Source organism: Cornus florida, unplaced genomic scaffold, assembly GCF_030987335.1.
Source record: "Cornus florida cultivar Cherokee Brave unplaced genomic scaffold, ASM3098733v1 CherokeeBrave_3.0.0_Hap2_Chr07, whole genome shotgun sequence".
Classification (NCBI taxonomy): Eukaryota; Viridiplantae; Streptophyta; class Magnoliopsida; order Cornales; family Cornaceae; genus Cornus; species Cornus florida.
Genome location: NW_026775577.1, coordinates 74,872,275 through 75,016,453, shown reverse-complemented (window position 1 = coordinate 75,016,453; position 144,179 = coordinate 74,872,275). Strand labels below are relative to the sequence as shown.

At 36.2% G+C, this 144,179-nt stretch overlaps 1 pseudogene; it reads left to right on the top strand.

Moving 5' to 3' along the window:
- Window positions 1–24,397: 24,397 nt before the first annotated feature.
- Window positions 24,398–24,496, top strand: LOC132267907 (small nucleolar RNA R71; annotated as a pseudogene).
- The last annotated feature ends 119,683 nt before the right edge of the window (window positions 24,497–144,179 follow it).

Here is a 144,179-nt window from a genome sequence, read left to right as displayed (position 1 = left end):
TTAATTAAGATTTTAACTTGATATTTGTATTGGCCATGACTTGTTTACTAGTATATATTAATTGTGGACCATTTGAAGTTGCTTTAGAACCTTGGTAATTAAATTAGCATGATTTAATTAAAGTTTTACTTTGTTGTTCTAACAACTTAATTGAGTTTTAGAATGGATATATGTAATGACCTTGCCATGCCCTTTAACATGTATTAAATTGAGGTTAATTGAGATTGAATCGGAAATCTAGACAATTTAATTGTGTTTATCTATTTAAATTCTATCAATTTGCTCCATGATCTACTTGTGTTTTAGAAGTGGTTTCTATATTCAAATCATGGACTTAGACTTGTTGTATATTTATTTGGTTATGTTTTGAACATTGGTTAACTGTAATGACCCGGATTTTTCGGATAAATTTTTTCCGTTGTCTTTTCCCTTCTGAGTTTGGTTTCTTTTCGCTTAGTGTCATTTCGAGTGCTCGAAAATGGTTTCCAAAACTCAATTCTGTGGATTGATAACTTCCTTTGAGGACCGAGTCAATTCTGCATTTTCACTTTTCGGACACTATGTGCCTTTCGTCCTTTTCCTTGTTTCATCTTTTTCCCTATTCTGTCTTTTCCCCGTTTGTCGCTTGTTTGGCAAAACTTCACTTTTCATGCTCGAAGTTAGTTTTTGACTTCACGTGTCTTCATCTTGAGTGGTTTCCTCGAAATACATATCTTTACTTTTGCAAAAAAGTACTCTGGTTGCTCCCGGTGCCCATAGGGGCATAAGTGCAAAGTTCTTTGGAAACATTTTCCTTTCTTGGGATGTTTTTCATAAATATCTTTTGAAGATATTTTATTTCAGGGGTATCTAAGAAAATATCTTTTGGAAGATATTTTCATTCTGGGGTAGTTTCACAGTTTTCACTTTTTAGAGGGGCCATTGTGCAATTAATGAAAGTTATTGCTCAATGCCTTGTTTTGAGCCTGGATCCTCGTATGGGATTCATTTTCATATTTCGTTGAGTCGTGGACTCTTAGATTTTCCTCCTGGTCGATGTTTTTCAGTTTCAGGGTTTTTAGCCCCGGTTTGTGCCAAACTTGTTTGTGGCATAACTCTCTACTCGGGACTCAGTTTTTGACGCCGTTTCTTCCGTTGTTCATTTTTTCTCATTTTCAATCTTTTTCGTTCTTAGAGTTTTGCCGTTTGAGCGCGTCTACTCAAATTTCACTTTTCCGGACCCGGCGGGGCCCGTTCGGGGCACTTTTTGAGATTTTCTATAAATAAGGGGCCTTAGAAAGAAAAATCAGATTTTTCTCTCTCTCCTCTCTCATGGCCGGTCCAAGCTCCATCCATGGCTACCATCTTCTCTCTCCTATTTTGGACTTCTTCCCTTCATTAAAAAGTGGTGATGCCTTTGTGTTTATTGTTCCCCTCGGCGAGGCCTTCGATTCCAACAGATTGGAATCTTGTTTTGGCCGTTTCTTGAGTTCGGGTTTGAAGTCAAGTTGTGTTTTTGATGGGGCTTCCTTGGGATTCATGTTCGTGATGTTGTCCCCAACAAAACCTAGGAGTTTCGTCGCATTCGGAGCCGATTTATTTTGGTAGGGATTTGAGATTTCATCTCAAATGGAGGTAGGGGATGTTTTAGGATTTTGTATGTGTTGAATGGGGTGTTTTCCATGATTATACAACTTGATTGCATGACTTGTATCAAATCTAGAAAATTAGTAATATTTAATTCTTTGTACAAGATTAAATTTACAAGGATGTACCTTGCATGAAATTGACTAATAGATTGCTTTTAAATTAAGTCTAGGCATGTTGTTTAACATACTTAAATTTGAGAGCATTTGGATAAGTATGAAAATCTAGAGACTTTAATTAAAATGATTAATTAAAATCTATTTAATCGTTCCTTTAGCTTAATTAAGTTTTGACTTGATATTTGAGATGACTAGGACTTGTATACTAGTATATGTTAATATGGGACCATTTTATGTTGTTTTAGAATTTAGGGATTTGATTATCATGATTTAATTAAATTTCATTTTGTTATTGAATTGGCCTAATCAAGTTTTGGAATTGGTATATGCAATGACCATGCTATGTTGTTTAACATGTGTAATTTGAGGCCATTTGGTTGAGAATTGCAACTTAGAGGAATTAATTAGCTTACTCGATTAAATTCCGTTTCTATTGCATTATGGATTTAAATCATGTGTTTGACGTTGATTGTATATCTAAAGCATGATTTTAGACTTGTAATGAAATTATGAGATTACGTTTCGATATTGGATTATATTGTTATAGCGTGTAACGAATCGCACACTAAATATTCAACATGTGATGTTATTATAGCGCGTAACGAATCGCGCTCTGAAGATTCGACATTTGTCATCTTATAGTAGTTGTGGATTTAGAGCATATATTATGTGGTTACAAACTACTTGTGCATGGGATGTAGTTTCATATATATATAAGTTGTTAACTTATTTATTTTGGAGTCACTAGGGACATGGTTACTATGATATGGCTAAAGTTCAGCTTTAGTGCGGGAGGTATGAGTTCTCCCCAATTGAGATAGTGCGCACTTAGGGTGGTTTGCCCTGCGGGTTAGTGCCCGGAACAACCATTGACCTCGGCAGAATTTTGAGTCTAGATGTCCAAGTCTTCCATTATTTATTTTCACATTCAATTCCAAGTTAGTAATCATGTTTATATTGTGACTTGTGGTTTTGGTTATCCGCAATTTTGATGTTCTTAAGTACATCCATGCTTTATGATCTTTGTAGATTTTGATGTTGCCAAGTACATCCATGTTTTATGATTTTAATAAATCATTTTAATGTTGTTAAGTACATTCATGTTCATGATTTTTAATAAATCATTGTGAGCTTTTAATGTTGTTAAGTACATTCTTGTTTTATGATTTTAATGAATCATTATAAGCTTTTGATGTTGTCAAGTATATTTATGTTGTGTTGTTCAAATGTAAATTAGGAATAATGCTATAGATTCATTTGGAACATAGACGTTAGGTGGCATGATCACTTATGTCGTTTTCGTTCTTTAGATTTCAAATTGATGACTTTGAGAATCTATGTTTGTTGCTTTGTGTAAGCATGCTCCTATGTTGTTGCTTTGTGTAAGCATGACCCTATATTGCTAAAATTGCATGAATAAGGTGATTGATTCTAGAAATGATCTTAGGTAGCTAGGATGCTCCTTGAGTCTCACCTTTGACATAGACGTTAGGTGGAATGAACCACAATGATTAAATCATGCAAACTTGTAAAACGTAGGTCGATGCATGCTCATTTCCTACGAGTAGCTTTATGTTACTCACCCCTATGACACTGGGGCATATTTCAGGTACAGGATTCAAGGTTAGAGATTCTCAACATGCTTGGATGATTTGGAAACTTGAAGGGTTCAATTCTTGTGAAGGTTGGCTTGAAAAGCCATTTGTAACCTTATATGTCAAATGTGTATATTTGCTTCTAGACTTCTAACGTGTGCCTTAGCACACTTTTTGATTCTTATTTTATGTATATGACATGAGGCAAATGGCCAAACTCCTTTTGAAATTACATTTATGTCAAGGATGTTCATTTTTGCCTTCGACGAGAACATATGGAAAACCATGCGTTTTAGTATGGTATTTTGCACCGGAGCGTGCATTGTGTATGAACTTCTTCCATTAGCATTCATTTAACATGCATGAAGTGTGGCCAAGGGCCAAACGGCATTTCAAAATCATTTCATGATTTTAGGTTTCAAGTTTTCATTCCAAACTTCATTTTGTCATTTTGGCCGTTGGGGGGTCATATTTTGTATCGGCCATATTTTTGGGCCACGGACCATTGTAGCACATCTTATTAGGTAAGTTACATTTGCGTGCATGGTCGTTTCTGGGCAAAGCTTCTTCTTTGGTGAAATGAGCCTCCTATGGACTCATTTTACACTTTTGTTGCATATTCTGACCTAAGGGTATTTTGGGAAGTTCCTTTGGGAAATAAATTCTGTTCTTCACATGGTCACTTAGAAAATGCGATTTTCGGGGGGGGGGGGGGGGGGTTTCTTTTTCATGTTTTTCCAGAAAATTCTATCTTGGCATCGGAAATCGCATCCAAAGTTCAACTCTCAGTTTTTAAATTTAGCAGCTTTTTGGACCCTCTGGACCAGTTTTCATGGAGGGCATTTTGGGCATTCCACATTGCGAATTTTTCAATTTTCCTTCCTTGTTATGTAGAAAACTCGATTTTGAGTGGGGTTTCTTCTTTGAGTTTTTCCAGAAAATGTCATCTAGGTCCTTAAATTTCCTTTTTTTCCTAAAAAACCCCTGCTGCCAGAATTTCTTGTTGCCCATTCTGCCTCCTTCACATGTAAACGGTTACGAGAAGTTTGGTAACCGGTTACATGTGCTTGGGCAGTGTTTTGGTCAAATTTTTTTGTCTCCTAACTGGTTAGGAAGGCTTGGTAACCGGTTAGATGATCTAGGGTTTGCACTTTTTGACCGTTTTGCCCCTTCTTCTTCCGTAAGCCATATCTTCTTCATCCGGACTCCGAATCAAGTGATTCTTGAGTCTAAATTCATTAATTTTTTGTTGTCTTTCCAATGGTGTGCTCGGTGGCACCCACTTTTAAGCTGGAAATGATGATTTTGCCCCTAGGTTCAATCTTGTTCGTTTTTGAAACGGTGCTTCCCCATTTAATTCCTTTGGGTTCCGTGATCTCGTTAAGGGTCATAATGGTGTCTTAGAGCCATGATGTATCTCTAGAGACCGTTGTTTTGTCTTTTACTTCCACATTTCGGATCCATTATCGGGTCATCTTTTGGTTCATCACTGACGCACCGGGTTGAAAAACTTGGGCCGTCACATTAACATAGTTGCTATGTTTGTATTCATGAGAATATATTTTCCTTATTGAATATATTGTTGCCTTGTGTAATGATTTGTACACTTCGTGTTTAACATCTTTCATGCATAGCGTGTAACAAATTGCACACTGAAGATTCGACATTCATCATATCATATTAGTTGTGGATATAGGGCATGTATTGTATAGGTTTCCAAATTTGGTTGTGTGACGACCCTGGTTTTTGGGCCAGCATGTCTTGTGATGAACCGAAGATTGACCCGATAACGGATCCGATAAGCAAAAGCAAACACAGAAAACAAGACTCTAAGAAGTCAAAGTGAGCTTCCATGAGGTCGTGGAACTCAACAAAATAGTTATTTTTAAAAAATGTGGATTCGGGTGCCCTCGAGCACACCACTGGAAAGACAGCAAAAAATTAACAAATCTAGACTTAAGAATCACTTGATTCAGAGTCCGGATGAAGAAGATATGAAACTCCAAAGTTTCATAAAAACCAACTTTCGGGTTTCAAAACAGTGCGGCAAGGGTAATTGACAAGGGGTAAAATGGTCTTTTTAGACAAAATTAGATGCAACTGAGCATACCAATAGATAGACTAGGAAAAATTAATGAATCTAGACTCAAGAATCACTTAATTCAGAGTCCAGATGAAGAAGATATGAAATGTCAAAGTTTCAAAAAAACCAACCTTTGAGTTTAAAATCAGTGCGGCAAGGGTACTTTACAAAGGGTAAAATAGTCTTTTCAGATAGAATTAGATGCAACCGTGAATACCGTTGGATAGACAAGCAAAAACTCATAAACTTAGACTCAAAAATCACTTGATTTATAGTCGGGACGAAGAAGATATGAAGCCTCAAAGTTTCAAAAAAATTAGACTTATTTTCTGGGTAAGAAATCTGGGCAGGAATAGTGTTTTAACAGCAAGCACCAATTAATTTTTTTTCCAGAATCGAGGCTAAAAACGGACCCTTAAACGAGTTTTTCTGGAAAAACACGAAGAAGAAACCCCCCTTAAAATCACGCTTTCTACCCGACTATGCAGAAGAAGCGAAAAAAAATACGATGTAAAGTCCCTAAAATGCCCCTTGAACAGCCTAGGTCAAGATGGACCCAAAAAGCTGCTACAAGCATTTTTTTTCCAGAAACAACCAGAATAGATAGTAAAAACGGGCTAGTAGATGAATTTTTCTGGAAAAACACAAAGAAGAAACCCCCTCAAAATTGAGTTTTCTACGTGACTTTAACTGGAATTAAATAAAAAACGCAATGTAGAATGCCCGAAATGCCCCTCCATGAAATCTGGTCATGGAGGTCCAAAAAGCTGCTAAAAAAAACCAGAAAGCTGAACTTTGTGATCAATTTTTGGCACCAAGACGACATTTTCTAAAAAAATACAAAAAAGAAACCCCCCCCCCCTAAAATCACGTTTTCTATTCAACCATGTTAAAAGGAGGAAGTAAAACTGAATTAAAAAGTCTAGAATGCCCCTAGATCAGAATATGCAACAAAAACGTAAAATGAATTCGTAGGAGGCTCAAAACACAAATGATGAGGTTTTGCCCGGAAACGACTATGCACACAAACGTAACTTACCTATTTAGATGCGCGACAATGGTCCATGGCTTAAAAATATAACCGATACAAAATCTGACCCCCCAACGGGCAAAAAGACAAAAATGGACTTGGAATGGAAAACATGGAATCCAAAAATGTAAAATCGAGTCAAATGACCATTTGGCCCTTGGCCACACTTTATACAAGATTAATAAGACCCTATGAAAGAATGAAAATGGAATTCCCACACCCGATGCAACCATGGTGAATCAATGACTTGCGATTTTTCAAGGTTTTCATAATATTTCATGAAGTTAAAAAGTTGTATAGAATACAATACACACGTCATTGGCCTCTGGCCTCATCTCATACATGTCAAATACTTTGAAAAGAGTGCACATATGTACACATTACATACATGGAATCAAAGAATACAAATTTTACATATAAGTCTATAAAATGACATCTCATGCTGACATTTGCATGAAATGGAAACTTGAGAGCTACACGACATCTAAGGAATGCTAGGCATCACGAACCCAGTCTTCATACCTGAAATATGCCCCAGTATCGTAGGGGTGAGTAATATAAAGCTACTCGTAGGAGATGAGCATGCATCGACCTAGCATTTTACAAATTTATCACCTTAAGGTGAAACATGTTAAAGGGGCTCATGCCACCAAACGTCTATGTCCAAGTGAGACTCGGGGAGCATCCTAAGCACCTTAGAGTTTAAGCAACAAGAATCATGATATACATACGTGTATGAAATGAATCATGGTTGGGATAATCCAAAGAATACGACAAGAAGAGTGCTTGAGCATAAATTAACATGAATTACATTTTCAATACAATTGAACTAGGTCTAGAGTAATCCATACAACATGACAAAAACATATTTGAACACAAGTTAACAAGAATCACATTATCCATGCAATTCAACAACAAAAGAGCATGTTATACAATGCAACGAGGTTTAAGTTCTCAAAGCCATCAACTTAGAATCTAAAGCACAAAATAACAGTAGTGGTTCATGCCACCTAATGTCTATGTTATAAATGAATCAATAGAATCAATCCTAAGCTTTATTAGAACGTCAAAACACGATTTTCAATATCGATGCAATTTAACCAACATTGGAACTTCCAATATAACGCATAAAGCACAATTTCGCAAAGTTAACATCCTGTAACTTAAAATGGAACGACAAATAAGAAACAACAAGTTACAACATTATCTAGTTATCAACTTGAAAATGAAATGCGAAATCAAACAAAGTGGATACTCGGACGTCACGCCGGATCAAACCGACATCATAGTTATTTTAGGGTTACTAGCCCATAGGTAACCTCCCTATGTGCGCACTAGACTATATAGAAGGACTATCCCCCGTACTAGAACCCCGTCCTAGCCATAGTCAAACAACGACATCCCCAAGTTTCCAAAATCAACAAGTTGTGCAACAATGCATATATCAACAGGAATATGCAAGATAATCAACTATCTACCTAGCACAACCAAATTTGGAAACCTATATAATACATGCTCTAAATCCACAACTAATATGCTAGGATGAATGTCGAATCTTCAGTGTACGATTCATTACACGCTATACATGAATGATGTTAAATCATTACGCATGATAACAATATATTCAATATTGAAAACATAAGCCCATGAGTTTAAATACAACAACAAGGTAGAACTTTAATTAAATCATGCTAATTTAAATCCCAAGGTTCTAAAACAACTTCAAATAGTCCCAAATTAATACATGCAAGTAAACAAGTCATGATCAATACAAATATCAAGTTAAAACCTTAATTAAGCTAATGCGACCACAAAATAGATTTTAATTAATTCTTTTAATTAAAATCTCTAGATTTTCAAATTTAACCAAATGCTCTCAATTTAACATATCATAGAGAACATGCCAAGGACTAATGTAATATCATTTTACAAGTTTATTTCATTCAATCTACGACTATGTGAATTAAATTTTCACTAAAGCTAAATATAAAACAAAAGTTGCAATTCTCATGCAATAAATCCCAATTTAATACATGTGAACAACCATACCAAAACTTAATTTTCTAGCATGCCACAATACAATTCCAAGTTGTATATCACCATGAGGATTAAATCTTAAACATGGAATTTAATTAAATAAAAGGCTTCAAAACCTAACCGAATATTTTAAATCAAATATATGTGAAGCTATATGGCATGTAAATCAAGAATATCAAGTCGGAATTCAAATAGAGTGAATAGTGCACTCGGGGCAAATTAATTAATTAAATTAATTAATAATTATTAATTTTCAAAACACCTCCAATTACTTTCAAATTCAACTATGTTGGAGAGCATGCTAAGGCCTAATTTAAAATGCTAACACATATTGATTTCAAGCTAGTTAAGGTCATGTGAATTAATCTTTCACCTAAGATAAATATTAAATAAAATCTTTAATACTTATTCAAATGTTCCAATTTTAATACACGACAATGAGCATATAAATGGGCAATATAAAATCATGCTACATGTTTAAACCAAGTCATGAGCAACTGGGAAAATTATATCCCATACAAGAAAAATAAATAATAAAATCTCTCAATTTTATATTTAATTATGCAAACAAGTAGTATAAGCATCACAAGCATGCTATATAACAAGAATTTAAACCTAGAACATCCCCTACCTCAATTTGAGATGAAGACCTCAAATCCCCACTGAAAAAAAAGTGCTCCGAATCCGCCGAAATCGAAGGGTTATACCGGGGACAACACGTTCTACATGAATCCGAAGAAAGCCCCATGAAAATCCAAACTTGACTTCAAAGCCAAACTCAAGAAATTGTCAAAAATGAATTCTAATAAGGAATAATGGTAGAGCACGACGAGGGGAACAACAAATGCTAAGGCCGAAGGATTTCTACCAAGGAAATCAAGTGGAGGAGAAGAAAGAGTGAAGGAAGCCCCTTGGGCTCCCATGGCTGCCAGCCAAGAGAAGGAAGAAGGTCTGAAAATCTGATTTTAAAAATTGGGGCAACCTATTTATAGAAATCTCAAAAAGTGCCCTGAAAGGGCCCCGCCGGGTCCAGAAAAGTGGATTTTGAGCAAACGCGCTCAAATAGAAAAACTCCGTGAACAAAAATGATTTAAAATAAGAAAATATGAACAACGAAAGAAACGGAATCAAAAATTGAGTCCCGAACAGAAAGTTATGCCCCGAACAAGTTCGGCAGCAACCGGGTCCAGAAATTCTGAAATTGGAGAAAAACGACCAAAACGGAATTCTATGAATTTACAAGTCAACAAAAAGTGAAAATGAATCCCGTACGAGGATCCAGGCTCCAGACGAGACATTTTGCAATAACTTTCGTTAATTGCACAATGGCCCCTACAAAAAGGGTTAACTGCGAAACTGTCCCAGAATGAAAATATCTTCCAAAAGATATTTTCTTAGATTCCCCTGAAATAAAATATCTTCAAAAGATATTTATGAAAAACGCCCCAAGAAATGAAATTAATTGCAAAGATTTATGCGTCCATGCCCCTATGGGTACCGGCAGCAACCAGAGTACTTTCTTACAAAAGTAAAGATACGTATTTCGTGGAAACCACTCACGATAAGGATACGTGAAGTCAAAAACCAACTTCGAGCTTGAAAAGTGAGGTTGTGCCAAAAACTGACAAACGAAGATAAGACGAAATAGGGAAAATGACAAAATAGGGAAAAGACGAAATAGCGCATAGTGTCCGAAAAACGAAAAATGCGAAAATGACTCGGTCCTCAAAGGACGTTGTTAATCCACATGAAAGAGTCTCAGAAACCAATTTTGAGCACTCGAGATGGCACTAAGCGGCACGAAACAGAGCTCAGAAAAGAAAATTAAACGAAAAAAATTCGTTCGTAAAATTTCAAGAAAAAGGAAAGGAAGGAAAATGACTGGGTCGTTACAGGTTGTGCTTAGTAGATAATTGATTATCTTGCATATTCCTATTGATATATGCGTTGTTGCACAACTTGTTGATTTTGGAAACTTGGGGATGTCGTTGTTTGACTATGGCTAGGACGTGGTTCTAGTACGGGGGATAGTCCCTCTATATATAGTCTAGTGCGCACATAGGGAGGTTACCCATAGGCTAGTAACCCTAAAGTAACTATGTTGTCGGTCTGATCCGGCGTGACGTCCGAGTATCCATTTTGTTTGATTTCGCATTTCATTTTCAAGTTGATAACTAGATGATGTTTTAACTTGTTATCTCTTAATTGTCATTCCATTTTAAGTTACAGGATGTTAACTTTGCGAAATTGTGCTTTATGCATTGTATTGGAAGTTCCAATGTTAGTTAAATTGCATCGATATTGAAAATTGTTTTTTGACGTTCTAACAAAGCTTAGGATTGATCCTATTGATTCATTTAGAACTTAGACGTTAGGTGGCATAAACCACCATTGTTATTTTGTGCTTTAGATTCTAAGTTGATGGCTTTGAGAACTTATACCTTGTTGTATTGTATAACATGCTCTTTTGTTGTTGAATTACATGGATAATGTGATTCTTGTTACCTTGTATTCAAATATGCTTTTATCATGTTATATGGATTACTCCAGAGCTAGTTCAATTGTATTGAAAATGTAATTCATGTTAATCTATGCTCAAGCATTCTTCTTGTCGTGTTCTTTGGATTATCCCAACCATGATTCGTTTCATACACGTATGTATGTTATAATTCTTGTTGCTTAGACTCTAAGGTAGCTTAGGATGCTCCCCGAGTCTCATTTGGACATAGACGTTAGGTGGCATGAGCCCCTTTAACATGTTTCACCTTAAGGTGATAAATTTGTAAAATGCTAGGTCGATGCATGCTCATATCCTACGAGTAGCTTTATGTTACTCACCCCTACGATACTGGGGTATATTTTAGGTATGAAGACTTGGTTCGTGACACCTAGCATTCCTTGGATGTCGTGTAGCTTTCAAGTTTCCATTTCATGCAAATGTTAGCATGAAATGTCATTTTGTAGACTTATATGTCAAAATATGTATATTTGATTCCATGTATGTAATGTGTACTTAAGTACACTCCTTTCAATGTATTTGATATGTATGAGATGAGGCCGGAGGCCAATGACTATTATATTGTATTATATGTACTTTTTAACTTCATGAAATATTGTGAAAATCTTGAAAAATCGCAAGTCATTGCTTCACCATGGTTACATCGGGTGTGGGAATTCCATTCTCATTCTTTCATAGGGTCTTATTAATCTTGTATGAAGTGTGGCCAAGGGCTAAACGGTCATTTGACCCCGTTTTGTATTTTTGGATTCTGAGTTTTCATTCCAAGTTCCATTTTGGCCTTTTTGCCCGTTGGGGGGTCAGATTTTGTATCGGTGATATATTTAAGTCGTGAACCATTGTAGCATGTCCAAATAGGTAAGTTACGTTTGTGTGCATGGTCGTTTCCTGGCAAAACCTTATCGTTTGTGTTTTGAGCCTCTTGTGAATTCATTTCGCATTTTTTTTGCACATTCTGATCTAGGGGCATTATAGACTTTTCACAGTGGTTTTATTTTCTTCTTTCAACATGGTTGAATAGAAAACATGATTTTAGGGGGGGTTTCTTTTCCGTGTTTTTTCAGAAAATGTCGTCTTGATATCGGAAATCGCTTACGATGTTCAGCTCTCAGTTTTCCAACTTAGTAGCTTTTTGGACCTCCATGACCAGATTTCATGGAGGGGCATTTCGGGCATTCTACATTGCATTTCTTTTAATTCTCTTGCAAATCACGTTGAAAATTCAATTTTGAGGGGGGTTTCTTCTTTGTGTTTTTCCAGAAAAATTCATCTTCTAGCCCGTTTTTGCTCTCAGTTGCAGACAGTCACTGTAGCAACTTTTAACCCTCTTGTTTAGTTATGATCTAGGGGCATTTTGGGGATTTCACAGTGAGTTTTTTTCGATTCCGTTCACATGGACAGGTAGAAAACTCAATTTTAAGGGGGGTTTTTTCTTCGTATTTTTCTAGAAAAACTCGTCTTGACCTCCGTTTCAAGCCTCAGTTCTGGGCAGATCAAAAAAAAAATGTAGCAGCAGCCAAGGGCTACCACCAGCCATGTCTTTGGGAGCCGGCATGTGTGCCGTGGGCTCGCGCGTGGGCGCCGTGTGTGCTATGGCCCTCATCGGGCCGCCGCGACGTCAACTCTTCTTTTAGGCTTTTCTCCTTCATCCGGACTCCGATTCAAGTGAATTTTTTTTTTAACTTGACTAATTTTTCGCTGTCTTTCCAATGGTGTACTCGGTTGGACCCGGTTCTTCCTGAATAACTACTAGTTTACCCTTTTTGCCTTAAGTGCTCGTTTTTCTTCGTCATGCCGTTTCTCCTTCGTCTGGACTCCGAATTATGCAATTCTTGAGTCCATCTTGATTAGTTTTTCGTTGTCCTTCCGGCGATGTACTCAGTGGCACTTGAATCTACAGTTTTCATAAATGACTATTTTGCCCCTGGAGGCTTATTTGTCATATTTTCAATCTTTTGCTTCCGCATCAGTTCTTGTTGAGTTCCACGACCTCATAGAAGGTCACTTTGACTTCTTAGAGTTTTGTTTTCTGTTTTCGCTTCAGCATTTGGATCCGTTATCGGGTCAACCTTCGGTTCATTACAGGACACGCTGGCCTAAAAACCAGGGTCATCACAGACAGCTACTGGGATGGTCAATAATTGTAATTTGGTATGTATTGCCTAGTTTATTATTGGTCTTGTTTTTGTAGGCGGGTGACGACATCGACTAGCTACCATAACGGTTACAGAGTGTGTGGGCTGGTAACTAGCACTGTCAGCTACCACAACGTTTCACATGTCACGGTATTTCACATCGCCTGGGGTAAGGATTTTTTAATTTTGTTTTGCCACTTTTTGAGGTTTTCAGGTATGCAAAAATGTTTGAATCTAAATTTGGGGACAAAATTCTTTTTAAGTGGTGGAGAATGTGACAACCCGAATTTTTAAAAGTTGAAATTTAATTATTTTGTGACTTTTTAGTTGTCATTGATTATTTAAATTTTATTGGAGATTTACACACTTAATTTTTATTGGGTCGGTTGAAATGGTCTATTTATATGGGCATTTGTTTGGTGAGGAAGAGATAGAAAAATTGAGGAAAAACAATAAAGAAAGAGTTTTGAGGACAGAGATGCCGAGAGGGCCGAGATGGACAAACTGTGAGAATTATTGGTGCTTAGATTATCCATGATTTATTTTACAGAGTAGGGATCATCATACCTTGAATGGCTTGGATGATTTATATCAAATATTTTATGTTTGCTCTTTTAATTAAATTGCATATATGTATTTTTGTTTAAATGTATATGTATATTTTTGTGAAACTAATTTTGCATGAAACTTCTTGAAATCCTTGTTATGGTTTTTCTTACTGTCTCACCCCCCTACAGTTTCAGGTACCAAGGATGACCTTGGATTGCTAGTAGCGGCTTAGGTGAAAGAATTGGTGTTGAGGATTATTTAATTTATTTTAGAGATTTTGTAAGTATTTATTTGAGGAAATTGATCTAGTATAAATTTAATTCATTTGGAGACATTGTATATTTTTAAATTGAGGAATTGATTCAGTATCAATAAAGAAGTATTTATTTTATTTTTGAGATCCTGAGTGTGTATTTAAGTATTTTAATTTAATGAAATCGAGAATTTTATTTAGAAAAATTCGAGGCGTTACAATCTGTGCTCAACTCTCTCTGTATCTCTAAATTTCTTTCCTCTGTGCATCTCTAATTTACTTACATGCTTGCTCATAAAACAGATACTACAATATATAAAGACAATCTCCTACCGACACAAACAACTATCAGCTAAAAACTCAATTCCAGTACAATGATCATTCATTTTCCTTATCACCTATTTCTTATCTCTTTGTACACCTGTTTCCAACAAACCCACGTGCAATTAAAAAAAATCAAAGCCAAAAGAGATTTTTGGTCCAACAATACAACTAGTGGGACCCACGACACCATCATCCAAATCTCAATTTTTCTCCTTCCTCATTTCGCTGGCAGTATGTTTGTTGCCTATATACAATATATCATATGCAACAATTGAAAATCAAACTCATTAAATCATTAGGCGGGACCCGCACAATTACAATTCCCATTTCTTTCTTCCACCTTTATCTTATTACTTTGCTTTCAATATACTCACCTATCAAACAAAACCTATCAGCCACCATAAAACAAGGCCACGTGAGAGTCAAAGCAAAAGAATAATTGCCAACAAAAAATCAATAAATGGCCCCATGTCAATTCATTACAATTTCAATCTTTCTTCTTTTTTCTATTTTTCTTTCTTTACTCTTTCCTTCCTTTCTTTATTAATCTTGGCCCCTGCTCATCAAACAGTCACGGCCCCTGCTTGCATCAAACAGTCATAATGTATATATATATATATATATATATATGTATATATATATTATGTAACAAAATTTAAATAAACTAAAAGTCTCAAATTAAATAATCAATCTCCAATTGGTACATCTCCAATCATAATTAAATAATTAATTATGATACAAAAATATAATGAAAATAATAATAATAATAATTTCAACTCTTAAAAATCCGGGTTGTCACAATATATGTGAAAGTATATGACATACACCTCAATAATATCAAGTCAGAATTCAAATGAAGTGAATAGTATACATGGAATAAATTAATTAATCAATTAATTAAATATTCTCTAGATTTTAAAACACCTCCGATTACTCTCATATTCACCTATGTTGAAGAGCATGTTAGGGCCTAATATAATATGCTAATGCATATTGATTTAAAACTATTTAAGGCCACATGAATTAATCTTTCACTTAAGAAAAATATTAAATAAAATCTTTACTACTTGTTCAAATGCTCTCTGGTGACTTCCTGAGCGTGTGCACAAAATAATGCACAACACTTTAAGTTTGAAAATTAGTGTCAAGTAGGCATCATGGTTTAAAATTTTAAACCGCTTAACACCTATACTATGTAATATGAGTGAAAAGGGATCATCCCAAGGGATTGAGGGTCGTACTAGGTTGAGGAATCAAGATTAGGGTTAGTAGGTCGAGTGATCAAAATAGTGGTTGGTGATTGAACTACACTAGATGCAAATTAAACTAAAGTAACTAATAATACAATAAGAAAAATAAAAGAAAGAGAGATCTTGGGGTTTAGAGATCACCACTAAGCATACTTTTCTACACCTTTAATGAATGATTAATGAGGAGAAAAACATGTATTGCAGCAAAGAGTGCGTGAGTGGTTGTTCTAACAAGCATGGATGACAAATTAAGCATATATTGTCTAAACAACATGGTGGATAGCACAACATATCAAATTAAGCCATTAATCCTTTCTTTAAGCTCATAATCCAAACACATTATAAGGTTAGAGATATATGTTACTTGCTTTCATAAGTATGGAACATCAACAACAAGCATGCAACAACAAGAATGGATTGTCCTCCCATTTAACATCTAAACTACAACTACACTACAATTAAGCTAATGACATGAAATTAAACTAATTAAACTAAGGAGAGGTACAATCCATCAAGAAATGAGTATGAATTATCAAATAAACCACAAGAACATACCATTAAGTACTATGTCTTGACAATCTCTAAATCTATAGCATTAATACACATAGACATGCATCAATAACACAAAAAATAGAGACAAAAACATGAACATCTATTATAGCATACATAGACATATGGATATAATGAAATGATCAATTAGAAGTATTAAACCATATAAATCATTGAATAAACAAGATCTATATATATAAAAGTGTCAAAACATGTATCACAATACAAATCCCCTAAAAAATACATAAATCAAGAAATAGAAAGCATGCTTAGGGCTAACTCTAGCCCCAAGAGGATGTCTAACCACTTATGGATGATGTTTTCCAACCCTCAAGGGCAAGCTCCATGGAAGAAATCTGCTCCTTGGTTAATGAAGAGTCTTCAATGGTGTATCTAGCCTTTTCCTCTCCTTCTCTTCCTCACTAAGTATTATCTTCTCTAAGTATGTGTATATGTGTAAAAGTGGCTCATATTCCTTATATAAGTAAGTCAAAAATCACCCCAAATGAGCTGGGCTCGTACACCAATAATCCTCTAATGATTGGATATGAGATAACTTTTAATGAGCTAGAATTTGGATTTTTCTCGGGATTTGGGAAGTTCGATCGATTGAACTTGAGGTGAGATCAATTGAACATGGCTGAGATCTATCGAATTGAAGATAGATCGATCCTCAATGGCGGCACCTTTTTGGATAAAAACAAATCTGAGATATTTTGAAGATATTTTTGGAAAAAGGACAAAAGTGGTTGGTAGGGTGGTACAGCTGGATAAGATCTGGCATGTGGATAAGGACAAGAAAGTTCAATTGATCAAAGAATGATGTTGGATCGATCGAACTTTTGGGATCTTTGTAGATGACATCATAGTTTGGATTTATCTTAAAGTGCTGAGATCAATGAAAGTTGGATCGATCGAACTTTTCTTGAGATCGATCGAAGTTGCTGAAATTCGACCCTTTACTTCCTTTTGCTCTACTTTGCTCATTTCTTTGATTTATCCCAGAATTGCTTCATTTCTGCTCTTATTTGGTTGAGTTAGCTTATTTTGGGGATAAGTACCTGAAAATTGAAATAACACGAAATCAATCTAAAGCGGGAAAATAAAATAGATGAATGCACTAAAATACCCTCACTTAGGGGGTTTAAATGCGCACTTTTGAGCTCTCATCACACCCCCAAACTTAAATATTGCTAGTCCCTAGCAATGAACTAGAAAATAAAGGAATGAAATGAACAACTATACAATTGCGAACTAGAAAGCAATAAATGGATAACGCCACTTTCGTAGGGAACACGATTACATTTAGCATATGCAATAAGCCTTTTAAACCCCTAGGTTACCCCTAGTAGATGAGCGAAGTCTCGTGAGGGTTTTCAAAAATGATACCCACAAATATTAAGCTCATTCTTTCTAAAGAGGCACCAATATTGCAAACAAGCATTGGGAGAAAACTACCTCAAGTATGTAATTTTTCAACCCTTTCTAAGCAATCTCCCAAAATCTCAACACCAAGCAAGCAAATATGGTCCTCCACACATCAAGAAAATGATCATGCAAATCAAAGCAACTCTAGAATCCTTTTTGAGTGGACGGGCATCAAATATGTTGCTATCTTAGCCAACTAAAGAAATGATCACATCTTTACCCTCAAACTAGCACACAAATCTAATACCGATCATCACGACAAACAATGGACCTTTTATTAAAACTTTATTGTTCTAGGTGTGCTTATTCTTTTCACTCAAAATTTTTTTTTCTTTTTCTTTTATAGGATAAAAGATGGAAGCATAGTGCAATATATTGATCTATAAGCTTTCTAGCGATTCATGAGGTCGAGCGTTAGGTCAATGACTCCCAAACCAGATGGCTTTAGGGCACTAGGTGTTCAAACACCCCTAAGGACTTACAAGCTCAAATTAACTAGGTTACAAATTAAAACAACCTCCATCTAATCATTTCTCACTTCTCACCTTTTAGGAGAAATCCTCACTTTTTTATTTGCTTTTGCAACAACTTTATTTTTTTTATTTTTATTTTTTTGATTAAGTTCAATTATTAACCTAGAGTTTGGGCCCTCTACCTTTTGGCGCGAGAAGTTCATTGATGAGGCTAGAATCCCGGCTACTTAGTGAAAGGGGTTGTTACCCACCTTTATTAAGAATGAAAGCTTTCAATGCATTACTAGCCCAATTGGGATATAACCAATTCAATAGTCAACAAAGCATGTACCCCACAAATGAATGCTAGTGTGCGCCTGTGCTAGTGTAGAATTCTAGAGCGAATCTCAAAATAATCACAAAATCAAGATGATGTGGACCACAAATGCAAGCAAGATATCAATCTTTCGAAAAATTTACTCCTAAATGGTATTCACAAGGCATATAAGGAGTATTGGACTCTCAAGTCAAGCAATTTTTAAATTTTAAGCAATATAGTCCTCAAAAGATCAAAATCATATCTAATTATGGACCAATCACAGAAAATTCACAAATATACAAGTCATGCTCAAAATTTTGAATTTAAAAACAAACACTGCAAAGCACCATTACCCCCAAACTTAAATGACACAATGTCCTCAATGTGCAAAGAGAACAAAAGGAAAGAGTATACCAGTGCAATTAAGGCAAAGAATGGCTGGGACAGAAGTATCCAAAGTGGGTGGCATAGCCCCCCTAAACTTGGAATTAATCGTGGTCCTAAAATTTTGGCATTTGGATAAAACTCATCAGATAACAAAAGGGATAATAACAGTGCACAGTGGACATGCAAGTGTAAATGGGATAGCAATTGAAGAATAGAGAGAGGTATAAGGGTGGTCCTGAAAATTTTGAGCAGTACTCTCTCTCACTGAAGTCATTAGGATGCACCTGATGGAGTCAAATAGATAGCTATAAGAATATGAAAATATGACATCCATACAGAAAACAGATATAAATAAATAAATAAATAAAGTATAGTACATCCAGTATCAAAGCCGACAAACACAGCTGCAAGAATAATATAACAATATCAAAAGTATGCAGATATGACAAATATATGAAAAGATCAAGTGAAGGAGGTAGGACGGGCAGATCATGCTCCGCAGATGTCTCTGGATAGGTCTCTTAATACGGTCATGACATCTGTGCGGAGGAAAGCAATATCAGCTCTAATGGAGACAGTTTCTGTGCGGATAGATACCATGGTGTCCTTCGGAGTCTGAAGTCTCTCTCCAAAGTCGGGTATGTGGGCAGGAGCCTCAGGTGCCGCTGAAGCTGGAGAATGATGATCCTGAGCCTGCTCCGCATCGTGAATGGGTGACCCAACTGGAGAATGCTGCTCTAGGACCTCTGCAGGCTGCTCCAAATCAATGTCCATGTGTACGGCAGCCGGATCGACTGGTATATCATCCGCTATTAGGTCTGCTGCTGCTGCTGCCTGCTACTCTGCCTCTAGATCCTCAACGGCCTCTATAGCATCGTCCCTCAGACTCTTGATAAGAGTATTGTAGCTCTTATCCCAATCCTTCTTCTTGAAGGAACAGGCCCCAGACTCAATCTGCTCCCGTGGTTGGAAGGGATAGCGTTGGTCTCGTAGAATCTGGGTGATGAGGTGGCCAAATGGAAGATATTTAGCCCTTTTGGGCTTGGCCTTGTTGATGTGGTCGACATACAGCATCATCATGATGCTCTAGATGAGCGCTGGGATAGATAGCCAATGCCCTGTATAGAATGCGTATAGAGCTGTCAGATAGTTGCCGTGCCTCTGTGTCTTATGACCGGCCATAAAGATGTTACGGAACAGGATAGAGTCGAAAAACCACAGGTCATCTGGAAGATATGTCCGGGTGGCATAGGTCTCGCCACCGGCATAGTGACCTATAAGTAAAACGGCCATGTCTGCATATGTGGGCTCGTAGAGAGTAGGATATGTGTCTTGTAGCTTTGGAGGGTAGACGTGTGGACACTGGCAAGATCTGGACAATGTGTCCACAGTGATGTGGATCGGGTAGCCATCAATGGTGGTTCGCAGCTCCGCCAGGTTACTCGGGGCAGGCTGAAGGTTCTGGAAGAACATCCTGACCAACCTCGGGTACACTGGGGGGCTAGTATGGCTAAGATGCCCCTCCAGAAAATATCATCATATGCTGACCGGGTAAGCACCGATCGGGAAAATAAGTCTGTGTCAAAGACCGACTCGTACGCCACTGAAAGGCGTGACTATCTATATAATGGCCGGTCTAACTCCTAGGCTGGTTGAGCTGGCGATGGTGGTGGAGATGGTATGTGCTTAGCCTCAGCATCACCGTGCAAAGGAGATACTCCGTCTGAAGACTGTAGGCGGCTGTCAGCCGGAGACTGAGGTGGAGTGGGCTCCTGGGCATGAGATGGACAGGCCTCGTCATCCAAACTCAGCCTGCCCCTGCGGTGATAGTGTCCGCATGCTACAGTCTTGACCCTAGCCATAGTCTGCAAGATAAAAACAAAACTTGCAAAGGAAGTCAGTGCCGATATAAAGAATTAAAGCACAGTTCATAGAATCATGTATGTCAAATAGGATAGACAAAACAGATAGGGAACATGAATCTATGCAAGTGACAAGGAATAAGTGATATGATGTGAAACATGCTAGACAGTATAAGTATGGAATGCATCCAATGTGGAAAACACAGGCATTGGGCATGTATGAGATGGCATGAAACACAAAAGATGGTGTGTGAGATGTGTGAAACAAATCTGTGAAGTTCAGTCGATCACAAAAATGTGAGATCGATTCAAGTTCGATTGATCAAGAATAAGTGAGAATGATCTGTTACAGATTGATCGAATTGTGAAGTGAAACATGAAAAGTCACAGATCTGTGACGTGGATGGCACGGGGCCTTCACAAACATGGTCGTGGGCCCATCAATACAACAAATCAACCTATTGGGTCACTTGGTTCAACCCATATTCCAAAAATCAAATCAAAATCATGAAAAATACAAAAACATATATACATATACATACAAAGAGCTCAAAGCTTCATCAATGGAGTTATTCATCATGAAAGCAACTTAGATCTAACATTTAGAGCATGTATGTATCAAATCTAAGCTTGAATCAAGGAAATGAGGTTCGGATCTCACAGGAATGAAGAGAGAAGTGGAGATGCAAAGGGGGTGAGATTTGAATCAAGATCCGAGAGGAGAGAGAGTGATTCGATGCCTGGGATGCTTGCCGGAGTCTCGCTAGAGATGGAGAAGAGTTGGGATGCAGCGGCGAAGGGGGAACGAGGGTCTGAGATCAATTCTTGTTAAATCGATCGAATGACCCTAAATCAATTTTTAAAAACATTCCCTTGCCAGTTCGATCGATCGAACTGAATCCTCAGATCGATCGAACTGACATCGATCTTTCCTCTTAAGTGACAACAAATCTTTGTGATTTTTAAAAAAGTAAAATAAAAAGTAAAATATTTTTAGGATTTTTTAAGATTTTTGAAAAATATTTATTTATTTAAATTATTTATTATTTATATATATATATATATATATATATAAATATATTTTTGGAAAATAAAAAAATAAAATATATATATATATATATATTTTGAACTTTTGAAATTTAAAACAAAGTCAAAACAAAATCAAAATTGAAGAACAAAGAACAAAGATCGATCTCCCCAAGATCGATCACAAAATACCTTCGATCGATTGAAAATGCATAAAATTGAAGAAATGTTCGATCGATGAGACAGAGAGGCTTTTGGATGCAGGTGGATGCAGGTTCAAAATTTTTCTAAATGTTGGAACTGCAGATTGATCCAAGATGAAATTGGATTGATCGGAGAAGTTTAGATCGATCTAGGAACAAGTTCAAACGATGGGACAGAGAGCTGAAATATGTAGGTTTTGTTCGAACCATTGGACAGAAAGTGATTTGGATGCAGGTTTGATGCAAATGGGAAGTTTGATCGATCGAACTCATTTTGAGATCGATCGAACTTATGCAAAATGCTCAATTTTAACATAAAAGTGCATGCAATCCTAATCATAGTTCCTAGCAGTGCATAAGAACCCAAAGCTAATATCTAGACTTCACAAGAAATGAAATTAAAGATAGAAATGAGGGAGGAATAGGGTTTTGACACCCTACGAAATGTCTTGCTAGTCTTTAACGTCTCTAGCAAGACGTTGGGCTCTTTTAGCCCAGATCAAACATCTTGTAGTGCATCCCCTCCTCAATGAGGTGATAAGTGCTTTGAACTCCATCCAACAAATGGTTCTTTAAGGAACTTGTTGGATTAAGCTCAAAAGACGTTTTCAGTCCTTGGTCAAAACAATCTTTGGGCTTCCACGCCCTTTTAAAACAAGATTTTGAAACAACTTTCTTTGGTTTCAAGTTTGAAGATGGACTTTTTGGAACTTTGGTCTCACACAAAAACTCAATTCCTTCACTTTTAAGGTCATGACATTTCTCTACAACATTAATCTCTTCATGCTTGTCAAATGAGTTGGGGGTTGGATTGAAAATATTCAACTTTACCTTCATGTGGCCAAATGAAATCTTCATTATCCCCGTCCTACAATTAATGTTGGCATTCGCGGTTGCCAAGAAAGGACGACCAAGGATAACGAGAATTTGGCTCTTAAGATTTGGGACCGATTTCGTGTCAATGACAACGAAATCAACGGCAAAGAAGAATTTATCAATTTTAATCAATACACCCTCAATGATACCCCTAGGCTTTTTGATTGATCGGTAGGCAAATTGTAAAACTACCGACGTCAGTTTCAAGTCTCCTAAGCCTAATTTGACATATACCGAGTATGGAAGAAGATTAACACTTGCACACAAGTCAAGAAAAGCCCGATTAATGATATGATCACCAATGATACATGAAGTGGTAGGTGAACCAACGTCCTTAAACTTTGGAACAATGTTATGCTACAATATTGAGCTTACTTGCTCGGTTAAGACCACTTTTCTAGGTGCTTGGCTTTTGTTCTTCCTCTTTTGGGTGCACAAGTCTTTTAGGAACTTGGCATAAGCCAAAATTTGCTTAATTGCATCCAAAAGTGGAAGATTGACTTTCACTTGCCTAAACACTTCCATAATTTCATTTATTTTGGCCTTTTGCTTGTCATTTGAAATGAATCCGTTTAAGGCATCTGGGAATGGAGCTTTTGGCTGAAAAACCTTTTCAGAAATTTTCTTTGAAGTCTCTTCAACACAAGAAGTTTTCAAATCATTTTGCCAATATTTCTTTTCAAAACCACTTTTCAACACATTCTCATTTATATGGTCATGCACATGCAATAAAGGAGGAATATGATATGAAACGGGACGGGTGTCAACTTGTGGTTGCATCGGTTCACTCTCTTCATTGGACATACCTACTTGATTGTCCACAATCTTTCCACTTCTCAAGGTAGTCACTGCATTGACATGCTCTATTGTGTGACCTTCTGATGAGGAATGAGTCTCTACAACACATTGTTGCTTTTGTGGGGCATTCAAAGGCATTTTCCCTTTCTCTCTAGCAATCAAAGTACTAGTTATTTGTCCTACTTGGGTTTCTAGCTTAGCAATGGATTGAGAGTGAGAATGAAGTAATTATGTGTTTGCCTCTAAAGTGCCCAAAACGGTCAAAACTTTCTCTTCAAAAATGGGACTTCTAACATTTCCTTGGGAATATGATGGTTGATTAGGAAAATGAGAATTAGAGAATTGGTTTCCTTATGATTGGTATGATGATCTAAAACCTTAGGAACCTTGGCCTTGCATTGGAGGTGGAATGTATTTCCCTTGAAAACCACCTTGGGAAGGGTTTGAGCCCTCCCATTAGTTTTTCCAAGAGAAATTCGGGTGATTCCTCCAACTAGGATTGTAATGATTGCCATAAAGATTGTTCCCTTGATTCACAAATGTTGCATTTACTTGTTCATGATGCTCACTTTGCACATGTCCATGGGGACAATTGGAAGTAGAATGTAAAACACTTGAACAAGTCATACATGTCTCATTAGATGCATAATGAGAATGGTTAGGGAAGGAAGATACTTGATTCGCCGAGTTTTGGTTAATCAAAAATTTATCAAACCTTTGAGATAATGATTTCATCTTGGCGGCAATTTGATTGGAATGGTCGACTTGATGTAAGCCAACACTCTTCCTATCACTAGAATTTCTACCACTCTTCGAAGATAAAGTACGATGCAAAGAATTTTACTCATGCTCTCATAAAGACGTCACACGTCATCCTCCTACCTATCAATGTAAGAGCCACCCATGGAAGCATCAACCATGCCCTTGTAATTATCCGATAAGCTCTCAAAGAAATATTGAACTAATTGCCATTTGGGCATGTCATGAAGTGGACACTTCCTAAGTAATTCATTAAAGCATTCCCATGCCTCATGAAATGTTTCCCCATCCCCATGTGAAAATTCCCTAATTGAAGTTCTCATGGCATTAGTCTTAGAAACCGGATAGTACTTCTTCAAGAACTTTTGTTGCATTTCTGCCCAAGAAGTTATTGAAAAAGGCCTAAGATTGTTAAACCAATATTTTGCCTTGTCTTTAACGATGAATGGAAAAAGTTTAAGCCTTAAGATCTTTTCTGGCATGTCCATGTATTTCACGGTGGAACATACTTCAAGAAACTCATCCAAATGCTTGTATGGTTTTTCAGTTGGAAGTCAATGATAGTTAGGAAGCATTTGTATGGTTTGTGGTTTGATTTCGCAGTGGTGTGCTCTAAATGGTGGCAATTGAATGCATGTGTGTGATACCCCTCGGATCCGAGACACGGGTTGATTAGGCCCAAGCCCGAACCCGAGGGAAATATCAAACAATTAATATGTAACTGAACACAGAATACAAGATGAAATAAGAAATAAATAATAAACTGAAGGAATGCTAATTGAAAATCCTTAAAATAAAATTATTAAAATCTGATAATCCAAAACTCCATAAGTTTAACAACTCGGGAACTAGTGGACCCCTAATAAAAATACCAACAGTAAATGAAAATACTGAAAATACGATCCACAGCTAATAAGTAAGCAGTCCTACGTAGTCAGTAGAATCGAAGTTTGTATCTGCTCTGCATGATCAAACTCTAACCTTGGAACTGACGTGCACCTGAAAAATAAAAGAGTGGGTCAGGCCCACATACAAGTCCTGATCTACTACAATCCAAACAGGAATCCGATACGCAGATACATCCTAGGTAGACTCAACAATATCTGGAATAGTACTTATATGTATAGATTACACACTATAAGATGATCACTAGTCCAGTAGGTCTGTCTCAGCCTGAGTAGAGATACCATGCAAATCGCATATTACATGGTCATGTGTACCTAGACCTACCAGGGAACAGCAACTACTGTCCAGCTATCCATCCTAGGCGATATACGCACCCTAACCATGGTCCTGAGACTCAAGCTCATACCATAGCACCATATCATAAATATATAAAGTCCGTATATTCCTCATACAAAATATCACCCATCTGTATAGTGGTATGCTACATGTATAACAAATCCCCCCGAAACCACTAGGTCATTCAATTATTTTATTGACATGACTCAATATAAGATGGACTTAACCTTTTTGACTGGTTAATCCATACCTCAATCCAGTTTAGGTAGGACTTAGTATTTAAACTAATCCATCCCTAGTATGCCACCGTCCTATATCGGTGCATAAAATCCTCCAAATAGCATAGTTAATAAAACAACGCTAAATAATTAACAACCAACCTCCACGATATGCATCAATATAACATAACACATATAAATTAACCTTAGGCATTCTTTATAGAGCCTAAACATATAATGTAAACTGCTAAAACAAATATAAGCATTCACATCCTCCAAATTATCCATAAGCCAATGCAGTTGAATAACAAGGTGCATACAAATTTAATCGAACATAAGTATGGTTAAATTCAAGTAATCCATGTTACTTATAATCCTATTTAAACATGATTAATCAAAATTAAATCACATATAAACATTCCACCAAGTTCTAGAGTTTAAATTGATCAACATTCAAAGTACAACGTGTAAGTCCTTTTACTAACTGTACACTGCCTCCTCCTTAATCCCTTTATGAATTATTATTTAAACATGTTCTTATAGGTCTAAACTAATAGCATGCATCATTTAAAACAATTTGACAAAGTATCAAAACTCTGTATAGCCCTAAACACAGCCTAAAAACCAAAAAATGGACACTTTGGGTGAGAGCAGGCTTTCTCAAAATTGAGAGCCTTCTCTTTTAATGTGGGAGCCAGCTCCCTATACTAGGGATCCTGTTCTTTATATCATGGAGCTGGCTCCATGCTCCTTGGAGCCGGCTCCTTGGTGAGGGAGCCTTCTCCCTCTCTCTCCGAGGCTCTCTGCGTTTTCTACTCTGTCCTCTTAGCCTTCGGCGCTAACCAGATCTCTGTAGTTTGTTTAATCATTATTCCAAGGCTCTATTTATGTTCCAGATTCATCTTAAATCATTATTATTCGGCCACGACTTGAATTGAACTCAACGTTTGAAAACAAAGACAACAGCTTCCAGTTGAAAATTCTTAAGCAATAAAACACAGATAATTCAACGAAATTAAATACTGTTTAAGCATGCATAATTGATGTGTTATAACATTCTTTTAATCTATTTCTAACATTCATTCAGTCCCTAGAGTCCACCTAAACATGCACAGAACATAGATTCAAGGAAAATAATAGACCAAAAACTTGTCTTTGAATTTCAGATTTGAAATTCTAATTCACCGTCTCTGTATGATATGTTTGTGTCCTAAACTGCAAGTCTGCTCCTCCGGTGCTTTGGTTCAACCTAGAAACACCTCTCCTTCCTCCTTCTTGGTCTAACCTTAGTCTAGAACAAAACCTAGACCTCCTCTCTTTATCTTCCTCTGTGTCTCTCAATAACTCACTATACCTCAATTCTACAGAAAACCTACGTTTTGTTTTGTGATGTTTTAAACCCTAATCCACCATAATATACATATATATAGGTTTAAACATTAAACCCTAATCCATATATAACTCGGCCCATAGGTAAACCTAGGTGATAAACAATGACGGCTGCCTATGAAAAGCTATATAACAGTCACGTTAAAAACTAAATCCAGTCATTTAAAATAATTAATTTAAAACAATTAAAGTATTAAATCTCACAAAATTAATTCAATTAAAATAATTAAATTAAAACAATTAAGACAACTAATTAAAACAGAACAATTAATTAATTAGTTAACTTAAACAATGAAATACAATTAGAAACAATCACACAAATAATTAAGTAAACTGACACATCATTCAAATAATAACAAGTAATTCAAACAAATTAAGCAATTTAACAATTAACCATTAAAAATTGCAATTAAATAATTAATAAAATTCTAGGACTATCCTTTGTAAAATTAGGGGTATTACATTCTTCCCCCCCTAACAAAAGAAATTCTGTCCTCGGAATTCGCTCTTACCTTCTTCCAAAATATCAGGAAACTGTGAACGAATGACATCCTCCCATTCCCAAGTGGACTTAGCCTCGTTGTGATGACTCTATTGAACACGAACTAATGGAATAACCTTGTTACGAAGGATTTGATCCCGCCGGTCGACAATACTACACGGTGGCTCCAAATAAGTTGCATCCGGCTGCAACTCAATATCCCCAACATCGATATGCTGATACCGATCCTCATCTCACAGAAATTTCCGTAACATGGAAACATGGAATACATTGTGTACGTGATCAAAATTATCTGGAAGTGCCAACCGATAAGTAACAGCTCCAGCACGATCTATAATCACGAATGGACCGACAAACCGTGGTGACAACTTCCCTTTCTCCCCAAAGCACATGATGCCTTTCATAGGAGAAACTTTGAGTAGAACTTAATCTCTAACCTTAAACTCCAAAGCACGAGTACGCCGATGTGACGGCCCAAGTTTTGTAAACCCGGTGCGTTAGTGATGACCAAAAGATGACCCAATAACGGATCCGAAATGTGAAAGCGAAAGGTTAAACAACGATCTTTAGAGATACAATGCGTCTCTAAGACACCAATGTGACCCTCAATGAGGTCACAGAATGTGACAGCGCTAGTTTTTCAAGCCAGTGCGTCTTGTGATGAACCGAAGATTGACCCGATAACGGATCTGAATGCGGAAGCGAAAATAGAAAACAAGACTCTAAGAAGTTAAAGTGACCTTCCATGAGGTCGTGAAACTCAATGAGAATTGATGCGGGAACGAATGATTAGAAAAAGACCGAACAGGCCACCAAGGGCAAAATGGTCATTTCTGAAAATATAAAATCGGGTGCTACCGAGCACACTACTAGAAAGACAGCAAATATTTAATCAAATTAGACCTAAGAATCACTTGATTCAGAGTCCAGATGAAGAAGATATGAAACTCCAAAGTTTCACAAAAATCACATTTTTGGGTTTGAAATCAATGCAGCAAGGGTACTTCGCAAGGGGTAAAATGGTAATTTCGGACAAAACTAGATGCAACTAAGCATACCATTAGATATTCTAGGAAAAATTAATGAATCTAGACTCAAGAATCACTTGATTCGGAGTCCGGACGAAGAAGATATGAAATGTCAAAGTTTCATAAAAACCAACTTTTGGGTTTAAAATTAGTGCGGCAAGGGTACTTTACAAGGGGTAAAATGGTCTTTTTAGATATAATTTATTGCAAATGTGCATACCGTTATATAGACCAGCAAAAACTAATAAACTTAGACTCAAAAATCACTTGATTTCGAGTTCGGATGATAAAGATATGAAGCCTCAAAGTTTCAAAAAAATATCAACTTTCCGGGTTCAAAAATCTGGGCAGGAATAGTGTTTTGACAGCAAGCACCATTTGAATTTTTTTCTCGGAACTGAGGTTAAAAACGGATCCCTAAACAAGTTTTTCTGGAAAAACACAAAGAAGAAACCCCCCTTAAGATCACGTTTTCTACCAGTTATGTGGAAGGAAACCAAAAAAAAAATGTTGTAAAGTCCCTAAAATGCCCCTTGAATAGCGTAGGTCAAGAGGGTCCAAAAAAGCTGCTGAAGCTAAAAGGAAGTTCTGCTGTCCAGAACTGAGAGCAGAAACGGCCATGAAGATGACATTTTCTGGAAAAACACAAAAAAGAAACCCCTCTAGAAATCGAGTTTTCTACCCGGCACGCAAAGAAAATGACAAAAAAAAAAAACACACTGTAAGATGCCCAAAATGCCTCTAGTTGAGTAAAGGGTCAAAAACTCAGAAAATGCAACTTTGCACCAAGTATGCATTTGGCCCTAAATGCATTTCTAGGTTGAAATGAATGTGCATGCAAGTGTAATAAATGATTCTAAGTGCGCAGGAATGGTCCGCGGCTCCTGAGAAGCCCCGACTCAAAATCTAACCCCCCGACGGCCAAAAATGAGAAAAGTGGACTTGAAATGGGAAATTTGAAATCCAAAAATATAAAATGGAGTCAAATTACCATTTGGCCCTTGGCCACACTTCAAACGTGATTAATAAAACCCTATGGAAGAATAAAAATGGAATTCCCACACCCAATGCAAACATGGTGAGCCAATGACGTAGCATTTTTCAATATTTTCATAATATTTCATGAAGTTAAAAGTTACATAAGGTACAAATTAGATGTCATTGGCCTATGGCCTCATCTCATACATGTCAAATACATTGTAAAGAGTGTACTTATGTACACATTACATAAATAGAATCAAATTTACACATTTTGACATGTAAAGCTATAAATGGCATTTCAAGCCAACATTTACAAGAAATGAGAACTTCAAGTTTACAAATCATCCAAGCATGATGTGAATCCCGAATCTTGATCCCGGTACCTGAAAAATGTCCCCACTATGTGGGTGAGTAACATAAAGCTACTCGTAGGAGATGAGCATGCATCGACCTAGCGTTTTACAATTATATCACCTTAAGGTGAAACATGTCAAAGGGCTCATGCCACCTAACGTCTATTTCAAAATGAGACTCAGGGATCATCCTAAGCTACTCATGCAATTTAAAGTGAACAATGGCACACAAGGATACATGCTCAAGTATACTAAGCATTGTTAAAACATGATACAAAACATACAAGCATACATTTCTAAGTATACTAAACCATATTAAGACAAATCATGCAATGTCTAAGCATATGTACAGAAGTATACATTTTATATGGAAATCTCGTAAATCAAGAATACGAACACAAGTATACTAAGCTAAAAGAGATACGCCTAAAACAAGTATACACGGCACAAGCATACTAAATGAAATTTAAACTTACGGAGCAAGTATACTAAATAGGATTCAAATATCCAAAGCAAGCATCAATTCTCAAGCTACAAGTAATCCATGATTAACAACTTGAAATTGAATACGAAATCAAATAGTGGAAAGACTAGGACATGCGGTCGCTAGACCAAGCAAGTGTTTTAGGGCAATTACGACCCACAAGGCACTACCTAGTGCGCACATGCATAAGTTATTCCGGGCAATTATGACCCACAAGGTACTACCTAGTGCACACTTATGACTTAGAAGACTCTTGTCTCCATACTAGAGCCAAACCCTAGCCATCACGTGAAATATGTCCTTACAAGCTTCCCAAAATCAATAAGTTCAAAACTTATACCAAAATCAATAAGTTAGACCAAACTTATATCAAAATAAGGTTGAATCCACACAAACCATGTCCTAGGATTCAAGTATAAATAGCATATGACATGTCAAATCTCCAATATGCAATTATACACAAAGCAAGAATATTTTACAACAATTGAATCACATTACCATCCTAAGCCACAAGTACTAAATAAGCTTCAATTTAGTAACAAGCTTTCAAGGTAAATAATTGTAATATTCTAACAAGCTATATACCTACACAAGATATATTTAAACAAGCTTTACAAGTCAATGATATTCTATATCATGCTAAGTCCAATTACCATTTTAAGAGGCCCCAAGTACCAATTCTACATCCAATTAGTAATATGCTCACAAGGTAATTAATTTCACTACATTAAAAGGGATTTTCAACCTAACATAAAAAGTCTCTAGATTTCATATTAATCCTAAATAAACTCAAATTAATATATGTTAAAGGACATAGCATAGTCTTCACATATATTATGCCCAAAATCAATTTAAGTGACTACAACACTTAAAAATAAAATTAATTAAGCTAATTAATTAATTTTCTCTAGATTTTCAAACATATCTAAATGTCTTCAATTTAATATATGTTAAAGAACTCACAAAGGCCTACTTTAATATCACATTACAAGTTGATTCCATGCTTGATACAACTAGGTGAATTAAACTTTCACAAAAGATAAATATTAAATAAAATTTGTAATTCTTATTCAAATAATCCCAATTTAATATATATCAACCACCATACCAAGGCCTAAATTTATAGCATGCCACAATTTAATTCTAAGTTGCCTAGCATCATGAGAATTAAATCTTAAACAAAGAAAATAATTAAATTAAATTCTATAACTTGAACAAGGCATGCTCACAAGTTGTATATGCTCATATAACAATCAATACAACATTAATATAACCCTAAAACATCCCCTACCTTAATTTGAGATGAAAATCTCAAAAGCCCACCGAAAAAAAGTGCTCCGAATCCGACGATACCGAAGTGTTTTGTCGGGGACAACACGATCTACATGAACCCACAAGAAGCCCGATCAAAATCACAACTTGACTTCAAACCCGAACTCAAAATTTGGCCAAAAAGGGGTTCTAATAAGGGGGAAAGATATGCGTGGTCAAGACAAACACAAAACGCGAAGGCACTTCGACTTTTTAACAAAGGGAAGAAGGTTCAAATGAAAGAAGAAGGGTGGCAGCCCCCTTGGGCTGCCATAGCAGGTTCTAGTCGTGCATGGGGAGGAGAGAAGATGACTTTTAAATTTTAAGTCCCTCTATTTATAGAAATCTCAAAAAGTGCCCTGAACGGGTCCCGCCGGGTCCGGAAAAATGGATTTTGAGCAAACGCGCTCAAATTGCAAAACTCCATGAACGAAAAAGGTTCAAAATGAGAAAATATGAACAACGGAAGAAACAGTGTCAAAAACTGAGTTCCGAGCAGAAAGATATGCCCCGAACAAATTCAGCGGCAACCGGGGCCAAAAACCCTGAAATTAGAGAAAAATGACCAGAAGGAATTTCTAAGAGTACACGACTCGACGAAATATGAAAATGAATCCCGTACGAGAATCCAGACTCCAGACGAGGTATTTTGCAATAACTTTCATTAATTACACAATGGCCCCTCCAAAAAGTGAAAACTACACTAATGACCCAGAATGAAAATATCTTCTGAAAATATTTCTTAAAAACCCCTGAAATAAAATATCTTCAAAAGATATTTACGAAAAACACCCTAAGAAAAGACAAAGAATCTGAAAAACTATGCATCCATGCCCCTATGGACACCGGGAGCAACCAAAGTACTTTTCTGCAAAAGTAAAGATACGTATTTCGTGGAAACCACTTAGAATGAAAATACATGAAGTCAAAAACCAATTCCGAACACAAGGAGTGAGGTTTTACCAACAAAGTGACAAACTGGAAAAAGACAAAATAGGCAAAAGGACAAAACAGGGAAAAGGACGAAAAGTGAATAGTGTCAAAAAAACAAAAAATATGGAAATGACTCGGTCCTCAAAGGAAGTTGTCAATCCAAAGGAAAGAGTCTCAGAAACCATTTCTAAGCACTCGAGACGACACTAAACGATGAGAAACCGAACTTAGAAAAGGAATTTCAACGAAAAAAATTCACCCGTAAAATTCTAAGGAAAAAGGAAACGAAGGAAATGACTGGGTCATTACACAGAAACCAAAGGAAAACAAATGCAGAAGTGTCATTTCAAAAACGGACAAAAAGGAACCTAGGGGCAAAGTGGTCATTTTGCCAAAAAAAAAGGGATTCAAGTGCTATCGAGCACACCACTTGAAAGACAATGAAAAACTAATCAAGATGGACTCAAGAATTGCATGATTCGAAGTCTGGACGAAGGAGAAACGACAAAACAAAGAAAAACGAGCAATAAAGTTAAAAGTGTAATTGAGCACATTGTTGGATAGACAATGAAAAATTAATCGATTTAAAAAAAATTCACTTGATTTGGAGTCCGGATGAGGTAGAAAGGTCAAAAACAAAATCGACGTCGCGGCGGCCCGACGAAGGCCGTGATAGCTACAGTGTCGTCAACCCACTACTGCTGCAACTGAGAGTAAAACCGGGTATCTAAACGGACTTTTTTTGGAAAAAATCAAAGAAGAAACCCCCCCTAAAATCAAGTTTTCTACCCGATTGGTGGACGGAAACAAAAAAAAATGCATTGTAAAATGTCCAAAATAGCCTCAAGAAAATCAGGTCTAGAAGTTGAAATTTGTTCAAGCTACTGCCCAAAGAAAGGAAATGGGGCTTTGGAAGGTTTTTAAATTGCCTAAATTGAAAATACAATCTTAAAATACACTCACAAGACCCCCGGAAGTTTTGGATCAGTCGTCACACTTTTCAAAAAAAAGTCGATGAATAGTACCAAGTACATTTGCACTAAGGTTGGCAAAAACTTGGCAGCAATGATTTTTCAAAAAAAAATAGATTTTTGAGGGCCAAGATGGCATTTTCTGGAAAAACATAAAAAAGAAATCCCCCTCAAAATTGAGTTTTCTACGTGACTCATTTAGAAAAATGAAAAAAATGCATTTGGAAATACCCGAAATGCCCCTGGAACAGAATAGGGTAAAACTCTCTAAAAATGCTAGTTAGAGTCTTTGTTCCATCAAGGATGGTGTTGTTTGCCAAAGTGAGCATGCAAGCATATGTAATGTGATAAAATAGATATGTTGCAATGGCCTATGGCCTCATGGCATGTCATATGCAAAATAGAACCCTTCAATGCATTAATCCACATATCTTTCATAGGCAAAAATGAAGTTCAAAGTTAGCATATATTTCACATAAGTGTCTTTGGCTCTTGGCCTTATTACAACCACATTCTAAGAGTGTCAAAAGGTACACTTAAGTGCACATTACATAACTTAGACAATAAGTACAAGTTTTGTCAAAGTAAGCAAAAGCAGGACAAGATATGCTAACATATGCACATTCTATGTCATAAAAAATACTTCAAGAACTCTAGTAAGTCTAAGAATACTGTACATCCCACACTAAGGCTTCTTTACCTACAAAACACCCATTAACTTAGGGCTGAATAAACAATTTTACTCGTAGGGAATGCATGGGTTTATCTTTGTATCATGTTACAATCCAATATCATTTAATTCATGCTATCAAGTGACAATAGAACTTTCAACATAACACAATGAGATGTAATTTCACAAAGTTAACAACTTGGAATTTAAATGCGAAATCAACTAAAGTGGATACTTGGACGTCACGCCAGATCAAACCGACAATGTGGTTACTTTAGGGTTACTAGCCCGTAGGTAACCTCCCTATATGCGCACTGGACTATATAGAGGGACAATCCCCCGTACTAGAACCAAGTCCTAGTCGTAGCCAAACAACAACATCCCAAAGTTTCCAAAATCAACAAATTGTGCAACAACGTACATATATCAACATGTATATACAAGATATCAACTATTTACCAAGCACAATCCAATTTTGGAAACTTATACAATTCATGCTCAAAGTCTACAACTACTATGGCATGAAAGATGTCAAATACAAAGTGTGCAATTCCTTACACATAGCAACAATATATTCAATAAGGAAAAGCATATTCTTATGAATATAAAAGTAACAACTATGTTATCCAATGCTCAAAAGTAATCAAGTGAACATACACCAAATCCAAATCTATGATTTAAATTTAAAAACAACTTCCAAAATGCAATTAAATCCATGAAGTAATAAAATAGAATTTAATTAAACATAAATAGTTAAATTCTTTAAATTCCAAGTTAATCCCAAATAACCTCAATTTAATATATATTGAAGGACATGTCATGGTCATCACATATATAACATCGAATGACAATTTAAGTGATTAAAACACTTAAAACAAAATTAATCAAGCTAATTAATTAATTTCCTCTAGATTTTTAAACAATTTCAAATGCCTTCAATTTAATCTATGTTAGAGAACATGCCAAGGCCTATCCAAATATTACATTACATCATGATTTCATGCTTGCTTTCACCATGTGAATTAAACTTTCACAAAAGATAAATATTAAATAAATTTTGTAATTCTTATTCAAATGTCCTAAATTTAATATATGTTGTAATACATGTCATGATATTATATAAATCACTTCAAAACTTGATTTAAGTCGTAGGAGCATATAAATAAAAATTAATTAAAATAATTCATTAATCCCTCTAGATTTTAAAACAACTCTAAATGACCTCAAATTAACATAAGTTATGAATCAAGCCATGGTTATGTTTTTTATCAAGTCTAAAATGAATTTCATACAAGTTAGCATTAGTCATTTATTTCTTATTTCAATACAAGACATGCATATAACTTAGATATCACTATATGAACAAATAAAATCACTTGGAAGATGAATAATAACACCCCTTACCTCAGAAGAGGATTGTGCCTCTTGAATCCAAGGGAAACAAGCTTAAAAATGGAAAACCAAACAAGGGTTTTGTAGAAGAAGAGGAGAGGAACAAAAAATATTCGATTGTCAATGATCTAAGGTGAGTGGAAGGGGCTTAAAATTTAAAGTCGAAGCTTAAGGTTTTAAGCTTTCTTCAATGGAGTCTAGGGTTCTTATGTGTAGGATAATGTGAAAATGAAAAAGATGAAATGTGAGTGGAGGATTTAGAGGTCCTCCACTCACTAGGTGAACCTACACCATGGTCAACACACACGCAAAATGCAAGACTAATTGTGAGCCCTGCACTTGTCATCATCTTAAGGTTCCCTTCTATAATTAATCGTAAGCCTACACTTGTCAACCATCAAAGCCAACTAGTGGTCTAATCCTAGGTTAACAAGTGGATGAATCTCCACCATCCATGTGTCATGAGATAAAGCCTCCAAGTGGTTCCACCACAAAATCAACAAGTGGCACCATAGGAATGTGACACTTGTCACATTTTTCGGAAATTGCAAAAAGATCATTTTTGAAAATATCTTCCAAATTAATTTACAAAATGGTCCTTAAGACGAAAAATAATTACTTTACTTAATTTCCCAAAAACCCCTCAAGTTATGGATAATCACAAAAAGTCTTATTTTTGTGGCTTTTACAAAGAAAGTAAGCATTTAATATGCATTTCTACAAAAGTAAAAATGTAGATGTCATGGAATTTAAATATCATGGACGTATGCAAAACCGGAATCAAATCCGAGCACAAAAAATGAGGTTATGCAAGTAAAAGTGAAAAACGAGAAGAGGACGAAATAAGGAAAAGACGAAAAAATGAATAGTGTTAAAAAACAAAAAAATGTGAAAATGACTCGATCCTCAAAGGAAGTTGTCAATCTAAAGGAAAGAGTCTCATAAACCATTTCCGAGCACTCGAGACGACACTAAGAGGCAGGAAATCGAACCCGAAAAGGAAAAGACAATGAAAAATATTTATCCGCAAAATTTAAAGAAAGGGAAATAAATGAAAATGACCGGGTCAGTACAACCTTCCCACCTTAAAGGGATTTTGTCCCCGAAATCGAGCCCCAAGAAACTAAAGGTGAAACCAGGATAACTATGGAGTACATCTCCGAGTACCCCACACAACGTGCTATAAAAGCAATCCCAAAGCTGAAAGATGACGTACAAACCAATGTTATTCGCACCCACGTGCTTACGATAGGACAACCTCGGAAATTGACCATACGGTCACATGGTAAGTCAAAAGTCGCACACAAAGAACCCAAGGTTGGACAAAGGAATGGAAGACAACAACCATAAGCATTCCTCCTGATGAACCATCATACCGATCCAAAAACAACCACCAAAAGAACTCCAAGATAACCACATATAAAATCAAGGTACAGAACAAAGACAATATGGTAGTACGAATAGCGACCATAACCCGCCCACACGTACTCGTCAGTAAGGTAGCATGACGGTACTGGGTACTAATTCAAGACCTGCCTCCCACTAGGTCTACCCATGAAACCTCTCGATACAATTGACATTAATGTCGGGAAAAGATCATCACCAAATGCACTACGGAAACCAGGCATCGTGTGAGAGTTGGGGTAGCTAATCCCAAAACTCAGACAACAATGTCATAGGCACTGTGATGGCCCAAGTTTTATAAACCCGGTACATCAGTGATGACCAAAAGATGACCCGATAACGGATTCGAAATGCGGAAGCGAAAGGTGAAACAACGGTCTCTAGAGATACAATGCATCTCTAAGACACCAATATGACCCTCAATGAGGTCATGGAACCTAAAGGAAAACAAATGCGGAAGTGTCATTTTAAAAACGGAAAAAAATGAACCTACTTGGAAGTAAGTCGACCAAAATCCACCAACCCCTCACCAAGGACTCAAGACAACCACAGTAATCCTCATGGACCAACCAACCCCAAAACTGTGCATGAGGCGACGAAGAGAAGAGACTCACTCCTTGTGAAGTCCCTAATATAAACCAAGAAAAGGAGGAGAAAACCTATTCTCCCATAAGTGTGAACATGACAAACAAGAAAATGGAGCATTCTTCCCACCTTAGGGAAATTGACAGCTCAAGACAAAACAAATGTGATAACTCCTCTACAAGGAATCTCACAATGAAACTAGACACACTATGTGCGACTGAAGGAAACAAAAAGGAAAACCAAACATGGAAATCATGCATATGACAAGGAATACAACTACCAAATAAGTACATCTACTCACATAGATAAAGTCAAGAGTACACGCAGCACGTCTCCACGTAACACAAAAGCATGTCATTAAAACATAGTAACAACATGGCATCTCTAAACCTATATGTAAGGCATGCTAATGTCACACAACAAGAAGATAAATGTGGACAAAACTCCACCTATTCATGTATCAGAATAACATAAATCATACTACTAACATGGTAGTAAACGAAACAGCAGAAGATAAAATGATGCAACAATGAACCCTATGGACATCATGTCCTAGAGTGTCTAGGTAAAAGGAAAACAAGTCCTAGCTATAATCTGACTCCAAAACCCAATATGACAAACCTGTCTACAAACAAACGTGATCCCTCACCACAATGGTAAGACTCTAACAATCCATCTCTAAATCTAAAGGTGACACTATGAGTGACACTAACAATCCAATGCTCTCACTAACCCAAAACATTGATCAATCGACTCGACCACAAAAGCGTCGTCATGTAAGGAGAACTTAAAGTAAATGGCAACTATAGCCATACCATCAAAAACCAAATCAATCTCAAGAATCATCCCTAAAACAACCATCAAACACTGACCAAAAGTTCTACGTCTATTAGAACAAAAACTAGCGCTGATCCCATCCGAACTGCACTCGTAGCTAACTAGTACGGTAGCATGACAGTGCCATTCACCCGCCCTCAAACGTACTCGCCCACGAAAATTGCAATCTTAGAGGAATCTTCCTAAACAATCAAGGATCCTAAGAGGTCCACAACATCATCATGGCCTAAAACCAACAAATCCAACACTACGGCTATGCCTAATGGCTCACCCCATGAGAGCCTAAACAAAAGGTGACCATCCACCTATCCAAAGCCAACGCTAGGTCAACAACGACTTAAACTATCATGAAACCAAACTGACAATTGCTAACAACATCTAAGAAGAGTGCCTAAACAAAACCAAAACACACCAAACATTCTACTAAGTGCAAACTCACCAAACAACCCAACCTCGAGTCAAACATCCGTGACTAATCCCAAGTTCTATCAAATACGCAAAACAATATGCATATACAAATCTAACCTAGCATACATCATATGTCATGCTTCTTATACTAGAATAAAATCATGCTTTAACCAAACGATATACTACATATACCACCTAGGCATATAAACATGTTATCAGACCGAAACATGTTATCATAAAGCATATAAACAAATAAAGCAAGGCAACACAAGCATGATATGCCCCCAAAACCAATAGTCCAAGGTATTCAAACCTAGGAGCTCTGATACCACCTATGATGGCCTAAGTTTTGTAAACCCGGTACGTCAGTGATGACCAAAAGATGACCCGATAACGGATCCGAAATGTGGAAGTGAAAGGTGAAACAACGGTCTCTAGAGATACAATGCATCTCTAAGACACCAATGTGACCCTCAATGAGGTTACAGAACCCAAAGGAAAACAAATGCGGAAGTGTCGTTTCAAAAATGGACAAAAAGGAACCTAGGGGCAAAGTGGTCATTTTATAAAAAAAGGTTTCAAGTGCTATCAAATACACCACTAGGAAGACAATGAAAAAATAATCAAGATGGACTCAAGAATCACTGGATTCGGAGTCCGGACGAAGGAGAAACGACAAAACAAAGAAAAACGAGCAATAAAGCTAAAAGGGTAAACTGGTAATTATCCAGAAATATTCGTGTGTAACTAAGCACACCGTTGGGTAGACAATGAAAAATTAATCAATTTCAAAAAAAAAATTCACTTGATTTGGAGTCCGAATGAGGGAGAAAGGTCAAAAACAAAATCGACGTCGCGGCGGCCCGACGAAGGCCATGACAGCTACAGTGCCGTCAACCCACTACTGCTGCAACTGAGAGTAAAAACGGGCATCTAAACGGACTTTTATGGAAAAACACAAAGAAAAAACCCCCCCTAAAATCAAGTTTCCTATCCTGTGCAAGGACGGCAACAAAAAAACGCATTGTAAAATGTTTAAAATACCCTCAAGAAAATTAGGTTTAGAAGTCAAAAATCGTTCCAAGCTACTGCCTAAAGAAAGGAAATGCAGCTTCGGAAGGTTTTTAAATTGCTTAAATTGAAAATGCAATCTTAAAATACACCTACAAGACCCCCGGAAGCTTTGGATCGGTCGTCATGCTTTTCAAAAAAAAGTTGATGAATAGTACCAAGTACATTTGCACTAAAGTCTACGAAAAAACCTGGCAGCAAGGGTTTTATGGACAAAAAAAAAAAAAAAAAAAGGGTTTTTGATGGCAAAGATGGCATTTTTTGGAAAAACATAAAGAAGAAACCCCCCTGAAAAATGAGTTTTCAACCTGACTAGGTTGGAAAAATAAAAAAAAAAAAAAACTCATTGTGAAATACCCGAAATGTCCCTGGAATAGAATAGGGTAAAACTCCATAAAAATGCTACTTAGAGTTTTTGTTTCATCAAGGATGGTGTTGTTTGCCAAAGTGAGCATGCAAACATATGTAATGTGATAAAATAGATGTGTTGCAATGGCCTATGACCTCATGGCATGTCATATGCAAAATAGAACCTTCAATGCATTAATCCACATATCTTTCATAGGCAAAAATGAAGTTCAAAGTTAGCAAACATTTCACATAAGTGTCTTCGGCCCTTGGCCTCATTACAGCCACATTCTAAGAGTGTCAAAAGGTGCACTTAAGTACACATTACATAACTTAGACAATAAGTACAAGTTTTATCAAAGTAAGCAAAAGTAGGACAAGATATGCTAACATATGCATATTTAATGTCATCAAAATACTTCAAGAACTCTAGTAAGTCTAAGAATGCTGTGCATCCCACACTAAGGCTTCTTTACCTGCAAAACACCAACTAACTTAGGGGTGAGTAAAAAGTTTACTCGTAGCGAATGCATGGGTTTATCTTTGTATCAAGTTACAATCCAAAACCATTTAATTCATGCTATCAAGTGACAATAGAACTTTCAACATAACACAATGAGATATAATTTCACAAAGTTAACAACTTGGAATTTAAATGCGAAATCAAACCAAAGTGGATACTTGGATATCACGCCTGATCAAACCAACAATGTGGTTACTTTAGGGTTACCAGCCCATGGGTAACCTCCCAATGCGCATTAGACTATATAGAGGGACAATCCCCCATACTAGAACCAAGTCCTAGCCATAGCCAACAACGACATCCCCAAGTTTCTAAAATAAACAAATTATACAACAACGTATATATATCAACATGTATATACAAGATATCAACTATTTACCAAGCACAATCCAATTTTGGAAACTTATACAATACATGCTCAAAGTCTACAACTACTACGGCATGAAAGTTGTCAAATACAAAGTGTGCAATTCCTTACACATAGCAACAATATATACAATACGGAAAAACGTACACTTATGAATATAGAAGTAACAACTATGTTATCCAATGCTCAAAAGTAATCAAGTGAACATACACTAAATCCAAATCCATGATTTAAATATAAAAACAACTTCCAAAATGCAATTAAATCCATGGAGTAAAAAAGTAGAATTTAATTAAACATAAATAATTAAATTCTCGAAATTCCAAGTTAATCCCAAATAACCTCAATTTAATATATATTGAAAGACATGTCATGGTCATCACATATATAACATCAAATGACAATTTAAGTGATTAAAACATTTAAAACAAAATTAATCAAGCTAATTAATTAATTTCCTCTACATTTTTTAACAATTCCAAATGCCCTCAATTCAATCTATGTTAGAGAACATGCCAAGGCCTATCCAAATATCACATTACATCATAATTTTATGCTTGCTATCACCATGTGAATTAAACTTTCACAAAAGATAAATATTAAATAAAGTTTGCAATTCATATCCAAATGCCCCAAATTTAATATATGTTGTAGTACATATCATGGTTATTATATAAATCACTTCAAAACTTGATTTAGGTCATAGGAGCATATAAATAAAAATTAATTAAATTAATTCATTAATCCCTCTTGATTTTAAAACAACTCTAAATGACCTCAAATTAACATAAGTTATGAATCAATACATGGTCATGTTATTTATCAAGTCTAAAGTGAATTACATACAAGTTACAATTAATCATTGATTTCTCATTTTAGTACAAGACAAACATATAACTTAGATATCACTATAGGAACAAATAAAATCACTTAGAAGATAAATGATAACACCCCTTACCTCACAAGAGGATTGTTCCTCTTGAATCCAAGGCAACCGAGCTTAAAAATGGAAAACCAAACAAGGGTTTTGTAGAAGAAGAGGAGAGGAACAAAAAGTATTCCAAGGTCAATGATCTAAGGTGAGTGGAAGGGCCTCAAAATTTAAAGTCAAAGCTTAAGGTTTTAAGCTTTCTTCAATGGAGTCTAGGGTTCTTATGTGTAGGATAAAGTGAAAATAAAAAAGATGAAATGTGAGTCGGGGATTTAGAGGTCCTCCACTCACTAGGTGAACCTACACCAAGGTCAACACAGACACAAAATGCAAGACTAATTGTGAGCCCTGCACTTGTCATCATCCTAAGGTTCCCTTCTAGAATTAATCCTAAACCTACACTTGTCAACCATCCAAGCCAACTAGTGGTCTAATCCTAGGTCAACAAGTGGGTGAATCTCCACCCTCCATGTGTCATGAGATTAAGCCTCCAAGTGGTTCCACCACAAAATCAACAAGTGGCACCATAGGAAGTGACACTGGTCACATTTTTCAGAAATTGCAAAAAGGTCCTTTTGAAAATATCTTCCAAAATATTCATGGCTTTTACAAAGAAAGTAAGCATTTGATATGCATTTCTACAAAAGTAAAAATGTAGATGTCATGGAATTTAATTATCATGGATGTATACAAAACCAGAATCAAATCCGAGCACAAAAAATATGGTTATGCAGTAAAATTGAAAAACGAGAGGAGGACGAAATAAGGAAAAGACGAAAAAAATGAATAGTTTAAAAAACAAAAAATGTGGAAATGACTCGATCCTCAAAGGAAGTTGTCAATTCAAAGGAAAGAGTCTCAAAAACAATTTTCGAGCACTCGAGACGACACTAAGAGGCAGGAAATCGAATCTGAAAAGGAAAAGACAATGAAAAAAATTTATCCGCAAAATTTGAAGAAAAGGAAAAAAATAAAAATGACTGGTCATTACAGGCACCGCTACGCCTAAGGTCTTAAATCCTCAATACAACAAAACCAACAACTCCAATGTCTCAAAACACTCCTATTAACAACATCAATAAAAAATCCAAAGCTTGCCAGATAAATTAACGCCATCATGAATCAAAACGAACCTCAATGCAAGACATTTCATCGAAAGTCCCACATATCTCCCTGAAATAGATCAACTACAAAACTACACCGAAATCAAACATCAGATCCACATCCCTATCATGGATAACTAAGTCCTCAAAAAGCAAGTCCACCACGTGGCATACACATCAAAATTCTGACTACCATGGTCATAAAAAATAAAGTCTCTCAAAACCGTGCTTGGTAATACTAGGCTAAATCAAAATTCCTCAATTTCATTCCATACCCAATCACTGGAATTACAATTCCTCAAAATGATGCCTAGCCATAACTAGGACGAGAAAACTTCACAAACAAGTCAAATCCGACTGCGATCCTTCAAAACCTCTCCTAAGGGTCAACCACATCCAGGTCTCCAAAATCGAAACAAGTCTCCAAAAGACATTCTCAAAAGAGTAGCGAGTTCACCTCACGAATTAAAAAAATCCTCAATAATATGGACACAAGTCCTCGTAAAATGATCTCACACAAATCAACTCACCCTGAGCACCATAACTCCGTCAACAAACACAGTAAAAACTTCCCAAGGGAAGACACAAAAGAAAAAAAAACCACTAGTCCTAAGAAGGACAACACCACGACTCCACCTCTGAAACAAAAGACAACAAGGTCAAAGACTTCACCCCCTACTCGGAAGTAAGTCGACCAAAATCTACCAACCCCTCACTAAGGACTAAAGACAACCACGGTGATCCTCACGGACCAACCAACCCCTAAACTGTGCACGAGGCGACGAAAAGAAGAGACTCACTCCTTGTAAAGTCCCTAATACAAACCAAGAAAAGGAGGAGAAAACCTATTCTCCCATAAGTGTCAACACGACAAACATGAAAATGGAGCATTCTTCCCACCTTAGGGAAATTGACAGCTCAAGACAAAACAAATGTGATAACTCCTCTACAAGGAATCTCACAATGAAACTATACACACTATGTGCGACTGAAGGAAACAAAAAGGAAAACCAAACATGGAAGTCATGCATATAACAAGGAATACAACTACCAAATAAGTAAATCTACTCACATAGATAAAGTCAAAAGTACACGCAGCACGTCTCCACGTAACACAAAAACATGTCATTAAAGCATAGTAACAACATGGCATCTCTAAACCTATATGTAAGGCATGCTAATGTCACACAACAAGAAGATAAATGTGGATAGACCTCCACCTACTCATGCATCACAATAACATAAATCATACTACTAACACGGTAGTAAACGAAACTGTACAAGATAAAATGATGCAACAATGAACCCTATGGACATCGTGTCCTAGAGTGTCTAGGTAAAAGGAAAACAAGTCCTAGCTATAATCTGACTCCAAAACCCAATATGACAATACCTTGTCTCCAAACAAACGTGATCCCTCACCACAATGGTAAGACTCTAACAATCCATCTCTAAATCTAAAGGTGACACTATGAGTGACACTAACAATGCAATGCTCTCACTGACCCAAAACATTGATCAATCGACTCGACCACAAAAGCGTCATCATACAAGGAGAACTTAAAGTAAATGTTAACTATAGCCATACCATCAACAACCAAATCAATCTCAAGAATCGTCCCTAAAACAACCATCAAACACTGACCAAAAGGTCTACGTCTATCAGAACAAAAACCAGCGCTGATCCCATCCGAACTGCATTCGTAGCTAGCTAGTACGGTAGCATGACAATGCCAAGCACCCACCCTCAAATGTACTCGCCCATGAAAATTGCAATCTCAGAGGAATCTTCCTAAACAACTAAGGATCCTAGAGGTCCCCAACTTCATCATGGCCCAAAACCAACAAATCCAACACTACGGCTTCGCCTAATGGCTCACCCCACGAGAGCCTAAACAAAAGGTGACCATCCACCTATCCAAAGCCAAAGCTAGGTCAACAACGACCTAAACTACCATGAAACCAAACTGACAATTGCTAACAACATCTAAGAAGAGTGCCTAAACAAAACCCAAACACACTAAACATTGTACTAAGTGCAAACTCACCAAATAACCCAACCTCGAGTCAAACATCCATGACTAATCCCAAGTCCTATCAAATACGCAAAATAATATGCAAATACAAATCTAACCTAGCATATATCATATGTCATGCTTCTTATACTAGAATAAAATCATGCTTTAACTGAACGATTTACTACATATGCCACCTAGGCGCATAAACATATTATCAAACCAAAACATGTTATCATAAAGCATATAAACAAATAGAGCAAGGCAACACAAGCATGATATGAACCCAAAACCCGTAGTCCAAGGTATTCAAACCTAGGAGCTCTGATACCTCTTGTGACGGCCCAAGTTTTCTAAACCTGGTGCATCAGTGATGACCAAAAGATGACCCGATAACGGATCTGAAATGCCGAAGCGAAAGGTGAAACAACGGTCTCTAGAGATACAATGCGTCTCTAAGATACCAATGTGACCCTCAATGAGGTCATGGAACCCAATGGAAAACAAATGCGGAAGTGTCGTTTCAAAGATGGACAAAAAGGAACCTAGAGGCGAAATGGTTATTTTGCAAAAAAGTGGATTCAAGTACTATCGAGCACACCATTGGGAAGACAATGAAAAACTAATCATGATGGACTCAAGAATTTTATGATTCGGATTCCGGACAAAGGAGAAACAACAAAACAAAGAAAAATGAGCAATAAAGCTAAAAGGATAAACTGGTAATTATCCAGAAATATCTGGATGCAACTGAGCACACCGTTGGATAGACAATGAAAAATTAATCATTTTCAAAACAAAAATTCACTTGATTTCGAGTCTGGATGACGAAGAAAGGTCAAAAACAAAATTGACATTGCGGCGGCCCGACGAAGGCCGTGATAGCTACAGTGCCGTCAACCTACCACTGCAGCAACTGAAAATAAAAACGGGCATCTAAACGGACTTTTCTGGAAAAACTCAAAGAAGAAGCCCCTCTTAAAATCAACTTTCCTACCCCGATCACAGATAGAAACAAAAAAAATGCATTGTAAAATGTCCAAAATACCCTCAAGAAAATCAGGTCTAGAGTTCAAAAATCGTTCCAAGCTACTGCCCAGAGAAAGGAAATGGGGCTTCGGAAGATTTTTAAATTGCCTAAATTGAAAATACAATCTTAAAATACACCGATAAGACCCCCGAAAGTTTTGGATCGGTAGTCACGCTTTTCAAAAAAAAGTTGACGAATAGTACCAAGTACATTTGCACTAAAGTCTACGAAAAAACCTGGCAGCAAGGGTTTTCCGGAAAAAAAAAATGGGTGTTTGATGGCCAAGATGACATTTTCTAGAAAAACACAAAGAAGAAACCCCCCACAAAATTGAGTTTTTTACGTGAAATATGGGAAAAAAAAAAAAAAAATGCATTGCAAAATATCCGAAATGCCCTTGGAACATAATAGGGTAAAACTCCCTAAAAATGCTACTTAGAGTTTTTGTTTCGTCAAAGATGGTGTTGTTTGCCAAAGTGAGCATGCATTCATATGTAATGTGATAAAATAGATGTGTTGCAATGGCCTAGGGCCTCATGGCATGTCATATGCAAAATAGAACCCTTCAATGCATTAATCTACATATCTTCCACAGGCAACATTGAAGTTCAAAGTTAGCATACATTTCACATAAGTGCCTTTGGCCCTTGGCCTCATTACAACCACATTCTAAGAGTGTCGAAAGGTGCACTTAAGTGCACATTACATAACTTAGACAATAAGTACAAGTTTTATCAAAGTAAGCAAAAGTAGGACAAGATATGCTAACTTATTCATATTCTATATCATCAAAATACTTCAAGAACTCTAGTAAGTCTAAGAATGCTGTGCATCCCACACTAAGGCTTCTTTAACAGAAAAACACCCATTAACAGAGGGGTGAGTAAACAAGTTTACTAGTAAGGAATGCATGGGTTTATCTTTGTACCATGTTACAATCCAATACCATTTAATTCATGCTATCAAGTGACAATATAACTTTAAACATAACACAATGAGATGTAATTTCACAAAGTTAACAACTTGGAATTTAAATGCGAAATCAAACCAAAGTGGATACTTGGACGTCATGCCGGATCAAATCGACAAGGTGGTTACTTTAGGGTTACCAGCCCATGGGTAACCTCCCTATGCACACTAGACTATATAGAAGGACAATATCTCGTACTAGAACCAAGTCCTAGCCGTAGCCAACAACGACATCCCCAAGTTTCCAAAATAAACAAATTGTGCAACAACGTATATATATCAACATGTATATACAAGTTATCAACTATTTAGTAAGCACAATCCAATTTTGGAAACTTATACAATACATGCTCAAAGTCTACAACTACTATGGCATGAAAGATGTCAAATACAAAGTGTGCAATTCCTTACACATAGCAATAATATATTCAATAAGGAAAAACATATTCTCATGAATATAGAAGTAACAACTATGTTATCCAATGCTCAAAAGTAATCAAGTGAACATACACCAAATCCAAATCCATGATTCAAATATAAAAACAACTTCCAAAATGCAATGAAATCCATGGCGTAATAAAGTAGAATTTAATTAAACATAAATAATTAAATTCTCTAAATTCCAAGTTAATCCCAAATAACCTCAATTTAATATATATTGAAGGACATGTCATGTTCATCACATATATAACATCAAATGACAATTTAAGTGATTAAAACACTTAAAACAAAATTAATCAAGCTAATTAATTAATTTCCTCTAGATTTTTAAACAATTCCGAATGCCCTCAATTTAATCTATGTCAGAGAATATGCCAAGGCCTATCCAAATATCACATTACATCATGATTTCATGCTTGCTATCACCATGTGAATTGAACTTTCACAAAAGATAAATATTAAATAAAGTTTGCAATTCTTATCCAAATGCCCCAAATTTAATATATGTTGTAGTACATGTCATGGTTATTATATAAATCACTTCAAAACTTGATTTAAGTCATAGGAGCATATAAATAAAAATTAATTAAATTAATTCATTAATCCCTCTAGATTTTAAAACAACTCTAAATGACCTCAAATTAACATAAGTTATGAATCAAGCCTTGGTCATGTTATTTATCAAGTCTAAAGTGAATTACATACAAGTTACAATTAATCATTTATTTCTCATTTTAATACAAGACAAACATATAACTTAGATATGACTATATGAACAAATTAAATCACTTCGAAGATAAATGATAACACTCCCTACCTCACAAGAGGATTGTTCCTCTTGAATCCAAGGCAACCGAGCTTAAAAATGGAAAACCAAACAAAGGTTTTGTAAAAGAAGAGGAGAGGAACAAAAAGTATTCCAAGGTCAATGATCTAAGGTGTGTGGAAGGGCCTCAAAATTTAAAGTCAAAGCTTAAGGTTTTAAGCTTTCTTCAATGGAGTCTAGGGTTCTTATGTATAGGATAATGTGAAAATGAAAAAGATGAAATGTGAGTGGGGGATTTAGAGGTCCTCCACTCACTAGGTGAACCTACACCATGGTCAACACACAAACAAAATGCAAGACAAATTGTGAGCCCTGCACTTGTCATCATCCTAAGGTTCCCTTCTAGAATTAATCCTAAACCTACACTTGTCAACCATCCAAGCCAACTAGTGGTCTAATCCTAGGTCAACAAGTGGGTGAATCTCCACCCTCCATGTGTCATGAGATTAAGCCTCCAAGTGGTTCCACCACAAAATCAACAAGTGGCACCATAGGAATGTGACACTTGTCACATTTTTCAGAAATTGCAAAAAGGTCTTTTTTGAGAATATCTTCCAAATTAATTTGCAAAATGGTCCCTAAGACGAAAAATAATTACTTTACTTAATTACCCAAAAACCTTTCAAGTTAAGGATAATTACAAAAAGTCTTGTTTTCATGACTTTTACAAAGAAAGTAAGCATTTAATATGCATTTCTACAAAAGTAAAAATGTAGATGTCATGGAATTTAAATATCATGGACGTATGCAAAACCGGAATCAAATCCGAGCACAAAAAATGAGGTTTTGCAAGTAAAAGTGAAAAACAAGAAGAGGATGAAATAAGGAAAAGACGAAAAAAATGAATAGTGTCAAAAAAACAAAAAATGTGGAAATAACTCGGTCCTCAAAAGAAGTTGTCAATCCAAAGGAAAGAGTCTCAAAAACCATTTCCGAGCACTCGAGATGACACTAAGAGGCGGGAAATCGAACCTGAAAAGGAAAAGATAATGAAAAAAATTTATCCGCAAAATTTGAAGAAATGAAAATGACCGAGTCATTACTGGCACCGCTACGCTTAAGGTCTTAAATCCTCAATACAACAAAACTAACAACTCCAATGTCTCAAAACACTCTTATTAACAACATCAATCAAAAATCCAAAGCCTGCCAGATAAATCAAAACCATCATGAATCAAAAGGAACCTCAATACAAGACATTTCATCGAAAGTCCCACATATCTCCCTGAAATAGATCAACTACAAAACTACACCGAAATCAAACATCAGATCCACATCCCTATCATGGATAACTAAGTCCTCGAAAAACAAGTCCACCACGTGGCTTACACATCAAAATTCTGACAACCATGGTTATAAAAAAAGAGTCTCTCAAAACCGTGCTTGGCAATACCAGGCTAATTCAAAATTCCTCATTTTCATTCCATACCCAATCACTGGAATTACAATTCCTTAAAATGATGCCTAGCCATAACTTGGACGAGAAAACTTCACAAACAAGCCAAATTCAACTGCGATCCTTTAAAACCTCTCCTAAGGGTCAACCACATCTAGGTCTCCAAAATCGAAACAAGTCTCCAAAAGACATCCTCAAAAGAGCATCGAGCTCACCTCACGAATCAAAAAAATCCTCAATAATATGGACACAAGTCCTCGTAAAATGATCTCACACAAATCAACTCACTCTGAGCACCATAACTCCGTCAACAAACACGATAAAAACTCCCCAAGGGAAGACACGAAAGAAAGAAAACCACTAGTCCTAAGAAGGACAACACCACGACTCCACCTCTAAAACAAAAGACAACAAGGTCAAAGACTTCACCCCCTACTTGGAAGTAAGTCGACCAAAATCCACCAACCCCTCACTAAGGACTCAAGACAACCATGGTGATCCTCACAGACCAACTAACCCCAAAACTGTGCACAAGGCGACGAAGAGAAGAGACAACCAAGAAAAAGAGGAGGAACCCTATCCCCCCACGAGTGTTAACACAACAAACACGAAAATGGAGCGTTCTTCCCACCTTAGGAAAGTGGACAGCTCAAAACAAAGCAAATGTGAAAACTCCTCCACAAGGAATCTCACAATGGAACGATTACAAAAGCTCACATACGCACTAAGTGCGATCGGAGGAAACAAAAGGGGAAACTAAACATGAAAGTCATGCATATGACAAGGAATGCAACTACCAAGTAAGCAAATCTACTCACATAGATAAAATCAAAGGTATATGCAGCATGTCTCCAAGTAACGCAAAAGCATATTATTAAAGCATAGTAACAATATGACATCTCTAAGCATGTAAATAAGGCATGCTAATGTCATACAACAAGAAAAAAATGTGGATAGACCTCCACCTACTCATGCATCGCAATAACATAAATCATACTACTAACATGGTAGTAAACGAAACTGTAGAAGATAAGGTGATGCAACAATGAACCCTACGGACATCGTGTCCTAGAGTGTCTAGGTAAAAGGAAAACAAGTCTTAGCTATAATCTGACTCCAAAAACCAATATGACAACAACCTGTATCCAAACAAATGTGATCCCTCACCACAATGGTAAGACTCTAACAATCCATTTCTAAATCTAAAGGTGACACTATGAGTGACACTAACAATGTAATGCTCTCACTAACCCAAAACATTGATCAATCGACACGACCACAAAAGCGTCATCATGCAAAGAGAACTCAAAGTAAATGGCAACTATAGCCATACCATCAACAACCAAATCAATCTCAAGAATCATCCCTAAAACAACCATCAAACACTGACCAAAAGGTTTACGTCTATCAGAACAAAAACCAACGCTGATCCCATCCGAACTGCACACGTAGCTAGCTAGTACGGTAGCATGACAGTGCCATGCACCCGCCCACAAATGTACTCGCCCACGAAAATTGTAATCTTAGAGGAATCTTCCTAAATAATCAAGGATCCTAAGAGGTCCACAACTTCATCATGGCCCAAAACCAACAAATCCAGCACTACGGCTACGCCTAATGGCTTACCCCACAAGAGCCTAAACAAAAGGTGACCATCCACCTATCCAAAGCCAACGCTAGGTCAACAACGACCTAAACTACCATGAAACCAAACTGGCAATTGCTAACAACATCTAAGAAGAGTGCCTAAACAAAACCAAAGCACACCAAACATTGTACTAAGTGCAAACTCACCAAACAACCTAAGCTCGAGTCATACATCCGTGACTAATCCCAAGTCCTATCAAATACGCAAAACAATATGCATATACAAATCTAACCTAGCATACATCATATGTCATGCTTCTTATACTAGAATAAAATCATGGTTTAACCAAACGATATACTACATATACCACCTAGGCACATAAACATGTTATCAAACCAAAACATGTTATCATAAAGCATATAAAAAAATAGAGCAAGGCAACACAAGCATGATATGCACCTAAAACCCATTGTCTAAGGTACTCAAACCTAGGAGCTCTGATACCCCTTGTGACGGCCCAAGTTTTGTAAACGCGGTGCATCAATGATGACCAGAAGATGATCCGATAACGGATCCGAAATGTGGAAGCGAAAGGTGAAACAATGGTCTCTAGAGATACAATGCGTCTCTAAGATACCAATGTGACCCTCAATGAGGTCACAGAACCTAAAGGAAAACAAATACGGAAGTGTCGTTTCAAAAACGGACAAAAATGAACCTAGGGGCAAAGTGGTCATTGTGTAAAAAAAAAAGATTCAAGTGCTATCGAATACACCACTAGGAAGACAATGAAAAACTAATCGAGATGGACTCAAGAATCGCATGATTCAGAGTCCGAACGAAGGAGAAACGACAAAACAAAGAAAAACGAACAACAAAGCTAAAGGGTAAACTGGTAATTATCCAGAAATATTCAATTGTAACTGAGCACACTGTTGGGTAGACAATGAAAAATTAATCAATTTTAAAAAAAAATTCACTTGATTTGGAGTCCGGATGAGGGAGAAAGGTCAAAAACAAAATCGACGTCGTAGTGGCGCGACGAAGTTCGTGACAGCTACAATGCCGTCAACCCACCACTGCTGCAACTGAGAGTAAAAACGGGTATCTAAATGGACTTTTTTGGAAAAACTCAAAGAAGAAAGCCCCCCTAAAATCAAGTTTTCTACCCGACACACGGACGGAAACCAAAAAAATGCATTGTAAAATACCCAAAATACCCTCAAGAAAATCAGGTTTAGAAGTTGAAATTTGTTTCAAGCTACTGCCCAAAGAAAGGAAATGGGGCTTTGGAAGGTTTATAAATTGCCTAAATTGAAAATTCAATCTTAAAATACACCCACAAGACCTCTGGAAGTTTTGGATCGGTTGTCACACTTTTGAAAAAAAAGTCGATGAATAGTACCAAGTACATTTGCACTAAGGTCGGCAAAAACCTAGCAGCAATGATTTTTCGAAAAAAAATAGATTTTTGAGGGCCAAGATGGCATTTTTTGGAAAAGCATGAAAAAGAAACCCCCCTCAAAATTGAGTTTCTACGTGACTCATTTGGAAAAATAAAAAAAAATGCATTTGAAAATACCCGAAATGCCCTTGGAATAGAATAGGGTAAAACTCTCTAAAAATGCTACTTAGAGTCTTTGTTTCATCAAGGATGGTGTTGTTTGCCAAAGTGAGCATGCAAGCATATGTAATGTGATAAAATAGATGTGTTGCAATGGCCTATGGCCTCATGGCATGTCATATACAAAAATAGAACCCTTCAATGCATTAATCCACATATCTTCTATAGGCAACAATGAAGTTCAAAGTTAGCATACATTTCACATAAGTGTCTTTGGCCCTTGGCCTCATTAACACAACATTCTAAGAGTGTCAAAAGGTGTACTTAAGTGCACATTACATAACTTACATAATAAGTACAAGTTTTATCAAAGTAAGCAAAAGTTGGATAAGATATGCTAACATATGCACATTCTATGTCATCAAAAATACTTCAAGAACTCTAGTAAGTCTAAGAATACTGTGCATCCCACATTAAGGCTTCTTTACTTGCAAAACACCCATTAACTTAGGGTTGAGTAAACAAGTTTACTCGTAGGGAATGCATGTGTTTATCTTTGTACCAAGTTACAATCCAATACCATTCAATTCATGCTATCAAGTGATAATAGAACTTTCAACATAACACAATGAGATGTAATTTCACAAAGCTAACAACTTGGAATTTAAATGCGAAATCAACCAAAGTGGATACTTGGACGTCACGCTGGATCAAACCGACAGTGTGGTTACTTTAGGGTTACTAGCCCATGGGTAACCTCCCTATATACGCACAAGACTATATAGAGCGACAATCCTCTGTACTAGAACCAAGTCCTAGCCGTAGCCAAACAACGACATCCCCAAGTTTCCAAAATCAACAAATTATGCAACAACGTATATATATCAACATGTATATACAAGATATCAACTATTTCCAAGCACAATCCAATTTTGGAAACTTATACAATACATGCTCAAAGTCTACAACTACTATGACATGAAAGATGTCAAATACAAAGTGTGCAATTCCTTACATATAGCAACAATATATTCAATAAGGAAAAACATATTCTCATGAATATAGAAGTAACAACTATGTTATCCAATGCTCAAAAGTAATTAAGTGAACATACACCAAATCCAAATCCAAATCCATGATTTAAATATAAAAACAACTTCCAAAATGCAATTAAATCCATAGAGTAATAAAGTAGAATTTAATTAAATATAAATAATTAAATTCTCTAAATTCCAAGTTAATCCCAAATAACCTCAATTTAATATATATTGAAGGACATGTCATGGTCATCGCATTTATAACATCAAATGACAATTTAAGTGATTAAAACACTTAAAACAAAATTAATCAAGCTAATTAATTAATTTCCTCTAGATTTTTAAACAAATCCAAATGCCCTCAATTTAATCTATGTTAGAGAACATGCCAAGGCCTATCCAAATGTCACATTATATCATGATTTCATGCTTGCTATCACCATGTAAATTAAACTTTCACAAAAAATAAATATTAAATAAATTTTGCAATTCTTATTCAAATGCCCCAAATTTAATATATGTTGTAGTACATGTCATGGTTATTATATAAATCACTTCAAAACTTGATTTAAGTTGTAGGAGCATATAAATAAAAATTAATGAAATTAATTCATTAATCCCTCTAGATTTTAAAACAACTCCAAATGACCTCAAATTAATATAAGTTATGAATCAAGCCATGGTCATGTTATTTATCAAGTCTAAAGTGAATTTCATATAAGTTAGCATTAGTCATTTATTTCTTATTTCAATACAAGACATGCATATAACTATCACTATAGGAACAAATAAAATCACTTGGAAGATAAATGATAACACCCCTTACCTTACAAGAGGATTGTTCCTCTTCAATCTATGGGAAGCAAGCTTAAAAATGAAAAACCAAACAAGGGTTTTGTAGAAGAAGAGGAGAGGAACAAAAAGTATTCCATGGTCAATGATCTAAGGTGAGTGGAAGGGCCTCAAAATTTAAAGTCCAAGCTTAAGGTTTTAAGCTTTCTTCAATGGAGTTTAGGGCTCTTATGTGTAGGATAATGTGAAAATGAAAAAGATGAAATGTGAGTGGAGTATTTAGAGGTCCTCCACTCACTGGGTGAAACTACACCATGGTTAACACACACACAAAATGCAAGACTAATTGTGAGCCCCACACTTGTCATCATCCTAAGGTTCCCTTCTAGAATTAATCCTAAGCCTACACTTGTCAACCATCTAAGCCAACTAGTGGTCTAATCCTCGGTTAACAAGTGGATGAATCTCCACCCTCTATGTGTCATGAGATTAAGTCTCTAAGTGGTTCCACCACAAAATCAACAAGTGGAACCATAGGAAGTGACACTTGTCACATTTTTCAGAAATTACAAAAAGGTCCTTTTTGAAAATATATTCCAAATTAATTAGCAAAATGGTCCCTAAGACGAAAAATAATTACTTTACTTAACTACCCAAAAATCCATCAAGTTATGGATAATTACAAAAAGTCTTGTTTTCATGGCTTTTACAAAGAAAGTAAGCATTTAATATGCATTGCTACAAAAGTAAAAATGTAGATGTCATGGAATTTAAATATCATGGACGTATGCAAAACCGGAATCAAATTCGAGCACAAAAATGAGGTTATGCAAGTAAAAGTGAAAAACGAGAAGCGGACGAAATAAGGAAAAGATGAAAAAATGAATAGTGTCAAAAAACAAAAAAATGTGGAAATGACTCAATCCTCAAAGGAAGTTGTCAATCCAAAAGAAAGAGTCTCAGAAACCATTTCTGAGCACTCGAGACGACACTAAGAGGGGGGAAATCGAACCCGAAAAGGAAAAGATAATGAAAAAAATTTATTCGCAAAATTTGAAGAAAGGGAAAGAAATCATACTGACCGGGTCATTACAGTCGATCAGCATAACTTTTCTGCCTACTCTGAGCAGTGCGCATACGATCCCAAATAAGAGCTATCTTCTCAGAAGTATCCTTGATGAACTCAGGACCCAATAATCTACTCTCTCCAACCTCTATCCAACAAACAGGCGATCGACATGGTCAGCTGTATAACACCTCAAATGGTGCCATCCCAATAGTCTTTTGAAAACTATTGTTATAAGCAAATTCCACTAGCGGTAAGTAATCCACCCAGTGGCCTTTGAAATCAAGAACACACGACCGAAGCATATACTTCATAATCTGATTCACCCACTCAGTCTTTCCATCAGTCTAAGGATGATAAGCAGTACTAAGGTGCAACTCTATACCTAAGGCCTGTTGAAAACTCTTCCAAAATCCTGGCATAAAGCTCGAATCCCTATCTGATATAATAGACAATGGAATGCTATATAACTTCACAATCTCAGTAATGTAAAATCGTGCCAATTGTTCTGAAGTGTAGTCAGTGCGAATAAGCAAGAAATGAGCTGATTTCGTCAGTCTGTCCATGATAACCCAAATGGAATTGTGATCCTTGAAGGAATTTGGCAATCCTTCCATAAAATCCATAGAAATGCTCTCCCATTTCCACTCTGGTATCGGTAGTGGCTGTAAAGCTCCTAGTGGCCTCTAATAATCAATCTTGACCATCTGACAAGTACTACATCATGAGACAAAAAGAGCAATATCCCTCTTCATACCTGCCCACCAAAACTGCCGCTTTATATCCTGATACATCTTGTCGCCTCCTGGATGAACAGAAAACTCAGAGTGGTAAGTCTCAGTCATCACATCCTTCCTCAAATCATCAGCAGAAGGTACCACCAACCGTCCTTTGTACCTTAAACCCCCATCAGCCCCAACATAGTTGAATGGAACCTCTCCGGAAGCTATCTCTGCAACCTTGTCAATACATTGCTGATCCGTGAGTTGTGCCTTCAAAACCTTGTGAATGATAGAAGGTGTAACTACCATACAAGCCATGAAAGCATCCGATAACTCATCCACTGTCCTCAAAGCATTCCACTCAGTAGCGAATAGAGCAGAAAGACTACCAACAGGTCGGCGACTGAGTGCATCTGCCCCCACATTCGCTTTCCCTGGATGATACTGTATAGAGAAGTTATAGTCTTTCACGAATTCCAACCACCTGCGCTGTCTCATATTCAGCCCTTGCTAAGTGAACAAATATTGCAGACTCTTATGGTCGCTAAATAATCTGAAGAACTCACCCAACAGATAATGCCTCCAAATGCATAAGGCAAAGACCACAGCTGCCAACTCCAAATCATGTGTTGGATAATTAAGCTCATGAGGCTTAAGCTTCCAAGATCTATACGAAATCGATCGCTCCTCCTACATCAAAACATATCCAAGACCCTACAACGAAGCATCCGTGTAGACCAGATACTCTATCCCGCTCTGTGGGGTAAACAAAACTGGTGCAGAAGTCAACTTAGTCTTCAGCTCATCAAAAGCTTTCTGACAATGTTCATCCCACACGAACTGTACACCCTTCTTAGTCAGATGAGTGAGTGGTCCTGCTATCTTTGAGAACCCTTGGATAAACCTCTTGTAATATCCTGCTAGACCGAGGAAACTCTGAATCTCGGTAGGTAAAGTAGGCTGTCCCCATTCAACCACTGCGGAAACCTTGGCTGGATCCACCGCTATTCCTTTTTCTGACACCACGTGACCTAGAAACTTCACCTCCCGCTGCCAAAATTCACACTTCTCGAACTTGGCGTACAACTAGTGTTCACGAAGTGTCTACAACACAATCCGTAGATGTCTAGCATGATCGACCTCTGACTTCGAGTAAACCACCTCTGACCTCGAGTAAACCAAAATGTCATCTATGAAGACAATGACAAATTGATCCAAGTAAGCCCTGAAGACTCTGTTCATTAAATCCATGAAGACTGCTGGTGCATTAGCCAACCCAAACGGCATCACCAAAAACTCATAGGATCCATATCTAGTGAGAAATGCTGTCCTCGGAACATCCTGCTCTCGAACTCAAAATTGATGACACCCAGACCGCAGATCAATCTTAGAGAAATAGGTAGCTCCCTTCAACTGATCAAATAGATTATCGATCCTGGGAAAAGGATACTTGTTATAAATCGTAACCTTGTTCAACTCCCTGTAATCTATACACAGATGGAGCGAACCATCCTTCTTCTTCACAAATAACACGGCGTTCCCCGCTTTTTATGCTTAGCTTAGCCCCTTGCTTTTCAATTCTCCCTTGCTTGACTTCCTTTGATCAATTCACCTACCCAATCTAGAACAAACATAATAATTAACTAAAAGTAAAGTAAAAATACAATAAAAAAGTACTAATTCCTAGTTGTTTCCAAAAATACAGCGTTACCAAATCAATCCCCGGGAACAGCGTCAAAACTTGGTGTGATGCTATTATAACACCCCAAATTGCAATATAAAGAGTGGCCAAGTTTGAATTTATAAAGTGCCACTACTACCTCTAACTACTAAATATAGGTAGGGTGAGTAGGGATCATCCCAAGGGATTGGTTGCGTATTTGAAATAGAAACAAGGTTGGATTAGTAGGTCGAGTGATCAAAATATGGTTTATTTGGTTGATTAAACTACAATGCTATTAAAATTAAGGCAAGCAAAAAGAAATAATTTAGAAAGTAGGGAAAATATATAGAGGAGAAGATTTGGGGTTTTAAAGCTCACCACTGAGCTTGACTTCACTAGACAGTAATAATTGTACATCAATGGGGAAATTGAATTGCAACTTGTGTATGTGTGTGACATTAATTGAAACTAAGCATGGATAACAAATAAGTATAGATTGTCTAGCCAATTTAAATGGAAAGCACAACCTATCAAATGAAACCAAAATCCATTCAATGAAACCACAATTTATGCACACACAATTAACTAAAGACATACACCCTTTGCAGTCATAAGTATGGAACACCAAGGAACAAGAATAGATTGTCCACCTATCTAGGAATTTAAAGCAACTACACTACATCTAGACTAAAGACATGAAAATTAAACCAATTAATCTAAAGGAGTGGCACAATCCATCAAGAAACAAGTGTGAACTATCAAATAAATTACAAAAGTGTTCAATTAAGCGCTATGTTTTGATCATCACTAGATTAACTTCATCAATACACTTAGACATACATGAATTCCATTAAATCTAGAGAAAAATACATGAATCATCCATTCTAACATACATAGACATATGATTAGAAATAGATAATCAATTGAAAGCATTAACCCATACACATCAAGTAGAAACAACAAGATATATATATAAATCCAAGATCAAAACATTTGTTACAATTAAATCCCCAATAATATACAAAAGACTAGGTCTAGGAAGCAAACTTAGGGCCTAACTCTAGCCCTAAGTTGATGTTTAGCCACTCATTGAAGAAGTCATCCAACCCTCAAGGGCTATCTCCATGGCAAGAATGATCTACTTCTTGATGGAAACCCTAGATGAATGGAAAAACTCCTAAATGGTGTATAGCTCTCTAATCTCTAGCCTCCTTTCTAAGATTCTATTGTTGTCTATCTTCTATATGATTATATATGTGTAAAATGGCTCAAAATCCTTATATAGGTAACTCAAGTGTCACATCCAATGGTCTAGACTAGTGCACTAGGGCCCTTTCAATGATTGCACCACAAGCCATCTTTTAATGAGTTGGACTCTATTTTATTTCGGACTTGAGGAGGTTCAATCGATCGAATTCAGATGAGATCGATTGAACTGTGGCCAGATCTATCGAAGTATGGCTAGATCGATCAATCCTTTGCAGCGCCTTTTTGGTATAAGACAAATCTTTGAGATATTTTGGGAAAAATGCAAAAGTGGTAGGTGAGGATAAGATCAAGGAAGTTCGATCAACCGAAAGAATGGTGAGATCGATCGAAGATGGAAATTCTTGAGGATAAGGACATGGTGTTTGATCCATCTTGATAAGGCTGGATCGATCACTGTGAAATCGATCGAAGATTGCTATTTTCACCACTTTGAATCCACTTTACTTCTTTCTTCCATTCAGCTTGAGATAGCTTCTTTTATGTTCTAATTTGTCTGAATTGACTTATTTTTGGAATAAACGCCTGAAAAGGGCAATAACATGAAATTAGTCTAAAATGAAAATATAAGATAGATAAAGGTTCTAGAATACTCGAGCTTAAGGGGTTTAAATACGCACTTTTCAGTGCTCATCACAATGCACCAGAAGTTACAACACAACCATTTAATTTAATTAAAATAGTTTTTCCAAAAGTAAAAATATAGTTTTTGCAAATCAACGAAGAAACTGAAATTAAATTGTGCCTAACATTGGCGCATAAAGACTATCTTCTAAAATAATACTCCTCCCACTATCAAACTTTATATGAACTACTCCCATTGCTTTAGCTTCCACCTTGGCATTAGATCCCTTATGTAAGTATATCTCTCCTTTATTGAGGCTTCTGAACTATTAGATTCCCTGCAATAAATTGCAAACATGATTAGTGGCTCCAAAATCTATGCACCAAGAATCTATAGATTCAACCACATTACATGCCTTAACAATGAATATACCTTTTCATTTGCCTTGTGTGCAAAGTGTTGGGCAATTAGGTTTCCAGTGACCCGGTTGACCGTAATGGAAGCAGTTTCCTTCGCCTTCAACCCGCACTTTCTTCTCTCCCTTATCCTTTTGGATCACTTTGTTTGGCACAAGCACAGTTTGGGCACCATCCTCCTTCTTTTTTTTGCCCCTCCTCTTGGGCCTAGAAGTGGATGGTCTAGCAGACTGAGTGTAGTTGATAGATGCACCCTTACTTTTGATTATCCCTTCAAAGGTTACCAACTCATTTAGAAGTTCAGTGAGTGAGTACTCAAGCTTATTCATAGAATAATTAACCTTAAAAGAGTTGAATGAGTCTGGTAATAAAGCGATAATCATGTCAACCTGAAGTTCACCTTCTAAGTTGCATCCAAGGATCTCAAGCTCATTTCAAAAATCAATCATTTTTAAAGCATGATCTCGAACTGGAGTACCTTGGACCATCTTGGTGGTCATCAAGTTTGTCATAGCAGTATGGCGTGCACTCTTACCAACTTGCCCAAACATTTCCTTGAGGTTAAGCATGATGTCTGCAGAAGTGAGATAATGAAGATGTTGACTTTGGAGCACATTCGAGAGTGAAGCAAGAATGTAGCACCTAGTCATCTCATTTGCTTTATTCCACTTCTTAAAAACTTCACGCTCCTCAGGAAGATCTTCAGGCAAAGGTGGAGAAGGTCAGAGAGTAGTGAGCACATAATTGAACCCCTCATATGTGAGTCCAATATCTAGTTGCCTTTTTCAATCGATATAATTAGGTCCAGTTAATCAATTTTCTTTTAGTATGTTTGCAAGCGGATTGAATGGACTAGTCATGATAAATCTGAAAATAAAAACGTTCATACAGTAAATAAGGTGAATATAAACAATCATGCAAAATAAAATAATTAATTAATTGGGGGTCCCTTAACCACATTGCATGAAAAATCGGACAATCAATATGCCAATAACTTATCCGGCTGGCGGAACTCATTATTGCTTATTGACGAGAAAAACTCATTATTTCCATATCTCTTTAGACAATGCCTTATCTATATATGAAATAATTCTCAATTTGGTTTAGCCTTTCTAAAATCACCTAGTATAGACCACTCCGTTAGGGAGCTAATACTATTAATTTTATATTGAGTGTATAACGCTATTAATGCTCCAACAAAAAAATCAAATATTAAATATATTACCATTATAAGCTTAGACTCTTCAAATCATGCGTGGAGCCTTATTTTTAAAGATCTAACTATAATGAACATTTAATAAATATATTTTCATGAGACAACCATTCTTGTAATCTAGACTTTTTAAATCATGCGTAGGGCCTTATTTTTAAAGATCTAATCATAATGGTTATAATAACAAAGGCCATGGGATAATGAATAAAAATCCCCACTCCCACTCAATTTTTAGTTATTTATAATTAGGGTTTTCTATTAATGATTTAATGCATGCAAAATGCCTTGATTTTAATCCAATTAAATTTAGAAAATATCTGGACTTTTAAATAATTCACTAATATTTAATTTGAGGCACACTTTAAAATAATTTTAAAAAATAATATTTCGTTTCCCAAAAAAATGCCTTCGAATTAATTAGCAATCAAATCGAATTAATTTTCATAATTTAATTAATATAAATCAAGTCATTTAGATAACAAAAATCATAGATCCAATGCATGAATAATCATAATCAGCAATTAATTATTCCATGCATCATAAATAATTAAACAACAGACTAAAGCAAATAAAATGGCCAATGGAATTGGCTTTTAACATTTAAATACTATTCTTGTTGTTCGGGCGCCCACCAATGGCTTGTAAACACCTATAAGGAGCTAGTACGTGATAGGAGAAGCAAAACAGTCCTTGGAACACGTCCGGAGCACCCCGTATGGGCTGGCACGTGCTTGGGGAAGCTGTAGCTCATCCCCACATGCTGGCACGCGCGGGATAACATTAGGCGCGTGACACACGCCTTCACATGCTGCCACGCACGTGGAAGGTTAAAGCTTGGTCTAGCGCATGCTTCTCATAAGCCAGCAAGCTGGTTGACCCCAGTTGACCTTAGCGCGTGCTCCTCACGCGCCAGATGCATCAAAAGTGTGCTACACCGGATTGCAGCCTTTGATCCAGTGGCTAAAGATCCGGTTGCACAGTACGCTTATGTACCGCATCACACTGGATACTGCATCCTCCTCCGGCACTGCATCTCACTGCCGGCGATGCTCCGGCCGCCGAAAATTTGCTGAAAAATCCAAAAAAATTAATAAAAATTCTGAAAAATTCTAGAAAAATCCAAAAAAATTCCAAAAAATTCCAGGGACCTTATTAATATTCTTGGACCTTTTTGAAGCTTCATAGTACCCATTGATGAAGATTACATGGCTTTAATAAATATTTATAATTTGAAATACAATGGAAAATAATTAAATTACATCATTGAATTTTTAAATGGCTAAATCAAAGCCTTAATTACATTCATCCAAAGATAAAATTACAAAATTTTTAAGGGATTTTCATACTTAGATCTTGATTCATCACATAGAGACAAGTTTTATGCAAAAATAAAATGTGTGTATCATTCAATTAATAGATCGAATACTTACATCAAATGTCTAAGTAAACCTTTAAATCTTTCCTCTAAAGTGAATATTCTCACTTATTGTAGATTCCTTAGCAAGCTCATTTCTCCTTCTTCTTGATGCTAATCTTCCCTTTAGAAATCACCAATATGCCTCAATGAATGACCTTGGAGTCAAGGCTTGTGGTTGCTTCCTTTAGAAGAGATAACAAACCCTAAAAACTAGAGAGAGAAAATATATTTATTTTTCCTCCTCGAAAAGTCCCCCGTAAATATACATGGACCCATGTATATATAGGCAAACTAAAGATAAGAAAAGGAAATAATAAATCATTCTCAATCTCTAATTCAAATATCTCAATTCTAATAGGACTCTAATATTAACTTGGGCGATGGGTGAGAATCTTTTGGGCTTACTATTTTCTTAGCTACTATAAATTAATAATTGGTTTAGTCCATTAAATCATGGACCCAATTCAATTAATTCATAAATTAATTTCTACTCCACTAAAAGAAATTAATTGCACTCCAATTAAATAGTAAATAACCTCTAAGTCAATGTTGCACTTTGACCCCTTTATGCATAATTATTTATCGGATAATAAAGCCATCAATCCGACAACATAATTAATATAATTATTTTGTTACCTTTAATTATTTCCGGCTTGATCACAATAAAATATTTATTTGACAAAAATAATAATTTACTAAATAAATATCTATAGAAAACATTTTGTCTAAAATATACGAAGGCCTTCGAATTTAATTTGTTATCAATCATAATCAATACAAAATAAATACAAATAACACTGATGCATATATTGAGAATATAACCCTCTAACTATTAATTACATAACTACCTAAAGTGCCGATCTAAGGATCCTGAAGTATCCACCGAACAAATCAAAGTAATTATTAATTAATAAAAGAGCCTATACTTCTCTCATGCTTGAGAGTCAAAAGCCATGGCTGTAATAGAGAGCAATTGCATATGATGGCTCTCGCAATATATCTCAACCTATTGTGGACTCGGTTCAAGTCTTAATTAATTAAATGTCCATCCATAATTACCAACTTTGAACCATTTATGATTGCTAATTTACAACTTAGTTTTAATTGCCATTACATACATATATAAATATATCTTATAATCAAGTGGACACAATCAATTCCATAATGAATCGAAAAAAATAATACATTCCATTCACCAATTGTATAATGCCTTAATAAAAATATTCAGATAAGGAACCATGACTTTTACAATCCAAATAAGAAATTACTATGCTAAGGCACACATATCCCAATAGTTAAAGCCCCACGGGAAGAGATACCAACTTTGGAATAATTTCGATAGACAGATCCGCTAGGATCCTAAGATATTGCATGCAATTGTCATCATCTGATAGATCAAGCTCTTCGCAATTGCTAAATGTCAAAGAAAGGAGGGTGGTGAGAGGTCGTAGCACACCGGACATGTGAAATATATATTTTGGGGAGATTATGAAAAATATAAATATATTGTATATTGGCTAATTTCGTTGTCAAAACAAGTCTGATCAAGATGTAAATTTTTGGTTCACAATTTCAATGTTGAAGATCGGATTTGGATTTGAATAAGTTCAAGTGTTTATGGTAAACTACACTTCGAGATGATGATAACTGTGCTTTAGGAAGTTTTGTGAGGTAATGAGAACACTTAGGAAGAGTTTGGAAGTTTTTAAGGAATATTTTACATTCTGGCCATCTTGAACTGGTTTAAAAATAATCGAACAGGTTCAAAATCAGTATAATAGTGATGTAACGACTCGAATCTGTGGGTCCGAATCGCTAACCGGGTCGTTACCCGAACCCGAAAACACCCGAGGGTAAAATGGTCAACTAGGGTGTGCAAATTAATTATATAATTCTAAATGAGTCTAAATAGGTCGACATAAGTCATAAGGATCACTTGAACTCATGACACAAAAACCTGGACATAAGAATGAAGATTTTACATAATTGTCTTTTTTTGTTTTTTTTTTTCAAAGAATCCCAGAGTAGTCCACACTAAAAAGGTCATAATTCTCTCTGTGATTTGAATTTTTGAGTGAAATTAATTTCATTGGAAAACTGACTGAAAATACTCGAAATTTGACTGAAGAATGAACCCATTTGGATTTAAAATGAGAAAGTTATAGCTATCCAAAGTCTAAATAAATAAAAAAAACAAGCAGCAAGGGAGCCGGCTCCACTCAAAAGAAGAAGGCTCCAACCCAAAGGAGTATGGTCCACTCCATATTTTTGATGAAATTTGGCTACTAGACCAAAAAGAGTCGACTCCCAAAAGGGGAGAGCAGGCTCTCCACTTGGAAGGTCTAAAATTGGCTACTGCAAACGCATTTCTAAGCTGTACATTTGATCCTCTCAACCCCAACATACATAAATGGTAAAATAAATAATTTAGCTAGCTAATTCAAGGAATTTTACAACATGGCGATGCAAGAAAACTTTGATTCCATCATACATTCATCATACATGCCAGATTGCAATGTTTATAAACAAAATGACTTCAAATTACATCATTGAAAAGCTATAGACCCAAAAGAAGATAGTAATCCTAATAAGACTCCAAAAGATGGTGTTGAGGTCTCAAAACCATTTCTACTCGTTGAATCGATACACGATGCCACTTAATACAATTTACAACAAAAGGGGGTAATATATATATATATATATATATACACACACACACACATCAAGCAAAAAAGAAGTCCATGTCCATTTTACCCCGACTAAGCTTTTGGTGGATTGTCATCCGCCACTTCCTTTCTATGTCCTGAAAAATGTAGAGGAATGAGCACAAGGCCCAGTAGAGATTACCTGAAGGGCATCTCCTAAAATTAAGTAGACCAAACACATGCTTAGACACAACAATGAATAGAGTATGAGAATAGGGATCATGTCGGGATCACACATCATCAATAATTAACAAATAATCCACTATTAACCACTTGAAATAATGCAATGCATGAAATGGCTTATGTAATGCATTCCACCCACACACTCTCACACACCTAACTCACACACCAAAAACGTACTAACTAGCTGCACGTTGGTACCCTCGCCGTTCCTAGGGAGAATTTGCTAGTCGGCCCTGGTAAAGGGTAGCTCCCAACTTCCATTTAGGGCCTGAGGTAGCTAAATTACTCACAGGTACCCCCCGTATCCCTATTAGCTAGCTAGCACCACCGGTAGGGGGGTACCTCCCCAAAACTGGGTTTTAAAAAACTTTTCTTCAAAAACTTTTTTCAAAATTTTCCAATTCACTTCACCAAAATCTCCTTCACAACACACCCAATGCTCAAATCCAATGCAACAATGCGAATTATATGCTCACAATTATCCACAACTTCAATAGTCATTATTGCCTACTTTTAGCCGTAATTTTACCTCCACTTGAATTGTTACACAATCATCAAATTAGGAATATACATGGTATTGACAATGATACAATTATTCTACAAGTCAACATATGATCACTAAAACCACAATAGTATGAATTTTACAATTAAACATTCACATTGGCAATTTTACAAACACATAGCATACTTGGCATTTCAAGAACACTAAAAATGTCAATTTCATATCAAGTAGCATGCTTGCTCACAATTAGCCACATAATCCATTCAACAATTGAAATTTCTCATCACTTAATCATCATTTAACACATAACAACAAACAAGTTGGCATATATCATCAATTAATAAAACCCTAGCATGCTACTACCAAATTGACAACAAATTGGCTTTTAAAAATTGGGGAAAAACATGGATTCAACTACAAAATTTAAGGACTATGCAAGTTAGACCATTCTACCTTGTTTTGAAGCAACAACGCCAATTCAAGCCCTAATTTTTGAAATTCCAAGGTGGGCCAAATGGCAATTTGCTCCGATCAAAACAAAGTGCTCCACAAGCTCTCTCACTTTGCCTTAAGTAGCACTATAAAATTCTCAAAGGGCTAGGCTAGATCATGTGACGGCCCAAGTTTTATAAACCTGGTGCGTTAGTGATGAAAAAAAAAATGACCCGATAACGGATCCAAAATGGGGAAGCAAAAAAATTAAAATAGCCTTTAGAGATGTACATCATCCCTAAGGCACCAAAATGACTCCCCATGAAGCCACGGAACTCAAATGAGTCAAGTACTGAAGTAAGGATTTCAAACCCAATATGAAATGAACCAACGGTAAACTGGTCATTTCAAACTAAAATGGGTACCACCGTGCACACCATTGGAAAGATAACAAAAAATGAATGAAGTGAGACTCAAGAATTGCCTGATTCAGAGTCTGGACGAAAAAGATATGAAAATTTAATAAAATGGCATCCTCCGTTTAAAAGATAACAAGACCCTATCCCACTAAAACTATAATAACTCTCACTATGGTTGGAGTTTTGATCTCTGGTTAGTACCATTGGAAAGCTAGCTTTATGATCTTGATGTTAGGCTTAAGAATGATCTAATTTGGATTAAAAACGAGTGAGATATGACCCTCTAAAGTTGGTGCAAGAAAGCTATCCAAGAAAAATTGAAAAGGAAAGGCTTCAGGGAGGATCATCTGACCGACGGCAAGGATTAGCCGGCCGAAACTCAATCATCAGTTGGCTTGGCCGAAATGACCTTTTTCACAAGCAAACTCATTGGAATTGGTCTTGAGAGGCTATCAGCCGACTGACATCAGTTGTCAGCCTACCGATACACCTGATATCAGTAAAATTTGCTACTGTCAAGTGTGTGGAAGGTGATCGATCCAATTCTAAAGCTATACATGCATCCCATATGACCTGAAACAAGTTTAAAAACATTTCCTAGCCTCATACACGTATACATAACATGCTGAATCAAAAGGGAACTTCAAATCAAACTCCAATGCATGAATTTTTCAAAAAAGTTCATAAATCATCCAAAAATAGTTTCAAAGTCAAAACTTAAGAGTTTTATGAGATATAAACATACACGCAAACATAAAATGATATAGTAGACGTGATACAATGGCCTACGGCCTCATTACGATCCATTTACAAATTTTGACATACCAAACCTCCAATTTTCACAAAATAGGCTATTATGGCAATACTTGAGTTTTAAAACATACTTGTGAACTTGAAAATTTATGGCCCTTGGCCTCATGTCATACATACAAAATAAGCATCAAAAAGTGTACTTAGATACACATTACACATCAAGGAAGCCACATTAGCTTCTAAAATACCATACACCCATGGTATACAAAATATATCATCAAAAGTAAAGCATGTTAAACATTTGCATGTCAATATACAAAAATATTTCAAATTGCTCATAAGCCCCTAAGGATGATGAGCATTTGAGAACATAGTCTCCTTACCTGTAAAATAACCCAAACAACTAAGGTGAGTAATTAAGTTACTCGTAGGAAGAAGTATATGCGTATACCCTAAAGTTTCAATATCATTGCAAGATTAATATAGACGAATGCAAGGGATTATTCCACTTAACGTCTATGTTCAAGGTGTTCTAAAGGATCATCTTAATCTAACTTAAATGATTTTATCACAACATAATATCTATATTAATGTATTTAGCAACATCAATTCACCAATAACTAAAATTACAAGTCACAATTAAGCATTGGTTGTCAACTTGGAATTGAATGTGAAATCAATTAGTGGAAAACTTGGACATCAAATCCCGGAGTAAACCAAGACCTAAACGGTTATTCCAGGCACTAACCCACTAGGAATACCACCCTAGTACGCACTATAAAATAGGGAGAACTAGTACCTCCCATACTAGAGCCAAACTCTAGCCATATCATTTATAACAATGTCCCAAGAGAATCCAAAATCATAATTAAGTTCAAAACTTGTATACGAGAATTAAGGTATATAAACCACCTTTAATGCATGTAACGACCCTGGTTTTTCAAGTCAGTGTATCCTGTGATGAACCGAAGGTTGACCTGATAACGGATCCGAATGTGGAAGCCAAAACTAAAAACAAGACTCTAAGAAGTCAATGTGACCTTCCATGAGGTCGTGGAACTCATTGAGAAGTGACGCGGAAGCAAAAGATTAAAAATATGACAAATAAGCCCCAAGGGCAAAATAGCCATTTCATATGTAAATGACGTCCCTAAAATGTATATCATTCCCAAAACACATCCATGACTTCCCATTAAGTCACGGCACTCAAAGGAAAGTAACGAAAGCGGAAAATATGAAAAACTGGACAAAAATAACCCCAAGGGCAATATAGTCATTTTTAAAACTATGGATTCAGGTACCACTAATCATACCACTAGAAAGGCAACAAAAAACTGATCAAGATAGACTCAAGAATTGCATGATTTGGAGTCCGGACGAAGGAGAAATAGAATGACGAAGAAAAACAAGTACTTAAGGCTAAAAGGGTAAATTGGTAATTATCTAGGAAGATGCGGGAGCAATTAAGTACTCCGTTGCAAAGACAGTGAAAAATTAGTCAAGTTCAAAAAAAAATTCACTCGATTTGGAGTTTAGACGAAGGAGAACGAGCGAAAACAAAAGTCGACATCACGACGTCAAGACGAGCACCTCATAAGCACCCACGAGCACCCCAACAAGCACCATGACATGCTAGGGGAAGAAAAGTTCCAGCTAGAACTGAGAGCCGAAACAAGGTCTGTAACGACTTTTTTTGGAAAAACACGAAGAAGGACCCCCCCTAAAATCAAGTTTTCTAACCGACTGCGCGGAAGAAAACGAAAAAAACTCACTGTGAAATACCCAAAAATGCCCCTAGATCAGAAGAGGTCAAGAGGGTCAAAAAGATGTTACCGGATCTATCAGCAACTGAGAGCAAAAATGAGCAAGCAAACGAATTTTTCTAGAAAAACATGAAGAAGAAACCCCCCCCCCCCCCCCCCCCCCCCCCAAAAATCAAGTTTTCTACCCAATAGCGCAGACGGAAATAAAGAAAATACACTATAAAATGCCCAGAATACCCCAAAGAAAATCAGGTCAAGAAGTTTAAGATCTTTCGGAGCTGCTGCTAAAGGAAAGGAAATGGGGCTTCGGGAGGTTTTTAAATTGTATAAATTGAAAATGTAATCTTAAAATACACCCACAAGACCCCTGGAAGTTTCAGATCGGTCGACACATTTTTCAAAAAAAAGTCGATGAATAGTACCAAGTACTAAAATCTCAAGTTTTAAAAACACATTTGTAAACTTTAGAATTAATAGCCCTTGGCCTCATGTCATACATACAAAATAAGCATCCAAAAAGTGTACTTAGGCACACATTACATATTTGGAATCAAGGATACAAGTTTTGATATGTAAAGCTACAAAATGACATTTCATGCTAACATTTGCATGAAATGTAAACTTAAAAGCAACAAGTCATGCAAGGAATGATGTGCACCTCAAACCAAGGTATTCGTACCTAAAATTAACCCGATAACTTCGGGGTGAGTAAACAAGTTTACTTGTAAAGAATGAGCATGCATAAACCTAGCATTTTACAATAAGATCACCTTATGGTGAAACATGTTAAGAGGGCTTATGCCACCTAACGTCTATGTCAAAATGAGACTCAGGGATCATCCTAAGTTACTCATGCAATTGAAATGAATTACGGCATACAAGTATACATGCTCAAGTACACTAAATCGTATTAAAACATGATATACGACACACAAGCATACATGTTCAAGTACATTAAATCATGTTAAATAAGATAAGCAATATCTAACATGTGTTCGATATAGGTAGAGTACTCATAGATCAAGTATACACAGTACAAGTATACTAAATGAAATTTAAACTCATGGAGCAAGTATACGAGTTCAAGTATGCTAGATAGGATTCAAATACCTGATGTAAGCATTAATTCTTAAGCTACAAGTAATCTATGATTAACAACTTGAAATTAAATGTGAAATCAAATAGTGGAAAGACTAGGACATGCGGTCAATAAACCAAGCAAGTATTCTTGGGTAATTATGACCCACACGGTACCACCTAGTGCGCACTTATGACTTAGAGGACACTTGTCTACGTACTAAAGCCAAACCCTAGCCATCACATAAATTATGTCCTCACAAGCTTTCCAAAATCAATAAGTTCAAAACCTATACAAAATCAAATACAAGTTACCACATTCCATGCACAAATAAGGTTGCATCCACACAAACCATGTCCTAGAATTCAAGTCTAAATAGCATATGATATGTCATGTCTTCAATATGCAATTTATATACAAAGCAAGAATATTTTATAGCAATTGAGCCACATTACCATCCTAAGCCACAAGTATTAAATAAGCTTCAATTTAGCAATAAGCTTTCAAGGTAAACAATTGAAATATTCTAACAAGCTATGTACTTACACAAGATATATTTAAACAAGCTATTCAAGACAATGATATCACATATTATGCTAAGTCCAATTACCATTTTAAGATACCCCAAGTACTAATTCTACATCTAATTAGTAATATGCTCACAAGGTAATTTATTGCACTACATTTCATGAGATTATCACCTTAACATGAAAAGTCTCTAGATTTCAAGTCAATTCCAAATAAACTAAATTAATATATGTTAAAGGATATAGCACGGTCTTCACATATATTATACCCAAAATCAATTTAAGTGACTACAACACTTAAAATAAAATTAATTAATTTTCTTTAGATTTTTAAACAACTCCAAATATCCTTAATTTAACATATGTTAAAGAACTCACCAAGGCGTACTTTAATATCACATTACAAGTTGATTTCATGCTTGTTTCAACTATGTGAATTAATCTTTCACAAAAGATAAATATTAAATAAAATTTGCAATTCTTATTCAAATGCTCCCAATTTAATATATGTTGATAAACATACCAAGGCCTAATTTACTAACATGCCATAATTTAATTCCAAGTTATACACAACCATATGAATTAAATCTTAAATATATAAATTAATTAAATTAAATTCTAAAACTTGAACAAAGGCATGCTTCCAAGTTGTATATGCTTATAACAATCAATACAACATAATATAAACCTAAGACATCCCCTACCTCAATTTGAGATGAAAATCTCAAATCCCCAACGAAAGAAAAGTGCTCCGAATTTGACAATACTTCGGGGTTTTGTTGGGGACAACACGATGAACAAGAATCCCGAGGAAGCCCCATGAAAATCACAACTTGACTTCAAACCCAAACTCAAAATTTGGCCAAAAATGGGTTCTAATAAGGGGGAAAGGTAGAGCACGACGAGGCCTACGATAAATGTTAAGGCCGAAGACTTTCTACCAAGGAAATCAAGTGGAGGAGAAGAGGAAAATGTGGCAGCCTAAGGAGAGCCCATGGCTGCTGGCCAAAGAGGGAGGAAGATGATGGAAAAAGTGACTTTTCACTTTAAGATATTCTATTTATAGGAAAACCCTAAAAGTGCCCCAAAAGGGCCTAGTAGGGTCCGGAAAAGTGGAATTTGAGCAAACGAGCTCAAATGGAAAAACTTTGTGAATGAAAAAGAACCAAGATGAGAAACTATAAACAATGGAAGAAACGGCGTCAAAAACTGAGTCCCGTACAGGAAGACATGTCCCGAACAAGTTCGGTGACAACTAGGGCCAGAAACTCTAAAACTGGAGAAAAACAACCAGAAGGAAATTCTAAAAGTACGAGACTCAACGAAAAGTGAAAATGAATCACGTACGAGGATCTAGGCTCAAAAAGAGGCATTTTTGTTATAACTTTCATTAATTACACAATGGCCCCTCCAAAAAGTAAAAACTGCACTAATGACGCAAAATGAAAATATCTTCCAAAAATATTTTCTTAAAAACCTCTGAAATAAAATATCTTCAAAAGAAATTTATGAAAAACAACCCAAGAAACAAAAATATTTCTGAAGAACTATGCATCCATACCCCTATGGACACCGGGATCAACCAGAGAGCTTTTCGACAAAAGTAAAGATACGTATTTCGTGGAAACCACTTAGAATGAAGATACGTGAAGTCAAAAACCAACTTCAAACACAAAAAGTGAGGTTATGCCAACAAAGTGACAAACGGGGAAGAGACAAAATAGGGAAAAGGACGAAAAGTGAATAGTGTCGAAAAACGAAAAATGTGGAAATGACTCAGTCCTTAAAGGAAGTTGTCAATCTAAAGGAAAGAGTCTCAAAAACCATTTTCAAGCACTCAATATGACACTAAGTGAGAAGAAACCGAACTCAGAAAAGAAATTTCAACGAAAAAAATTCATCCGTAAAATTCTGAGGAAAAGGGAAAGGAAGGAAATGATCGGGTCATTACAATGCACAAGTAATTTGAAATCACACAAACCATGCCTTAGGGTTCCAAGTCTAAAATGGCATGCCAAATGACAAGTCTTTATCATGATATAATGCACAATATAATACCATCAACTTATCAATTTAAGTTATGCCTCAATAATAAGCTTTATATACTAGAATATAACATTGTAGTAATAGGCTTCTAAAATAATTTCCAATAGTCATCAACAAGAATATAGAATTATCACAACAATAAATATAGTAATTTAAGTCAATAAGAATTATATACAACCTTAGTAATTGTGACGGCCCAAGTTTTTTAACATGGTGTGTCAGTGATGAAGCGAAAGATAACCTGATAACGGATCTGAAATGCGGAAGCAAAAGACAAACAACGGTCTCTAGAGATATAACATGACTCTAAGACGACAATGCGACCCTCAATGAGGTCACAGAACCCAAAGGAATCAAATGCGGAAGCAACGTTTCAAAAACGAACAAGAATGAACCTAAGGGCAAAAACGTCATTTCCACCTTAAAAGTGGATGCCACTAAGCACACCATTGGAAAGAAAACAAAAAATTAATGAATTTAGACTCAAGGATTACTTGATTCGGAATCCGGATGAAGAAGATATGGCTAACGGAAGAAGAAGGGGCAAAACGGTCAAAAAGGTGACAACCAAGAACATCTAACCGGTTAGGAGACCTTCCTAACTGGTTAGGAGGCCAAAAATTCACGACAAAAATACTGCCCATGCACGTGTAACCGGTTACCAAACTCCTCGTAACCATTTACATGTGAAGAGGGCAGTAAGGTGCAACCCAAAAACCTGGCAACAGGGTTTTTCCCCAAAAAAATGGGATTTTGAGGCCCTAGATGACATTTTCTGGAAAAACACAAAGAATAAACCCCCCTCAAAAATGAGTTTTCTACGTGATTAATGAGAAAAATTGAAAAATACACAATTTAAAATGCCCAAAATGCCCCTCCACGAAAACTGGTCCAGAGGGTCTAAAAAGCTGCTAAATGGGAAAACAGAAAGCTGAATTTTTGAGAAAGATTTCCGGTACCAAGACGACATTTCCCGAAAAAACATGAAAAAAAAACCCCCCTAATCACATTTTCTATTCAACCATGTGAAGAAAGGAATTTATTTCCCAAAGAAAATTCCCAAAATACCCTTAGGTAAGATTATGCAACAAAGGTGTGAAATGAGTCCATAGGAGGCTCATTTTACCAAAGAAGAATCTTTGCCAGGAAGTGACCATACATGCAAATGTAACTTACCTAACAAGATATGCTACAATGGTCCATGGCTCAAAAATATGGCCGATACAAAATATGACCCCCCAACGGCCAAAATGCCAAAAACAAAGTTTGGAACGAAAACTTAGAATTCAAAATTTTGAAATGACTTCAAAATACCGTTTGGCCTTTGGCCACACCTCATACATGCTAAATGAATTCTAAATATAGAATTTCATACACAACACGCGCTCCGGTGCAAAATAGCATACTAAAACGCATAAATTTTCATATAATCTCATTAAAGGCAAAAATCAACATCCATGACATAAATGTAATTCTAAAAGAAGTTTGGCCCTTGGCCTCATGTCATATACATAAAGTGAGAATCAAAAGCATGCTTAGGCAAACATTACAAGTTTAGAATCAAATATACATATTTGACAATTAAGACTACAATTGGCATTCCGAGCCAACCTTCACAAAAATGGAAGTCTTCAAGTCCACAAGTCATCCAAGCATAATGGAAGTCTCAACTTTAATTCTTGTACCTAAAATATGCCCCAATATCGTAGGGGTGAGTAATATAAAGCTACTCGTAGGAAATGAGCATGCATCGACCTACGTTTTACAAGTTTGCATGATTTAATTATCGTAGTTCATTCCATCTAACGTCTATGTCAAAGGTGAGACTCAAGGAGCATCCTAGCTACCTAAGATCATTTCTAACATCAATTACCTCATTCATGCAATTTTAGCAACATATAACAATTTAGCATAATTAGAATATCTAATACCACACATCAAGACATAGATTCTCTAGGTTATCAACTAGAAATCTAAAAGTGTGAAATCAACTAAATATGTCAATTTAGTATGGATGTACTTAACAACATCAAAATTGCCAATAGCCAAAATAACAATTCAACAAGGTAAACATGATTGTCAACTTGGGATTGAATGCGAATACAAATAGTTGAAGACTTGGACATCACTCTCGGAATTCTGCCGAGACCTCAATGGTTATTCCAGGCACTAACCCGCAGGGAAGACCACCCTAAGTGCGCACTATCTCAATGACTTAGAGGACTCACGTCCCCTTACTAGAGCCAAACCCTAGCCATCTCAACTCAACAATGTCCCAAGATTCCAAAATAAGCCAAATAAGTTCACAACTTATACATATTACTACTACATAGTAACAAGTTAGCAATTTAACTCCCAATAGTGCATAATAAGCATTTCATATCCATAATGCTATGAAATCTCAAGCCAACAATATATTCATATTAGAAACATACTCTCATGAATATAAATTAAACAACAATACTCTTCAATGCATACAACACAATCAAGTGAATATATCACAAGTCAAAATCCATGCTCTTAAAATAGAAACAACTTCTAAAACATAATTAGATCCATGGATAAACAAGATAGAATTTAATTACATCAAAATAATTAAACTCTTTAGATTTTAAATCATTTCCAAATGGCCTCAATTTAATATATGATAAAAGAGATATCATGGTCATTACATATATTCACACAAAAGCTTAATTAGGCCCATGAAACCACAAAATTGATTTCAATTAATTCTCTTAATTAAAGTCTCTAGATTTTCAAACTCAACCAAATCCTCTCAAATTAAAGTATGTTAATAAACATGCCAAAACTTAATTTAGAAGCATAATACAATTCAATTTCATGTAAGGTACGGCCATGAACTTTAATCTTTCACAAAAGATAAATATAAATTAAAAAGATCAATTCTTATTTAATTAATCCAAATTTAATATATGTTAACCAACATACTAAAAAAAAATTTTCTACCATGCCACAATTCTAATCAAAGTTATATATCATCATGAATTTTAAATCTTATACAATGAATTAAAAATTACTAACTTTCTAGATTTGATACAAGGCACATATATAAGTTGTGTAATCATGCTAAATACTCAATACAACACACACAAAAGCCTAAAACATTCCCTACCTTCATTTGAGATGAAATCTCAAATCCCCACAAAAATAAATTGGCTCCAAATCCGACGAAACTCCTAGGTTTTGTCGGGGACAACACCACAAACATGAATCCCAAGGAAGCCCCATCAAAAACACAACTTGACTTCAAACTCGAACTCAAGAAATGGCCAAAACGAGATTCCAATCGGTTGGAATCAAAGGTCTCGCCAAGGGGAACAATAAACATAAAGGCATCATCACTTTTTAGTGAGGGGAGGAAGCTCAAAAGAAGAGAGAGAAGATGGCAGCCATGGCTGCCATGAGATCCGGCCAAGAGAGGGGAGAGAGAGAGTGAAATATGATTTTTTTCACTAAAGACCCCCTATTTATAGAAAAACTCAAAAAGTGCCCCGAATGGGCCCCGCCGGGTCCGGAAAAGTGAAATTCGAGCAGACGCGCTCAAACGGAAAAACTCCATGAATGAAAATGATTCAAATGACAAAATATGAACAACAGAAGAAACGGCGTAGAAAACTGAGTCCCGAGCAGAGAGTTATGCCCAAAACAAGTTTGGCACAAACCGGGGCCAAAAACCTTGAAACTGGAAAACATCGTCCAGGAGGAAATTCTAAGAGTCCACGACTCAACGAAATGTGAAAATGAATCCTATACGAGGATCCAGGCTCAAAACAAGGTACTGAGTAATAACTTTCATTAATTGCACAATGGCCCCTCCAAAAAGTGAAAACTGCAAAACTGCCCCAGAATGAAAATATCTTCCAAAAGATATTTTCTTAGATGCCCCTGAAATAAAATATCTTCAAAATATATTTATGAAAAACACCCCAAGAAAAGAAAAAGTCTCCAAAGAACTTTGCATCCATGCCCCTATGGACACTGGGAGCAACTAAAGTACTTTCTCACGAAAGTAAAGATACGTATCTCATAGAAATCACTGAGAATGAAGATACGTGAAGTCAAAAACCAGCTCCGAATAGTAGAAGTGTGGTTACGCAAACAGAGTGACAAACGAGGAATGGACGAAATAGGGAAAAAGATAAAATAAGGAAAAGACAAAAAGTGAATAGTGTCAAAAAACGAAAAATGTGGAATTGACTCGGTCCTCAAAGGAAGTTGTCAATCCGCAGAAAAGAGTCTCGGGAATCACTCCAAATCACTCGAGACTACACTAATTGACAAGAAACCAAACTCAGAAGGGAAAAGACAACGGAAAAAAATTTATCCGAAAAAATCCGTGTCATTACAACCTTCCCACCTTAAAGGGATTTCGCCCCGAAATCCAGCCCAAACAAAACAAAAAGGCGAAACTAGGATAACTATGGAGTACATCTTCGAGTACCCCACACAACACGCCACACCAGTGACCTCAAAGCGGAAAGGAAACCCCTAAACCAATGTCATTTGCACTCACGTGCTCACAACAAGACAACCTCTCAAAGGAAAAATGACCATATAGCCACACGACAAGTTTGAACTCACACAGAGAACCCAAGGTCAGACAAAAGAACGAAAAACAACAACCGTAAGCATCCATCCTGACAAACCATCATAAGGAACCAAAAACAACCACCAAAAGAACTCCAAGATAACCACATATCAAATCAGGGTACAGAACAAACACAACGTGGCAGTACGAATAGTGACCAAAACCTGCCCACGACGTACTCAAATGTATGGTAGCAATGACAGTATCTAATGCCCGCCCACACTTACTCATCAGTAAGGTAGCATCGACGACAACTAGTACTCGCTCACAGCACGCAACTTGTACGATAGCATGACAATATAAGGCACTAGTATGGTCCAAAGATGTCCGGCTGGACTATCCTGGCCAATCCCAAAACTTTGACAACAATGCTATTGGTACTGCTATGCTTAAGGCCCCAAATCCTCAATACAGCAAAACCAACATCTCCAATGTCTTAAAATATCCTTATTAATAACATTAATCAGGAATCCAAAACCTGACAAGCAAATCAACGCTTACAGAAATCAAAACGAACCTCATAATAAGACATTTCATCGAAAGTCCTTCACATTACTCCCTGAAACAGATCAACTACAAGACCAATCACCATGATCAAACATCAGATCCACATCCCTATCATGGATAACTAAATCCTCAAAATACAAATCTACCAAGTGGCACATACATCAAAATGCTAACAACCAAGGTCACAAAATGAATCTCTCAAAACCGTACTTGGAAACTCCAAGTCAAATCAAAATTCCTCAATTTTTGATCCACAACTAATCATCAGAATTATGATTCCTCAAAACTATGCCTAGTCATAACGAGGACGAGAAACTCCTTAACAAGCAATATCCAACAGCAATCCTCCAAAACTTTTCCTAAAAGTTAACCATATCCAGGTCTCCAAAACGGAAACAAGTCTCCAAAAGATATTCTCAAAAAAGCATCGAGCTCACCTCACAATCAAACAAATCCTCAATAATATGGACACAAGTCCCCATAAAATGATCTCACACCAATCAACTCACTCTGAGCACCACAACCGTCAACAACTATGGTAGAAACTCCCCAAGGGAAGACACGAAAGAAAGGGAACCACCAATCCTAAAAAGGATAATACCACGACTCCATCTCTGAAATGAAAGACAACAAGGTCAAAGACTTCACCCCCTAAATGGAAGTAAGTCGACCAAAATCCATCAAATCCTTATCAAGGACTCAAGATAATGATGATGATTCTCATGGACCAACCAACCCCAAAATAGTGCACAACACAACAGAAAGAAGAGACTCACTCCTTGTGAAGTCCCTAACACGAACCAACACAAAACCCTTGTGAAAACCCGCATACAAACTATGTGCCACCGAGGGAAATGAATGGGAAAACCAAACCTGGAAGTCATGCATATAACAAGGAATGCAACTACCAGAAAGAAAATCTACTCACATAGATAAAAATCTAAGGTACATGCAACACGTCTCCACGTAAGCAAAAAAGTATGTCACTAAAGCGCAATAACAACATGGCATCTCTAAGCATATAAATAAGGCATGCTAATGCCACACAACAAGAAGGCAAATGTGGATACACCTCCACCTACTCATGCATCATAATATCATAAATCATACTACTAACATGGTAGTAAACGAAACTCCATAAGACAAAATGATGCAACAATGAACCCTATAGACATCGTGTCCAAGAGTGTCTAGGTAAAAGGAAGGACAATTCTTAGCCATAAACTGTCTCCAAAACCAATGCGACAACAGCCTGTCTCCAAACAAACGTGAGCACTTACCACAACGGTAAGACTCTAACAATCTAACTCCGAATCTAGAGGTGACACTACAAGTGACACTAACAGTGCAGTGTTCTCACTACCCGTAACATCAATCAATCGACTTGATCCCAAAAGCGTCATCACGTAAGAACTTCTCAAGGAAAATGGCAACTACAGCCATACCAATAATAACTAAATCAATCACCATGACTGATCCCCAAAACAACCATCATCATAACCGATCAAAGGACAACGCCTATCAAAACAAAACCAACACTGATTCCATCCGAACTGCACTTGTAGCTAGCCAGCATGGTAGCATGATAGTGCCATGCACCCGCCCACAAACGTACCCACCCACGAAAAATGTAAGTTCTAGAGGAATCTTCCTGCACAATCAAGGATCTTTAGAGGTCCATAACCTCATCATGGCTTAACACCAACAAATCCATCACTATGGCAACACTAAATGACTCATCTCACAAGAGCCTAAACAAAAGGTGACCATCCACCTACCTCAAAACCAATACTAAGTCGACAACAACCTATACTACTACGAAACTGTGACTACAATCACCATCAACCTCAACTCGTGCCTCAATGACCAATCCCGTGTCATGCCAAATATGCAACACAATTATGCATATGCAATTCTAATCTAGCATACGTCACATGTCATGCTCTTTACATTAGAATAAAACAACATTAAACAAATGGCATACAACATGTAGCACTTAAGCACATAAACATGTTATCATAAAGCATATAAACACATAGAGTATGGCAACAAAAGCATGATATGCACCCAAAACCCATTATCCTAAGGTTTTCGAACCTAGGAGCTCTGATACCACTTGTGACGGCCCAAATTTTTTAACCCGGTGCATCGGTGATGAACCGAAAGATGACCCAATAACGGATCCGAAATGCGGAAGCAAAAGAAAATAATGGTCTCTAGAGATACAACATGACTCTAAGATGCCAATGTGACCCTCAACGAGGTCACGGAACCCAAAGGAATCAAATACGAAAGCAACGTTTCAAAAATGAACAAGAATGAACCTAGGGGGGGCAAAAACGTTATTTCTAGCTTAAAAGTGGGTGCTACCAAGCACACCATTGGAAATACAATGAAAAATTAATGAATTTAGACTCAAGGATCACTTGATTCGGAGTTCGGATGAAGAAGATATGGCTAACGGAAGAAGAAGGGGCAAAACGGTTAAAAAGGTGACAGCCAAGAACATCTAACCGGTTAGGAGACCTTCCTAACTGGTTAGGAGGCCAAAAATTCATGACAAAAACACTGCCCATGCACATGTAACCAGTTACCAAACTCCTCGTAACCGTTTACATGTGAAGAGGGCAGTAAGGTGCAACCTAAAAACCCGGCAACAGGGGTTTTTCCCGAAAAAATAGGATTTTCAAGCCCTAGATGACATTTTTCTGGAAAAACACAAAGAATAAACCCCCCTCAAAATTAAGTTTTCTACATGTAGCATGAAAAAAAATTGAAAAATACGCAGTGTGAAATGTCTAAAATGCCCCTCCATGAAAACTGGTCCAGAGGGTCCAAAAAGCTGCTAAATGGGAATATAGAAAGCTGAACTTTGTGAATGATTTCTGGTACCAAGACAACATTTCCCGGAAAAACATGAAGAAAAAACCCCCCCTAAAATCACATTTTCTATTCAACCATGTGAAGAAATGAATTTATTTCCCAAAATACCCTTAGGTCAGATTATGCAACAAATGTGTGAAATGAGTCCATAGGAGGCTCATTTCACCAAAGAAGAATCTTTGCTCGGAAACAACAATGCACTCAAACGTAACTTACCTAATAAGATGTGCTACAATGGTCCATGGCTCAAAAATACGGCCGATACAAAAATATGACCCCCCAACGGCCAAAATGCCAAAAACAAAGTTTGGAACGAAAACTTGGAATTTAAAATTTTGAAATGACTTCAAAATACCGTTTGGCCTTTGGCCACACCTCATACATGCTAAATGAATTCGAGATAATGAATTTCATACACAATACATGCTCCGGTGCAAAATAGCATACTAAAATGCATAAATTTTCATATAATCTCATTAAAGGCAAAAATCAACATCCATGACATAAATATGATTCTAAAAGAAGTTTGGCCCTTGGCCTCATGTCATATACATAAAGTGAGAATCAAAAGCGTGCTTAGGCACACATTACAAGTTTAGAATCAAATATACACATTTGACAATTAAGACTACAATTGGCAATCTGAGCCAACCTTCACAAAAATGGAAGTCTTCAAGTCCACAAGTCATCCAAGCATAATGGAAGTCTCAACTTTAATTCTTGTACCTAAAATATGCCCTAGTATCATAGGGGTGAGTAACATAAAGCTACTCGTAGGAAATGAGCATGCATCGACCTATGTTTTACAAGTTTGCATGATTTAATTATTGTAGTTCATTCCACTTAACGTCTATGTCAAAGGTGAGACTCAAGGAGCATCCTAGCTACCTAAGATCATTTCTAGCATCAATCACCTCATTCATGCAATTTTAGCAACATAGGTCATGCTTACACAAAGCAACAACATAGGAGCATGCTTACACAAAGCAACAACATATAGATTCTCAAGGTTATCAACTTGGAGTCTAAAATGTAACATCAACTAAATATAACAATTTAGCATAATTAGAATATCTAGTACCATACATCAAGATATAGATTCTCTAGGTTATCAACTAGAAATCTAAAAGTGTGAAATCAACTAAATATGTCAATTTAGTATGGATGTACTTAACAACATCAAAATCGCCAATAGCCAAGACCACAAGTCAACAAGGTAAACATGATTGTCAACTTGGGATTGAATGCGAAAACAAATAGTGGAAGACTTGGACATCACGCTCGGAATTCTGCCGAGACCTCAATGGTTATTCCGGGCACTAACCCGCAGGGAAGACCACCCTAAGTGCGCACTATCTCAATGACTTAGAGGACTCACGTCCCCATACTAGAGCCAAACCTTAGCCATATCAACTCAACAATGTCCCAAGATTCCAAAATAAGCCAAATAAGTTCACAACTTATACATATTACTACTACATAGTAACAAGTTAGCAATTTAACTCCCAATAGTGCATAATAAGCATTTCATATCCATAATGTTATGAAATCACAAGCCAACAATATATTCATATTAGAAACATACTCTCATGAATATAAATTAAACAACAATGTTCTTCAATGCATATAACACAATCAAGTGAATATATCACAAGTCAAAATCCATTCTCTTAAAATAGAAACAACTACTAAAACATGATTAGATCCATGGATAAACAAGATAGAATTTAATTACATCAAAATAATTAAACTCTTTAGATTTCAAATCATTTCCAAATGGCCTTAATTTAATATATGATAAAAGAGATATCATGGTCATTACATATATTCACACAAAAGCTTAATTAGGCCCATGAAACCACAAAATAGATTTTAATTAATTCTCTTAATTAAAGTCTCTAGATTTCCAAACTCAACCAAATGCTCTCAAATTAAAGTATGTTAACAAACATGCCAAAACTGAATTTAGAAGCATAATACAACTCAATTTCATGCAAGGTACGACCATGAACTTTAATCTTTCACAAAAGATAAATATTAATTAAAAAGAGCAATTCTTATTTAATTAATCCAAATTTAATATATGTTAACCAACATATCAAAATAAGATTTTCTACCATACCACAATTCAAATCAAAGTTATATATCATCAAGAATTTTAAATCATATACAAAGAATTAAAAATTACTAACTTTCTAAATTTCCTACAAGGCACCTATATAAGTTGTATAATCGTGCTAAATACTCAATACAACACACACAAAATCCTAAAACATTCCCTACCTCCATTTGAGATGAAATCTCAAATCCCCACCAAAATAAATCGGCTCCGAATCCGACGAAACTCCTAGGTTTTGTCGGGGACAACACCATGAACATGAATCCCAAGGAAGCCCCATCAAAAACACAACTTGACTTCAAACCCAAACTCAAGAAATGGCCAAAACGAGATTCCAATCGGTTGGAATCGAAGGCCTCGCCGAGGGGAACAATAAACATAAAGGCATCACCACTTTTTAGTGAGGGAAGGAAGCTCAAAAGAAGGGAGAGAAGATGGCTGCCATGGCTGCCATGAGATTCGACCAAGAGAGGGGAGAGAGAGAATGAAATCTGATTTTTTTCACTAAAGACCCCCTATTTGTAGAAAAACTCAAAAAGTGCCCCGAACGTGCCCCGCCGGGTCCGGAAAAGTGAAATTCGAGCAGACGCGCTCAAACGGAAAAACTCCATGAATGAGAAAGATTTCAAATGAGAAAATATGAATAACGGAAGAAATGGCGTAGAAAACTAAGTTCCGAGCAGAGAGTTATGCCCAAAACAAGTTTGGCACAAACCGAGGCCAAAAACCCTGAAACTGGAAAACATCGTCCAGGAGGAAATTCTAAGAGTCCACGACTCAATGAAATGTGAAAATGAATCCCATACGAGGATCCAAGCTCAAAACAAAGCATTGAGCAATAACTTTCATCAATTGCACAATGGCCCCTCTAAAAAGTGAAAACTGCGAAACTGCCCCAGAATGAAAATATCTTTCAAAAGATATTTTCTTAGATACCCCTGAAATAAAATATCTTAAAAAGATATTTATGAAAAACACCCCAAGAAAAGAAAAAGTTTCCAAAGAACTTTGCATCCATGCCCCTATGGACACCGGGAGCAACCAGAGTACTTTCTCACGAAAGTAAAGATACGTATCTCATAGAAATCACTGAGAATGAAGATACATGAAGTCAGAAACCAACTCCGAACACAAAAAGTGTGGTTACGCAAACAGAGTGACAAACGAGGAAAGGACGAAATAGGGAAAAGACAAAAAGTGAATAGTGTCAAAAAACGAAAAATGCGGAATTGACTCGGTCCTCAAAGGAAGTTGTCAATCCACATAAAAGAGTCTCAAAAATCACTCCAGAGCACTCGAGATGACACTAATCGACAAGAAACCAAACTCAGAAGGGAAAAGACAACGGAAAAAAATTAATCTGAAAAAATCTGAGTCATTACAATAATTCTACACAAGATGAATATCTATCATACATGTTTAAATCAACAAATCCTAAGTCAAATGTGAGGATTTCCTATAATATGCAAGACTACAATACTAAAAGAATGTACACAATATATATTAAACCCCAAAGGGACCTAAAACACTTAAAATATAAACATACTACCACCCCTACCTCAATAGGGAATTGAATCTCTATAATCTAAAGCAACCAAGCTTAAAACGGGAAACTAAACTAGGGTTTTGTAGAAGAGTGAGAGCAAACTTTTACTTCCCAAGGTTAAAGGTCTAAGATGAGTGAAAGGAGGCCAAAATGAAGTAATAAGCTCTAAGCCAAGCTTTTCTTCATTAGGATTTTGAGACCAAAAGGAGTGAAGAAGATAAAATGAAATATGGTGAGTGGAGGATCTAGTATTCCTCCACTCACTATGTATTCTTACACTACCTCACACACACACACTAATGCAAAACTAAATTTGGAACCTACACTTGTTACTAATCCATGGCTCCTTCCTAGGCTTAATCCCAAGCCTACACTTGTCAACCATCCAAGCCAACAAGGGCATCTATCCTAAGCCAATAAGTGGGTGAATCTCCACCCTCCACATGTCACAAGATTAAGCTTCCGAGTGACTCCACCCCAATGCCAACAAGTGGCTCCATGAGAGTGTGACACTTGTCACACTTTCCAAAAATTACAAAAAAGTCCTTTTCTAAAATATCTTTCAAATAAAATTACAAAATGGTCCCTAAAATGAAAAATAATTACTTTACATAATTACATTAATTCCCCAAAAATCAAGATTGATTCTAAGAAATTATGCATTCATGCCCTTTACGAAAAAGTAAGCAACTAACATGCTTTCCTAAGAAAGTAAAAATACAAATATCCTGGAAATCAAATATTATGGATGCATGCAAAGACGAAATCAAATCCGAGCACAAAAAGTGAGGTTATGCAAAGAAAAATGATAAACAGGAAGAAGACGAAATAGGAAAAAAGACGAAAAAAAAAATTACCGAAAAAAGAAAGGAAGGAAAATGACCGGGTCATTACTGATCAACCCTTGAATTTGTGAGAAGAAAAAAAAGAAAAACCAAAAGAAAAATAAGAGTAAGGGAGAGAGATTTCGTGAGAGAGAGAAAGAATGGAAGTTTGAAATGGCTTTAAGGCCATTAAAAGGGTTGATATGGTGGGTCCCATAAGAGAAAATATATAATTCAATTTCCAACCACAAAATTTTTAAGTCACAAAATGTAAGTATGCACAAAATAATTATGCATGAATGCAAAGGACCCGAGACACAACCCTCCGTACACAACAATTCTGGTAACGGGTCCCACCTGAAACCGTCCGGCCCGAAAAACAAAAAAATACCAGAATAGCAACCAATGCATTTCCAAGAGTGTTGAACTCAATGGAATACCCCAACCAACTCTCAGACACACCCAACACATCCCACAGTGTCTAACACGTAAAACGAGAAAAGATGAAAATATCCTCAAAAAATTTCAAAAAATGGAAAATGGCAAAAATTGAAAACATTACAATCTACCCTCCTTAAAAGATTTCGTCCTTGAAATCTACCCTCCTTAAAGAAGAAGGCCCACAACCACAGACCTTCCCAAGAAACACCTCACAAAATCGCAAAACTAAGAGCTCAATAGCCTTTGACACTAGACGCCAATAGGCAATTACACACTGCCACCAAAAAACCCAATGCCCACCACCCTATGAGGGTACTCGTCACTCACAACATCATACATAAAACCCAGTGGATTCTATATTCGATTCAAAACCAATATTGGTCCCTTCTACACCATTACATAAGGCTTCAAAGCCCAGAAGAATAAAGGTCATCAGATCACCGAACATGACAACATCTAATCTTAGCTCATCCTCTAAAGGACATATAAGACCCCAAACGAGGAACCCTGTCCATCTTACAATCAAGCTCAAACTCAAATCTACAAGTCCCTATTAGACCAAGCACTAACTATCCGCTATATTGTTACACCATCGCATAACCACTTCAGCGACTACTAACCGCACTATATAACAATCATTATACTAAGTAACTTCAAGATGACTAATCGATAGATTTCCCAACAACCACATAATCAGGAACCACTAGAACAATGAAACGCACTATCCTGTACCTAGGACACAAATTCTCAAAACAAAATCTTTAACGATGAAATAATCAAACCACAACCTTTATAAGACACTTGGTCCTACCTAGCACACCTCATCACCCAAGACAAACCATCTAAATCCTCACTATCATGCCGACACATCGCGCAATACCGTATTCTCATTATTCCTGATAAATCAAAATAATCAGTGACCTTTGACCACACATCGTGCTAAAAAAGGACTGATTCAGGAGAAATGGTTGGCCAGGCCATTCTCATCATCAATTCGGTCTCAACATAGACGTTGTTCCTGTCCTCCGGTTAAAACCTCAAACATAACCCATAACAAGCTAAAAGCAATACGACACCATGTACCATAATCATCGACCTGCGCATAAGATCTTTATCTCTTCATAACACCTATGCCATGTATATTACTCCCTGAAATCACTCAATTCAATTCTTACCACATCAAAACACACAATGCGACTATCTCATACCTGAGATCTCAAAACCAAAATCAATCACTCATATTATTCTCCAATGGAATCCCATAATCACTCTCTAACTGCATAACATTCAAATAATACCAGCACCTGTCCTTAAAACACTGCTCGAATCAAACATCAATAAAAACACCCAAGTATATGACTCACATCAAATCGCCTAATCATCCTTAATCTGTTATTCATGACACATTTCCTAGCCATCACCGCTAGTTACAAGCATTAGAAACACAACCCCTATCCGGCAACTCGTGCCTCACATTCCACCGGCCAAAACCACTTTCAGAACAAGTAATACAACAACCAAAGACTCCACCTCCCTCCAATGGAGTATGTCAACCTATACAACCAAACCTTACTGGTGAACTCTAGCAACATAACAGACCACACACGGTTCAACCCATCCGTGGACCCACACAAATCCTAAATAAAAAGCAAGACTCATGACAACCAACGTCCTTGTTAGGACCAGAACAAATGGAAAGGGTAACGAACCCCGCTCTCACAAGAGACTAAAAACTCGCACCTAAATCCACCCGACACCCTATCACAGGTTACTTACCAATTGTCTAACTGTGGACACCCAATCTCACCTAAGATGAAATGAACTTCTTACGCACAAGGAGAAGAACCAACTAGGAACACATATAGGACTATGAATACAAATCTAGGCGACCTCACCACTAATGGATCATCAAACATTACCAATACTGGAACCTCGTACATACTACTTTACAACACCCACGCTAACCAAAACCAATCAGATAAGAGCACCCATAACTCACAGCGTACCAATGCCAAAAATGATCACAACCCAAATGACAATATCTATGCTATAAAATGACACTTTACCACCCATTCCATCATTACCTTTCCAGGCGACACTACCTTAAACACCGTGCAGAAGACTCGTGACATCAGTCACAGTAACCCACAACTCGTCAAAAGAAAGAGGTGCCTATCTGGCAACATCATACTCACTGGCTCTAATGACTAGGGTCCATAATTGCCTCAACTGGCGCACAATCCTATTACCTACCTATCTGCACACAACAAATAAATCTTAATTTCTAAACCACATTTGGATCATACCTTTAACCGCTTTGCTTATCAATGCTAAACATCACATCATAACACCTTTACTGCTACTCATTCCAATAATAGTTCAAACCTATCATGCCATCGGACCATTAAGCCACTACTAAGGGATTCTTCCTCAAACATCCTTAAGATAATACGATTATAACAAGAGAATAAACATTACTCTTGATACTCTCTCGATACTCTCTCACAATGACCCATATTTACCACTAGAAAAGAACCTCTATACGGCAATGTCATGCTAACAAATCCTCAGAATGAAAATGAGCACAAAACACAGAATGCTCAACACCCAACTGTTTTCTTAAAACCACCAACGATGCAATCAATCACTACTTTCCTCCCAAATACGGGGTTACCCCTAAACCGACTTACTTTCCCATACAAGAACCTCAAGTTCTTTATGAATTGGCAGATCCCTCTGTTCCAACATTATCGTCATTACCATCACTATCCACGTTGCTCGTTAGACCAAACACTGACCAAAAAGAAAACATCAATATAATGCTAGAAATAAATACAATTACATACCTTTGACTACAGGGGGTCCCTCTGGTGACTCAACAGGAGTAACAACCGGACTGACTATACTACCTTGAGTCTCCCATTCATGTGACTCCTTTAGCGGAATGCCAAAATATGATACTGAAACTTGAGTCGGTCTATGCCCTGAGCCTACCCCACTAACTGGTGTCCCACCTCTCTTGGGACAATCCTTCTTCCTGTGATCAGGTTGACCACATATAAAATAAACTCCAGAACTAGGCTGACTCCAAGGGCACTCTGTTTTCCAAAAACCTAACTACTTGTACCTATAACAAGCCCTCTCGACCTTAAGGAACGTCTCCAGTGGTAACGTAAAAACAATGAGAGAGTGAGATGAATCACTCTTTAGCATCTTTTGTACATGATTCTCGAACAACATCTCCACCTCCTTAGCCTGACTCTATGAGCCCCTATCTCCCGGTCTGTTCATAACCTCCATTCTCTCCTTCTGTACCATTGACCTTTGAGTCTCTAAGATTACTACACGTACAAAGTTTCTCATGGCCTTAACCAAATTCTTAACCAAAAGATCCCAATTAAAGAGCTCATCTTGCTCCCTACCATATTTTGCCTCTCTACGTCTCTTCGGAGGCATGACTCTAAAAATGACAAGAAAAGAGTCAAATACAACACAATCATGAGACCCTAACTCAAAGCTTTAGACACTAACATAACTCGAAACTAAGACACAACACTTAAGAGCACACTAAACAACTCATTCCATATCACTGAACCCTTCCCAAGCATGTACACCCATCACAAAATCATGTATAAAGTCGCATACTAACCAGTTCTAAGCATACATGACGTACAACACCATCATCATAACTTAAGCCAATAAAGGGTGATCAAGTCATAGCCTCCTTACATCGAAGCACATAACAAATAAACATGCTTTCACTTAACATATACACTTCATTTACATATATGGCATCTAAACATGTAAGCACTTAGCAAATAGGCATGCCTTTCAAAACATTAGACATTTAAACAGGTGATAAGTAAACGCGCTTTTTAAACAATTAAGCACTTTAACACATAGCACGTAAACATGCAATTCAACTTCTCATACAATCCTAGGTAGGCCTCTACCCATCGTCCAAATGGTATTCAAACCATTGCGCTGATACCAACTTTGTAACGACCCGAACCTATAGGTCCGAATCGCTAACTGGGTTCTTACCCGAACTCGAAAACACCCGAGGGTAAAATGGTCAACTAAGGTGTGTAAATTAATTAAATAATTCTAAATGAGTCTAAATAGGTCGAGATAAGTCATAAGGATCATTTGAACTTATGACACAAAGACCCGAACATAAGAATGAAGATTTTACACAATTGTCTTTTTTTGTTTTTTTTTTCAAAGAATCCCAGAGCAGTCCACACTAAAAAGGTCATAACACTCTCTATGACTTGAATTTTTTAGTGAAATTAATTTCATTGGAAAGCTAACTGAAAATAGTTAAAAATTGACTCAAGAATGAACCTATTTGGATTTGAAACGAGAAAGTTATAGCCATCCAAAGTCTTAAAAAAAAAAAAAAAAAAAAGGGGGGGGGGGGTGCCGGCTCCCATTTTGATGGAGCTACCTCCTTTTGCAAAAAGAGCCGGCTCCACTCACACCAAAGGAGCATGCTCCATTTCAAAGGAGTAGGGTCCACCCTAAAAGAGCATGCTCCATTCCAAAGGAGCATGTAATGACCCGGTCATTTCCTTCCTTTCCTTTTTCCTCAAATTTTACGAATAAATTTTTTTCGTTGTCTTTTCTATTCTGTGTTTGGTTTCTCATCACTTAGTGTTATCTCGAGTGCTCGGAAATGGTTTCTAACACTCTTTCTCCTGAATTGACAACTTTCTTTAAGGACCGAGTCATTTCTACATTTTTCATTTTTCGACTCTATTCACTTTTCGTCCTTTTCCCTATTTTGTCTTTTCCCCAATTGTCACTTTGTTGGTATAGCCTCACTTTTTATGTTCAGAGTTGGTTTTTAACTTCACATATCTTTATTCTAAGTAGTTTTCACGAAATACGTATCTTTACTTTTGTAGTAAAGTACTCTGGTTGCTTTCGGTGTCCATTGGGGCATGGATGCATAGTTTTTCAGAATCTTCTTCTTTTCTTGGGGTGTTTTTCATAAATATCTTTTAAACTTCTTCTTTTCTTGGGGTGTTTTTCATAAATATCTTTTGAAGATATTTTATTTCTGAGGTTTTTAAGAAAATATTTTTGGAAGATATTTTCATTCTGGGCCATTAGTGCAGTTTTCACTTTTTAGAGGGGCCATTGTGTTATTAATGAAGTTTATTGCTAAATACCTTATTTTGAGCCTGAATCCTCATACGGGATTTATTTTCACTTTTTCCTTCTGGCCGTTTTTCTCCAATTTCAGGGTTTCTGGCCCTAGTTGCCGCCGAACTTGTTCGGAGCATATCTCTCTGGTCAGGACTCAGTTTTCGACGCCGTTTATTTTGTTATTCATATTTTCTCATTTTAATTCTTTTTCATTCATAGAGTTTTTCCGTTTGAGCATATCTACTCAAATTCCACTTTTCCGGACCCGGCGGGGCCCTTTCGGGGCACTTTTTGAGATTTCTATAAATAGGTTGCCCTAATTTAAAAAGTTAACTTTTTAGCCTTCTTCTCCACTTCATGGCGGGCAGCCATGGCAGCCCAAGGGGTTGCCACCTTTCTTTCTTCTTATCCACTTGAATGCCTTTGTAAAAAGTCTTCCGCCTTAACATTTATCGTAGGCCTCGTCATGCTCGACCTTTCCCCCTTATTAGAACCCATTTTTGACCATTTTGTGAGTTCGCGTTTGAAGTCAAGTTGTGATTTCCATGGGGCTTCCTTGGGATTCTTGTTCACCTTGTTGTCCCCGACAAAACCCTGAAGTATCGTTGGATTCGGAGCACTTTTCTTTCGATGGGGATTTGAGATTTTCATCTCAAATTGAGGTAGGGGATGTTATAGGTTTATATTTTTGTTGCCTTGCATGCTATTGTTGCTTATACAACTTGTATGCATGCTTTTGTTTATAATCTAGAATTTAATTTAATTAATTTCTATATTGAAGATTTAATTCACATGATGATATTTAACTTAGAAATAAATTATGATATGCTAGTAAATTAGGCTTTGGTATGTTTGTTAACATATTAAAATTGGAGTATTTGATAGAGTATTGCAACTTTTATTTAATAATTTTCTTCGGTGAAAGTTTAATTCTCATGGCCGTACCTTGCATGAAAATAACTTGTGATATGCTTTTAAATTAAATCTTGGCATGCTCTTTAACATACTTTAATTTGAGAGCATTTAAATGAGTATGAAAATCTAGAGATTTTAATTAAAAGGATTAATTAAAATCTATTTAATGGTTCTATTGGCTTAATTAAGTTTTTGACTTGATATTTGTGATGAGCATGACTTGTACACTACCATATATCAATTTGGGACCATTTGGTGTTGCTTTAGAAGTTAGAGATTTAATTAACATGATTTAATTAAATTCTACCTTATTGTTCCATGGCCTAATTAAGTTTTTGAATGGATATATGAAATGATCATGCTATTTTGTTTAACATGTGTTAATTAGGGATCATTTGATTGAGATTTGAAACCTAGAGAAATTAATTGGTTTATTTGATTAATTTTCGTTTCTATTGCATTATTGATTTAATCATTAGTTTGACATTGGCAGTATGTTTAAAGCATGATTTTAGACTTGTATTAGATTCTTCAATTTATGTTTTCAATATTGAATTATATTGTTATAGCGTATAATGAATCGCACACTGAAGATTCGATATGTGATGTTATTATAGCGCATAACGAATCGCGCTCTGAAGATTCGACATTTGTCATCCTATAGTAGTTGTGGATTTAGAGTATGAGCTGTGTGGTTACAACCTACTTGTGCATGGAATGTAATTTCGTGGTTTATATATATTTCGTATATAAGTTGTTAACTTATTTATTCTGAAGTCACTTGGGAAATTGCTACAGAGACATGGCTAGAGTTTGGCTCTAGTGCGGGACGTATGAGTTCTCCCCATTTATAGTGCGCACTTAGAGTGGTATTCCCAGTGAGTTAATGCCCGGAATAACCATAGGTCTTGGCTTTATCCAGGATTTGATGTCCAAGTCTTTCGCTACTTGATTTCGCATTCAATTCCAAGTTAGCAACCAATGTTCAATTGTGACTTGTGGTTTTAGTTATTGGTGATTTAATGTTGATAAGTACATTCAGGCATTAAAATTTCTAATGAATCATTGCAGGTTTTGATTTTGTTAAGTACATTCAGGCATTATAATTTCTAATGAATCATTGCAGGTTTTTGATGTTGTTAAGTACATCTATGCTATATTGTTCAAATGCAACTTAGGAATAATTTTATAGATTCATTTGGAACATAGACGTTAGGTGGCATGACCCACTTTAGTTGTTTTCGCATTTTAGATTTCAAGTCAATGTCTTTGAGAATCTATATCTTGTTGCTTTGTATAGCATGTTTTTATGTTGATGAAATTGCATGGATGATATGATTTATGTTAGAAATGATCTAGGGTAGCTTAGGATGCTACCTGAGTCTCATCTTGACATAGACGTTAGGTGGCATGAGCCCCTTTGACATGTTTCACCTTAAGGTGATAAAATTGTAAAATGCTAGGTCGATGCATGTTCATTTCCTACGAGTAGCTTTATATTACTCACCCACGTAGTGGGGATATTTTTCAGGTACAGGAATTAAGGTTGAGATTCTCATTATGCTCGGATGATTTGTGGACTTGAAGGTTCCATTCTTGTAAAGGTTGGCTAGGAATGCCACTTGTAGGCTTTTTTTGTCAAATGTGTATATTTGATTTTAAACTTGTAATGTGTGCCTAAGCACACTTTTTAATTCTCATTTTATGTATATGGTGTGAGGCCAAGGACCAAACCATATTTGAAATTCATGTATATTCATAAATGTTGAAAATTTGTCTTAATGAGAATATTATGAAAACTATGCATTTTAATATGTCATTTATGCACCGGAGTGTGTATTGGGTATAAAATTCATTATCTAACATTCATTTAATATGTATGAGGTGTGGCCAAGGGCCAATCACCATTTTGTTTTCATTTTTGCATTTTAGCTTCATACTTTGCATTTTGAGCTAAAATAATAAAATTCGAGCTTTTAAGGGTTCATTTCCAAATTGGGTGATGCAAAGTATGCACAAGCGCATTCAGTATGACCTACTTAATATGTATGAAGTGTGGCCAAGGGCCAAACGGTAATTTGAAATCATTTGTTAATTTTAGTTTTCAAATTCTCCATTTCTAGTTCATTTTTGCCTTTTTGGCCGTAGGGGGGTCGAATTTTGTATCGGCGATATTTTTAAATCGTGGACCACTGTAGCACATCCTAATGGGTAAGTTACGTTTACGTGCATGATAGTTTTCAAGAAAAACCTCATCATTGGTGATTTGAGCCTCCTATGGATTTACTTTTGACATTTTTTGCATAATATGATTTTAGGGCATTTTGGGGTTTTTCTTTGAGAAATGAATTCTGGTCTTTATATGGTCAGTTAGAAAACGTGATTTTAGGGGGGGGGTTTCTTGTTTGTGTTTTTCCAAAAAATGTCATCTTGGTACCGGAAATCCCTCGCAAAGTTCAGCTTTCAGGTTGTATTTTTGCAGCTTTTTAACCCCCATGACTTGATCTCATGGAGGGGCATTTTGGGCATTTTACATTGAGTTTTTTTCATTTTCTCTAAGTTGTTAGGTAGAAAAATTGATTTTGGTAGAGGTTTCTTTTTCGTGTTTTTCCATAAAAATTCGTTTGATAGCCCATTTCTGCTCTCAGATAAAGATAGTTACTGTAGCAACTTTTGCCCTCTTGTCAAGTTCTGATCTAGGGGCATTTTGTGGATTTTTCAGTGTGTTTTTTTTGTTTCCTTCTATATACCCAGGTAGAAAACTTGATTTTAGGGGGGGTTTCTTCTTCATGTTTTTCCAGAAAATGTCATCTCAGACCCGAAAACCCCGCGTCAAATCTGATTTCCTGTGCGCATCTACACTATTTGAAAAAGTCTGTTGTAAGGGCATTTTGGGGATTTCACTTCAAAAATAAAATTTTCTTTTAACATGGTCAGCTTGGAAATTTTTTTTTTAAGGGGGTTTATTCTTCGTATTTTTCTAGAAAATGTCGTTTAATGCCTCAAAACAGCACACAGATTTTAGTATTTTGCTCGGGTTACTATTCACGGCCGCGGCAACGTCAAAACTTTGTTTTGAGTTTTCTCTTCCATCCGGATTCCGAATCAAGTGATTCTTAAGTCTAACTTAATTAATTTTTTGCTATCGTCCCAGTGGTATGCTCAGTAGCACCCGATTTTATATTTTTCAAAAATGACCATTTTGCCCTTGGGGCTATTTTTGTCCGATTTTCTTGTAATTCGCTTCCGTTACTTTCTTTTGAGTTCCGTGACTCAAGACACATCTGTGACTTCACGGGAAGTCATGGATGTGTCTCGAGAATAATATACATTCTAGGGACGTCATTTCCATGTAAAATAACTATTTTGCCCCTGGGGGCTTATTTGTCATATTTTTGATCTTTTACTTCCGCTTTAGTTCTTATTGAGTTCCACGACCTCATGGAAGGTCATCAAAGTGTATTAGAGGTGTATTGTGCTTTTGGAAACTGTTGTCTTATTTCTTGCTTCTGCATTTTGGATTCGTTATCGGATCTACGTTCGGTTCATCACAAGACGCGCTGGCCTAAAAACTAGGGCCATCACAGAGCAGGCTCCACTCCACGTTTTTGATGAAATTTGGCTACTAGACTAAAAAGAGTCGACTCCCAAAGGGGGAGAGCCGGCTTTCCACCTCGGAGGTCTGAAATTGGCTACTGCTAATGCATTTCTAAGCTGTACATTTGATCCTCTCAACGCCAGCATACATGAGTGGTAAAATAAATAATTTAGCAAGCTAATTCAAGGAATTCTATAACATAGCGACACAAGGAAACTTTGATTCCATCATACATTCATCATACATGCCCGATTACAATGTTTATAAACAAAATGACTTCAAATTACATCGTTGAAAAACTATAGACCCAAAAGAAGATAGTAATCCTAATGAGACCCCAAAAGATGGTGCCGAGGTCTCAAAACCATTTCTACCCGTTGAATAGATACACGATGCCACTTAATACAATTTACAACAAAAGGGGGTAATATATATATATATATATATATATATATATATATATATAGACATCAAGCACAAAAGAAGTTCATGTCCCTTTTACCCCGACTAAGCTTGTGGTAGATTGTCCTTTGCCACTTCCTTTCCATTTCCTAAAAAATGTAGAGGAATGAGCACAAAGCCTAGTACAGATTGCCTAAAGGGCTTCTCCTAAAATTAAGTAGATAAAACATATGCTTAGACACGTCAATGAATAAAGTATGGGAATAGGGATCATGCCGGGATCACACATCATCAATAGTTAACAAACAATCCACTATCAACCATTTGAAATAATACAATGCATGAAATGGCTTATGTAATGCATTCCACCCACACACTCTCACACACCCAATTTACACACCGAAAACGGTTTAACTAGCCAGACTTTGGTACCCCCGCCGTTCCTAGGGAGAATTTGCTAGTCATTCCTGGTAAAAGATAGCTTCCAACTACCATTTAGGGCCCGAGGTTGCTAAATTACTCATGGGTACCCCCCATGTTCCTATTAGCTAGCTAGCACCACCGGTAGGGGGGTACCTCCCCAAAACCTGGCTTTAGAAAACTTTTCTTCAAACTTTTCTAATTCACTTCACCAAAATCTCCTTTACAACACACCCAATGCTCAAATCTAATGCAACAATGTTAATGCCATGCTCACAATTATCCACAACTTCAATGGTCATTATTGCCCACTTAGAGCCATAATTTTACCTCCACATGAATTGTTACACAATCATCAAATTAGGAACATACATGGCATTGACAATGATACAATTATTTTACAAGTTAACATATGATCACAAAAACCACAGTAGTATGAATTTTACAATTAAACATTCACATTAGCAATTTTACAAACACATAGCATACTTGGCATTTCAAGAACACTAGAAATGTCAATTTAATATCAAGTAGCATGCTTGCTCGCAATTAGCCAATTAGTCCATTTAACAATTGAAATTTCTCATCACATAATCATCATTTAACATATAACAACAAACAAGTCGGCATATATCATCAATTTAATAAAACCCTAGCATGCTACTACCAAATTGACAACAAATTAGCATGTAAAAATTGGGGAAAAACATGGATTCAACTACAAAATTTAAGGATTATGCAAGTTAGACAACTCTACCTTGTTTTGAGGCAAAAGCCCCAATTCAAGCCCTAATTTTCGAAATTCCAAGGTTGGCTAAATGGCGATTTGCCCCGATCAAAACGAAGTGCTCAACAAGCTCTCTCACTTTACCTTAAGTGGCACTATGAAATTCTCAAAGGGCTAGGCTAGATTAAGCCTTGAATTTGTGAGAAGAAAAAAAAAAGAAAAAAGAAAAGTGAGGGAGAGAGATTTCGAGAGAAAGAGAGAATGGAAGTTTGAAATGGCTTTAAGGCCATTAAAAGGGTTGATATGGTGGGTCCCACAAGAGAAAATATCTCACATTTTTCTATATATATTTATAAATATATAATTTAATTTTAGAGATATTTATGAACACTAATTTTGACTCCACAAAATATTCAATCAATTTCAATTCTTAAGAAATAATCACAACATAAATTTTAACTTGCAAATTTTAATGAAACAGTTAGAAATGAATCTAGCAAGTTTAAGTGTGTGTGTGCAATCCATCTCATCCATTTTCAATCAATTATCAATAAATCATTGTCCAAACCATATTGATCGATAAGCATCAAGATAAAACTATCTTTGAGCAATTTTTCTAAGTAAGGTGGCTTTCACTCTAAAGAGCAGACAACAAAAAAAATTTTATTTTTCTTTCCTTTTTCAAGCTGAATTTTATTTTTCTTTTAAAGCTCCTTATTTATTTATTTTTTTTTTCCAGACAATAACCTTTAGAGCTTTTGTGATCAATATACCCTAGTCAATAATTCAAAGTTTTTCAATCAAATTTTTCTAGATTTGGACTAGTGCACAAAAGGTTATGAACTTAAGAGATTCAAATCTAAAAATCCCTTAAACAATGCAAATAGACTTTCATTGTATAGATTACAAACCAATAATCTATTTTTAATAAAAAAATCCTGTGTCTAAATTTGCATTCAAAGATAGATCATAAATTCAATAGAAGAATTTTCTCAAATATGTTATGAAGACTATGATCAGAAACTCAAAACCCTAACCAAACCCTAACAAGTGATCCAATGGCAACAAAATTTTCTTTTAAACACAAGCCATAATCACTAAAATTCATAAGATTTAGTTTAAAGATGAAGTCCTTTTGGAAACTTGTTCCATGGACTCAACAGACACATATTTGAAAAAAACAGACTTTTTGATCCACACAGTTCTCACTCTCAATTCCTGAAATTATTTATCATTCTTTACCTCTCTCTTAGGCAAAATTTCAGTCCTACAAACCTTAGGTATTAATTTCTTTTTCTTCCTAAAACGCATCTTTTTTTTAGCATGAAAGTTCTGAAAATTAATTTCAGAAAAGTCTTTCTTTTTCCTGTAAAGGCATGAGTTATACTTATGTCCATTCTTTCTACAAAAATTACAATGCAACAATTTAGGTACATAAGACATATCAGAATGTGATGCATCAGATAAACATGGTTTAGGTATAATAGCAGGTTTAACAAAAGTTGTTTTACCTTGATTACTAGAAGAACCTTTAACAAATCCTAACCCTGTTTATCATTCACATCCTTACCCATGTTGATTATCTTATTCAAACTGTTGTGACTCAAATTAAATCCTTTCAGTTTATCTTATTCAAATTTCAATTCAATTTAAAGATAATCATTTTTCAAAGCAAGACATTCCTTCAATGAGTTAGCAACACTTACCTTCTCTCAAGAATGATAATCTACTTCTCAAGCTTAGTGATAACAGAATCGCTTTCAACAGCTTTCCTTTTGCCTTCAACAATCTGTTTCTATAGATCTTCATTCTCTCCTTTTGCTTAGATAAGCTCCTTTGCTAGCTTATTGATTGCCTGTTTGGTCTCCATGGTTTCTTTGACCATCTTCTTTAGTTTTTCATCATCCTTTTCAGCCTTTTCAACCTGTTCATCATGAACTTCATTGTCTTCGTTATCTAAACTGTCAGAGTTAGATAAATGAATGATATGAGGACCTCTATCAAGAAAAGTGACATAAAAAAAATTATTAGTATCATCCCAAGGAGAATCATTATCACTTAAAGTATAATTTTCAGATATAAACTTTCATTGCTTTCCCTTTATTCCTATCCTTTTGTTCTTTTATAGAACTAAGACAAACAGTGGATGCGTTTCCTTTGCCACCATAATTTCATCAAGTAAATTTAGTTTCTTTTGATTCTTCTACTATCTTTTCATTAAGACTAAACTTTAACGTCTTGTTAAAATTTTGAGGATTAGCCATGTTGTTATTCCTTCTCCATTGTTGCCTTTGCAAATTCTAACTGAATTGCCTAGACAAGAATGCAATATCATCATCAAAGTCATCATTCACAGAGTTCTTGTGATACCCTCGATTCTAGAGCCACAGGTGATCAAGTCCGAGCGTAGATCCAAGGGATACCAAATAATTAAGTATTTAAACAAGCATAGAATACAAGAAGAATTTAAAGAATAAAAATAAAATAAGCTGAAAGAAATCTAAATAATAAATCCTTGAAATAAATAATTAAATAATCCCATAATTCAAAACTTCCAATAATTAAACAACTCGGGAATCCATCCAATGGACCCCCAATAAAATCCCAACTGAAAATAAACTGAATTAACAAGGAAATCCAAAACTAAAACATAAATAAGAGTCCTACATAGTCAGAAGAGTGAATAACTATCTCTAGGACTGGAACTGTCGAACACCTGAAAAAATAATAGTGGGTCAGGTCCACGAGCAAGTTCTACTCTACTACAATCCAAATAGAGACCCGATACGCATGTACATCCTAAACAACTCAACAATAACTATATAGTCCATAAATATATACCTACACACTAAAGGACTCTCACTGGACTACTAGGCAGTCTCAACCTGACTAGTAAGCAATATGCAAAACGCACTTGAGGTGGGCATGAGTACCTAGACCTAACAGGGTACACCACAACCATCATAGCCAGTTATGCATCCCATTGCATATACATCCCCTAACCATCGATCCTGAGACTCAAGCTCATATCGCGGCACCATAATTATACATATATATATATATAAATCCATTCAAAACTAAGGCTTGTCATTCAACTGTTTGTTGACCTGACATAAATATAAGTAGGACTTAGCATTTTGAGCTAATCCATCCCTAATATGCCACCGTCCCATACCGATGCATATAATCCACAAATCCAACAATTGATAAATTAAATAATAATAAATTTAAACATCAATTAATCTACAATAAGCATAATAAAAATATGTAAAATATCATGATCATATTATACTGCTAAGACACGATTAAAACTGTATAATTATTCGCATAAAATTGCAAAAATAAAGTTAAGCAATTTAAATACTCCATATCAAATAACAATATGCAAACTTATTTAATACTTCATATTGTTCCAGTTCCTAACATTTTAGAGTTTATTAAGCACTCTGGGATTCTAACTTGTCCTAAGAAATCATTTAAATACTCCATGGAAGTTCCCAAATAAAAATTTGGAACCCAAAAACTCAAGCACTGTGGCTAGAAAACGTTAAAACCATCACACAGAAGGAGCCGCCTCCCCCAAAGAGGGAGCCACCTCCCCTCTTCATGGAGCCAGCTCCTCCCTTAAGGGAGCTGCCTCCTAACCTTGTAGAGCTGGCTCCCCCCAATGGGGAGCCACCTCTTTTCAATGGGAGCTACCTGTTGGGAAACGTGCTAGTTTTAATAACTTTTCGAGGGATTTAAATTCATAGATCTTGATTCATCACATAGAGACAAGTTTTATGCAAAAATAAAACATGATGTATCATTCAATTAAAAGATTGAATACTTACATCAAGGTTTGAGTAAACCTTAGATCTCTCCTCTAAAGTGAATGTTCTCATTTATTGTAGATCCCTTTTGCTAGATACCTTTTCCATGGATCCCATCTTCTTGGTAATTGTTTTGCCTTTAGGAATCACTCATAAGCCTCCATGAATGATCTTGGAAAACTAGGCTTGTGGGAGCCTCCATTACATGAGAACATAAACCCTAATTTTCTAGAGAGAGAAAATATATTCCTTTTTCCTTTTAATAAAAATCACCCTTTAAAATATACATAGACCATGTATATTTATAGGCAACATAAAAATAAAGAAAAGGAAACAACAAATCCTTCTCCATCTCTAATTCACATGTCTCAAATATAATATAATTCCAATATCAAGTTGGGCTATGAGTGAGAATCCATTGGGCCTATTATTTTATTGGCTACAATGAATTAATAATTGGCCCGGTCCATGGACCCAATTTAATTAATTCATAAATTAATTTCTACTCCACTAAAAGAAATTAATTGAACTCCAATTAAATAATAAATAACCACTAAGTCAATATTGCACTTTGACCCCTCTATGCATAATTAGTTATCGGATAAATAATGCCATCAATCCGACTACTTAATTAATATATTTATTTTGGTACCTTTGATTATTTCTGGCTTGATCACAATAAAACATTTGTTTGACAAAAAAATAATAATTTAATAAATAAATATATAATAAATCATTTTGTCTAAAAACATACGAAGGCCTTCGAATTTACTTTGTGATCAACCATAATCAATACAAAATAAATACAAGTAGCAATGATGCAAATATTGAAAATATAACCCTCTAACTATTAATTACATAACTACCCAAAGTGTCGGTCTAAGGATTCCGAAGAATCCGCCGAACAAATCAAAGTAATTATTAATTAATAAAAGAGTCTATAATTTTCTCATGCTTAAGGTCAAATGCTATGACGGTGCTAGGGAGCAATTACATACGACGGCTCTCGCAATATATCTCAACCTAATGCGGATCCAGTTCAAGTCTTAATTAATTATGAGTCCATCCATAATTACCGACTATGAACAATTTATAATTACTATGTATATATCATGCATTGATTGCTATCACATACATATATATATATAAATATTTCTTGTAATCACAGGGACACTATCAATTTCATAGTGAATCGAAACATAATACATTGAATTCACCAATTATATAAATCATAAATATTTCAGATATGTCAGGAACATATGTCACTTTAATCCAGATAGGAATTTGCTATGCCAGGGCATATAAATCCCAACAGCTCCCACTTGCCCTCATAGCCAATTCAAATTGCATCTAACTCCAATGTTATCCAGGTGTTGATCAAAACTATTGATCGATGACACCTTTGTTAATGGATCAACAAAGTTGTGTTCCAATGCAATATTCTAGCCACAAGTACATTTTCCTGCCGGACAATATCATGTAGAACATGATACTTACTATCAGTGTATTTTGTTCATTTATGGAACCTTGGGTCATTGGTTTGGACTACTTCTGCACTATTGTCGCAATATAGCTCGATAGGCAGGTTAGTATGCTCCACAACCTCTAAATCAGTGAGATCAAACCAATAGGCTTATTTTGCCGCCTTTAAGGCTGCAATGTATTCCACCTGCAGATTTGAGTCAGCAGTTGAAATCTGCTTAACAATCTACCAACTGATTTCCATTCCATTAAGTGAACATACACTAAGTCATGAACCTCATAGTATCTACTTCTGATTGAAAATCAGAACTAGCATACCTGACTAGGGCCATATCATCACATCCATAAATGAGTATGATATCCTTAGTCCTCCTTAAGTACTTAATGATATTTTTCACAACAGACTAGTTATCAAGTCCAGTATTGGACTGATCTCTACTGACTATCCCTACTATGTAGCGAATGTCCTGTTTGGTATAGACCATGGCATATATGAGACTCCCATATGCCAAAGCATATAGTTCCAGTCTCATTTGCTCAATCTCCACTGCTAGTCTTGGAAAACTAACTACTAGATAGAGCAATCCATATCAATAAAGTAAGAACTCATTCTTTGAGTTATGCATACCAAACCTAGTCAAAACTTTATCAATGTAGGATTATTAAGATAAGCCTATTTTCCTTTTAATCTGATCTTGCAAAAGCTTGATCCTAGGAATATAGCTTACATCTTGAAAATCCTTCATTTAAAAGTAATTGAACAACTACCTTTTTATTGATGACAAAACTTCCACGTCATTATAAATGAGTAGGATGTCATCAATATATAGAATTAAGAAAAATAATGACATTCCCTTGTACACTCATGATTTATTCACTAAGAAATCTTCTGGTATCTTTTTATAGATTAACTTACCTTCCATAGGTATCACCCTACTAGAAAGTTCTACAAGATCCCAGAATTTATTAGAATACATAGATTCCAACTCTGATTTCATAGTAACTCGCCAAAACGATCTGTATCCATATCGGTTCACGCTTCCATGTAGCTTACTAGGTCCAACTCATGTTTAACAGAGATGTCCATAATGGTCTCACCTAAAAACATGATTCTATCGGTTGGATGATAATCCTCCCACTACATTAATGTACCGATGCAGGAATCTGTGTACTAGATGATGCTGACGTATCAATAGGGAATTCATCTATAATTCAAAATCTTTATACTAAGTGTGTTCATATGTGGTACATCTGGTACTCTTACCATATTCTCTAACACTATGCTACTAGGTATGTGATTCATAATATGATTCTCCTATAGATAAACATTGAGTGTAAACAATCAACTTTTATCATTGAGATCATAAAATAATCCGTCCTAGTGACATTTTAGAGTAGCTATCAAATCTATCATGCGTATGATCTGTTTCCAACTTATTTGTCCATCTCAAGCGCACATGTGCAAGACTACCCCATATGCGCATGTGATTCAAACTAAGATTTAGTCAAAAACACAACTCAACGGTATCCTTGAGACAGACTAAGATGGAATGCAGTTTATAATACGCATCGATATCATTAATGCTAAACTCTTAAATGAAAGAGATAATGTGGCATAACTGATCATAGATCTAACCATGTTAAGTGGAATTCTGTTATTCCTATTTGACACCTAAATGCATTTAGCGTCAATTGCGAAAAACTGGTCTTTGCACTATCCGAATAAATACTCACATCCTCAATCAGATCGAAGTGTCTTGATAAGTTTACCTAATCTGTACTCCACATCAGTCTTAACCCTCTCGGAATATACCAAAAGTATAAGACTTGTGTCGCAACAGGTAAATTTATCCAAAACGTGAGTAATCTTGCTTAGATGTTCATAAGACCACACGTGTCAGTGTGTACCGACTCCAATTGTCCTTTATGTCTATTTCATCTGGCTGATTAAGCCCTAAGAGTTATCTATCCTTCAAAACAGGGTTCACAAGTTTGGTTTAGGCTCCTCTGCCTCACTAGGTAATTAACCTTCTTTGACCAATCTTTGAATCTCATTTTTACTGATTACAACCAAAAAATAGACGCTAAAAATACAATGAGTCAGGAATAACAATTTTCTCTTAACATTCAATCTAGAAGATGCAACATTAGTTTCTACATCCTGCAAATCTTAAGAGTTTGTGATTATAGTATATTAACCATCTTTCAATGCACCAGAAGCAATCGCATATCTATTCAATTTTATAAAACCAGTTTTAGAAAATAACAACACAGTTTTTATAAACCACAAGTGAAACAAAAATTAGATAGCGTCTAACCTCTGTGCATAAAGATAATTCTCTAATACTAATATCCTCATACTCTCTAATTTCAGATGTAATACTCCCACTGACTTAGCTACAACCTTGACATCAGGTCAAGTACAAATATATTCCATATCATCGAGGCTTTTGGATTCTTGAAATCCTTGCAATGAATTGCAAACATGTTTAGTGGCTTCAGAATCTATTCATCAGGAATTCATAGATACAACCACATAACATGGCTCAATGATTAAATATATATTTTCCTATGCCACGTCATTGCTTAGACAGTTTGTCCTTTAGTGTCTTAGTTAGCTACAAAAGAAACAGTTTTCTTTGCCCTCAACATACACAGCCTTATTCCCTTTAACCTTTTGGATACCCATGTTTTGTGCTAACCTAGTCCTATTATCATCCTTCTTCTTTACTTTGCCCGTCCACTTGGGCCTAGAAGAAGATGGTATAGACTAGGTTAGATTGATAGGAACGCCCAAACTCTTGATTATCCCTTCATCTGTTACCAATTCTATAAGAATATCAGCGAGTGTGAACTCAAACTGATTCCTTATTTAGTTTACTCTAATGAGTTTGGTAACAAGGCAATAATCATGTTAACTTGAAACTTACCACTCAAGTCAGCCCTATTGATCTCTAGCTAATTTTTAAATAATAAACAATCATTTTCCAAAATTAGATTTCATACTGGAGTTCCTTAGGCTATCTTGATGCTATTCAAGTCTGATATAGTACTTTGGCATACTCTCTATCTAATCTCACCAAAACATCTTATTGACATTTAACATGATGCTTGAAGAAAATAAAATAATATAAATGTTAGCTTTGGAGCGTATTCGAGGTAAACTCTAGAATATTGCACCAAGTCATCTCATTTGCCTTATTTCACTTATTCAAAGTATTAATGTTCTCTTGGGTATCTTAAAATAAAAGGATTGAGTTTAGGAGTAGTAAATACATTTGTACCCTTACGTTGTGAATAAAATATCTAAGTTCATTTCTCAGTCAATATTAATGAGGTCCAGTTACATTGAATATGTAAGTAAGTAGACAAATTGGATTAGACATAATTAATGTGAATATAAATACATTCATACAATATGTAAGGTGAATTATTAATACTGTCATGCATATTTAAAATTAAAATGAGCTTGTTAACCACATAATATAATAAATCTCAATCGAACAAGAGATCATTATCATTATTGGTGAACAATCCCTTTTAATTTATGCGGGTCCCTCAACTCTGTAGCATAATAAATCAACCAATCAATATGTCAATAACTTATCCTGTTGGAGGAGTTCATTATTACTATTGTTGAGATTCATTTACTATTAGGCGAGCACTTCCATTAAAATAGTATGTGGGTCCCTTAACCACTGCATGAAAAATCAAATAACCAATACACCAATAACTTATTCGGTTGGCGAAGTTCATTATTGCTATTGGCGGGCAAATCCCATCATTTCCATATCTCTTAAGACAATGCCTTGTCTATCTATATGAAATGATTCCCGATTATGTTTAGCCTTTCTAAAATCACCTAGTATAGACCACTCCGTTGGGGAGCTAACACTATTGATTTTAGATTGAGTGTATAACGTTATTAATGCTCTAATAAAAAATAAAACATTAAATATCTCGTCATTATAATCTAGACTCTTTAAATCATGCGTAGGGCCTTATTTTTAAAGATCTAATTACAATGAACATTTAATATTATTATTTTCATGAGATAACCATTCTTGTAATATTAAGACTCTTCAAATCATGCGTGGGGCCATATTTTTAAAGATCTAATTACAATGGTGTTAATAATAAAGGCCATGGGGCAATGTATAAAAATCCCCGCTCCCACTCAATTTTTAATCATTCATAATTAGGGTTTTCATTTTATTCATTTACATGATATAATGCATGCAAAACGTCTTGATTTTAATCCAATTAAATTTAGAAAATATTTGGACTTTAAACGATTCACTAATATTTAATTTGAAGCACACTTTAAAAAAATAATTTACAAAAAATAATTTTGCGTTTCCCAATAAGTGCCCTCAAATTAACTAGTAATCAAATCCAATTAATTTTCATAATTTAATTAATATAAATCAAGTCATTTAATTAAATATCATGGATCCAATGCATGAATAATAATAATAAATAATTAATTATTCCATGCATCAGTTAAATAAATAAATAACAGACAGAAGCAATTTAAATGGCCAATGGATTTAGCTTTTAACATTTATATGCTCTAAGTAATGCGCGAGGGTCTATCATTAGCCGCGTCACATGGGATTATTTCCCATCAATCCCTCTTGATCTCCGGCCAAAACCTTGCCGCCGACAACTCTCCGGTCGCCGGAAAATAGCCGAAAAATTCCAGAAATTAAATTAGGCCTTAAAAAATTCCAGAAAAATTCCAGAAAATTTCTAAAAAATCCCAGAAAATTCCTGAAGCCTAATTTAACCCTCTTGGACCTTCTTGAAGCTTCATAGCATCCTTTAACGAAAATTACATGGCTTTAAAAATATTTACAATTTGAAATACAATGGAAAAAATTAAATTACATCATTGAACTTTCAAACGGCTAAATCAAAGCCTTAATTACATTCATCCAAAGATAAAATTACATTCAATATTCCTCTAAGCTTCATCCATGGCCTAACCATACATCATCATTCATTCACAATTATTCATACATCATCATGTATCAATATATATCAACATATTAAATCATACATCAACATACATCAATAAAAATATATATGAATATAATTTTGGATCCATGAATGATGATTTTCATAAAATCATGATCTCTAGTAATGAATCAAACCATGCTCTGATACCACTGTTGGGAAACGTGCTAGTTTTAATAACTTTTCGAGGGATTTAAATTCATAGATCTTGATTCATCACATAGAGACAAGTTTTATGCAAAAATAAAACATGATGTATCATTCAATTAAAAGATTGAATACTTACATCAAGGTTTGAGTAAACCTTAGATCTCTCCTCTAAAGTGAATGTTCTCACTTATTGTAGATCCCTTTTGCTAGACACCTTTTCCATGGATCTCCATCTTCTTGGTAATTGTTGTGCCTTTAGGAATCACTCATAAGCCTCCATGAATGACCTTGGAAAACTAGGCTTGTGGGAGCCTCCATTAGATGAGAACATAAACCCTAATTTTCTAGAGAAAGAAAATATATTCCTTTTTCCTTCTAATAAAAATCACCCCTTAAAATATACATAGATCATGTATATTTATAGGCAACATAAAAATAAAGAAAAGGAAACAACAAATCCTTCTCCATCTCTAATTTACATGTCTCAAATCTAATATGATTCCAATATCAAGTTGGGCTATGAGTGAGAATCCATTAGGCCTATTATTTTATTGGCTACAATGAATTAATAATTGGCCCGGTCCATGGACCCAATTTAATTAATTCATAAATTAATTTCTACTCCACTAAAAGAAATTAATTGAACTCCAATTAAATAATAAATAACCACTAAGTCAATATTGCACTTTGACCCCTCTATGCATAATTAGTTATCGGATAAATAATGCCATCAATCCGACTACTTAATTAATATATTTATTTTGGTACCTTTGATTATTTCTGACTTGATCACAATAAAACATTTGTTTGACAAAAAAAAAATAATTTAATAAATAAATATATAATAAATCATTTTGTCTAAAAACATACGAAGGCCTTCGAATTTACTTTGTGATCAACCATAATCAATACAAAATAAATACAAGTAGCAATGATGCAAATATTGAAAATATAACCCTCTAACTATTAATTACATAACTACCCAAAGTGTCAGTCTAAGGATTCCGAAGAATCCGCCGAACAAATCAAAGTAATTATTAATTAATAAAAGAGTCTATAATTTTCTCATGCTTAAGGTCAAATGCTATGACGGTGCTAGGGAGCAATTGCATACGACGGCTCTCGCAATATATCTCAACCTAACGCGGATCCAGTTCAAGTCTTAATTAATTATGAGTCCATCCATAATTACTGACTATGAACAATTTATAATTACTATGTATATATCATGCATTGATTGCCATCACATACATATATATATAAATATTTCTTGTAATCACAGGGACACTATCAATTTCATAGTGAATCGAAACATAATACATTGAATTCACCAATTATATAAATCATAAATATTTCAGATATGTCAGGAACATATGTCACTTTAATCCAGATAGGAATTTGCTATGCCAGGGCATATAAATCCCAACACTACCTCCCTTCAAAAGGGAGCCTGCTCTCCCCCTATTTTCATCATCTGCTTCACCTTCGGCGACTTCCAGATACTCCATTCCTCTATTCTAAAATCCCCAATGGTCTAAACTAAGTCCCAGAGTTTTTTAGAAACATATTTAAATCTATTATGCATTGTTAACATTAAGTAAAACCAGCAATCATGCAAGTAAAATCAAGATCAAGTAGTAAAAATTTTGTTAACATACAAACTTCTTTAATCAAATTTAATATGAAGATTGATTTAATATTCAATTACTCCTGTAATTGTTTAGGCATGTAAAGAACACGAAGCCTAAGGGAGAGAGTTAGATATAGAACTTGACTTTGAGATTTCGGATTGAAATCTCAACGCAATTTTCCTAGATTTCTTTGGAAATCCTTGACTGTTGTTAAGCCCCTCCTACTGCTCTAGTTCTAACCCACAAGCAATCTTTTCCTTCCTCCTTGGTCTGACCTTTAATCTACGGCCGATACCCTAACTTGTTCTCTCCATTCTCTCACAACTCTCTGTTATTTCTCTCTACCTCCACTGTTACGTGAATAGGGTTCTCAAACCCTTGGCAGATGTAAAAAGATATATTTATAGGCATATTCAATTTAACCTAATTTTATTTACCTAAGGAAAAAGAAAAGAAATTATAATATAAACTAACTATATGTATATAAGTCGGCACCCTAATCCCACGTGATATCAAATATATATATATGAATAAAACATTATAATTATACAATATATATCATATACTAAAATAACCCAATTATTAATTATAATTAATAATTTACATAAACCAATATACATATATACCCATATATATATGTATAACCATCCAGGGGTATTAACTGTACCCATTTAATCCCCTATGTGATAAATCCATGTGACCCAACACCGTTGGTCCATTACTACTATCCAAGCCCAACTCCTTGAAATAAAATAAACATTAAATTTAAACCTTTAATTCCAACTAAACACCTAATCACATAAAACAACTAGTTCAATTCCACATAAGCATATAAGTTTAATTACAACAATTAAATCAAGTTAAACAATTAAACCCACATAAGCATATAAGTTCAATTACCACAATTAAATCAATTTAAGCAATTAAACAAATAGCCAAATAATCAAAAATGAATTTAAAAATGCAATAAAATCATAAAATAAATACCGAGACTATTCTTTTAAAATTAAGGTAAATTACAATTCTCAACCTGTGTAGATTTTAAAGCAAATTTTTTCTCCTTCTAACTTAAATCAAAATTCTACATCTCAAAAGTTTTTAAAGAACCTACCATCTCATCTACTTGACAGGTAGTCAAATCCCAATGTTCATAGATGGTTTCAACTCTAATCTGGACTCTTTTAGGTAAAGACCTTAAGATTTTCTCATAGATTTTCTTATCACTAACTTTTTTACCTAAGTGACACAGTTCAAAAATTATTTCTAGAAGACTAGAATAAAAATCAGAAAAGGATTTATCTTCTTTCATCACGATGTTTCCAAATTTATGAGAGGGCAACTAAATTTTGGACAACTTTACTTTTGAAGTTCCTTCATGAGTAACCTACAAAATATCCCAAGCTTCTTACAGTCAGAAATTCTAGCATATTCTGTAACGACCTGGTTATTTGCCTTCCTTTCCTTTTTCCTGAAATTTTACGAATGAATTTTTTTCGTTTAATTTTCTTTTCTGAGCTCTGTTTCGTGTCGCTTAGTGTCATCTCGAGTGCTCAGAATTGGTTTCTGAGACTCTTTCATGTGAATTGACAACTTCCTTTGACGACCGAGTCATTTTTGCATTTTTCGTTTTTGGACACTATGCGTCTTTCGTCCTTTTCCCTGTTTCGTCTTTTTCCCTATTCTGTCTTTTCCCCATTTGTCACATTGTTGGCACAACCTCACTTCTCATGCTCGGAGTTGGTTTTTGACTTCATGTGCCTTCATCTTGAGTGGTTTCCTCGAAATACGTATCTTTACTTTTGCAAGAAAGTACTCTGGTTGCACCCAGTGTCCATAGGGGCATGGATGCAAAGTTCTTTGAAATTATTTTCTTTTCTTGGGGTGTTTTTCGTAAATATATTTTGAAGATATTTTATAGGGGTTTTTAAGAAAATATTTTTGGAAGATATTTTCATTCTGGGCCATAAGTGCAGTTTTCACTTTTTGGAAGGGCCATTGTGCAATTAATGAAAGTTATTGCAAAATGTCTTGTTTAGAGCCTGGATCCTCGTACAGGATTCATTTTCACATTTCGTCGAGTTGTGTACTCTTGAAATTTCCTCCTGGTCGATGTTTTCCGGTTTCAGGGTTTTTGGCCCCGGTTTACGCCAAACTTGTTTTGGGCATAACTTTCTGCTCAGGACTCGATTTTCAACTTTGTTTCTTCTGTTATTCATATTTTATCATTTGAATCTTTTTCGTTCACAAAGTTTTGCCATTTGAGTACGTCTGCTCAAATTTTACTTTTTCGGACCCGGCGGGGCCCGTTCGCGGCACTTTTTGAGATTTCTATAAAAGGGGGGTGAGATATTTCATTTTTCATCTTCTCCCCTCTTTATGCACGACCTGGAGTTCCCATGGCAGCCAAAGGGGTGCTGCCATCTTCTCTCTCCTCTTTTGGTTCACTTTTCCTTGATGGAAAGTCTTCGGCCTTAACGTTTGTTGCCCCCTCGCCGTGCTCTACCTTGCCCCCTTATTAGAATTCAGTTTTGACCATTTCTTGAGTTTGGTTTTAAGGTTAAGTTATGATTTTGATGGGGCTTTGATGGGGGTTATGTTCATGGCGTTGTCCCCGACAAAACCTAGTAGTTTCGTCGGATTCGGAGCCATTCCATTTTGATGGCTTTTGAGATTTTCATCTCAAATTGAGGTAGGAGATGTTCGAGGTTTAAATTCTTATTATATAGCAAGCTTGTGATACTTATACTACTTGTTTGCATGATTAAATATAAAATCTAGAGATTTTATTATTTATTTTTCTTGTACGGGATCTAATTTTCCCGGTTGCTCATGACTTGGTTTACACATGTAGCATGATTTTATATTGCCCCTTGATATGCTCATTGTCATGTATTAAAATTGGAACATTTGAATAAGTATTAAAGATTTTATTTAATATTTATCTTAGGTGAAAGATTAATTCACATGGCCTTAACTAGCTTGAAATTAATATGTGTTAGCATATTATACTAGGCCTTAGCATGCTCTTCAACATAGTTGAATTTGAAAGTAATTGGAGGTGTTTTGAAAATTAGTAATTATTAATTAATTTGATTAATTATTTTGCCCCGAGTGCACTATTCACTCTATTTAAATTCTGACTTGATATTCTTGATTTGCATGCCATATAGTTTCACATATATTTGATTTAGAATATTCGGTTAGGTTTTGAAACCTTTTATTTAATTAAATTCCATGTTTAAGATTTAATCCTTATGGTGATATACAACTTGGAATTGTATTGTGGTATGCTAGAAAATTAAGCTTTGGTGTGGTTGTTCACATATATTAAATTGGGATTGATTACATGAGAATTGCAACCTTTATTTTATATTTAACTTTAGTGAAAGTTTAATTTACATAGGTATAACTTGCCTGAAATAAACTTGTAATGTGATATTACATTAGTCCTTGACATATTCTCTAAGATATGTGAAATTCAGAGCATTTGGTTAAGTTTAAAAATCTAGAGATTTTAATTAAAAGAATTAATTAAAATCAATTTTGTGGTCTCATTAGCTTAATTAAGGTTTTAACTTGATGTTTGTATTGGCATGACTTGTTTACTAGTATATATTAATTTGAGACTATTTGAAGTTATTTTAGAACCTTGGAATTTAAATTAGCATGATTTAATTAAAGTTCTACTTTGTTGTTCTAACAACCTAATTGAGTTTTAGAATGGATATAGGTGATGACCTTGCCATGTCCTTTAACATGTGTTAAATTGAGGTTAATTGGAATTGAATCGGAATCTATAGAATTTAATTATGTTTATCTATTTAAATTCTATCAAATTGCCCCATGATCTAGTTGTGCTTTAGAAGTGGTTTCTATATTCAAATCATAGACTTAGACTTGTTGTATATTCATTTGGTTATATTTTGAGCATTGGATAACATAGTTGCTATGTTTATACTCATGAGAATATGTTTTCGTTATTGAATATATTGTTGCCTTGTGTAATGACTTGCACATTTCGTATTTAACATCGTTCATGCATAGCGTGTAACGAATCGCACACTGAAGATTCGACATGTGATGTTATTATAGTGCGTAACGAATCGCGCTCTGAAGATTCGACATTGTCATCCTATAGTAGTTGTCGATTTAGAGCATGTGTTGTGTGGTTACAACCTACTTGTGCATAAAGGTATTTTCGTGTACTGTTTAATACGTATACAAGTTGTTAACTTAATTATTTTGGAGTCTTGGGACATTGTTACTGTGATATGGCTAAAGTTCGGTTTTAGTGCGGGAGGTATGAGTTCTCCCCAATTGAGATAGTGCGCACTAGGGTGGTCTTCCCAGCGGGTTAATGCCCGGAATAACTAATTTGTTTTTGGTTTAGTCTGAGACGTGATGTCCAAGTCTTCCACTATTTGTTTTTCGCATTCAATTCCAGGTTTGCAATCATGTTATATTGTGACTTGTGGTTTTGGCTATCGGCGATTTGATGTTATTAAGTACATCTATACTAAATTGTTATATTTAGTTGACTTCACACTTTTAGATTTCTGGTTGATAACTTAGAGAATCTATGTCTTGATGTGTGGTATTAGATATCCTAATCATGCTAAATTGTTATATTTAGTCGATGTTGCATTTTAGACTTCAAGTTGATAACCTTGAGAACCACTACTGTTATTTTGTGCTTTAGATTCTAAGTTGATGGCTTTGAGAACTTAAACCTTGTTGCATTGTATATTATGCTCTTTTGTTGTTGAATTGCATGGATAATGTGATTCTTGTTAACTTGTATTCAAATATGCTTTTGTCATGTTGTATGGATTACTCTAGACCTAGTTCAATTGTATCGAAAATATAATTCATGTTAATCTATGCTCAAGCATTCTTCTTGTCATGTTCTTTGGATTATCCCAACCATGATTCGTTTCATACACGTATGTATATCATGATTCTTGTTGCTTAGACTCTAAGGTAGCTTAGGATGCTTCCCGAGATTCACTTGGACACAGACGTTAGGTGGCATGAGCCCCTTTGACATGTTTCACCTTAAGGTGATAAATTTGTAAAATGCTAGGTCGATGCATGCTCATCTCCTACGAGTAGCTTTATGTTACTCATCCCTATGATACTGGGGCATATTTCAGGTACGAAGACTTGGTTCGTGACGCCTAGCATTCCTTGGATGTCGTGTAGCTTTCAAGTTTCCATTTCATGCAAATGTTAGCATGAAATGTCATTTTGTAGACTTATATGTCAAAATATGTATATTTGATTCCATGTAAGTAATGTGTACTTAACTACACTCCTTTCAATGTATTTGATATGTATGAGATGAGGCCGGAGGCCAATGACCATTATATTGTATTCTATGTACTTTTTAACTTCATGAAATATTGTGAAAATCTTGAAAAATTGCAAGTCATTGCTTTACCATGGTTGTATCGGGTGTGGGAATTCCGTTTTCATTCTTTCATAGGGTCTTATAAATCATGTTTGAAGTGTGTCCAAAGGCCAAACGGTCATTTGATCCCGTTTTGTATTTTTGATTCCGAGTTTTCATTCCAAGTTCCATTTTTGCCTTTTTGCCCGTTGGGGGGTCGGATTTTGTATCGGTGGTATATTTAAGTCGTGGACCATTGTAGCACGTCCAAATAGGTAAGTTACGTTTGCGTGCATGGTCGTTTCCGGGCAAAACCTTATCGTTTCTGTTTTGAGCCTCTTGTGAATTCATTTTGTATTTTTTTTGCGTATTCTGATCTAGGGGCATTATGGACCTTTCACGGTGGTTTTATTTCTTCTTTCAATATGGTTGAATAGAAAACATGATTTTAGGGGGGGTTTCTTTTCCGTGTTTTTCCAAAAAATGTCGTCTTGATATCGGAAATCGCTTACGAAGTTCAGATCTCAGTTTTCAAAATAGCAGCTTTTTGGACCTACATGACCAGATTTCATGGAGGGGCATTTCGGGTATTCTACATTGCGTTTTTTTTTATAAATTTTTTCAAGAGTCACGTAGAAAACTCAATTTTGAGGGGGGTTTCTTCTCTGTGTTTTTGCAAAAAAATTCATCTAGGCCTCCAAATTCAGACTCTGTTCTGAATTTTTCTGAAAAACAAACCCACGACAGCTTTATGGGCTGCTGCTGCCAGCCATGTGTGCACCGGCGCGCGCATGGGCGTGCGCATGGGGCTGTCATGGCCCCTCGTTGGGCCGTCGCGACGTCAATTCTCCTTTTGGGCTTTTCTCCTTCGTCCGGACTCCAATTCAAGTGAATTTTTTTTTGAACTTGACTAATTATTCGCTGTCTTTCCAACGGTGTGCTTGGTTGCACCCAGTTCTTCCTAAATAATTACCAGTTTACCCTTTTTGCCTTAAGTGCTCGTTTTTCTTCGTCATGCCGTTTCTCCTTCGTCCAGACTCCGAATCATGCGATTCTTGAGTCCATCTTGTTTAGTTTTTTATTGTCCTTCCAGCGGTGTGCTCGGTGGCACCCGAATCTATAGTTTTTATAAATGACCATTTTGCCCTTGGGGGCCTGTTCAGTTTTTTTCTGATCATTCGTTCCCGCATTAGTCCTTATTGAGTTCCACGACCTCACGGAAGGTCACTTTGACTTCGTAGAGTCTTGTTTTCTATTTTTGCTTCCGCATTCGGATCCGTTATCGGGTCAACCTTCGGTTCATTACAGGACACGCTGGCCTAAAAAACCAGGGTCGTCTCATATTCAGATAGAACAACAGAATTAATAATTGAATATAAAGGTTTGCCATTAGCATCATTACGCTCAATTTCAATAGCAGTAAAAGGAAAAGTGTCTTTTAACTTTTTAACTATTTTATCATCCATAGTTGTATCTACTGTAGGAGGTGTATAGCCAGATTCAACTATCGCCCAAATTTTACCACCAGAATTTTGCAAAAAAGCTCTTATCTTTGATTTCCAAAAATTGTAATTTTCTCCTTCAAATAAAGGACCACATTGATTAGAACCGCCTTCTTTCAACACATAAGACATTATTTCAAAAACAATTTTTGAAAACAAAACAAAACTTTCCAACAAGGATCAACTCAACGTGTAGAGATTGGCTCTAATACCAATTTGTGAGTCGTACGCAGCGGAATGTACTTAAGAAAGTTTTAGATTATTTAAAAACAAATATGTATCTTTTTCAACTTTACTTATTTTAGCAATTAAACAGTTAGTCACATCCAGATAAAATAAAGCAAAGTATAAAGTTAGAGATGACACCAGGATTTTAGTGAGAAAACCCTAGTTGATAAAATACATCAAATGTTATGGGAAAAACCTCGTGGACTGTACAGTCCAAAGTAAACCAATCCGCTATGCTTGAAACAAAGTATACCAAACTTTGACTCTGGCTCACACCCTATCATTCTACCAAACACCAACTGCTGATAATCCTTGGCTTTGCGACTCCCCGTCCATAACAACTTGACCTCGGGCTTATGGTTGATATTTGTAGAAGAGTAGCAGGTAGATCAGACAACACTCCATGAATGCTCTAACCCTTTTAAAGTGTAATTGTTTTTACTTCTATTCTTCAATCGTCTGAACTTAATGTAGAAGAAGATCTGTTTTGTCTGATAGATGTAGATACAACTATATGATACGGTCAGGATTCAAAATCCACAACTCTTACCTAACTATGTGAATATGTGTATGTTCTAGGAAGACAATAGAAAAATCAACTTTGATTTTCTGATAGGGATAAACTCCCTAAGGCTTTATATGGTATATGAATAATGATGTAAAGCTGTAAATCAACCTATGTGTATGACATGGTTTATATAGAGGTTTACAAAGTCCTATTCCTTCTGAAAATAAAGGAAATTTTGTGCATAGGACTTAGAAGGAAGGTTGAATAAAAAAAGAATTAAACAGAATAAGGAAACTGGAAACCTGTTGCAATCAGGACTTCTGGAACCAGTTCCCAATCTTGGTACCGATTCCTAAAGGACTTTTTGTTGTTCTTAAATCTTAGCTTTTGGAACCAGTTCCCAAATTAAGGTCTCGTTTCCCACTTGACAAAATCCAACCTAAACTTGGATTTTCTGTATTTTTGGAACTCTAAAAATATATCATATAGGTATTTGTGTCCTAAGTGGGAAACGAAAGCCTAATATGTTGTTCTTTCCTTTTCGATGATCAACAGTACTTTCCTCTTCTGATCAACCTCTAAATTGTAGTCGATGTCAAGTCGGATATGGTAACTGAAATTACAACTCGACTAGGACTCATTTTGTTACCGAAATATGCCAATTACAAAAAGTCTATCTCACAATCTCCTTCTTTGGCAATTTCATGACAAAACCCTAAAAACAATTTAATAATCTACCCAAAGTAGAAAAGTAAATATAACTATTTAAGGAAACATGGAATTTTGTTATCTCTGTTCTCTTTTGCCATTCGATAAAAGTTCACCTGAATTCCTGTACATGGATCAAGCAAAACTACCAGTGAAAGTTTAATAAAACAAGTTTAAAACCTTCCCCTGAATAAATTATCCAAAAATTTTAGATTTTCTCCCCCTTAATGTAACTTTGTTCTCCCCCTTTTGGAACAAAATTGACAAAGAAATATCAAAATACCTAAAGAGAAATAATACTAAAACAGAATAAGTAGGAAACAGTTTAATACATGTCAGAAATTAAAAGATAATATCCAAAGATATCAAGTCATGACAAAGTAAAAACTGATGGATCTGAAGGTAGTGATGGATCTGGAGGTAGGGATGGCAATGGGGCTGGTTGGGGCGGGTTTATCATTCCCCATCCCCATCCCCGTTTAAATTTGGCACCCCCAAAACTGCCCAATAACCGATTATTTTTTTACGCCTAATCCCCATAACCGCCCCCGCCCCATCCCCACGTGCCCCACCCCCGCCCCGCCTGAAATTCAATAACAAAACCACATAAATCTTAAAATCTCTAACAGATCCACATAAATTTGATATTTTAAGCAACATCATCATTAATCAACCAAAAATAACATTCTTCCAAGAAAAAAGAAATTCCAAAAAAATAGCCAAAAAACAACCATAAGAGTTTCCAACAATAGCATTAATTAAGAGGAATAAAACTATGCAAAACAATAGCCATAATCTAAGCCCAAACATCCTGAATCTGAAATCATTAGGAATATAGAAAGTCTGAAAGAAATCTTTGGAATATAGAAAATTTGAAAGAAATCTTTGGAATATAGAAAGTCTTAAAAAAATATTACAAATATAGACAGTCCGAAAGAAATCTTTAGGAATATAGAAAGTCTGAAAGTGAAAGCAATATAGTGTTTATAAAATTATAATAAAATATTTTCACTTATTAATCGGGGCCGGTTTTGGGGCGGATTCGGGGCGGGGACCTGAGTCCCCCGCCCCCGCCCCGAAACCGACCGGGTTTTTTTTTTAAACCGCCATCCCCACCCCATTTAAGTAAACAGTTCTCAAAACCCGTTTTAAACGGGGCGGGGGCTGGGCGGTTGCCCCCATAGTTAGAGATAGTAAACAAATTCAGAAACGCCGCCTCATCTGTGAGATAATGAGATGGTATATGATCTGGAGATCTCGGAGAATCTAGAACACATAACTCATTGCAAATATCTTCCCACTTTAGCCTAGAATTCTCAAGTGAAAGACGGTAGCTAGTGCTTGAAAAACTCTTTGGAATGCTAAGAACTTTGCCGATCACATCAGTATCAACCACAGAGTCCTTACCAAATAATGATACCTCAAAATATCCAGAGTCATAAACTTTACGGATATTTGAGTAGAAGTAGTGAACTAAATCTAGACTGTAGGAACTCGCCATCGTGGTAAAGAATAGCCACTTATGCTTCTCAATGTAGTTGACGAGTTTCTGCCCCGGACTATCTCTAAGCTTCTTCAAATTCACATTTCTTTCCGACTTAATCGGACCGTCCTTATACACCTTAGTGTATACCTGCTAAGCATGCTCATTATAGAAGTGTTATTTGCAAACTGAACCTTCCCAATGTCGGATACTAAAGGATACCCAGACGTTATTTCAGTAAAAGGCGAGGAAGAGTGCACGGGAGAAAATGGTTTATCCCTTGGAGCTCATGAACCCTTTTGTGGTTCTCGGATAGTAATAGTCATTCGGGCTCTCTTGGTAGAGATACAATTCTTTTTCCTTTGTCTTTCCGGGACAATTTTGGAGGCATCTTGTGTTCGAAAAATTTTGGTTGGAGGCACCGAACTTCACTCGGCAATTTTGTCGAACACCTGGAGTGCGCTTCAAAACTTGTTCTTGGACAAGCTTGTTTTGAATCTTCAAAACCCAAAAATCAACAACATATCAAGCCAAGATAAGCACTATATTCAATCCAAGGTCTTCAATCTTCACCTTCAAAGTTCTAGAACACACTTAACCAAATCATCTAAGTTTGCTTTCTCAAAACCCCAAACTCCTTTCAATCTTCAATTTCAACCTTTAATCTTCAAACTCAAGATCAAATGGATGATTCCATATTCAAACTTGCAATGTATGATGAGAATGATGCAAGAATTGAAACAATATATGAAGATATATATGATGTATATATGTAGAGAAAGAATGTATAATATAGATAGAGAAAGTTGTGAGCAACACTACGCAATAAAATGTCAAAATGGGTTACTTAAAGTCTAAACCCACTGTCAGGAACCGGTAGCCAAAGTGGGAACCAGTTCCCACTGGGCAAGAGCAAACGTAGAATGAGGACTATTTTTGAACCAGTACCAAACTTGTAGTACCGATAGCCAAGCTCTAGAGACTTTAGCCTTACACCTTTGCATCTTAAACCGGTACGGGATGTGTGGAACCGGTGGGATAGAGGTAGTACATTTTTTTAGCCTTGAAATTTTTCAGAAAAATGTTCAACTCACTGTATGATTTACTCAATGATCAAACCAACTATAACACAATCTAAAAACTAGAAACAACAAATCTTTTTAAATTTTCTAGTTTTTCATTTTTTTTATTTTAAATTTTAAAACAATATTAAGAACAAATCATTGAGCAGTCATCCAAAATCTTTTGAATCCACACCTGATCCAAATTTCCAAAAAATTGTTAGAGATATCTATTAACACAAATTTTGACTCCACAGAATATTCAATAAATTTCAATTCTTAAGAAATAATCACAACATGAATTTTAACTTGCAAATTTTAATGAAACAATTAGAAATCAATCTAGCAAGTTTAAGTGTGTGTGTGCAATCCATTTCATCCATTTTTAATTAATTATTAATAAATCATTGTCCAAACCATATTGATCAAAAAGCATCAAGATAAAATTATCTTTGAGCAATTTTTCTAAGTAAGGTGGCTTTCACTCTAAAGAGCAGATAGCAATTCCCCATTTCAACTTGTCTCCACCTTTCTTTTTACACATTTAGCTCCTCTTCAAAGTCTCATGGGAGCTTTTGAACACATCTTAATAGGTAACATTTTCCTAAACAAAAAATTCAGCAAAAAAAATTTATTTTTCTTTCCTTTTCCAAGCTGAATTTTTATTTTTCTTTTGACAGCTCCTTATTTTTTTTTTTTCAGACAATAACCTTTATAGCTTTTGTGATCAATATACCCTAGTCAATAATTCAAAGATTTTCAATCAAATTTTTCCAGATTTGGACTAGTGCACAAAAGCCTCTTCAACCTGTTCATCATAAACTTCATTGTCTTCATTATCTGAACTGTCAGGTCAGATAAATGAATGATATGAGGAACTCTATCAAGAAAAGCGACATAAGAAAAATTATTAGCATCATCCTGAGGAGAATCATTATCGCTTAAAGTATAATTTTCAGACATAAAAACATTCATTAATTTTCCTTTATTCCTATCCTTTTGTTCTTTCCTGGGACTAGGATAAACAGTGGATGTGTGACCTTTGCCACCACAATTCCAGCAAGTAAATTCAATTTCTTTTGATTCTTCTACTTTCTTTTCTTTAAAACAAAACATTGATGTCTTGTCCAAATTTTGAGGATTAGCCATGTTGTTATTCCATCTCCTTTATTGCTTTTACAAAATCTGACTGAATTGCCTAGACAAGAATACAATATCATCATCAGAGTCATCATTCATAGAATTCTCAACCACTGTAGATTTTAAAGCAAGATTTTTCTCCTTCTGACTTAAATCACAATTCTACACCTCAAAAGTTTTTAATGAACCTACCATCTCATCTATTTGACAGGTAGTCAAATCCCAATGTTTAGAGATGGTTTCAACCCTAATCTGGAATCTTTTAGGTAAAAACCTTAGTATATTCTCACAGATTTTCTTATCACTAACTTTTTTACCTAAGTGACGCAATTCAGAAATTATTTCAAGAAGACTAGAATAAAAATCAGAAAATGATTCATCTTCTTTCATCATGATGTTTCCAAATTTATGAGAGAGCAATTGAATTTTGGACAACTTTACTTTTGAAGTTCCTTTATGAGTAACCTACAAAATATCCCAAGCTTCTTTAGCAATTTTACAATCAGAAATTCTAGCATATTCAGATGGAACAACAGAATTAATAATTGAATATAAAGTTTTACCATCAGCATCAGTACGCTTACTTTCAATAGCAGTAAAAGCAAAAGTGTCTTTTAAATTTTTGACTATTTTACCATCCATAGTTGTATCTCCTGTAGGAGGTGTATAGCCAGATTCAACTATCGCCCAAGTTTTACCACCAAAATTTTGTAAATAAGCTCTCATCTTTGATTTCCAAAAATTGTAACTATCTCCTTCAAACGAAGGGCCACGTTGATCAGAACCGCCTTTTTTTAATGCATAAGACATGATTTCGAAAACAATTTTTGAAAAGAAAACAAAACTTTCCAACAAGGATCAACTCAATGTGTAGAGATTGGCTCTGATACCAATTTATGAGTTGTACGCAGCGTAATGTACTTAGGAAAGTTTTAGATTATTTTAAAATAAATCTGTGTCTTTTTTAACTTTACTTATTTTAGCAATTAAACAGTTAATCACATACAGATAAAATAAAGCAAAGTATAAAGTTAGAGATAACACCAAGATTTTAGCAAGAAAACCCCAGTTGATAAAATACGTCAACTGTTATGGGAAAAACCTCGTGGACTGTGCAGTTAAAGTAAACCAATCCACTATGCTTGAAACAAAGTATACCAAACTTTGACTCTGGCTCACACCCTATTGTTCTACCAAACACCAACTGCTAACAATCATTGGCTTTACGACTCCCCGTCTAACAGCAACTTGACCTCAGGTTTATGCTTGATATTTGTAAAAAAGTAGTAGGCAGATCAAACAACACTTCATGAATGCTCCAACCCTTTTAAAGTGTGATTGTTTTTACTTCTGTTCTTCAATCATCTGAACTTGATGTAGAAGAAGATCTGCTTTGTCTGATCGATGTAAATACAACTATACGATCACGATCAGGATTCGAACTCCACAACTCTAACCTAACTAGGTGAATATGTGTATGTTCTAGGAAGGCAACAGAAAAATCAACTTTGATTTTCTGAGAGGGATAAACTTCCTGTAATGACCCGGTCATTTTCCTTCCTTTCCTTTTTCTCAAATTTTACGAATAAATTTTTTTTGCTTATATTTTCTTTTCCAAGTTCTGTTTCTTGTCACTTAGTGTCATCTCAAGTGCTTAGAATTGGTTTCCAAGACTCTGTCATTCGGATTGATAACTTTCTTTGAGGACTGAGTCATTTCCACATTTTCACTTTTCGAACACTATTCACCTTTTGTCTTTTTCTCGTTTGTCACTTTGTTGGCACAACCTCACTTTTCGTGTTAGGTTTTGCTTCCACTTTTGCAGGCACTCATGATTTATGATTTTTTAGAGACATGTATTTTTACTTTCCTAGAAATGCAGGCCATTTGTTCACTTTCTTCCTTAGGGGTATGGATGTACACTTTCTTTGGAAACTTCTTGTTTTTGGGGTTTTTCTGTAATTACTTAAAGTAATTATTTTTCATCTTAGGGACCATTTGGTAATTTAATTTGGAAGATATTTTCAAAAAGGACCTTTTTGCAATTTTCGGAAAGTGTGACAAGTGTCACACTCTCATTGGCCCACTTGTGGCCACCTCATTGGTTATCCTTGGGAGCCTTGGATGATGACACATGGAGGGTGGAGATTCAACCACTTGTTGGCCTAGGATTGGTGTACTTGTTGGCTTAGATAGTTAACAAGTGTAGGCTTGAGATTAAGCCTAGGAAGGAGCCATTGATTTGTGACAAGTGTAGGTTCACAATTTAGTCTTGCAAATTACTTTCGGACCACTTTGGGATTATGGTTTTAAAGAAGGGTTTTTGTGCAATTGACCAAGACTTGTGTGTGTTGACCATGGTGTAAGACCACATAGTGAGTGGAGGATTTCTATTTCCTCCACTCACATTCCATCACACTTGATTTCTTCATCTCCCTCCCTTGTAAAGAAAACCCTAGCCTCCATGGATGAAGCTTTGAGCCTTAAGCTTTGACTTTAATTTTTGAGAGCCTTCCATTGATTTCCAAGCTTGAACTTGGGAATACTTTTTGTTCCCCTCATCCTCCTCTTCATAACCCTTGAAGGGTTTGCCATTTTGTGTTGATTTGCCTTGGATTCAAGAGAAGCAATTCTCTTGTGAGGTAGGGGGTGTTATAGTTTATTTTTTCAAGTGCTTTTAATTGCCTTTGTATGAAATACAAGTTGTATGCATGTCTTTTGTTAAATTAAGAAATTAATGATTGTTGTAACTTACATATAACTCACTTTTGACTTGGTATATGGCATGGCTTTCACTTGATCTTTGTCATATAATTTTTTGGAGCCATTTGAATGAGTTTTCAAATCTGGATATTAAATGGATTTAATTTGATTTAAATTCTAGTAAATTGTGTTTTGCTTGTTTTCCATTTTTGACTTGATAGATGGCATGGCCATGACTTAATCCTTGATATATATTTATTTGGGATCATTTGAATAACCTTAGAAATCTAGAGATTTAATGAATTTAATTTGATTTAAATTCTACTTGATTGTATCTTGCTTATATTCCATTTTTTACTTGATATATGGCATGGCCATGACTTAGTCCTTGTTATATATTAATTTTGGATCATTTGAACAACTCTTGAAATCTAGAGATTTAATCAATTTAGATTAATTAAATTAAACATGATTATGTCTTGCTCACTTTGTGAAATTGATGTGATATTTGCAATCACCATGGAATGGACATTCACATATATTATTTTGAGAATTTTTGGACGACTTTGATTTCTAGAGAAATTAATTAATTAGGTTAATTAATTCCCACTTAGTATTCTAATGAATTTGGACTTGTATTTTATAGGGCTTTTGCCCTTTTAACATGTATCATGACTTGTTGTAACTTAGCTTCATTAATGTAGTTAATGAACTTGCACCCTTACATTGGAATGATCTAATTACTCATGTGTTGCTTAGTAAGTAATTGAGTCATGTGTCTTATACTTGTAGTATACTTTCATTAATGGATTCCATGTGCTATATATCTTGGTTGTAGTCTATGTAGATGCATACCATGATTTCTTGACATTTCACATGCTATGATAGTTGATGAACTTAGGGCATGACTTGTGTGTTCCAAAATCTTGGTTGTGCATGGAATGTGGTTTAATGCATTACTTGTATCTTGATACACTCTTGGTTACATAACTTATTAATTTTGGGACTTGGGATATCAATCAAGAATTGACATGGCTGGGACTTGGTTCTAGTACGGGTGATTATCCCTTTACAACTATAGTACGCACTAGGGGAAGGTACCCATGGGTTAGTAGCCCTAAAGTGATCCCAAGAGTATGGTTTTAATCCAGGTGATATCCGAGTTTCCACATTGGTTGATTTCATTCTTTAAATTTCAAGTTGTTATTCCTTGAAGTTTTAAACCTTCTCGTGTATGTGAAATGCTCCAATCTTGTTCATTGCATAGATTTTATGCTTCATTCGTGATTTCGCTCTTTAGATTTCAAGTGCTATTCTTTGAAGATCTAAGACTCTTTTCGTGTTTCATGGAATGTTCCATCCTTGTTTAATTGCATAGATATTATGTCTTGCTCTTGATTTTATGTATAACTCTTATCGTGTTAATTGGAATGTTCCAATCTTGTTCATTTGCATAAATATTATGCCATGTTCTTGATTTCACATGTAATTCTTTTCGTGTTATATGAATTGTTCCTACCTTGTCTAATTGCATAGATAATATGCATTATCTTGGACTTCATGTATTCTTCTTGTCGTGTTAACTGGAATATTCCAATCATGTTAATTACATTGATAATGTGATTCGTATTAAATTATAAATTTGTCATGTTCTTTGGATTATCCCAACATTGTTCAATTTCATAGACATCATGACTCATGTTGCTTCATGTTAATATGACTTAGAAATGATCCTATATAAGCATCTTGACTTAGATTCTAGGTGGCATGGACTACATATAATAGTTTATACTATCAAGCATAATCTTTGAACCCTTAGATTTCAGGTGTTATCTCTTGAAGATTTAAGAACCTTGTCGTGATTGTATGGAGTATTTCCTACCTTACTTAATTTCATAGACATTATGCCTGCTTCATGTATTTAGATCTTGTTTGGCACACTTGAAACCGTGCACTTACTTCTTGTATCTAGAACTCCATTTAGTATTCTCGTGTCATGTATACTTGCCTTGTGTGTTTTTTATTCTATTTTGTATACCTGTGTTTTGTATACTTATCTCGTATGTTTTCATCTTTGTTTAGTACACTTGTAACCGGTATGCATGTATATCATGTATCTCCTTTCAATTGCATGAGTAGCTTAGGATGATCCTTGAGTCTTAGCTTTGACATAAACGTTAGGTGGCATGATCCTTTCGAATCGTTTCATGTTAGTCTAAAAATCTATAAGAATATCGAGTTTATGCATGCTCATTCTCTACGAGTAAACTTGTTTACTCACCCGAAGTTACTAGGGGTTTTGTCAGGTACGGATGACTTGGTGTAGGATGCATAATATCCCGGGATCGTTGTGATAAATTGAAGTTCCTTAAGTGTATTCTTGTTCATGACTCTTGTAAAGGTTGGCTTGAAATGCCACTTGTAGTCTTTTTGTCAAAATGTGTATATTTGATTTCATATATGTAAAGTGTACATAAGTACATCTTTTGTATTGTATTTGACATGTATGAGATGAAGCCGGAGGCCAATAGCATTTATATTGCATCCAATGTGAATTTTGACTTCATGAAATACTATGAAAATATTTTAAAATTCATGCATAGGGTGTCATTTTGAGTTTCCCCTTGTTTTAGCATGCTCTGGATGCTTGAACGAGGTTAGGGAATGTTTTGAAACTTGTCTGAGTCAATTAGGAAGCATCCGTAGCCTTAGAGCTCCGCCCGCGCACCGTCAAATAAGGCCCGAGGGGGCACCTGGCAGGGGCCCGCGAGGGACCGGTGGGGCCCCGCACATTTCCCACTATTCTGCCCATTTGGGCGGGCGCCCATAGGTTTTGGGCGGGTGCCCGCCTTGCTTTTAAGCTCTATACCTCCAACTTTGGTTTGTCTTATCTCACTCGTTTCAACTCCGAATTGGTCCATTCTTGAGTTTAAACTAACTATGTCAAAATAAGCTTTCCAATGGTACCAATTAGAGCTTCAGATTCCATTTGTACCTTAAGTTATTCAAGTTTTAGTAAAGTAGTGTAAGTTTTTTATTCGAATCGGGATAGGGTTTCCCTTCCTTGACTTCAAGACTTGATATCTTCTTCGTCCGGACTCCAAATCAAGTCATTCTTGAGTCCATTTTTATTAATATTTCATTGTCTTTCCAATGGTATGCTTGGTAGCATCCATTTCACCATGAAATGACTATTTTGTCCCTGGGAGCTTAATTGTTATCTTTCCTATCTCTTGCTTCCGAACTTACCCCTTTGGGTTCCGTGACCTCGTTGAAGGTCATCTTAAGGTCTTAGAGGTGTGTTGTGCCTTGGGAGACCGTTGTCTTGTTTCTAGCTTCCACATCTTGGATCCAGTTCGGGTCATCACAGGACACACTAGGTTGAAAAATCCAGGGTCGTCCTATATAGTGAGAGTTATTCTAGTTCTAGTGAGATAAGGTCATCGTAATCCTTAAACAGAGAAAGCCACTTTGTTTTAATTTCATATCCTTTCCGTTCGGACTCCAAATTAGATGATTCTTGAGTCTAACTTTGTTCATTTTTCGTTGTCTTTCCAATGGTGTGCTCGGTAGCACCCATTTCAGTATGAAATGACCATTTTGCCCTTAGTTCATTTCTTTTCAGGTTTGGCATTCTTGCTTCATTGCTTGGCTCATTTGAGTTCCATGGCTTCATGGGGAGTCATTTTAGTGCCTTAGGGATGAGGTACATTATTAGTGGCCATTTTGCTTCTTTTGCTTCTGCATCTTGGATCCATTTCGTGTCATCACTGATGCACCGGGTTGAATAAAAACTCGGGTCATCACACTTCCTAAGGCTTTATATGATATATGAATAATGATGTAAAGCCATAAATTAACCTATGTGTATGACATGATTTATATAAAGGTTTGCAAAGTCCTATTCCTTTTTAAAATAAAGGAAATTTCATGCACAGGACTTGGAAGGAAGGTTTGATCAAAAGGAATTAAACTGAACAAGGATACTGGAAACCTGTTGTAATTAGGACTTCTGGAACCCGTTCCCAATCTTAGTACCGGTTCCTAAAAGACAGAAAGTTGTTCTCGAATCTTAGCTTCTGGAACCAGTTCCTAAAGTAAGGTACCGGTTCCCACTTAACAGAATCCAACCTGAACTTGGATTTTCTGTATTTTTGGAACTCTGAAAATATACCATATAGGTATTTGTGTCCTAAGTGGGAAATGAAAGCCTAATATGTTGTTCTTTCCTTTTCGATGATCAACAGCACTTTCCTCTTCTAATCAACCTCTGAATTGCAGTCGATGTCAAGTCGGATATGGTAACTGAAACTATAACTCGACTAGGACTTGTTTTGTTATCGAAATATGACAATTACAAAAATATATCTCACAATCACCCCCTTTGGCAATTTTGTGACAAAACCCTAAAAGCAATTTAATAATCTACCCAAAGAAGAAAAGTAAATACAACTGTTAAAGGAAACACAAAATTTTGTTATCTCTGTTCTCTTCTGCCCTTGAAGAAAAGTTCACCTGAATTCCTGTATATGGAACAAGCAAAACTACAGTGAAAGTTTAATAAAACAAGTTTAAAACCTTCCCCTGAATAAATTATCCAAAATTTTTAGATTTTCTCCCCCTTAATGTAACCTTGTTCTCCCCCTTTTTGGAACAAAATTAACATAGTAATATCAAAATACCTAAAGAGAAATAATACTAAAACAGAATAAATAGGAAACAGTTTAATACATGTCAGAAATCAAAAGATAATATCCAAAGATATCAAGTTATGACAATGTAAAAACTGAGCAAAAAGTGATGCATGAATGATATGAACACAAAATAAAGCATCAATATTATCTCCAGCAAACGGAACTATGGAAGTCAGAATATCCTCATCACCACCATCAGTATCACTCCCACTACCATCCTCATCATCCTTTGCATCATCAGCTTTCTCATCATCCCCATCTCTCTCCTCCTGAGCAACAAGCAACGGATCTAGAGGGGCTGGTCTGTAGACATCCTCAGATATTCTACCTATCTTTTACTCTTTAAGCACTTTAACATCTTCTTGAAGATCAAGAACATCATCCATCAAGGCCTTCTGATTCTAAAGAATCAGGGAGTAGAGCAGGTTAGCATCTAGTGTAGTGAAATTCCGCTTAGTCAGAAAAAGCTAAGTAATCTTAGGAAAAGATGACAAAGAAGCAGCTACACCCCTGCTAGCTTTCCTGGATGAAGCCCTTGCAGATTTTGACTTGTTAAAAGCCCTAACATCCATCTCAGACATTATCTCAATATGATGAGCATGGGGTGGAAAAAGAATCTCAAACTGTCGGTACAAACCCATGATGACCATAAGGAATGGAGATGACTTCTTCTTGGTATTGCTTTTGTAATGCACTACCATTAGTCCATATATAGAAGAATCAAGATGAATCATAGCATCAATGGACAAGAGATATAATACCTCTACACGAGCTGAAGATATGACGTCCTTCTTCCTAAAGTAGCCAAGATTAGAGATAACAAACAAATTCAGAAACGCCACCTCATCTATGAGATAACAAGATGGTTGATCGGTAAAGATTCGATATATAATAAATCAACCCTTTGCAATAGGACAAATCATTGTAAAATAGGGCTATTGGACGGGTAAGTCGAACCACTGGGACTGCTAGTTTATGGCAACCAAGGTCTTTAAATTCACTTTTAGTTTGATAAAAGGTGTATAAAGTTTTGATTGGTTTATCACTTAGTAACTAAAATTGAAATGCATATAAAACAATAAATGCAAGGAATTCAATAGAAAGAAATCTAGAAAGAGAGGTCTAGGGAAGTGAATCCACTACCTATCCTATTAACATGCTAGTTGATATTAACTTGGGGAAACAATATATATATGTAATCATGGAATGCAACAACACAAAATTGCTACATTTCCTTCAAGAAGTTCATGAAATCGATAAGCAAGAATAACCTATCAAAGGTTTACATGCTTTAACTACCTAAACTAGGGTGTAGCCATAGACATGCTCACTAAGCTAGAGATTATCAAGCCTTTAATTAAATGATAGGAGCACATGAAGTTAAAAATCAAGATTAATCCATCAAAGGGAAATCCTAAGCCATGGACTAACAAGGTTCTCATACAACATGCCATTAAAACCATTCCACAATCTCATTTTCATTGTCACTATGACAAATCAAGCAGTACAACGATGAGAACATACATTCTAAGACAAGATAATAGATTCAACATGATCATTTATATCAAATTCAGTTCATTACATCAAGTGTAAGCTCTAGATTATGGAGCGATCACATATATACATCATTTTTCCCAAAATAAACCAAGACTAGAACATGCTTACTAGAGAGGGCTTCATCACCTCCCTAGATAGGGAGTTAGTTACCCATAGGAGTAATGGATGAAGGAGAGATGATCATTACCTCCACCATTTTCACCCTTTTGAGTCAAGAACACACAAACCCCTCACCTTACAATATTTCTCTCTCTAGAAGCTTGCTAAAATGAGAGATCCCCAAAATACAACCTTCCTAGCCTTTCTATATGCCACCATAGACTTCTAACCACTCCAATTTTGTGGTCCGTAATCCCTAGGAGAGTGCAGCACCACACAAAATGGGTCAAGGGGACAGCCTTGAAGGAAACAATGCAGACCATACCCACTTGTCTGCGAATTTGCGGGCGCCTGCGGAAGCTCGACGATTCTGCCGGAATGGGCAGGCGCCTATGGGTTTTCGGAGAGCGCCCGCGGGTTTCCGGTGGGCGCCCATGGGTGCATGAAGATTCTGCCCCTTTTGGCGGGCGCCCGCGGGTTTCTTGCGAGCGCCCGCAGGTGTCCTCAGCTCTGCGCACCATTAGTAAAAAGGTCTCTACTCCAAACTCCAAATGATGAACCGGTGGATGATTTAGAAAGCTAACTCAAAGATATAAGTACATAATTTTTTAATAGAAGTCCAATTCTCAAGTTTGGTGGGTCAAAAATGAAGAACAAAGTCGAACTTCACTGCTGCTAGGCTATAAATTTTAGCATTGCACACCTAGGGTAAAAATGACATAACTCTTTACTCCAAACTCCAAATGACAAACCGTTTAATGATTTGGAAAGATAACTCAAAGATCTAAGTATGTTATGTTTTAATGGGAGTCCAATTCTCAAGTTTGGTGGGTCAAAAATGACCGATGAATTGGTCCTAAACAAAATAAAGGTCCCCGGCAACGGCATGCTCTGATTCTTTAACAACTCAACAAAGCCGCACTTTTAACTATATTTGGAGAACCAACCTGAAAGTAAACAAAAACACACAAATGAAGCTAATGTGTACAATATGATGAACTAATGGACCTAACTAATGCAAATAAAGGCGCTTGAATATGCAATATTCGGCGCTTATCAATGGTATATGATCTGGAGATCTTAGCGAATCTAGAACACATAACTCATTGCAAATATCTTCCCACTTCAGCCCAAATTTCTCAAATGGAAGATGGTAGCCAGTTAGTGGTTGAAATATGTTTACCAATAATAATCAACACTTACAATAGCACAAATTATTGTAAAATAGGGCTATTGTAAGGGTAAGTCAAACCACAAGGATTGCTAGTTTATGGCAACCAAGGTTGTAAAATCACTTTTAGTTTGATGAAAGAGGTGTATAAGGTTTGGTTTGTTTGTCATTTAGAACTAAGAATTGAAATTTGCATACAACGGTAAATGGAATGAACTTAAGGTGAATAAAACTTATGTAGAGAGAACTAGGGAAATGAATCCACCACAAACCATATAGACATGCTTGCTTGCAATTATCTTGGGGAACAAATTATATATGTGACCATGATATGTAAAAATACATGATTACTACATTATCTTCAAGAATTTCATAAAATCAAGAATTAAGTATAATCCATCAAAGTTTTACATGATTTCACTACCTAGACTAGGGTGTAGCTTAAGGCATGCTTACTAAGCTATGGACTATCAAATTCCTTCAATAAGTATGATGAGAGCACATGAAGTCAAAAACTAAGCATAATCCATCAAAGGTGTTCCTAAGCTCTGGACTATTAAAATTTCCATACAACATGCCATTAAAAACCATTTCATAATCTCATCTCCATTCTCACTATGAAGATGTAAGTAATATAATTATGAGAAAATACAATTTAAGACAAGATAATAAGTTCAACACAATCATTTATTGAAATGAAAAGCCATTACAACTTGTGTAAATCTCTAACCTATGAAACTATTATATATATATTTCATTCCCCAAATTAAAATGCAACTAGAGTATGATTATAAGGAAAGGCTTCATACCTCCCTAGGAAGGGAGTTAGTTACCCATAGCAGCAAAGGAGGAAAAGGGTGAAGAACTTAGCACTTCCATTCCAGCTACTTTCAGCAAAATACAACCAAAAAGCTCTCAAAATCTCAATATTTCTCTCTCTAGAATTATCCTCCAACAACTCAATAATGTTTTACAATGATCACCCTTTCTTAAAATATACAAAATGTCTACCAAACCTCCTCAATTTCGAGGTCAATGTCCCCTCAAAGCAATTTACCAATAACCTCATTAAAGAGGGAATCAAATTTAAAGGCTCAAAATGCCAGCTGGGTTTGCATTATCTAGACGAGAGCTCGTAATTAGCCTTCTACTCAGGTTGGATCTATATTGCACAAACGAGCGCTCAGTGCTCTTGGTTGCCAGGCGAGGGTTCAACTGGCCTTTGGATGAGTGCTTTGTTCTCTTGGGACGAGCACTCGGCTTTTTTTGCTGGATGAGCATTCCATTCTAGACAAGTGGTCGGTTTTCTTTACTGGACGAGCATTCCATTCTGGACAAGTGCTCGGTTCTGATGGATGAGCATTCCGTTCTGGATAAGCGCTCGGTTCTGATAGACGAGCGCTTGGTTTTGGACAAGTGCTCGGCTTTCTTCGCTGGATGAGAGCTCAGATGGCTTTGCCGGATAGGCGCTCGGCTGATGGACTTTAGATAAGTGCTCGGTTTAATGAATGCTGGACGAGCGCTCGGATGGCCTTTGGATAAGCGCTCGGTTTGATGAATGCCAGACGAGTGCTCGTCCATGCCTTAGAATTTATCTTTTCTCCTTCTTTAAACTTCTTTCAATTCTTTCAATTCTTCAGGCTTTTGATCCTCTTTCACATTGATCTTGGTTTTGGGTCATTAAGTTCATGTAATAACCCGGTATTTTTCCTCCTTTTCCATTTTCGGTGATTTTCTTTTTTCGTCTTTTTCCTATTTTGTCCTTTCCCTATTTCGTCTTTTTCCCGTTTATCAATTTTCCTTGCATAACCTCACTTGTTGTGCTCGGATTTGATTCCGGTTTTGCATGCATCCATGATACTTGGTTTCCATGATATTTGTATTTTCACTTTTGTAGAAAAGCATGCTAGTTGCTTTCTTTTTCATAAAGGGCATGAATGCATACTTTCTTGTAATTATTCTTGATTTTAGGGTTTTAGTGTAATTATGTAAAATAATTATTTTTCATTTTAGGGACCATTTTGTAATTTATTTTGGAAGATATTTTCAAAAAGGACCTTTTTGCAATTTTTGGAAAGTGTGACAAGTGTCACACTCTCATGGTGCCACTTGTTGGCAATTGGGTGAGGAGACTTGGAAGCATAACCTCTTGACATTTGGAGGGTGGAGATTCACCCACTTGTTAGCCAAATTGGTGCACATGTTGGCTTTGATTGTGGATAAGTGTAGGCTTAAGATTAAGCCTAGGAAGGAGCATTGGATTAGTGACAAGTGTAGGCTCATGGTTTAGTCTTGCATTGTGTGTGTGTGAGAGGTAGTGTAAGAGCACATAATGAGTGGAGGATTACTAGACGCTCCACTCACCATTTTCACCTTCACCTTCTTCATTTACACATGTTTTTCAAAACTCTAACCAATCCACCATTAGAGGAAAGCTTAGTTTAGAGCTCCTTGGTTCATTTTGACTTCCTTCCACTTACCTTAGACTAAAAACCTTATGAGAGAAAAGATAACTCTCACTCTTCTCTTCATTAACCCTAAACTTGTTTTCCATTTAGAGCTTGGTTGCTTGGATTATAAAGATTCAATTCTCTATTGAGGTAGGGGTGGTAGTATGTTTATATTTTTAGTGTTTTATAATCCTTGGGGTTTAATATATATTGTATACATGCTTTTAATATGATAGTCTTGCATATTATAGGAAACCCTCATATCTTGACTTAGGGTTTATTGATTTAAGCATGTATGATATGTATAAACCATGTATAGAAGGATTATATACTTTAGTAGTATGCTAAATTCTTGTATTTTCACATGTAATGATGATATAGAACTTTTGTAGAATTATTAATGTTATATGCAATTTCCATTGACTTGAATTGCTATAGTTGTTGAGATAATAATTCTATGTTTTTGTGGATTACTAATTATAATTATCATAGAAGCTTATTGCTTTAAATGTTGATATTTAGTGTACAAAGCTTATTGTTGAGGCATGATTGAAATTGATAAGTTGGTTGTATTGTATTGTGCATAATATCATGACGATGACTTATCATTTAGCATGCTATTCTAGACTTGGAACCCTAAGACATGGTTTGTGTGGTTTCAAAGTACTTGTGCTTGTAAGGTGGTTGATATTCCTTATTATTTATGTATAAGTTTTGAACTTGATATATATTTTGGATTCTCTTGGGACATTGTTAAAGTGACATGGCTAAAGTTTGGCTTTAGTGCGGGAGGTATGAGTTCTCTCTAATTGAGATAGTGCGCACTAAGGTGGTCTTCCTAGCGGGTTAATGCCCGGAATAAACATTTTGATCTTGGTTTAGTCCGAGACGTGATGTCCAAGTCTTCCACTAATTGATTTCGCATTAAATTCCAAGTTGACAACCAATGCTTAATTGTAACTTGAAATTCTTGTTATTGGCGAATTGATGTTGTTAAGTACATTGATATTGATATGTGTGGTTAAAGAATCATTTAAGTTAGCTTAAGATGATCCTTTAGAACACCTTGAACATAGACATTAAGTGGAATGATCCCTTGTATTCGTCTATATTGATCTTGCAATGATATTAAAACTTTAGGGTATACGCATATGCTTCTTCCTACGAGTAACTTGATTACTCACCCTAGTGGTTTGGGTTGTTTTTTAGGTAAAGAGACTATGTTCTTGGATGCTCATCATCCTTAGAGGCTTATGAGCTATTTGAAGCATTTTTTGTGTATTGACATGCAAGTGTTTAGCATGCTTTTCTTTTGATGTCTCATTTTGTATACCATGGGTGTATGGTACTTTAGAAGCTTATGTAGCTTTCTTGACATGTAATGATACTTAAGTATTTACATTTGACATTATAAGTATGTATGTAAAGAGGCCAAGGGCCAAGCATGTTCACTTTTGTAGTTGTACTCTCTTGACATCAAATCTTTGCTTCAAAATGCCTTTTACCAAATTTTGGAGGTTTGACATATGAAAATCTTGTAATTGATATGTATGAGGCCATGGGCCATTGTTTTACATTCAAGTATTCATATCAAAGTTGTTGGCATATCCACACATTTGAATTTCAATGAAAAATCAGTTTTACACATTCATTTTGAATCAAATTGTCATAGGATTCAAAGTATAGGTTGAACCTTAGCACCTTGGATTTATAACAAGTTTTCCAGTAACATTTCGAGGTGTTTTGGTCGACCGAAACTCCATTTCGGTCGACCAATGGCAAATGGAATCATTAACGCACAGTAATTCATCATTCCAGTAGCCAATTCTACTGTTCAGGGCCTATTTTGGTCGACCAAAACTTTATTTCGGTCTACCGAAACAACCAACACTTAAATTCATGTTTTCAACAAAATTTTTGGTCAACCGAAACTCCATTTCAGTCGACCTAAATAGCTTTCATTCTCCAGCTTCTTCAGTTCAGTTTCATTACTGCTGTTTCGACTTTGAATGGCCATATCCCCTTCATTTCTTATCCAAATGGGGTGATTCTTGAACCTAAATTCATGGATTTTGAGTCAGTTTTCCAATGGTACCAATTCCATTCTCAGATTCCAATCACAGTCTGAGTTATTCATGTTTTAGTGAGGTAGTATTAGTTTTTGCTTAAACTGGAAAAGGGCATTTTGCGGGATTCTTGGTCAATGTTCTTAGAACCTCTTGGAATGTTATGAAATGATTAGATTAGGTTGAATTCACCTTGTTTGACTTATTTAGAGCCAATTTTCTCCTTTTAATTGTGAATTGACCATTTTGCCATTTATTGACGAATTTTGTCCGTTTTAACTCTAGTTTCCTCTTTTGCTCACATTAACTTCCATGACCTTATGGAATGTCACACTGATGTCTTAGAGATGGTTTTTATCTCAAGGGACTATGGTTTCATCTTTTGCTTCTGCATTTCGGATCCGTTATCGGGTCAACTTTCAAGTCATCACTGACGCACTGGGTTGAAAAACTAGGGCCGTCACAAGTGATATCAGAGCTCCTAGGTTTGAATACCTTAGGACGATGGGTTTTGAGTGCATATCATGGTTTTGTTGATTTACTTTGATATATTCACATGCTTTTGATAACATGTTTTGGCTTTATAACATGTTTACGTGTTTCGTTATAACACGCTTGGTAGTATGACATGTTTTTAGCCTTATATGCTTATATATTTAAAAGCATCCTTGTTTGACATCCTTGTTTGAAGTCAAATGATGAGCGCTGAAAAGTACGCATTTAAACCCTTTAAGCTTAGGTATTCTAGAACCTTTATCTATCTTATTTTCCCACTTTAGATTGATTTTGTATTATTTCCATTTTCAAGTACTTATACTCAAAATAAGCTAACTCAGCTAAATAAGAGCATAATTGAAGCAATTTTAAGATAAAACAAAGAAAGGAGCAAAGTGGGTGATAAGCGCCGAATATTACATATTCAAGCGCCCTAAATTGCATTAGTAAAGTCCGTTGTATGTTAATTTATGTAGATTATCTTCATTTCTATGTTTTTATGCATTTTCAGGTTCATTGGCCAAAATGGAACAAGAATAAGGCCTTGTGGAATCTTGAGCAACAAAAGGTGCCAATGCTGAATTCTGGCAGCAGTAGAACCTGGACTTTGCTTGCCATTTTGACCTTCCAAACTCGAGAACTGGACTTCCCTCATAACATGAAAGATTTATAGCTCTGAATTAGCTTTCTAAATCTTCAAACTGTTTGTCATTCGGAGCTCGGAACAGAGAGTTATGGCCTTGTTACTAGAGGTGCGCAGAACTGCCTGGCAGCAATGAAATTCTGCCTTGATCTTCATTTTCGACCAACCATCCTTGAGAATTGGATCTCTACTAAAACATAAAATATTTAGAGCTCTGAATTAGCTTTCTAAATCTTTAAACGGTTCATCATTCGGAGTTCGGAGCGCAAAGTTATGGCTGTTTAACCAAAGTAGGTCTGGGTGGAGCAAGTGAAGCATGGGCATTTTTACACTAAATTCGAGTGCTCGAGGCCTTGCTTAGAGTGCTCGAATTTTGGGCAGAATGCCCTTCTGAAATGGCTCATTTCATCCAAGCATTGGCGCACAATTGCAAAGTTTGAAGAATTTTCAAAAATTAATCCATGCATTGGATTGACCTTGCAAGTTTTAAAAATTTTTCTACATTCATCCATGCATTCATGTTGGCTGAAAAATTCATTTCCATGTTGCTCACATTGCACATTCCATTGCAATGAATTCATTTTCGAGCCTACTGATCCAATTTCGAGCAATCTACTTTCCCTGTCGAGTGCTCGTTGCTGCCTCCAATCTTGCATGCACTCACTGCCCAATTTTAGAGCACTCTAAATTCCATTTGGAGTGCTCTAAATTTTCAGCCCATCATTCGCAGCTACTGCCTCTATTTCGAGCCCTCGAATCCCAATTTTGAGTGCTCGAACCTCCTCCACATCTTGCCAATCTCTCTGCCCCAAGCTCGAGCACTCTAGCTCCCATTTGGAGTGCTCGAGCCTAGCCAACATGCCCACCATGCAACAAACCCAGCAACCACCACGCATCCATCTTCACCCTCCACCATCAGCCCCATGTAACACACCACCCAACTCCAACCTCACCACTGAACACTTCTCTCTCTCGGCATCCCTCCACCAAACCACCAACCCTCAACCTTAAACCTTCTCTCTCTCTCAACCCAAGTTTCCACCATGCAGCTTCCCTCCCTCACTCACTGCATGTCCTTCGAGCACTCGAAGAACCTATTTCGAGTGCTCGAATTTCTTACCACCATCAATCCGAGGCCTCCAACTCTATGCCCCAACCCTCTCTCTCTCGGCATCTTCCCTCTCCACCATGCAGCACCATGAAACCAACTTCCTCCCATGCATTCCACAACCACCATGTAACCACCTCTTCACCTCTCGGCAACACACCCATATCACCAACACCACCCCCACCCTCTCGGCTTCCATCACTGCATGCACACCACCCTCTCAACCAACACACTCACCTTCCAACCATCCCTCATCTCTCACAACTCGCTTCACCAAACCATAACCCTTACCAGCTCTCGGCATCAACCATCTTCCCCATCTCCCTCACCTGCAAACCACCAACTTCCTCAACTCGCACACACACACCCTCTCCCTTCTCGGCAGAAACCACCTTCCACTCCTCAAACCATCCAACCATCACCCCTATAAACACCTCTCCTCTCGGCAGCTCCACCATCTTCTATCCTCCTCACCTCACCATTCTTCCCTCTCACAACCAACCAACCAACCTCCTCAAGCTTCACCACCTACCTCAACTCCTCTCTCATCTCCAACCAAACAACCCACTTCATACAACCCAACCTCACTCTCCTATGCCACCCTCTCGGCACATCAACCTCCCATCATGCACGCCAACCTTGCCAACCATGCAACCACCCTACCCAAACTAACCAACCTTGGCTTCTATCCCCTTCACCCTCGGCATCCACCCTCACCAACCTCACATTCTCACTCACCACAAACTCATGCATGCCATTCATTCCAAAAAAAAAAAAAAAAAAAAAAAACATAATACTATATATATATAATAATAATATTATAAAAAAGAATATATATATATATATAAATAAGTAAATCAAATAATAATAACAATAATAACTTTACTGAATAAAATATATATATATATCTATATAAAAGTAAATAAATAAGTCCTGTTTTTCTTATTATTTATGTTTTGATTTTTACTTGTGTACATTAGTTGTGTTTTGATAGGTCTTCATGTCCAAGTTTGGGGGACGCATTTGCACACTCACATGGCTGAACATCTACGTCGTCGTCACTCCACTTGGTATTATTGTTCTTTTCCCCCCTTTGCTCTTATTTTGTTTCACTTGTCTTCACACATTGAGGACAATGTGACATTCAAGTTTGGGGGTGCAATATGACATTTTTGGTTTCACATTTTGACATTTTTGGTTTTATAATTTTTGCTAAGCAATGATAGTGTAACTTGGAACTTGTCGGAGACGAAGCATATGTTTAATACCTTGTGTATAAAAGCAATTGACTTTTTTAAAAATAAAGAAAAATTTGAGTTGAAATGATCATGTAGATTAAAATTAGTCTGTATAAATGTCTCAATTAAATTCTCGCTGGATTTGACACTCTTTTAAGCTTCACAATGCACAGATGCACATTGGAAACTTAACTGTGAGGCATGCAACTTGATTGACCTTGACCTTACCCTAGTTAATCTGATTTGATGAACCTAATGGATGAATACTTTTGGCATGAATCTAAAAAAAAAAAAAAAAAAAACTGAGAAAGAAAGAAAATAATGATCAGTTGACGTTCGTAGCCTTTCCAACTCGAGTTATTAAGCCCTAGGAGTGTCTCTACACTTAGCACCCTAAAACCGTCTGGTTTGGGAGTTGTTGGCCTAACGCTTGCTACAGGGGTTGGTTAGAAAGCTTAAAGGACTTAAACATTGCACGGTCATTCAAAAAAAAATAAACTGGTAATAAACATGGTACGTTGGAGTTCGTAGCCTTTCCAACTTGAGCTATTAAGCCCTATGGAGTGTCTCTACACTTAACACCCTAAAGCCATCTGGTTTGGGAGTTGTTGGCCTAAGGCTTGCTATATAGGTTGGTTAGAAAGCTTAAGGGACTTCAGCATTGCACAACCATTCTATGTTTCGCTTATGAGTTACAATAAATTGTCAACAAGCAATAAAAGTTGTCTTGTAAATAAAATCATGCCTTAGGGACCTCATTTAAAGGGGAATTCAATGATTTGAAAACTTGTGCTTTGGAATTGGAAAAGAAAGTAAAAGCCGCATGTTGAGAATCCAATTCACTTTCACTGAAGCTAGAGTTGATTTCCATTCAAGAGATGATAATTGAGTTATTTATATAGACTTTGATGTTGATGCATGTATGTGGAAATGTATTTAGCCAATTTTTGTATCAATGCTTCATATATGCAAGGTAGTTTTCCCAATGACCCCATCTCTAGTTTTTGTCTGTTTCAAGTTGTATTTGAGCTATGTATCTATCTCATTTTACCATGGATGATATTTTTGTAGTAGCATGCCCATGGTTGTCTTTTCATTGAAGTGTTCATTGTAGTTTTGCTAAGGGACTAGCAAAATGTAAGTTTGGGGGTGTGATAAGCGCCGAATATTACATATTCAAGCGCCCTAAATTGCATTAGTAAAGTCCGTTGTATGTTAATTTATGTAGATTATCTTCATTTCTATGTTTTTATGCATTTTCAGGTTCATTGGCCAAAATGGAACAAGAATAAGGCCTTGTGGAATCTTGAGCAACAAAAGGTGCCAATGCTGCATTCTGGCAGCAGTAGAACCTGGACTTTGCTTGCCATTTTGACCTTCCAAACTCGAGAACTGGACTTCCCTCATCACATGAAAGATTTATAGCTCTGAATTAGCTTTCTAAATCTTCAAACTGTTTGTCATTCGGAGCTCGGAACAGAGAGTTATGGCCTTGTTACTAGAGGTGCGCAGAACTGCCTGGCAGCAATGAAATTCTGCCTTGATCTTCATTTTCGACCAACCCTCCTTGAGAATTGGATCTCTACTGAAACATAAAATATTTAGAGCTCTGAATTAGCTTTCTAAATCTTCAAACGGTTCATCATTCGGAGTTCGGAGCGCAAAGTTATGGCTGTTTAACCAAAGTAGGTCTGGGTGGAGCAAGTGAAGTATGGGCATTTTTACACTAAATTCGAGTGCTCGAGGCCTTGCTTAGAGTGCTCGAATTTTGGGCAGAATGCCCTTCTGAAATGGCTCATTTCAGCCCACTTGCACCTTGGTTTCTTCATTTTGCTTTCCTCTTTAATGAAGTGGTTGGAGATGTTGGTTGGTGGCCTTTTGGTGGTAGATAAGAGGGATATGAGCCACACAATAGGGGAGAGCTTCATTCTACAAGATTAGAGGAGAGAGAAGAGAGCAAAGAAAAGGGAGTTCTTGGAGCAAGAAAGGGGAGCTCGAAAATGGAAGGAGGATCCATGGTTCTTCTTCATTCTAAGGCTCCCATGTGTAACTAACTCCTCCTCTAGGGAGGTAATGGAACCCCTCATTGTAAGCATGCTTTACTTTTGATTCTAGTTTGGGAAAAATAATGTATTTTTGTGGTGATTCCATAATCTAGAACTCTTACTTGATGTAATGAATTGATTTTGATTTAATGATCATGTTGGACCTACTTTCTTGTCTTAGAATGTATGTTTTCATGGTTGTATGGTTTACATTTTCATGGTGACGATGAAGATGAGATTTTTGGAATGGTTTTAATGGCATGTTGTTGAGAGATTTGATAGGCCATAGCTTAGGTTCTTCCTTTGATGGCTTACTCTTAATTCTTATCTTCATGTGCTCTTATCATGTGATTGATGGTTTGACAATTTCTAGCTTAGTGAACATGTCTTAAATTACACTTTAGTTTAGGTAATTGAGCATGTAAAGTCTTTGATAAATTGTTCTTGCCTATTGATTCCATGAATCCTTTGAAGGTAATGTAGTAACCATGAGTAACTACTTATCATAGCCACATATTTATGTTGTTTTTCCCCGAATGAATCATATTCTAGCATGTTTATATTGTAGGTGGTGAAGTTACTTCCCTAGTCTCTTTTACCGACATTTTATCTCTTTTAAATTCTTGCAAGTTCTATTTTATGCATCTTAATTTCATAGCTTTAGTGACAAACCAAGCAAACACCCTATTCCCCCTTATCATTTTAAAACGATTCTAGACGCTTAGGTTGCCTTAAACTAGCGCAGTCCCAGTGGTTCGACTTACCCGACCAATAGCCCTATTTTACAATGATTCGTGCTATTGCGAAGGTTGATGTATAATTGACCAACCGATCAGTGGGAGCAAAAGGAAGCAAGTGGTAGAAATTCAGCAAGTTAGATCGATCTCAGGAAATATTTGATCGATCAAAAGTTCATCGATCTAGACATTTTAAGATGGATCCAAGCTATTTTGCCCTTATCCAAAGATCCCACAAAGTTTGATCGATCCAACTTTCTTCCGATCGATCGAAAAGATTCCATCTTATCCAGTTGTACCACCCTACCTACCATTTTTGTCTCGTTCCCCAAAATATCTCAGATTTGTCTTTATCCAAAAAGGCGCCGCCATAGAGCATCGATCCAGCTTAAATTCGATAGATCTTAGCTATATTCGATCGATCTCACTACAAGTTTGATCGATCAAACTTTCCTAAGTGCAAGAAAATCCAATTTTCAGCTCATTAAAAGTTGTCTCATATCCAATCATTGGGGGGAATATTGGTGTACGAGCCCAGCTCATTGGGGGTGATATTTAACCTACCTATATAAGGAATATGAGCCAATATATTGGAAGGGAGAGATATAGATACACTAGACACACAATTTCCATATATTCTTAGTGAGAAAGAAAAGAAGGGAGGAGGCTAGAGACACAAGCTTGGAGTTCTTCCATCAACCAAGAAGAGGAGCAATCTCTACCATGGAGTTAGCCCTTTAGGGTTGGAGGACACCATCCATGAGTGGCTAGACATCCTCTTGGGGCTAGAGTTAGCCCTAATGTCACGGGCCTAGAGATTTGGCGCAGCGGCACGGCCCGTGCGGCACCAAGGCATTGCTTCAGCTCGCGCAAGCGCCCTGGTCAGCCACCACGACCTGCCCTCCCAAAGATACATGCTGACTGGTTTTGGCCTGCCATGGCCTCGTCAGGGGAACGGCTCCAGCTCCCGACCAGTTTGTGCAGGGATGGCCAACTCCCTTCTTCATAGTCAAGTCCACGATTAGCGACAAACACCTCGAACTGAACCGAGTTGACCTGCCTGAACTCTGAAGAGGTACTATCCTGTGGTCCTGCACGCCCCTTCCCTGGAACCATTCCCAGTCAATGAATGTTCTTAGCCAACCAGCATGCGTATCTTCTATGCTCATGGCGTCGTTAGGAATCAGATCGTGACATTCTCCCCCACCCAATCCTGCGACGCCCTTGTCGCAGTGCGGCGCTGACTCCGCTGCGTCCAACATTCCAAAGTCTCTCTCCTCCAAGTGGTATGC